Raw genomic sequence first — 140,915 nt, forward strand, 5'->3', positions numbered from 1 at the left:
CAGACCGACGGACGAGATCCAGGCAAGTCGGCCACGTACCTGTGAAATACCTGTGCCTTGCATGGAGTGGGGGGGGGGGCACTTGGGAGCAGCAGGTCAATCTGTAAAACAAAAACAGCCCAATATTCACTTTTAGTTTCGATGTGGTTGAAGTGATTTCCTGAAAGAGATATCTGGCACTAAACGCTCACCAGATATTCACCAACTGCTGTGCAGGTGACATACGGGCGGTGTGGGAGAGATTTTTTTTCGCTGCCTGCTACACCGGCTGCAAACTGGGTTGAGGAAAACAGGTCAGAAAACCAAAACTATACCAGTGGTCACAAAAACGTGCGTAACACAGGTGCTGATCGATCAAGTGACATAATTAGGAAATACTTACTCGGAAATGTTCCAGCCTCCCCGCTGCTCCTTCTGCGCACATCTCTGAACTTTTTGATTGCACCTCGTATAAAAGTGTTAGTAAAAACCGAAGACGGCTGCAGAATTAAATGATAATTGAAACTGGGTTCAACGAGCAGCAACTTCTTCATTTATATGCGCTTAGAATTGAAGGTGTTGTAAAAGTAGGGACTAGAGCGACATGACTGTCAAAGGGGAAAAAAAACGGTCTTTCTATCTTGGTAGATGAGTTGCAGGGTGTCATCAGGGCAGTGAAGTGTTTCTCCATTATACCAAAAGAACTTATGATTTAATATAAGTGCAAATTCTTTGGAAAGATTCACCTGAAAAGTCACTGAGTGCAGAAACAAAATGAGCTCAGGATGAGGGACACTTGAACAGCAATCATTTTTAAAACAATAAATCTCCTTTTTCTTATCGTGAGATTTTCAAATCAGGCAAAGATGGACTTTTTGTTTTCTTCATTTCAGCCTAATTCAAAACGGTAAAGCAGCGGCAAAAAAAATTCATGACTCCGCTTTACGACAGCTAGTCAGCAACACGGACGTTATTGAACCTTTCACCTGCAGCTCTACCAGAATCGATACAACAGAAATGAAGCACAACATCCGTTCTGATTATGTTAGTGCAAGGCGGACTTCCTCAGTGGATGTTTTTCAGCTAAACATGTCGCTGGTTGCATTTTTTTTTTTTTTTTTTTTTTTTTTAAATATTTTTTTTATAAAAGATAAAGCTTTGATACGCGGACCTGCAGGGGTGAAAGATTCACACGAGCACTGCAAAGTTTTAATCTGGTGATTTTCAAACAGTATACACGCACTTTAATATATCGTATGTCCCCTCTAAAATCACAATGAATCGCTGAGGCAGTGGGTCGCGTGGACATTTTGCAGGTGCGGTGACATTGTGTCGTCTCGGTCGTCCCTGCTCTCGTCTGCGATGAGGCTGTTTTTCAGAAGAATGACAGGAAGCTTTTTCTCTTGGGGAGCAGTTGGGAAGAAATGGGATGAATTCCAGTGTAAAAGATGAAAAACATTCGCACGCACGCGCTCGCGCTCTCTCTCTGTGCTCGCTGTCAGTGTCGGGAAATTCTGCGCACGTCGTAAATCACTCGCGCGCAGGTTGAAACTTATATTTTAAAAGAGTTTCTTTATTAATTAATTACCAAAATAAATGTATCAATGATACAAACTCACACCCGTTTCTCTTTTGTGAAAAATAAATTAGCAAAGAAAAACCTAATATTAACAACATGGATTTATGCTTTTACACATTCACTGCACTTTATGATGGTAGAAAAAAAAAAAATCTGCTATTAACTCTCAAGGGACATCACAGGTACATTCCCAAAGTGCCATGCTTGGTGAGGGTGAGGGGAGGTTCGAGGGGTAAAAAAAAAAAAAAAGTATCTTTGCACGTAAAGGTAATAATACATAACACAACAGTCATCTGACAAATAGTTTCCATTGCCTAAGAGCTCCCTTTTGGCCTGTGAAAAGTACCATCATGCATTGTGGCGAGATATCTCGTCTGTGTCGTGAACCAAAATTCATACTTTGGTTGGGGTTGCACCAGCTGTTCTTAAATCCCTCAATAAGTTTTCAGCGCAAAGTTTTTTTTCTCACTTTTATTGATTACGTTACTTAAAAATCATATAGCTATTCTTGAATACAGTTATTTTAAAAACTAGATGTGTATAAATGGTTTGCCATTAAACATCTGTGGCATCGTCCAATAATTTTTTTTTTTTTAAAACGGAGTCACTGTAGAAACACAAGTTGTAGCAACTTTTAAATATCGCGGTTGTCTCGGGGCAAATTAGCTTGTATATTTACTTATCTGCTCCTTTAACGTTTTATAATTTTATATATATATAAAAAAGCTTGATTTGGAGACTTGATTGACTCTAAACATTATATATTAGGACGATAACATGATCTTATTGCTTTGCTAATGCTGCCTTCAAATGCTGTCATGTTTACCGCGGCCAAAAGAAGACTCGTACTGTTCACGATGTCAAATCTCAGAATTTTACGTTATTATTGTAATACAAGTCATATTATTTAGAGGTTTTTTTTCATACTTTAATGATACGTCTGAGAAAAATGCTGTTCCCAGCCCGAGTTTTTTTGCCCCCTCTGACATTAGCTTCTGCATTTCTTACATTTTGTTACCCGACTGCTAGCTTGCTGAATCGTTAGCCTCTGTGTCTTCTAGACGCCGTCCGTGTTGCCGTTGCCGAGCAACAGTGTTCTCATGACTTGAACTCCAAGCACACCGTGCGCACAACGTCCTGTGTCGTAACCACCAGCTCGCCAGTCCGATATTAAATTTAAGAAGAGCTGGTGCAACCACGTTCTGGATCCTAGCCTCTTACACCTCCTGTTTGCGTCGACCCTTTGCTCCGGCCACCTCTTTTATCGATGCCCGTTTGTCCATGAAGTGTTGACCTCAAAAGAACATCCTCTCTGTGTTGAACACCCTCAGCTTGGTCATAAAGTTGAAATAGACAAAGGCCAGACAGACCAACAGGTTCTTCATCAGATAGAGGATGGGCGTGACGAAGCCGAAGAAGGCGATGAGGCCAACGCGCACGAAGAAGAAGGGAAAGTCCTGCAGGGCGACTCCTAGAGAGGACAGCAGGGGGCTGTGGGGCATGACCACCACACGCAGGCACGACAGGTAGCTGAAGATGTAGATGGGGAACACCCAGCCCGAGTAGTAGACCAGAGGATGTCCCGCCACTCTCACCATCTCCACCGTGTCCATCCAGAAGATGAAGCTGTCCACAAACACGTCCGCGCGGGCGTCGCTGGCACACAGGAACCTCAGCGGCCCCGTGTAGGCGTAGGGAGATATGCGGTACGCTGTGGTGCTCGCTGATCGAGAGCTCAATCCAGAGATACTAAACGGCCTGCCGGGGTTACCTGGGATCCCCGGGACCATCCCGTTGGTCTCTGGTCGAGCTCCTGCTCCGTTCTGGTTCCTGTCATTGAGCTGGCTCGCTCCCGGTGGTAACGCGGCGGGTACACCTTGCCCGGGTACAGCTGGCCCGGGTACAGCTTGCCCGGGTACAGCTGGCCCGGGTACAGCTTGCCCGGGTACAGCTGGCCCGGGTACACCTTGCCCGGGTACACCTTGTCCGGGTACAGCTGGCCCGGGTACACCTTGCCCGGGTACAGCTGGCCCGGGTACACCTTGCCCAGGTTGCCCCGGCACAGCTGGAGTGATCGGAGTTACTGCTGTTACCTGTTCCACATGTGTGAGGACAGTTGAGGGGATGTCAGCGTCTCTTTCCATGTCATTAGCTGGAGAGAGAAAAGGAAAGACGGACATCCAGTCAAACAGGATTTTAATCTAGCAGAGACAGCTGGAAATGACTAATTACTAATGTGGGGTTGGTTTTTATATAGTAACTTTTAAGTAAGCAGCCATGACAAGAATCATTCATTCATCATTCATCATGTATACCCGCTTTATCCTAAACACGGTGGACCAGTTCATCACCGTGCCAACACAGACAGGCAGACAATCACTCAACCGTGTGAATTCGTACGAAAGACCAATTTAGAATCATCCATTTCCCCAAAATACGTCTTTGGACTGCAGGAGGAAGACGAGCAGACACGGATACAAACTTCCCCATACAAACGTCCCCGCTGAAAAGCCTCAACGACAAGAATCATAATCCAGACTTTGAACCATATTTGGCCAAAGGTTCTGAGATAAGTGAGAAAAGCCTATGACCAAAACACAACTGCAGAGTGGTCATAAAAAAAATGCAAACAATCAGCTGTTTTTTTGGCACCACTGACTTGTAAGACAGCCAACTTTCAATTCCCAGTGTTTTTTGAAATTCACATTAATAGTAATTCTTCAGAAAAATTTTGCTGGAGTTTGTCATGTCAGCACTGTGTTTTGAGAAGTGAGCTGGGCAACCACATTTTTTTCTTTCTTTCTTGCAGACGCTTTGCCTCTCATCCAAAAGGCTCCTTCAGTTCTCATCCTTTTGGATGAGACGTTTTTTTTTTTTTTTTTTTTTTTTAAAGGTTTAGATGGAACAGTTCACTTCATGTAGAAGCTCCTGCGGTGTAAAACCAGGCTGGTATCACTGCAGATGTTGACAGAGGAAAGTTCAGGCTCTCCAGCGGTCGGGGAGTGATCTGTGTAAAGTGCTCAGAGAGCTGTGCTCACCGTGGCCGGTCAGTCTGCAGTGACGCATCCTCTCCACAACGTCGATACAGATGAGCGAGAAGAGGACGAGCGATACGGGGAGCTCCGTGAACGTATCGTGTTTCATGTTGTTATTTATCTGAACCTGGACAGAAAAACATGAAATCAATAGCTGCGTATATCCCGTCATTATTATTTTTTTTTTTTACTCCCTTTAAATCAATATAGACCACATCACTTCACCAAGGCAACAATGAACTTAAATCACCTGCCGCTCTGGTATTTCCCTGAGTCAGGACTTCAGGACATGGAACAAAGCAGACAAGCTGGTCGTCTTTGCGGAATTTACTGCTCTTATGCAAAAGACACCAGATAAGCAGTGGGCCAGAGGGTCAGCTCGGACTTCACAAAGTGCCACATAAAACAGAAAATAAGGCCTGGGCTGCAGCCAGGGAGGAAGTGAAAATGTGCCTCATGGACAGATGATTTGACAAGAGCAGCGTGGACAGGAAGAGGAACCAAGCTGCTTATCGGTAGCTCCTTATTCATAAGGCTGATATTCCTCCCCTGAGACCCAAACACTTTCTCACAAATCATCACCTTTGTTCCACTCACGCAGGCCTCACACTGCGACTCCACTCAGCCACTAAATATAATTTGGATCCGTAACTGTACAGCTGAAGAGGCCGTTTTCTAAATTCCAAGCAACATCTATGGAGTAGAAACACAAATCGCCCAAAATAACTACAAAGGATCTACAATTACAGGCTGACTGTTGCTACAAATATAGCAACGCACAGGTCACAGATAAACTGATGTAACAGATGACAAAAGAATCCGCAGCATGTTGTACCTCAGAGCTGGCGATGAGAAAGGCAAAGCAGGGTAATGTGGACAGGATCACGTACACGAGGGCCACAGGCCTCCTGATGCAGAGACAGAAGAGAGGAAGGACAACAACAACAACAACAAAAAGTGAGGGAGGAAGATAGAGGCAGTTGCAGGACTTGACCTGTTCAGACTGAAACCAGCTGGTCAGGGCTCGTTCGGTGCTGCACCGGGACCTCAGCTGCTGACCATACATGGGTAGGACCGGTGCCGATCATCCATTAAAAGGCTCTGCAGGCTCCTGTCATCAGATCAAAGGCAAGGAGAGACTCACCACTTCTTCCTCCCAATGACAAACTTCTTCTTCATGAAGACCAAATACTTGAGGGGTACCCAGACCAGCAGGGCGGTGGAGGTCACGTAGGCGATGGACGAGGCCACGATCAACCAGTAGGCCGTGCTGCCGTCGCCGGGGGGCCGCGTCGACGTTTTGACCTTTGCTACGATGATGGCAAACCTCTGCATGACGATGAAGAGCGGTACGCACAGGCCTGCAAACTGCAGCACCTCGCACAGGGCGAACTTGAGCGTCCTCCCCGAGCCCATCCTGTGGCCGTCCACAAAAAAGAAAAAGAAGGGAGGGAGACGGGGGCTGTTGTCGCAGTGAGGCGACCCCTGTCCCTCTGAGGGCTGGTCAGGCCTCGGACTGCTGCATTGTCTGCCTCCACTAGCATTTTCCACACACCACAGCCCCGGCTCTCTGCTCTCCCAACTGCTTACACTGCACTAGGCATTGTGTACCTTGGTGTTACTCTCTTTTTATGCAGGATACAAACAAACTTTGTCTAAATCGGCACCCTGAAGGATATTCATGCGCTGCAGCCATCTAACCGGGACGATTTAGAGTTCAAAACTGTGTCTCAGTCAGTGTTTTCCCATCAAAACACAGCAAACACTGTTTAACTTTGATCATGTATACCTTCTATTCAAACGGGGCTTTCTCCAAATCCAGGACTCGTACGGGGAGTTGATGACTCCCACAGTAAAACCAACATCCAGGGACTGTTGGCGGTAACCAGAGAAACAAGATACCAATGAAAACATACAGGGTCTTCTCATATCTATCTGTCGCCATCTAGTGGTGAAATGAGATAACTGTAAAATGTCAGAATCTGCACAGTGACGTAACAAATATGAGGAAACTAAATGCTTTAAAATCACAGATATTACACTATTATATATATATGATTAAGACTTCTTGTGTCTCTATAAGGGCTGTGAAAGAGCCCGCTTTAAGCCTGCAGCCAACAAAAAGCAAGATGGAATTGGTTTTATGAAATGTTCTCCTTCCCTCAAAGAATATCTGCTTTTCCACGATCCAGTGCATCAACGCAAAGTCAAGCTGAGGATGGAGTGAAAATTTTGCTGACCTGTTAAGTCGAGAGCCCACAACCCAAAACAGCTGGACATCGGGCTGCTGCTGACCTCAGACACCTGAACACCTGATCAAGTAACTGGTTCAGGATTAGGTGGTCTGGACTATATTTGGTTCGGTCTTTTAGTTTACACACACATTTCTACGTGGTGTCATTAGGAGAGCTATTTTTTTTAGATTCTGCATTGATGCCGTTTCTCAGGCAGTAACTCCATCAGAGCCTAACTCAGTCCAGTACAGACTGATACCCGTGTACAAATCAGATTCTGGTCCTCATAATATGGAGAGACTTTTATAAACGTGGTGGCACAGAGGGGGAGGGGAGGGACCAAGAATCAGTTAAGAGGTATGGGGAAGGGGGGGGGGGGTCATGGGAAATCAGAAAATCATTTCTGGAATAAATACAGCGTTGAAATTTACCACAGACTAAATAAAAATGGACGTAGTCTGAAAAAGTGAGGCCAGGGCAGGGGTGCCTAAAAGTGCAATATCACCGAGGACCACTAGATGGCGACGGCCAAAACACAGACCTCGAAGGCTTCGAAATCGTATTTTCACAAACTGTGTCACGGTACAAGAGCCTGAATATCTAATTAACTTGAATTAAATTAATGAACTAGTTACCTTGCTGTGTAACATTTTTAAGACTTCACCACTTGAACGCTGGGAATACGGTGAGCACGACTTCCCGTGTTGTAACCACGAGCTCCATTTGAAATGAAGCATATGACCTATGTGACCTTAACGGTCCAAAGGACGCCGATGTCGGTCCTTCATGTCGCCCAGATGGCTCTCAAGGTGTCACGCATAAATAATCAAATTAGATAAATAAGGAAAGAACACCCCAAGTGCACACCTGAGGTTTTCTTTATGTCAAGTCAATTGTATTTACGTGAACCAGTTTAAATCCGATCGTTCCCCCAAAGTGCTGCACAACAAAGACGTGAAAGATTTAAGCCATTTAGGACAAAATGAAACCAAACGAATGTTTCTATATATTTTTTTTTTTAGACAAGATTTGAATACTGGTGTTGATATCTTAAACAAAAGGGGGACCGGAGAAGAATCAGTGCTTCCAGTTCAAATATATTTGATCGTATTATTTTACTCGTCCCGTGGCCCACCAGCAAGGCGCTCGTTGCACTAGTCCCGCGAGAGAAAGAGAGAGGGGGGGGGGACGACCCGTGGGCGGATAAATGGATGGACGACCCAGCTTTGCTCCCCTCCCCTCCCAGACCCAGCTGTCAGCTCCCTTCCTGACTTCCCCACCCTGCCCCCGGTACCATGGCGTCCAGCGAGGAGGACGGCACGGTCGAGGAGAAGGAAAACAACAACAAGAAGAGAACGAAAAGCGCCCTCGCTACCGCATGGCTCACTTTCTACAACATCGCCATGACCGCCGGGTACGTGCGTGATTGCGCCCCCCGTTCGCCTATTAATAAGAGAGAAAGTTAGCCGCTCCCTAAAAAAAAAAAAAAAAACTTGTAAGCGTGTGTTGCCGTTTATAGGACTGTGTGTCTCCGTGTCAGGCTCAAAGTGCCACTTCAGCTCGCCGGGTTCTGCTCGTCGTCGCGCCGGAGTCGGAGAAAAAAAAACATTTGAGCGATCGGTTTAATAGTAAGAAGATAAAAAATAATAATAATAATAATAAAAATTTAAAAAAAAAAAAACACCAGGGGAGGAGGGAAAGGGGGGGTTTGTGAGAACGTTAAAAAAAAAAAAAAAAAATGAATGAATGGCGTTTTGGTTGAAGTGACAGTCTGGCGCCGCAGCTCGTGTCCAAATAGGGCTGACGGCACGGTGTCAGGCGTCGAGGCCCGCGGTGCGTCCGACAGTTGCAGTGATAAGTATAGCCGGAGCGCGCTGACACTGGAGCTCAGGTCTGCGGCAGTGAACTGCTCAATGGGCACATTTCTTTTTTATTATTATTATTATTATTTTTTAATAACAACATTACATTTGTGAGGAGAGAAGACGAGACGAACACACGATACGGGAGTGAGCCGTCGGATCGATAACGACTTAACGCGCGTCCAGTTTGGCACCGCGCCCGCAGTATTGATCACCCCCCCCCCCACACACACACACACACACACACACACCATTCTCCCTCCCCCCCCCCCCCTTGAGGGTATTTGACATTATGACACGGATGTCAACCTGTGGAAAAACGGCCTCTCACGTGTTCAAAGCCCACGAACAAGATTGTAAACAAGACATCAACCGAACATGCAGGGATCGATTGCAGTCATAAATCCCCACTCGGTATTGTTTAAAGCTCCCTAGGAAGGCAAACATGTCGAGTAAACAATACACGTCTCTTGTGTACTCGTCATTCGGAACCATTTTGAAGCCTGATTTCTCCCAAACTGACGTCAGAGAAAATATCAGACGAACTTGAATAGTTAACAACATGCAGACGCAGAATACAACTTCTGTGTAAAAAATATCCAGTCCAACTGTGAGTCCAACAGTGACTCCGTAAACTGTCCCGAGGTCATCTTTAATGGCTGCTTTTCCGATATGCTGAGTCAGGTCTGAGGAGGCAGATTCATGAGATGTGCATTTCAAAAAGGTTTTTCAATGTCGCACCTGGATTTTTATTTTAGCGGTATGTTTATTTATAAGTGGAAAATATAAGGCTTCAGGCTCCAAACGATGATGCGGGCACGTTTTGTTTTCATAAGATACATCAGGCTGATTAATTCAAATGACGAGGTGTTGAAAAGGAGAAAGTTGAGACGATTCAAGAACAAATTTGAAACTTAAAACGGCTGAAATGTGCAATTTTGCTTATTTGACAGTTTTTTTTTTTTTTAACATGAATATAATTTGCAAGCTGCGGCTGTTCGACTGTTTAAATGTAAATTGTTCAAGTGTCACTTTAAAGAGGACCTGATTTTAGGACTTCGTTTGAACTGAGTAACAGTGATTCAGTCTGGTTTATGTTCCTTCTGTGAATGCAGCATCGCTTTCAATTTTCTGTGTAACGACGCTTCAAATGTTGTTGGTTTTTTTGTTTGTTTGTTTTTAAATCTTCACAAACAATTTAGTCTTTGTAATTCGTCCCACTCATCATGTTTTATCAAGTCAATCATCCCTCTTTTCTTTGCCGGCTTACATTATCAACAAGTGCCGCAGCAGCTGGATGTCCTTCTGCACGTACCGCCCAAAATCTGAAAAGAAAAACAGAATATTTCGTTCTTTAGTCCAAACAAACGACAGCTGACATATAATAGATGACGCTTCTTCAAGTTGTAGAGCTAAAGAAACAAAACAAAAATTAGACGAGAGGGCAGGCGGTAGGAGCTGTGGAGAGATGGTAGCAGTGTTGTTTAATGAATCGGCATTTTATACAAGATGATTTTCAGGTTGTGTTGGAGGTGATATGATGATATGCATAAGTCTGCAGAGCGACTGTTTCCTCTTCGTCCGTCCTTCACAACCCCTTAGTCTTCTTCAGCCTTTTAGCTGACTAAGCGGTCCCTTGGTGTTCCCCGTCCTGTTTTGTTTTGCTGCAGGTGGCTGGTTTTGGCCATGGCGATGATGCGCTTCTACATCCAGAAAGGCACACACAAGGGTCTGTATAGAAGTATAGCAAGGACACTCAAGTTTTTCCAGACCTTTGCGTTAGTTGAGGTAAAATATAATCCCGCGGATCTGACTCCACTTTGATTCTTGTGAAGAGAAAGAGACGATTAAAGTAACTATATATTTGCTTTTGCCTCTTTTCTGACAGGTGGGACATTGCGCCATTGGTATGTGAGGATTTTGGTTATTCACGTAAAAAAATATATATATATATATATATGACTACGTATTTTCATAACCAACATCGATCCAGGTGTTGACTGTTGATTTCTTTTGTTCTTTGATTCTGCTGCAGGTATCGTGAGGACTTCTGTGATCGTAACTGGGGTTCAAGTGTGTTCGCGGATTTACATGGTTTGGTTCATCACCAACAGCATCAGACAGGTGAATATTACAATTAACACCAGCTAAGTAAAAAAAAAAAAAAAAAAAAAAAAACCTGCAGAATTTTGTTACGACTTCATTTGCCTTAACAATGAAATATAAACGTTTTAAATCGCAGGTTTCGCTCCGGTATTTTTACCTCCACACATACAGTTTAATAACATCCAGCAATGTAACTTGTTTTTTTTCAAAAGGTTTTCTGGAACGTAAAGCTTCTGTTGGTGTCTAATATAATTTGTTTTATATTTACCGAATCCCGTTGTTGCTCCTAAACATTTACACACCAGAGGTTAAGGTCAGGGTCAAGGTCAGGGTCACGGTCAGGGTCGGGGTCAAGGTCAAGGTCAGGGTCGGGGTCAGCGCCCTGTAACAGCACCACCCGCCCGGTTTTGAAGAGGTTTACTTTTAACTCTGCCATTTCTTTCCCCGACCGCAAACAAAAGGTCCAGAATGAAGAAAGCGTAATCCTATTCCTGGTTGTGTGGACGGTGACAGAGATTACCAGATATTCCTACTACACATTCAACCTGCTCAACCACCTGCCGTACTTCATCAAATGGGCCAGGTGGAGATGCCAGTTATTTGTCAGTGTCGTGTCTGAGCATGTCGGGTCGGTCCGATCCGGCGACTGTCCGCCTCTGGCATGCGTCCCTCGCCGGGGTCTAAACCGGCTTCAACCTCAGGAAGCAGTTCAGCGGCGCGTGCATTAAGTATCGGCCGGCTCACGCGGGAGGGGGTGGGTGGGGAGAAGCATGTGTGTGTTTACTGATTAGCACCTCATTAGCCAGCGGCGGGTGCACTAACTGCTAACGTTGTGCTCGGACAATGCAGACGATACAGAACAGAAAGCGCCGCGCGGCTGCGTTATCGGTTTTCTCCAAACTGCGTCTGATGTTCGTCATCAAAAAGTTTGAAATCGAAATCCTTAAATATCAGCACTTAAATATATAAAAAATATAGGTCCAGAATGCCCCCCCCCCCCCCCCTCCGACTTTAGTCTCGTCTTTAAGCACGGTGGAGACGCCGGGCCTCCCCGCCCTCACCCTCACCCTCTCCCTCTCCCCCCGAGAGGGGCTCATGTTCAGCTGCTCCTGTTTTTTAAGACCATCTGTTTTGGTCATGGAATGTTCACCCAACGTTTCTCTCGCATCCGCCGAGACGCTCCTCCGAGCCTCCGCTGCGGTCTCGACTAAATACAGGATCCCTGCGGTCCTGAGTCACGGCGCGCTGTAGCGCAACGGAGAGGCCCGCTGTCACCAGAAGGAGCCGCGCTGTCTCTCTCTCGCACGCACTCGCGACGTGGCTCTGCAGACGGGAATAGTTTGTAAAATCTTCGAAGAGACGCTCAAACCCCCCCCACCCCCTCCCCCCCCGCCCCTTCCCGATTGCCTTTTTTTTCTGAATTTTTGATTCTCGTTATGACTAAACTGTGACCCAATTTTGATGTGGCATTCCTCAAATGGTTCGCCAGCTTCTGCGAGCTAAATAATCAAAGTCCCTCCATTGTCAGCGGAGTAATCAACCCTTTTAATGCGGCGATTCAGTTGCTGTAAATTGTCTTGAGGCCTAAATTGCAGCCGCAATTTAATCCCGCAGCTCTGCTTACGTTGTGCAAATTCAAATCTTTTGCCCCCCCATCCCCACCCCCCACCCAACTGGGGAACCCAGACTCCAGGTTTTAGTCACCAGCCGTCATCGGCGCCGCAGCTTCTCCCCGATTTCCCCCAGCTGTCACGACGCTGCACCATTTTCCAAAACGGTGCGTTACAATTGCTGAAAAGTAGTCGGCTGGTTGTTTGCTGACCTGAATGACAGAAGTCACACCTTAAAAACTCAAACCGAGCCTCCTTTGTTTCCCCCCCACCCCCCCTCTTTCTTATTCTTCCCCTCAAAGTTGCGGTACTTTTCTAGGATCACATATGTGGGACTAACGCGCCGCAATTGGCTCCGGTATCTTTGAGATTTCTGGTGGAATTTATGTTTGCGATCAATTCGGTTGGAAACATGGCTACTGGGCCGCTGGGATGTTTTTGTCGGTTTTTAACGCAGCAGCATATAAATCACTGTTTGGTAGCCTTCAGGTCTCAGATGTCAGAGCTTCCCATGAACGCACCAGTTTGGAAAATTTCTCAAAACCCAAATGTGCTTTCGGCTGCAAAAACATGCGTTGACGTAAAATAGTGTTGCTACTGGAAAGTAAGAAAAAAAAAAAAAAAAAAAACTTCCATCAGTCTTGTAAGCTGGGTATTGTTTTCTTATAAATACAGATCAGAGCACTCTATAGTCAAACAGTTTGAGAAACACTAATCAGCTTCTGATGCATCAATTAAAACTGTTTTGGTTCTTCACTTCACCTTATACTCTTCAAAGATGTGACATACAGATGATTGAACTTGCAACATAACTAGTGTTGCATGAGGTTATGTCGGAGTACCGTGTCCATATCCAACGATTAGATTAGATAGATAGGTAGATAGGTAGATAGATAGATAGATAGATAGATAGATAGATAGATAGATAGATAGATAGATAGATAGATAGATAGATAGATAGATAGATAGATAGATAGATAGATAGATACTTTATTGATTGCGCAAGGGGACATTTTTTCATTACAGCAGCATGGAAGAGACGGCAAAAGCAATAAAAAGTAAAGTATAAGTATCTTCTTTTTTTTTTTTTAGCATATACAAATATAATAGAATACGATAAAAAAAAAATAATAATTGAATTAAAAGCAGTGCAACGGTGTTGATGTAGGATGGATTTGGCCAGAAGGGGAGTTATTGTAGTCACACAGCAGCACAGCCCACATAAATATAAATAATATAGCATGTAAAATGTGTTGCAACGTGTGTGCGCCGCCAACCCCCCCTTTGCATTTTCAGTGTTTGACCAGCATGCGAGTGTGTTAACGCCCACTGACAGCGTGGTTGCAGTGCGGTCGACCTGTGAAGGTGCTCCGGAGAACACGCTGCGCTCTTCTTCCCGTGGCAGATACAACCTCTTCATCGTCCTGTACCCGCTGGGAGTCGTCGGGGAGCTGCTCACCATTTACGCCGCGCTGCCGTTCGTACGCAGATCGGGAATGTACTCCATGAGGCTCCCCAACACGTACAACGTGTCCTTCGACTACTACTACTGCCTCATCGTCGTCATGCTGTCCTACATCCCACGTAAGGAGCAACCTCGGTCCAACGCCGCGCGCATTTTAAGTCGGGAGGCGCGCGTTGTCTCGGAAGTGGCCGGAGGACGCTTTTGTAAACTGTGAAGATTCAGCCGTACAAAACCGCGGTCGGTACTGGAACTGATTTTTTTTTTAAATTTTTTTTTTTAGTTTTATTAAAAAAGCCAAACCAATCTTAACACTAGCTAACATTAAGTTAGATGTAATTCAGTTAAACAAATTACAGTTCATAACTACCTTTAAAAAAAAAAAACACCATATGCCATATCATAACATTACTGTATCCCAACAGATACTAACCTTGTACCTCTTTGGCGGGTACTAATTCACTTTATGCCGTGTTTTTTTTTTTTTTTTTTTACCGTTTTCTCGTACCGAAAGTTTTTAACTGCGTATCGCGCGACAGGAACTATAGCGAGCGCCTTTCAAAATAAAAGCATCTAACATGAAAACCGGAAACAAGACCGTGCGAACTCGACAGTAGGACAAAGTACAAATTAATTTTGCGAGCTAACAAAGCTGTCCTTGGCTAGAGGTAAAACATAAATTGGGTAATTTACAAACCTCGTTTCCTCCTGCTGAAAAAAAAAAAGTTTAATGTAATGGAAAGGATGGGGGACATCACAGGTGCAGGGAGTCGCTCCTAATGAGCAAGAGTAAGAGCCTGAATCCTCCATCTGAGGATCCTTCTCATCGTTTCGACAAAGAAAAATCAACAGATCCCCCCCCCCCCCAAAAAAAAATTCAAATCTAGTTTCACATTAGAATGTATTTGGCATCATTTCAGCCACGTTAAAACGCCATAAATAGCACTTGTGTGCCAAAAGGAATCAATATACACCGGGGATTGAATATAATCTCCAATTAACACCTGTATAATATCCAATGAAATACAACCGGGATGCAGTAAATAGGACTCCTGTGACACTGATAATGCCTGTTTGTAAGATGTTGTGTTACATTTCCTATATTGAAGTATTTCTTGGAATTAAAAGACTGAATATTCAGCTTTGAAAACATGTAATGGGCTGCAGGTTGATAGTTTTATTTTTAATTTAAGATTAAATGATATTGTGTAATGAACAGACCCCAGCTGGCATTATGAATCTTAATCAGCCTTTAGTTGACTTTTTCTGTCCAGTTTGCGTCTGCATGAGACACGTAAATGAAATCGTATTTATTCCATGGGTGGATCTTGTTTGTCTTTGTCCCAGTGTTTCCTCAGCTCTACTTCCACATGCTGCGGCAGAGGAGGAAGGTCCTTCACGGGGAGGTCATCGTGGAGAAGGACGACTAGACAAAGCACCACCTCATTCATATGCCTTCGTTTGAGCCAGCCTGCCTGCCTCCACCTCACCTCACCTCACCACCCACCTCCCCCCCCCCCAATCCCTCAATCCGCTTCATCTCACCTTTTAGCACCATCGGCCGTTACATTCTTCATCGCACGGGACCTGAAGAGCCGCACAGCTGAAGAGAGCCTCAGCCAGCGGTGCCACGGGAGCTCATCAGTACCGAGTCAAGACAACTGATTTGGAGTATTTCTTTGTGGGGATTAGTTCCTGTCTGAATGGTAATATTGGAAACATGTTTACAGCCCCAGTGCTGCTGGAGCTCGAGAGGGAAACCTGGCGTCGTGCCTCAGCACTGAGAGATCCTGAGTTTTTCGTCCAGGAGCTTTGAGAGAAACGAGCACCGAGCCACAACGCTACACCCCGAAGGAGAAAGAGGCAAATGAGAAAACAAACGTAGGAGGAAGATTGTAAGTTGTGTCTCCTGAGTTGTCCCCACTTCATCCCCCCCAGCCCACCGAATTTGGCAGATCTATTTTTTTTTTTTTTTTTAAAGTGCTTTCCACAACAGATTTTATATATACAATAGCGTGGCTGTACAAAACAAAGGATTTAAAAGAAAATATTTATAGTTCTATCATACCTCAACAATAAATCTACATTTAGACAATATGCTGCTTCTTTTGTGTATGTTTGTTTTATGTGTAAATGATGCAATGTGAAATGAACAGTTAATAAAAAGCATATTTCTTAACGATAATTTATTCACATGCTGTTATGACTTCGAGCAAGCACAGCTCAGACTTAACATGTTGTCTGCTTGGCTCAGCCCCTGCATTCTTTTATGTCGTTTTGATGTTTACTATGTCAAACTAATTTACAAGAGTGCATGTTAAACTAATTTGAGTCTTCACAGAAGTAGTGGGTTTTACTTTTCTGTAGGCCGCTGTAGGTTCAGACTACAATTTAAATTTGTGTGAGCACTCGCAGTCTTCAGTCTCTGTTTTGTTTTGTGTTTTAAACTCTCCATACATAGAAAGGTAGTTAGACTCCCTCCCACTAAAGGTGCTATTGTAAGATCATTTCAATCTTCTGTGCAGCTGAAGGAGTGACTGTGAACGGAGTTGACCTGAAGCAGGAAAACAGGATGTGAAATGAGAGAAAATGTTCGTCCGTGAACTGCGTAGCCCATGGTTATCTAAGAAAACTCAACATTTTTGTTATAATCTGGGTTAGAGATGAGGGGAAAAAAACAGCAAAATATTTCAATGGAAAAGTTATTTTTCAAGGAAACAACAATAAATGTGAAAATACCTTTTTGTGCAAAACCAATAAATTAAATTCTACAATACTGAGGAGATTTTTTTTTTTTTTAACTTCACGCGAGATATTAGATCTATTTTGTGTGGGTCTGCGTGGAAACGCAGAGATCGGCCAACGTATACAAACACCTGACGGGTTTTTTACGCCTTTATTTGTGAGGTTTTTCCTTCATTTATTCAGAGTTGTTGTTTTTTAACAGGAATTACCTGAGTGCAGAAAATGGCACATTCTCTGTTTGCAGGAAGGATCCAGAGATTTTTATTTTTATTTTATTCATAAACATATTTATGTCTGTAATAGTGAAAAAACAAATCATACACAAAGTATTACACTGTAAACTCAAGCTGATTGTGACATTTTTTTGAAGTTTATGTGTAAATACTTCATTTATTCCTACTTGAGTAAATGAAAATGTTACATAAGACATTCATGAGGTTAGATAACAGTTTCCTTGAAGATAGCATATCAGCGACATTATGTTTTTTGCGCATCATTTTGCACCTTTTCTCTTTTTTAAGACAATTACATGAACAAAAGCAGTACGGTAAGTCCATTGGGCTTCATAAAATTTATATTTCCCTACAAAACTTGCATAATGAAATATACATTCAGATATTCAGTTGCACATGGAGTACAGTTTTATAAAATGTATTTCAAATAACCGTTAAAAAATATCTATATATAAATCAGTTGGTGATTCGGTAGTTTAAAAAAAAAAAAAAAAAATGACAAACACAGATCGTCCTCCGTCTTTGGTTGCCCTGTTGTATTGCACTTGCTGGTAAATGTTGGACTGGCTTCACTCTGGAGGAGAAAGGCGTCTCGTCAGCACCGGAGAGACGTTTGCTGCTGCAGCCCGGGTGCTCCTTTCAAAATTGTCCCTCTGCTCTCTCCGTATCGGACATGTCCACGTGCTGCGTCAGTGGACCAGTACCACATGGGTGAAGTCTAGCTGCTCACCGTGCGCTCGCTTTTGCCACGACGCTATGATCCAGGCGATCTTGCTGCTGGGTGGGGGGTGGCGGGGGGACAAACAAAAAAAGAAAGACATAAAATATCCATAAAATTACTCGCTGAGCTGAAGAAAACTGTCAAGACAAGATGAGAGACGGAAGCAGACGTACAGGTCTCCATTTCCTTCTCACAGATGTAGCTTATGAGATCTTCACAGAAGAAATCGTTCCACAGCCCTTCGTGGATGAGACCCGCACAGTCTTCTCCCTCTTCGTGGCCGTGGCCCCAGTTGTCAGGCTGACCCGGCTTCCACTTTCTGCAGGCGGACAACAGGGGGCGATCACACATTAGATTTACAGCGTGTCATCAAAAGAGTCCGGGGGAAAAAGAAAAAAAAAGAATCAAATAAACCACGGCATCAATTTCACATTAAATTCTTCTTCGTCTGCGATGGTTAGGTCTTTGAGGTGAACAAGCGCTTTATATTACTGGGTGGAAATTTTTATTTAGAGCTGCTCTCAGTGTCTCAACAGTTTACAGAGTACGGAGGGAACCGCTTCCACTGACTGTGTAAATAAAGGCCGAGTGAATCCGAGAGTATTTGTTTTGTTTGAATGGGCAGCAGGAGTTGTACGTGGCAAGTCAGTGCCATCAGAAAAATGATTGGAAAGTTTAGCTTTTCACAAGAATCTGAACGTTTATTTGGTGATGTTTCTTGGAACTGAAAACCTACAGATGGTGTTGTTATTAATGGCGGTGTTATCATTGGAAAGCTGTGTCTTTCCAGAACAAAACATCCATCCCAGGAACAGAAAAAGTTCCCGATGATGGCAGTATTTTCTGATTTCATACTGACGTGAAAACAGGCTGAGTCCCGTCGAGCCAGCGCCACAAGTTCTCCATCTTCCTGTCGGTCAGACCAATCCAGAAGTAACCCTTTCCGAAGGTCTGCTTCTTCACCCATTTCTGAGGATGCAGGAAGTATGGAGTCACAACTAAAGCAACGGAGCAACGGAGCACTTCAGATTGCTAGATTCAGAATTCACCTGTTCCTCCATGTCACCGATGATCAGTAGGGAAGCAGACTTTGATTCGCAGGTTGATTTTGCGTCGTCAAAACTGTGATAGTCTTTGGAGAAGAAGTAGCACTTGTCTCTGTAGTTCAGCCACTCCACGGGGCATCCTGCAACAAAGGATTTAATTTGATGATTGAAAGGGCACCGGACTGTTACCGGCAATGATCGATTATCAATTTGATTTCTTGCAAAGGATCTCGTTGGGGTGTGTGGAGATATTTGAATAAACCTGTACCACCCACTGTAAAGCTATGCGAGCTGACTCGGCATCTGATTCCAGTGCAGACATGAGAAACAATCTGAAATGGTGATTGGACTGATCGTACCTGGGGCCCACAGTGTCGGCGCCACGGCCTCATCCTGCAGAGACACGGGGCCAAACGGATTTACTGGACTCAGCATTGGGTGTCCTGGTTGTCCTGGCGGTCCTACCGGTCCTGGAGGCCCAACCGGTCCTGGCAGTCCCCTTGGTCCTTGCTCCCCTGCTGGTCCCATTGGACCACGGATACCCGATGGGCCCTGTGCCCCCTGTGGACCAAGCTGTCCGTCTCTGCCGGGAAGACCGGCAGTTCCCGGCTCTCCTTTGGTTCCGGGAGGCCCAGCCCGGCCTCCTGACCCTCGGGAGCCCTTGGACCCGGTGCTGCCAGGTACGCCGGGCAGGCCCTTCAATCCAGGAAGACCTGGTGGTCCTGGAATACCTTGCTCTCCTCTGGATCCTCGTAGCCCTGTAGAGCCCTTTTCTCCTTTCTCTCCCTTCTGGCCCGTCTGACCAGCTGGTCCCAGAGGTCCTTTGTCCCCTCTGGGCCCTCTGGGACCAGGGGGACCTGCAAGACAAAACAAACCGTGAACTCGTGAAACAAACTTTAAAGTCGTCGAAAACGACTGCCATATTATGGGAAATTCAAATTCTTTTATACACTTTTTTTTTAACCTGTTTCCGCTCAGATAACTAAGATGCTAAGCTAAGCTCATTGTCTTCCTGCCTGCAGCTTAGAACAGATATTTCATCAGTTTCATCTCTCACCCTGTAAAATAGTGAAGTTGGTTATGAGCTGTGAGTGCTTGGTGTCCACCATCTTCATCTCCTCCATGACGATAGACAGGCTGGTGACCTCCTTGTCCAGACGTGCTGCCAGCTCATCCTGCTGGGACCTCAGACCGGCCGCGTCCGTGCTCACGTCTGCCACGCTGTTGTTGAGGTTCAGCAGGAAGTCCGAGTGACGGCCGACCGTCTCGGAACAAGCGCGCAGGTCGTTCAGGTTGAGGTTGATGGCACCCAGAAGCTGAGTGGTGAAGCTGATGTTGCCGGTGACTCGGTCCATGCTCTGCTCCGACTCGTCCAGCCGCACCTCCAGCCGGTCGAACTTGGTGGACGTGAGGTTGCCAAAGTCCCGCTGCCGGTCCATGATCTCCCTCAGGGTCTGGTCGTGAGCGTCGGCCAGGCTGCTGGTGTTCTGCAGCTGGCCGGTCATGAACGCGAGCTGTGACCCCACGTCCTCCAGGTTGTCGTTGTTGGCCTTGGCGAGAGCTGACGTGTTACTGGCTATGATCTGCAGGTTTTCAACTTTACCCCGAAGCCATTCGGTGTCAGAGCGCGTCTGTCGGGCCGTCTGCTCCAGGCCCTGAAAGTCGTTGCGCATTTTCTGGATCGCCTGGCTGGTGTCGTCCACCGAGCGCTGCAGAGCGCCGATGAGGCCTCTCTGCTGGGCCTGAGTGAGGTTGAGGCTGCTGATGGTGAGCAGCGCCTGGTTCTGCAGTTTCACCTGCTGCTGGAGCTCTCTCTGCAGCCTGGCCGTGTCGTCCTGCAGACCCTCGATGATGCTGCCGTACGACTGCAGGGTGCCATTCACGTAGCGCAAGGTGGCTGTGTTGCTGTTCAGCAGCCCCTGGATGGAGCCCTGGCTGCCCTGGATGTCTGAGCCAATGTTCTGCAGCTGATTCAGCTTAACTTGATCGCTGTGGATGCGTTCCTCCACCGCAGACAGCTGCCCCTGCAGAGTCCAGATGTTGTTCTTAAAAGCCTGCATCTCCGTGGTGGTATTCTCCGACTTCTCCCCTGTTTGATCATCTGAAGGGGGAGATTCGCGCGATACATTACAACACTGTTTCCGCATCTCACTGTCGCTTTTACTCGAATTCGAAACCCACGTACGTACCGAGCTTTTTCAAATCGCTCTCGACGGCAATTATCTTTCCTCCATAGTTTGCAATACCTTCAGACACACTGTCGACTCTTTGCACCACTGTAAAGAAAACACAGCAGGTGGGACAAAGGTTAGTGTCACAGGTCAGACCTTTATTAACAGACCAAACAGGGATGACAGAAATGCCTGCAACCACAGACATCCTATATGAAAGGGATCAGAGAGGGAACCTATGAATGTCTCCGACAGATACTATAAGAAATGTGCCTGCGTGTCTTGTAGGCATGTAATAAAGGTGGACTTGATTAGTGTAATCTCTTGGGTTAGGTCAGATTTAGTCTGTGAGAGAGGTTCGGGTGAAGAAAAAATGGAATTTAGAGTTGTGGCGTAATTATATTCAGGTGAGAGACATTAAGAAAGAGAAAGAGGGGGGAAGAGACAGTGATGGGTGGTCAATGACAGAGATGGAGGTTGGAGGTCACCGGAGGACATTGGTGTGGGCCCTAGGGGACAGGAAGTGACCCGACCGGGGGGGGGGGGGTCCTCGGTAAACAGGCGGATCAAAGACGACCCGATGGAGACAGACACTGTGGCAGCGAGGCTCTTCACGCCCCCACAGGCGACACCAGCGTTCATTTCCTCTGGAATGTGTCTGGGATTCCAGGGAAGCAGCCCACTTCTACCACCAGCTTCGCCAGGGGGACAAATCCTCCAACTGCATGGGCTCCTCTGCTGGGGAGCTGCATCCCAGCTGTTTACTCCAGCAGCTAAGACAACAGTAAAGTCCACCAGGCTTTCACTTCTCCCCACAAAGATAGGATGAGCTGTTGTTAATCCATCCGACTGTCCGAAAGGAAGACGTAGGTAAAAGCACTTTATTTTCCGGTCCCATCGGCGCTCACGTTGGCCTGAAGCGCATCTTTGTTTAGTTACGCGTGTTTTTAAACGAGCTTATTCGCTCTCTCGCTGTGACGTTGATGAGGTCATCGCCATAGGAATATTATGAAGCTACAGCCAGCACCTAATTATCTAAGCATAGCATAAAGGAAGTCCCGGCCAATAATTCCAGACGTAGCACCCCGTAAAACTGTTTTACTCTTTGGTTTTGTCCTGATTAAATTACTACATGCAACATGTTAATTAAAGCCTTCTATAGGTGGAGCGTCTCTGACTTTGTGGTTCAGACAGAGTCAAGGCTAGTTGCTTCTCCCTGTTTCCAGTCTGTTAAAATAAGCCAACCATCTCCTGACTGTAGCTTCATATCAAGGGGTCAGATATGGGACTGGTATCGACCTCATAATAAAACTGCAAGAAAACAGAAAAAAAAAAAAAAAATCCTTCTGTCACTACAGACTGCAAAAAGAAGAATATTTTTCTGTTTTGGAAAATTGACGTTGAGATGTTTGGAAAACTTCAAAATCACAAAATGAATTTTTAATAGATGTCTGTTTCCTTTCTTTACCCACTATAACCCATTTAAAGCCGCCTCATGGAAAGAGTAAACAGATTAAAAGCCCAGAAACTATAAAAACATCCCCGGATTACCACATTATTTTTTAGTTATGAGGAAAAATGGTCAGTTGGATAAGAAATGTTCCACACGGACAACTCAAAGGGACACATTTTCCAGACACAGGATGTACGGTGCAGCACTGCAGTGCACAGAACACACTTTAACTTAAGCTCCACAGACCAACTGTAATCTACACCTATGGCACATTGTTTCATTCACAAACACTTACACGAACCTGGAAACGGAAACTAACCAAAGCAGAAACTTCTGGGGCCGTTTCCACATGTTCTGCTCATGTACTGGCCTCCAGAGAGGATCCTTGCATCACACTGCGGTCATATTAACCATAAAACACACATGCAGAAAGTTGAAATTGCAGCAGGGCTGCAGAGGAAAGCACGACTGAGGCTTATAGGCCCAAATGTTGAAGAAATGAGCTGTTTTGTACCCAGTTTGAACTGTTTCCAGATTTTGTGTGGGTGGTTCCTGAAACTGTGTGTTGACTCTGTCCAGGCTGTCTTGTAAAATCAAACTTCCTTACACAACGTATTAATGAAGCGAGTGAACTGTAAACTCCATTCTTTGATTATTTGATCATTTCTGGGAGGCACAGGCCAAGAATCTCGAGGCTCAATGTGGTACAGTTCACTGGATTTTGTAAAAAAAATAAAATAACAAGTGTTTTATCACAAACGTCAACTTTTATCTACTGAGTTCTGTGTCGCTCTGCTTTCTCAAACTGGAGGGCTGTTGTTTTGTGCGTTAATGGTCAAAAACACCATAAAAATCGTTCAACGTAGTTCAGGCTGTCAGAGAGAAAACAAGACCTTCTGCTCCTCCTCTTTCTTCTGTATTCAGGCTTGAGAAAATCAGCCAATCACAGGTCTTTTCAAAAACAAAAGGACATTTCTATTGGCTGTTCTCCAAAGGCAGATGCGCCCGCGCGTCTCTTTAGATATTAAACCTGATTCGGTGGCGGATAATTCTGGAGGAAAAGTTGCAATTCAAGCTTCGGCAACAAGGTGCACAGCGGGTAACCAAAGGGAAGCTTATGATGACGTAAGCACATAAACTAACTGTTTGCTAACTTTGTTGATTCTAAAAGTTTTCAACTTCTCAATGCTCATTTAGCATAAAATACGAATTGGGAACCCTGAGAAGCTATTTAACTTCTTTTTTTTTCCAGAAATACCAACAAAAGATTACGTGGGGCAATATCCCGACACAGAAGCCAACACAACATTAGCTGGTGTGAAGGTGGCATCAGGAGTTCAGGTGTCCTCTACGGTGAATTTCAATCAGCCTGACAGGAAAGCAGGAAACACCAAACATGTCCCAACGGGTACGGTGTGTTGTCTTGTCTCACATTTGTCCTAAAATCCCTCAAATGTAGCCACAGTTAGCTGATGTGAGCTTGCATTAGCAACCTTTTAGCTACCAGACCAGATCGAGTATTAACAGCAGCAGGTACTGAACTGAGCAGCAACGCGTTTTATTGCTCATGCCTTCGTGACTTTCTTATTTCAAAAGTTACAGTATCACTTTAACTAGAACGGGTTACAGAGACTGAACTGAAATATTTCCATTTCAGCAGCAAACTGGTTCTTCGGCGTTTTGCGCCGCTGTAAAAAGAAAGCGGCTCCTTCTGCCTTTTTCCGACTCTCTTTCAGGAAACGTGACGGGACTGAAATCCTCCGAGCCCCGAGAATGACCTCATATTGCTTTTGGTCGTGTCATTTCAGGAAAACAAGCTGCGGGAGAGAAGACAGAGGTCACTGAATCCCGGCTTCGCTCCTGAGGTCGAACGGCGCCGAGACAAAGGACCGACACAGAGGACGTTCCTTGCGGGTCAGTGATGGAGGACTGAGCGAGGCACACATGTTAAGTGCATAGAGCAGTCCGGGTCTCACTACATAACCATCTGGAGCTGGGAGTGTGTTTAGGCTGAGCTGTGGTTCCCTTGACAGAGCAGCGCTTCAGCGCCAGTAAAAACCCAATTTCAGTGGGTTCTGCTGGAGTTGCACTGAGTTCACTCGCTGCTCATCTGGGATCAATTAGGCCCGCATGAAAAACATGCAGCGTGAAGAAGGACCGGCTCAGCTCTGAGTGAAAAGGTGGTGGGGGGGGGGGGGGGGACATCAATGTTCACATACTCAAGACACACAGATAACCCGCCCGAACATGTTAACTTCATGCCATTTTCACCAATTGAAGATAAGCGGGGTGGGGGGAGAAACGTTGAGGGGGGAGGAAGGGGGGTTGGGGGCAATAACGCAGTCACATGTGGGAATGTTTAGCACAATTATGGCAGGAACATTAAGGGTTCAATCCTCCGAAAGACGGCGGGACCGTTTCCCAAACTGGAAAAAATGAGTGAAAGCCAACCAGGAAGTTCAGCTCCACAACGCCTGAAGAAGTTCTCTGGAGGTGTGAGCTTTGGGAGTGTTGGTAAAATAAACTGAGAGAAGGTTGTGGGCTGGAGACAGAGGGGCTTGGACACAGAGAGAGAAAGAGGGAGAGAGGGAGCGAGAGGACAGACAGACAGTCGGGTGGAGTTGAATTTTAAAGGGCCTGTTCACTTAAATCACAGAGAAACATGTGTACAAACTTAGCTCGGGTGGTTTGAAGTCATGCGGATAGTTTTGGGTGACGCGCAGAGGTTTTGAGATTTCTCTCTGTACCCCCAACACGAGAGGTGGATAGAATTATATCTATTACATCACATGTCCCCATTTCCTGTGAACAGTTTTAATTAGATTAATGTTCTACTGGAGAAACAGATCTCATAGAAACATTGAAGAAAGAGGTGTATGGAAAGTAATACAAAAAACAAAAAAAATGTCCTTGCCTTAAAGGAATATAATTAATATTAATTAATACCATATATATAAATATACTTCATTTTCTTGCAGAGACTTTAATGTCTGTCCGCTTTATAAAAAGCAACTTCCAGCAGCAGATCGGCTCAGCTTAAGGCCTTAAAGACTGGAAACAGTGTTTTATCCAAAGTTAAGGAAATCCGTAGTTTATAAATAGCATATTTTACTGAATTACTTTTATGTGCTGGACTATTTCTTGGAGACTCTTCACAACAGTGAGATTTACATGGCAACTGTTGATGATTAAACTGGCAAAATATAATGTTAATTAGAATTTTAAACAAAAAAACTGAAAAGATAAAAGATCTTCAGCTTGAACAGACCCTCAGCGTGCGAACACACGCGTGGCTTTGCTTTCCACGCCAGCGCTTTTCCTCGGTTTGAAATCTCTAGGCAGGACTCACGGAATTATTGTTGGTAACTCCATGCTTAAACACGAGCGTGGTATCTATCTTCTCCTCCGACTCGCGGCGAGAAAATTAACAGGTATGTTTCCGAAAACTTTAAACTCGTAGCTGATACGGATGAAGCTGACCCTTCGTTAGTATCGACGAGTGACGCATGAGGCTGAAACTGCTGTTTGTTTGTTTTGTTTCTCGCAGGCGTGTCAGACTTGCGGTCATACTTTCCATTACCAATCCATTTCCTGACAACAATGAAAAGAAGAACGGCCAAAGAACATTCGTGTCATACTTGGGCAACGCTGAAGGCCACTCGGGGGACCAAGAGATCTTATTTCTTGGCAACGCCAAGAGGAACCTAATGATATGTTTGGACGCTGGCTCTTTCAGGACAACGTAAGTGACTCATTTGAACAGTTTGGGAAAGAAAGTGCATCATTTTACGTCATCTAATTGTACCCGTCAGGTCGCAGTGATGGCAGAGTGCGGTGACCTCGTCGTACCTTTATATCCAAGTATGGCAACAGCGATGGTGAGGAGGGTACACAGCACGTAGAGCAGAGCTATGGAGGTCTTCAGCACCCATTCATTCTTACACTTGGTGCACTGGGTGCCCTCCTGGATCCCTGTGTGGAAACAATGAAGAATACCACATGATTCAGTACATTTTGATGCGTAATGTGCGATTTTTCCGAAGCAGAAATGTCTAAAATGGACATGCTGGTGGAGCTTGGTGCCGGCGGAGGACTCCGTTGCGTCCAGGAGTCCCACATCTGGACAAACAGCCTCGGAGAGCCACATTAAAAGAGTCCAGCCTGTTCCCTCAGGGGGCCCGGGTGGTGAAGGGGCAGGGGACACAAAAACAACCCCCCTCCCCCTTTACCTCCTCTCCCCCCACTAACTTGTTTACCCCTCAGCGACATGCTTATTTTCCTGAACTCAAGTCTTCACTCAGCCAACCGTCTCTTTTTCAGCCGCTGCGTGCACAAAAGATTCCTTCCCGGCGCACCGAGAGTGAATCGCACGGAGCGTTGTTTCTTGTGCAACGTGAAGTACTGCGGATCCACTTCTTCTCGTTGCCTTGCCTAGCGAAAAAAAAATTTCCCCTCGGGGATTAATAAAGTAACTACCTAACCTAACCTAACCTTCCTGCCGAGTCGGGGCCCTTCGCTTGCGGCGACACTTGTGGAATATTTCTTTTCCGAGGATATTTTTCATGACAGATGAGTGGCGAGATCCACAGCGCTGACGGGAACACAGCTGCGTTTCATTTTCAATCCAGGAAGTGTGTGTCTTTGCTTGTGGAAAGGTTGGGAGTGTGTGTGTGTGTGTGTGTGTGTGTCTCTGGTTTTTTCATGCACCTGGAATGAAACTCACTTCACATACCTCAATATAAAGGAAAAGTTGTCATTCACGACGGCAACACAATACACGACATGTTCACATTAAGCGGAGTCAGTCAGTTTCGGTCGTACGTCAACCTGCGAACCATTTAAAACCACAGATTTCACCACACGATCAAGTTAAAGTGTGTTTTACATGATGAGGTAATACATTTAAAAAAAAAAAAATGCAGCACTGATTGGCTCGTCACGGTCCCCCACTGGGAGTTTAGATGCCAAAGTTAACAAACTGACTTATTCTTATGGGTGTGAAGGGGTTGTTTATGATCACTGAGAGTTAGACCTCGGTTTAAACGCCGAGTCCAGCTGGAAGGGAGGCGGGGCGCCCGGCCAGCCCGAGAGAACACCAAGATTTACCGTAAAGAGCGGGCAAGTCCTGCAAAAAACTGACGAGTGGTTTTGAATGTAGTTCTTCCGTGTCTCCGATTATTTGCTGACTCAGACGACAACACCGCCTCACAGGACAAACGACAGACCTACTTTACTTCATTTGGTTAGGGCTGCACAGCGTCTTCCCAACACCCGGACTGTGAAAGCATGACGTCCTCAGTAGAGGTCGACCAAGAAGCTTATCGCAGATATGAGGGCACAGTGTCGACTAGAAAGTAACAATGGAGGTGACACTGTCTACTTCACATATTTGGCCAACCAGAGAGCTGTTCGAATCCCCTAAACCTGTCCTGTGCAGGGCTAGTGGCGCAATGGATAACGCGTCTGACTACGGATCAGAAGATTCTAGGTTCGACTCCTGGCTAGCTCGACAAATCTTTAATTTTCTCTCTGTGCTACAAAACATACATCTTCTCTACATACTGCGTATCCCAGGACACTTACATGAAGAAGAAACTCTTTCTGTCCTCTCAACATGTTCTAAAGGATGTCTGGACCTACAGATTATGGTAATTCATAGTATTCATAAACTCCCTCTCTTTCTGTTTTTTTTTATTCAAAAGATGTGAAACATGTGCAGCAGTACGAGATAAATAATCTGTGTAACAGAGATACCAAATCAGCGGCGGTGATTGTATAGTGATTATTACTCTGCATTGTGGCCGCAGCAACCCTGGTTCAAATCAGGGTCACAGCAATGACCTGTTAAAGATCATTTAGTTATGTTGCTGCTCAATTCTATGCTTCATTTTACATGAATGGAAACTGGCCAATTCAGGCAGATTTTACTGCATGAGTCCTCTTATTGTCCAACTCGACCGGTCAATTGATCACATTCTGAACACCCGTTGGCCAATTACAATACCAGCTGTTACAGTGCATTGTGAGAAAAAAGCGGCCCATAAATCTGTACTGCCGAGGGCTAGTGGCGCAATGGATAACGCGTCTGACTACGGATCAGAAGATTCCAGGTTCGACTCCTGGCTAGCTCATTGTGTCTTTTATTTAGCCCACGTGCTACATGTCCATTATATCGTCTCGACACATGATCTGTATCCCAGAACAATTACGTATGAAAGGAGCTCTTTAAGGATGGCTGCTCCTACCAATTACAGTCACTCACAGTGTTCACAACTCTTATATTCGAAAGATAAACATTATGCCTGCTAAACATTCACAATAGTACCTGATAAATCAGCCATAAAATTTGACTTTCTTTTGGCAGACATCATTTATGAAATAAAAAAAAAACTGCCTCCTGAAGCTGTACTGAGCAGGGCTAGTGGCGCAATGGATAACGTGTCTGACTACGGATCAGAAGATTCTAGGTTCGACTCCTGGCTAGCTCGACAAAACTTTAACTTACTCCATGTGCAACATTTCTACAAGCTTTATATCCCAAGAAAATTTCATATAAAATGACCTATTAATCTCTTAAAACCCTACCTGCACATACCAATTACACCCACTCAAACTGTTGGTCAACTTATTAGAGATTAATTTATATTCAAAAGAAAAATATGATCCTAGTGAAACATACACAACGGTACCTGATAAAACATCCACGGAACTGGACTGCCCTTGGACACATCATTTAGGAAACACAAACCGATAACAGAGGTAAGTTTGATATTCAGAGTTTATAATGTGACGACAAAACAGCATCTGCAGATCCTGTTAAGGAGACCGTGTGGCCGTGATCGTATAGTGGTTAGTACTCTGCGTTGTGGCCGCAGCAACCCCGGTTCGAATCCGGGTCACGGCATGACCTGTTAAAGATCGTTTGTTATGTTGCTTCTCCAGTCTCTGAAACTGAGTGAAACTGGGCAATTCAGGAATATTTTCCTGAAAGAAGTCTCTTATTGTCCAACTCAACCAGTCAAATGGTCACATTTGCAACACGACCTAATATAAAAGGTGTTAGTAAACTGTTGTGAGAGGAAAGCTGCTCCTGAAGCCTGATCTCTACAGGGCTAGTGGCGCAATGGATAACGCGTCTGACTACGGATCAGAAGATTCTAGGTTCAACTCCTGGCTAGCTCGATAAATATTTAGCCCATGTGCTATCCAAGGACTATAACGCATGAAAGAAGCTGTTACTCTCCTCTCAAATATTATCCCTGTCAGACATGCAAAAGTACCAAATAAACCAGCCATGGAACTTGACTGTTTAGACACACATCATTATTGAAAGACATGCAGATAAAAGAAACCAATTTGAAATTCAGTTTATAATGTGAAGACACAAGTGTCTCAACAGATGACATTTAAGAGAACATGTGGCTGTGATCGTATAGTGGTTAGTACTCTGCGTTGTGGCCGCAGCAACTCCGGTTCGAACCCAGTTCACGGCACAAGTTGTAAATCATCCTTTAGTTATGTTGCTGCTCCAGCTCTGTTTAATTTTACATGGATTGAACAGCATGAAGAGTCTTGTCATCCAACTCGACCAGTCAATAGATCACATTCTCCACACCCGTTTGCCTATCACCAACTCTGCCAGCTGTTACAGTACAATATTGTGAGACCAAAACTGTAGCTAAAGATGCATTGTGCAGGGCTAGTGACACAATGGATAAAGTGTCTGACTACGGATCAGAAGATTCTAGGTTTGACTCCTGGCCAGCTCGGTGAATTTTTAACTTAGTCCATGTCCTACAGTCCAGTATATCTTCTCCATATATTGTGTATCCCAGGAAAACTACATATGAAACAAGTTACTACTGTCCACTCAACACATTCTAAAAGATGCCTGAACCTACCTAACCCTAACCCTAATTACAAAACTCTGTCAATAAAATTACTCAACAGATATTTTTATTCAAAAGATAAATATGATCCCAGATGAAAATACAGTTTATTTTTTCCCATTGGTTGATATTTAGTTTAGACCCCTTTAGACTTCCAAATATCGAAATGACCTCAAAAGTCCATCATCCTTCAGGGAAAATTACTCAATTAATAGATCCATTTCAGATTTTCTTTAGCAATTATTTTCTTCCTTTTTCTTTCTCCTATCGCCCAGCAGAAAATCAACTTTTGGGTATTTCTTGCCATTACTTTCACATTTATAACCTTGCAGCCAGTGTTTCTTTGGTCTTCACCAACTCCCGAGGACGCATCAGCCGCTTCGCATCTTCCTGCTTCACTTGTCCTCATCTGCTAGTTACTAACTGCTACTGTTTTTATGTTGGAAACAATGCAGATTAGGGCAAAAGACAAAGTAGAAGTCCATAAATCTCATCAAACTGTTTCAAAGCTCGACATCGTAAAGAAAATCCAACTATTTGTGCCTTTTGGTGATTTCTTGCCGAGATACTCACATCTTTAACACCATCGGGGCGTTATGTGGAGACAGAGGAGGTGGAAAGTAACGATTTCAGACAAAGAAATGAGGGAAAACTGCAGCGTTACTACATTTGTTTTCTTGTGGTATCAGAATACCGAACACCTGAGGGTGAGCTCAGCTTTGAGATCTCCAATATATGGCAGGTGATCACGCCCCAATTCATGTAAAGAGCCTCAATTGCCTCTTTAAAGTGTATTAACAAGTATCCATGCCTGAAAGACATTTGCCTTTTAAAAACACAGCTGCAGCGCTGGGTGTGGAGCGAGTTACTCAGCAGAAAGTGATTACCGCAGCTGTGTTTGAGACATCAGGAGTTACCAAAGTCTTCCCTCGCCACTGGTTTAACTGTAAGCAGAGAAGTGCCCTCTGGGAAAACGGCCACGATAAACGAGTGCGTTTCGTAATCGTTCATAACCGCTGACGTGCTTGAAGTGTCAGCTCACGCACGCGTCCACAGGAAATCAACCGTATCAGTTCATCAGCTCACAACAATCAAGGAGTCGCTGCTCCGATCCAAACACGCTGACGGTGTTTACAAATCTGCTGCGCTCAAATGACACCAAAACACTTTGTAAGGGTTTAACCTATCGCACGGGCGAAAGTCTTTTCCGTGTCAGTGCACACTGGGGTGATGATCTTCAGATGCTGCGTGGATAAGAGGAGAGTTGGCTGTCAAATATGGAGGACGACTGGCGTGGCAAAAAAACAAAACACGTGGCCGTGGAGAGAGCAGACGTCACATGGAAGGGCTGTTTTCAACATGAGCGTCGGCACGCCTGTGGGTCGTGCAGCTCTGTCGGGGTCGTGACCTGCTTGATGCTCATTTCCCACTGGAGTGACTTCCTGGATCAGCAGAACAAATAAGGGGAGAGACAGATGCCGGTCTGGTCGGCTGAGTGCGGCTTTAAGACAATGTTGGTGCTTTTCTTTTTAATGGTTCTGTTTTCAATGAAAGTGGCCCCCCACCAATGTTTAGTATAGGGCTAGTGGCGCAATGGATAACGCATCTGACTACAGCTCAGAAAATCCTACGTTCAACTCCTGGCCACCTCAATAAATCTTTAGCCCACATGCTATCCAAGGACTATAAGACATGAAAGAAGCTGTTACTCTCCTCTCAACATGTCCTAGGACTTGCCTGAATCCACCGTTTGTGATCCACTCAGTGTTTATGAACTTCCTATTTTCCTTTGTCTTTTTTTCCTTCAAAAGACAAATATTATCCCTGTCAGACGTGCAAAAGTACCAAATAAACCATCCATGGAACTTGACTGTTGAGACACATTATGAATGAAAGACATGCAGATAACAGAAGAAAATGTAATAAAGTTTATAATGTGAAGACAGAAGTGTGTCAGCAGATGAAGTACAAGGGAACATGTGGCCGTGATCGTATAGTGGTTAGTACTCTCCATTGTGGCTGCAGCAACCCCAGTTCAAATCCAGGTCACGGCAGAATCTGTAAAATATAATTTAGTTGTGTTGCTGCTCCAGCTCTGTTTCAATGGAACTGTTCCAGTACAATGCTGTGAGAGCAAATCCGTTACCTAAAGCTGTGTAGTATAGGGCTAGTGGTGCAATGGATAAATTGTCTGACTACAGATCAGAAGATACGAGGTTCAACTCCTGGCTAGCTCAATAAATCTTTAACTTAGTCCATGTCATAAGGGCTGGCGTGAAGCCTGTGATCGTATAGTGGTTCGTACTCTGTGGCTGCAGAAACCCTGGTTCGAATCCGGGTCACGGCATAAACCAGCCTCTGCTTTCTATTACATGGATTAAAACTGGGGAATTCAGGCATCTTTTCCTGCATTAGACCTTTTACTGTCCATCTCAACCAGTTAATTGATCACATTCTCAAAGCTCATTGGCCAATTACAATACCAGCTGTCACAATGCATTGCTGTGAGAACAAAGCTCCCTCTGAAACATGTGGATCATAGGGCTAGTGGCGCAATGGATAACGCGTCTGACTACGGATCAGAAGATTCTAGGTTCAACTCCTGGCTAGCTCGCTAAATCTTTAGCCCAAGGACTATAAGACATGAAAGAAGCTGTTACTCTCCTCTCAACATGTCCTACGACTTGCCTGAAACCACCGTTTGTGAACTTCCTATTTTGCTGTTGACTAAGGCTTTACAGAGGGTCCTTCGCATTTACTGCAAGTTTTTAGTTTCTCTTTCACACACGATGCCAATAGATCTTTCACACTGCTCCTTTAAATGTTTCCTCAACACAAACAGTCATATGCACACTTTGCATTAGTGAATGAAGTCTTTAATTTTAATATGTTTTAAACAGTTTGATCACATAAGACAGTGAATTGGAACAACATGTGATGTCAGCTGAGTTTCCATTACTTATCCTAGTTATGCAGGATTTGGCTTACTGTCAGTCATCTAAGAGGAGACACAAAAGATGTTCCAGAAAATAATCCCGAAAAAAACACTGCAGGAGGCATTAATCTGATGATTTCCCACTCAAAACATGTCAAGAAGTTACGTCGCTAAATTGTACATAACTGTTGTTTCGGCTATATTTAAATAACAACATGTCGAAGTGAAGCAGGTCCCAGTTACTGGTTCTAATTACAAGCTTTACATCCAAAGTTTTGCCTTCGACGCCGAGATGTCTTTTAACCTGCAAATTACCAAAACCTGCTTTTACATGGGATGTGGCGTTCTCGACTGTGTTGTCTCATTCGTGTCCTCTTTCGTTGGCTGTTTTTGTTAGCAGGAACAGGATCAAATGATGAAGAAATAAATGCTAAAAGATACAAAAAGGGAATCAAAAGTTTAGACTGAATGAAACAAAATTATGAAGCTGAATATTTAAGTATTGCACACCTGTGGTATGACATGCCTTCATTTTCCTCCTTTGATTGTTTGACAAATGACCAGATGAAAATGAGACTGTCATGACAAACAGCTTTCACACATTCTCAAATGTCTGTCACACCAACAAAGCCCAGATGTATAAATCCTGACACGTGGATAAAATATCCTGAGGTTTGTGGCGCCTGAAGTTTGGCTACATGGGGAGTTGTGTGTAATAGGTCTGCTGAAAAGTTAAAACGCTTTCTGGAGTGACAAATTTCTCAGTATTCAGGACATGAAGAAAAGATGGTGGAAAAACATACGCAGACACCGAGCTCCTTGTTCACAGTTTACCGTCACGGACTCGGTTTCCTTTAGTTTGGCTGCTCGTCTTTAAAGTGGACACTGATTCGTCATCTTTCCCTTTGGCCTGCACAGTGAGACGCGGTCGGATCACACCGACCACAACCACAAAAACAACCATCGTTCAGGATGCTCAGACCGCAGGCTGACAACAACACTTTTACTGCTCCCAGCAAAACACAAACGATGCTCCGGACACAAAGGGGCTTTCCAAAACAAGAACAACACACCAGTGGGCTTTTTTTTTTTTTTTTTTAAAGTAAATACATTCCCTTTGTCATTGTGTGCTTTGGTTCAACAAGTCACCCATTGTTTCTACAAAACCTCTTTGTTGGAATGATGTCCAGACAGTGTCCACCTTTGTGATAATAAAGTGTCTCTAAACCCGCATCTTTCCCCAGCCTCATGCCCTGAAACAAAGGATTAACCAAACAGCATCCTTTTCATCACAACGTGGCTCCCGAAGGGCCAAAATAATGTCCAAAAGGACGCAGCTGATACACGGGCCTTGTTCATTAAAAGACAATGTTTATTTACTGTAAATAGCAGCAGGGACGCTATAGTAACGGACTACAACACAAAGCTGTGAGCTGAGGTCACACAAACTGTGATTTGGATCCCTGCCTCGCCTAACACACTCTGAAGCCCTTTCCAGGAACCAGAGCACAGATTTGCTCCAAGAGGGCAATCAATGAATTATACCTGGCACCGAGGACAAAGAGAGGAGTTCAAGACAAACTTCAGCAGTGGAAGAAGCCCTCAAAGCCTTCGCAGAATGTATTCAGAAGGAGATAATACTCCGAGATACAGTTCTGCGGAAAGAAAGAAAGAAAGAAAGAAAGAAAGAAAGAAAGAAAGAAAGAAAGAAAGAAAGAAAGAAAGAAAGAAAGAAAGAAAGAAAGAAAGAAAGAAAGAAAGAAAAAGAAAACTGCAAGCAGTGATATTTGGGCCCTCGCACGCTGCACGTCGGGGATCCAGCGGGTCGGGGCCGCCGGCTCCCCGACGTGCAGCACGCCATGGTCCGCATATTCCCGCTTGCAGTTTAAAAAAAATTCTCGATCTCGTTCCTTATTGTTCTTTAAAAAAATTACTTTTTTTGGCGGCTTTAACATCTTCAAAAACTCATGAAAGTTGGAGCCTGATGCAAGTTTCATGAGGTTTGGAGCATCGTTAAACATCAACTTCCTGTGTCACGCCAAAACATCAAACTTAGCCACATCGCACTGGCTATACTATATACTATATACTATATACTCTATACTATGTACTCTATACTATGTACTCTATGCTCTATACTCTATACTATATACTCTATACTCTATATGACCTTTTTCTGAACTGACATGTTCAAGTTACTTCTCACTGTGAGGAGGCAACTGCTCTAACCAGTGCACAATGAAAAAAAAAGTCTCTTTTGGACTTTTTTTTGTGTTTATTATCACTGTAGACCCTCTTGAAAACACATATATCTATTATCCAAAGAATGTCTGCAGCAGTTTTGGTCACATTTGAATGAATGCTGTCTAACTACTGGGAAGATTGGTGGTGCAGTGGTTAGCACTGCTACTCCTCAATAAGAAGGGTGGTTGTTCAATTCCCCTTTGACATGACTTAAACAAAACAAAATTTTACTGTAGCATGTCATTCAAATTATGAAAAAGGAAGTGACCTAAAAGTCATTTTTGGGTCATTTGTTGGCTGCCACGCCACAGGCACACTGATTGACAAAAACAAATTATTTTGATAACTTTTAATTCCAAACATTTTATGAGTGCAGAGACTAAATTTCAAGTCGGTTCGACAAAATCTGAAAGAGGAGTTTGTTAAAGTACAACGTGTGAATCGACAAAAATGGCAACTAAATTCAAAATGGTGGACTTCCTGTTGAGTTGACGTAATGGTGCAATGAAACTTTTTTGTACATCTCGGTGTGATACACAAACCAGCAAGATTTTTTTCCCCCGTAGCAACATTGTTTGTCTAGTTTTGATTCTAGTTTTGTAAAATCTGAATTTACAGTAAAAGATATAACCTTCCAAAAAATGTATGCAATTATATGCAGCTTAAAAATGTCCAACTTTAGTGTCCCCCAGTGGTTGCATCGAAAAGAACAAAACAAAACACTGGCAGACTTTAATACACGAGTTCTCCTCCCTACAGATCCGATCCAGTGATGAATCATCAAATTGTAAAATTAATCTATCTTTTTCATTGCATGCCAACACTCCAGGTGTTTGTTTCTTATTGCTTCTATTTAAATAGCAGCCGTCTTCTGTGCCATCTGTCCTTAATTACGCAAACAGAAATAAGATGTTTTACAGGATCTCTGATACACTGTAATCTAAGCCAAGTTGTTTTACAATCAGGAGGGAGATGATGGCCTGATGAATGAGTCATACGCGGCTCAGCTTTCTCAGTGGCATGGTGAGGTGGCCTGCACTGAATCATGTGCTGCAGTGTGTGTGTGTGTGTGTGTGTGTCTGTCAGAACAAATCCACTGGCCCATGACTTTCAGTGTTTGTGCACATAAATCAATGACTTTCAGGTACTTGTAGCTGCAGCTTCGATTTGAAAGAAAAATCCCTCTTCTATCGTCAGTCGGATGTTTGATGCCTTCCAGGAGTTGGTTTACGATGTTTTGAATTACCCTCCTCGATGTATCCACTCGCTAAGTTGGTGATTTTTTATTTTATTTTTTTACAGCAAAGTTTCCCTGGAGTGCATCAGGTGTACACTGCCTTTAGTTGTGCAACTTGTAGCTGGAAATGAGGGAGTGAAAGATATTTCCGAGCAGCGAAAGTGTGAGTTTGATGTCTTTATACAAAAGTCTGGACGAATAAAACAAAAACAAAAACAAAAAATCACCACTAACAGCTTTTATAACTTTTCTGTGGACTTTTCCCTGAAGGAACAAAAGCTGTAAATCCATTTGTTACACCGTCAACAGGCAATTCACAAATCTGTCTCACACTGGAGGTCCTGGCTGCATCGCTCCTGCACCTAATAACTGACTGTTAAAAAGCATGGAGAATGTATTCGGTCCAACAGCGCGCTCACGTCGAGGCCGTACCTGCCAATGATGCAATCAGAGGAAGTGCAGAATTAGGGCCAAAGGGTTCTGAGTTCATGGGATGGCTCTGAGGCCCGCCAGGAAACCGACACCATCCCGGCTTCATGTGTGGCCTGATTTAGGCTCCATCTCTTTCATTACATGTGATGGAAACCATATCCATCACAGACACAGGCGGGCAGAATGCTCAAGGCTGTCTTTATGTGAGGGAAAAAAATGAGATGAGGCGTCAAGACAATGAGGACAAGACAAGATGCGAGTAAGAGAGCGGGGGAAGCGAAACAATTTAAAAGATCTGAGAGGTGGAGGGAAAGCGGTGATGGATGAACTGTAAAAGCCAGTAACCCCTGTCACATTCACAAAGCATGAGCCAAGAACCTCTCAGGGATTGTGACGCGGGCCAGATTGTCCACGTAAAAACTGGAAGAGGGGAAAAAAGCGGTGCCTCTCCGGCAGGATGTGTCTCACTGTGCTTTGCATCGCGTCCAACAAAAGGCATTGTCGGATTGTGAGGCAACCGAGATTATAGCATCCAGCAGCGCTCGCAGGCTCCAGCTGTCTGCCGCCTCGCTGTGGGGAGTGAGGCAGGACTTTTTTCTTTTTTTTTTTTGGCACTTAAAGATCTAATTCATCTGTCAGGCCTGCTTTGATCTAAAGACAGGTTTCCATGGTTATATAAGACATATATTAAAGAGGACATAGGCATGAAACATTTTGTTAATGCATAGTTGCATTTCGTCTGACAGACTGGATAAATACTGATAACGGCCAGTCTCCACTTAATTTCTGTTTATGGAAGGCAAAGATTTTCATTTTGGGAAAAATGTCTGCCTCAATGTCACTGAATGAAATGAGTCTCCAGTAGCGTGACTTGGTTAATGCCCGAGCTTGTAGAAAGCACAGAAAATAGACGCGGGTCACGCAGCTGAAATAATATATATTTTTGGCCACTTTAGGGGGGCAGCTACAACAACAAACATCTGTAATTATCCCTTTACAAAGTAGTGATGCTGAAGCATTAGCAAAACATACACATCCAAAGACATGGATTGACATCTCAATTCATTTAGAGCCAAACCCCATATTCACCTTTTAGCTCAGTTTCGGGCTCCACCACCTCCTGAGGGGAAAAGCTGACTCGTTAGCTCCCAAACGAGCAAATAAATTTGTCTGGCTGTTATTTGGTGCTGGATAAATATTTTACAGTGGGATTGTCATTGCTTTCAATGCCGGTACACTGGCTACTCGAATCTTCTCATTTTCACTACTTTTCTGGATTTCATTTCCCACTGCAGATTGTACCCCTTCAAAGGGCGTCATTGCTATAGCAATGCCGTGTCATTGTGACAACTCTCTCTGACCAATTAGTGGTCTGCAGTGAATTCATGATTCCTTTTAGCAACGGCTCAGCTTTCTTGGAACCTCAACGGAGGTGATACCAAAAATAGTACTGTCCATGACTTTCGCCCAATGGGAAACAAACAGAAAAGCAAGAAGAGTTGAGTCAGCTGCCTACTGCAGCTGGAAGTGGGGTTGATGAGAGCACGCGTGTGGACTGTAAACCCAAAACAGTGAGCTTAAAGACACCAAACAGGTCAGTGGAGCAGAAGTTTGTCATTATGTGACCCCCAAAGATTCAACGGTTATCCAAAAAAAAGTCCATAAGTGCAACGTCAGTGCAAAAATGAACCTCATTAACTCTACTGAGATCATCTTGCAATAAAAATGACACCGGCCTCCGAAGAAAAACGAGAAGGCCAAACTGCCCTCTCCTCATCCTACCGTAATGATGTCTCCTACTGATAGTAAACGTAGAGAAATAAACACTTCTAAAATGTTTTCAGACGAGCTGCGGTCAGACAGGCGCTCAGGCTGTGGCAGCGTCCACGGTATCTACTGCCCCCCCGTCCCCGCCGAGCCCAGAGGGCCCCACTCGGCCCTGCACAGACTCAGCGCTTGCTGCAGTTACACAAACCGGTCGTCTTTTCAGAAAATTTCATCAACAATGGAGCGGGGAGCGGGAATGGCCTTACTCAGCTCGGGGATTTGGGGCCCGCGGAGTGACTTGGGTTTTAGTTACAAAGCAAAACATCAGAGCTTAAGCACTCCAAACGTTGCAGCTCTCTAGTAAGTGTGTGTGTGTGTGTGTGTGTGTGTGTGTGTGTGTGTGTGTGTGTGTGTGTGTGTGTGTGTGTGTGTGTGTGTGTGTGTGTGGCCCACTGGTTAATGACCGTCACATTAGCATCCAGAATTTGATAGCCTGCCTACGCTCAACTTTGAAAGAAATACAGCACCATCAGCAGAAAGAAAAGTGAGTTCAAAGTGAGAGTACAGGAAAGCAGGACAAGAAAAACACGGGAAATACTTCATCCACTGAAAGACACAATTCAAAGGCTGTTTGTCTTGCTGCAAGAAATGATCACAAAGTGCAGCAGTTAATAATATCAGCATAAAATGTTTGGAACTGCCTCGTACTCCCCTGGCGACACAAGAAAAACAGACAATCTGGAACCGAATTTCTGCCTCTAAAACCTGATCTGATCGACGTTATCCACCTCAAACCAGGTCTCCTGCTGGCGGCTTCAGGTGCCAGTCAAAATGTGAAACCCACTACAAAGACTGCCGACGGAGAGCTGGCAAGCACTTCAGAGAAATATAAACAACTGAGCGCCACCAGATGGGAAAAAATTTAAATAAAATAAATAATGTGACGTTCTCCCTCTGATAAGCAGCTGGGATAATAAACCACTAAATGGTATTTTTGGCATAACCTTTTTTCTGACTGGTGGTTTTTGTAGATACTTTTAGAAATTCACATGGGAAATGAAAGCATCTTACAAAAGACACTTGTCGTTTACTATTTGGGCATTTTTTTTGTCTGCATTGTCAAACTCTTTATTTATCAGCTAATAAACCTAATATATACCGTTACACCTTACGACTTATGTAATTAGATGAAGTCAATTCTGCATACAAGATGCCTCAAAACAACACTGCACTGCAAAAAATGCCTGTTGTTACACTGTAGAGTCATTTTTGGGGATTTTGCTCGTTCCCATGCATGTTGTCAGAGACGCTGCATGTTTCCAGCAGTGGTTTTACACTGATTTACAAGGGGCAGTAACACAACAAGAAACAAGCTGCACACATGGATATAAACAATGTAGGTTTTCAAATGATCAAAAAAAAAAAAAAAAAAAAAGCTTTGCAAATATTTTATGAGGAAGATAACTCCCTTAGACCACACATTGCTTTTTGATGAGAGACACTAAAAAGAAAAAGCTCAACAGGTGATTGTAAAATCAAGCTGCAACCACCACAGCTGCAGTTGCCTAAAGATGCAGCTCCTCTAACGTCTACTAGAGGCTCCATCTCAGACGGGAGTGAAATCACAAAATGTTTTGAGATGGGTTCTTCTTAACAGAAGCCAAAGAAGAAAGTATCACACTCCGTTGTGGCTGCTCATCCCTCTTCAGCGGCACCCAACAGGAAGTGTGACAATCAATACCATTCATGTGACCACGATGTCCCGTCTAAACTCAGAAAGAGTCACAGGCTGGGGCACAATAGCAGAATAATACTCACCAGTACATAAAAGAGCTCCTTGCGCCTGCAATAAGGACCCATTGGGATGTAGTTTAATCAGTGCAGAATATATCAGGACAATGTTTTGTGTCCAATTTTGACGCTGATAATCATAATCATAATCATAATCTGTCATCTGTACGAAACATAATACATCGCAATGTAAAAAAACAAAAACCGGTAGCGAATAAAACTCACAATAAATAACAACCAAAAGTGACCAGAAAGAAAGAAAGACAAGACGACTGTTCAGATTTTTCTCTCTTAGTGCTCCGTGTCCACCTGAAACAATGTCTTGACATGTAAATGTGCTCGACTCCACTTCCTGTTTGGCTGAGGTGCTGCAGGATCAAACCTTCCAGGAGTTAAAAGAGCCATGTGGATATCTGGCACACTTGACAGGAAACTGGTTGTGAAAATCTCAGTGGAACAACTCTGTTACAGACCGTGCCCACATCAGCCAAACTCATCACCACATTTACCACATCCACCGCTGACTCAGCCGTGTGCCAGAGGACATGGTCTTCACCGACACACGCCTTGTGTTCTCCGACAGCCAGCGAAGGAACATGTTTCCTCTCCGACGCTACCTTCAGTGTTGCTTGTGGCGTAGTCTGTATGACATTATGGTCATCGTGGAATAAGCCGCTCTGTGATTTTAGGGTTTGTGTAATAAGAAGCTCTATCATTTAAGAGTGGCTTTGAGAGAACATGAAGGGCTGTAAGAAAATTTAAAAAAAAAAAAACATGAATACGACTGTCGAGCTTTAAAAGAGCTTAGTTTTAATTCGGATATACAATTTGACTTTCATGCGAATTTGCAATACTGTGATGCGGATGTAGATGGTGGTTATATCTGTCTTATATATAGTCTTAGAATTCCACATTAGTAAAGTAGAATAATTATATTATACAGTGTGTACAAGTAATAGTTGATTGTGGAGAAGAAAACTTGATCAAAATATGAATTCATCACTGGGTGGAAACTTCTGAATGGACACGTGTGAACTGCTCGCCACGGTAATTCAGAGAAAATGCAGATCGTTCAATTACAAAATTATACACGTTTCCTCCAACTGCTGAGAAACCTCCAAAATCAACAAGATGAAAATGGAAAGAGGAGCAGGTCCACAGACTGATGGGAAACAATGGGAATGCCTCGTGTTGATGCTGCATCATGGGTGTTGCAGTGTCTTCTGGGTGGCCCACCACATCTGCGGTCGGATGCGGGGGTGCGGCATGTCAGTCTTAATGACAGCATGCCCTCCTGGTCAGGAAGAAGAGCGGAGTTTTCCTGCTGAACCCTGTTTAGACAGACACACTCCAGACATGAGGGGAGCACGCTCTTCTACCGCCGAGCAGCCCGCAGTCAGGACTGCGTCGACAGGGCCTGTCTTACATCTGGGTTGTGAATCACACGAAGGCGATACCACTGACTGGAAGCAGTAATTAACACCAGACAATGAATTTAAATTACTCGACAAAACTGTTTGTTTAGAGCGATTTAGAAGAAGTGCTGCAGAGGAAACTCCTCTCTGGAGGTTAGAGGAACTGAATCTGTGATGCTCAGGGCATCATCGGTGATCCAATGTGATTGTTTGATTACACCAAACGATCAAAATCTGATTACCACAAACTGTTCACACTACTTGGCCCTTGTCACCTATTCTTAAAGCTCCACCAACGTGAGCTACGCAGAAAAAGGTAACAAAATGCTTTGAAAGTGAACGCAGTCTCATCTATTGCATTACTTCAACAAAATAATATATTTCATCACAAGTTCAGTAATATGAATCTTTTTAATATATGACGTATATATACATAGTGCATTACATGGGGCTAGTGGCGCAATGGATAACGCGTCTGACTACGGATCAGAAGATTCTAGGTTCGACTCCTGGCTAGCTCAATGAATTTTTAACTTAGTCCATGTCCTACATGTCCTGTATACCTTCTCTACATACTGTGTATCCCACAATAATTACATATAGAAGGAACTCTTACTGTGCTCTCAACATGTCCTTTAAGATGCCTGCAACTACCAATTACAATAACTCACACTGTTCATGAACTCTTTGTGTCATTAGACAGTAATTTATACTCAAAAGACAAACATTATGACTGTGAAACATGCACAATAGTACCTGATAAAGTATTTGTGGAAATGAACTTGTCTTTTGACAGACATCATTTATGAAAGTCATACGGGTAACAGAGGTAAGTTTGATAGTCAGAGTTCATAATGTGTTGACACAACATTGTTGAGGCTCTGCGTTGTGGCCACACCATCCCCAGTTGAAATCTGGGCAACAGCATAACACGTCAAGCCTCATTTAGTTATGTTGCTGCTCCAGTCTCTGCATCATTTTACATTAATTGAAACTGGGCAATTTAGAAATCTTTCCTGCATGAGGCCTATTATTTTTTTTAACTTGACCAGTCAATTGACCACATTCGCAACACTTGTTGGCCTGTTACAATAAAAGCTATTGCCACCTGATGATGTTTTCCATGGGGCTAGTGGCGCAATGGATAACGCGTCTGACTACGGATCAGAAGATTCTAGGTTCGACTCCTGGCTAGCTCGATGAACCTTTAACTTAGTCCATGTCCAACATGTCCTGTACACCTTTTCTACATTCTGTGTATCCCACAATATGCTCTGTGAGCTCTTACTGTGCTCTCAACATGTCCTTAAAGATCCCCACAACTACCAATTACAGTAACTCACAGTGTTCATAAAGTCTTTGTGTTATGAGACAGAAATTCTTATTTAAAAGACAAACATTAGGACTGTGAAACATTCACAACAGTACCTGATAAATCATCCGTGGAACTGAACTGTCTTAGACTTATCATTTATAAAAGCCAAACAGATAACAGAGGTAAAAATGGATATTTATTGAAAAGAAATATGTTATTTGTGCAAAAAATATGTGCAAACTGTCTGTGGCACTTAACTGTCTGTCACACACATCATTTATGAAAGCCAAACAGATAAAAGTTGACAATGTGTCGAAACAACAGATTACATTCAGGAGAACATGTGGCCGTGATCGTATAGTGGTTAGTACTCTGCGTTGTGGCCGCAGCAACCCCGGTTCGAATCCGGGTCACGGCACAAGCTGTTAACCACCTTTTACTTGAGTTACTGCAGCCAGTTTACATGGATTAAAACTGGATAATTCAGGCATATTTTCCTCTTACTGACCAGTCACAATGGACCAGTCAATTGATCACATTCTTAACACTTGTCGCCCAATTACAATACCTGCTATTACGATGCATTGTTGTGAGAACAAAGCACTGCTGTGCAGTCTGCAGGGCTAGTGGCGCAATGGATAACACGTCTGACTACGGATCAGAAGATTCTAGGTTTGACTCCTGGCTAGCTCGATAAATCTTTTTATTTAGCCCATGTGCATACATAGAAGTGTTAGAGGGCTCGCTGGTCAAAAAATTGGTCTAAACTACCATGTTAGCAGACATCTGTAAACCCTTACTCATTTTAGGGCAAATTCTTAAACTGCGCGACCTTATATGGAAAGTTAGAATCACTGAACATATGGAGTTACTGAATACACACAATTGTGAACAGCAACATCTCCACGTTCAGAGACGCTTTACCTCAAAGTGGAACAAGTTGCAGAAACGGCACGAGGAATAACAGAAATGTACTATAATTTAGTGTTTTTTTAATGAATTAATTAAACATGCATGCATGATAAGCATTGTGGAAAGATGCCAGAAAATGAATTTAGTGAATTCCATCTGTCTGCAGACTGAGCCACACATGGAAAATGTGATAGTCATTATGTATCTGACAGGGTTTTGGAGCCGAACACTGTTCTTCTCCGCTTCAACTCCCTTTTGCAAATCAGGAAGCTGTGGGTTGATCTTGGCAACCCTCACACTCCTTTCCCCCCCCCTTTCATTAACATTTTGGACGGTGAATAACAGATTTAGGAGTCTTTATTACTTATACTAAAAAAGAGAAGAAATTAGAATCCCCAACTTCATTGTAAAAGTGCGCCTGTGTGTTCTGCTGCCGGACGTTCTGGAGAAATCTTAGATGCTGGTGGACACAAGAGACTCGCACACATAAAAGTATCAGTTTGTAACACATAAGTGAGATGTTGTGTGTTATTCTAGGGCTGAACTCACATATGCACAAGCAAATGCACACAAACACCGCAGGGAATACAAATGTAAGCTCTAATGTGCAAGCGTGTTTGCTGCAGAACAAAGAGCTGCAGCTCGCCAAAACTGAACTTTAAGCCTTTCCACGGGAGGCGTTAAAGGAACACAGGTGTCCTGGAAAGACTTCCAATAGCTCTGCTATTCTTTTATTTAATTACTACATCAATGACGCAGACCCCCTGTTTGAATACCCCTGAGACGCACTCAGCAGAGGCCATGCTGAACTCCAGAAACCCCGCCTGACATCAGCGTGTGGGTCACGTCAAGGACACCGTGGATATTATGGTGTGTGAGAGCTGGAGGGGGAACACACTGCTTTTCCTCACTCTTAAAGGTGAGTCAGAAAAGTCACCGACACACGGACGATCACAGGCCAGATTGAAAGTAGCAGCTAACTACCAGCACATGTGTTGTTCTGGCAAAAACATCACCGATCGACGCCTGCTCTTCACATTCAGCGCCCGGAGTCATGTTACCGCTGTTTTATTCTGCTTAATGAAGGGATAACAGAGAGCGAGAGAGACAGAGGGAGGGGGTGGAAAGTTTGGACAGAAGTTTACTGGGTCTCTCAGAACTGACTGTGATATCAAAACCATATATTTTCTTGCCTCACTGTTCAGTAATGAAAGACATCCTCAAATAACTAGCCGTGAACAACTCAGCCTTTGAAATAGTTGTATGAAGTCTACTATGAGTCTGAAGTAGGTTTATCAGGGTTAAAGAAAAAACATTCAAGTGATGTGATTTGGGTTACATGGATTGAATTTTAACAAAAAGGGTACGTTGGAAACGTTGAGTTTGAAGGATGAGGGCATTAACCAGGCCGACAGGCATAATATGGAAGAGCAGAAGTGGATGCCTCACATCAAAGTCTGACCAATATAAATAATCTGCAGGATAATGTACACGACCAACTCTGCATGACAGTAATGAGTTGTTACCACGGGAGTGGTGAGTGTTCAGAGACATGTTGAAAGAGGAGCTTGTTTTATATTTAACTGTCCTGGAATCCACAGTACTTAGAGAAGATATACAGGATGGGTTTGGTTAAAGGTTCATCGAGCTAGCCAGGAGTTGAACCTAGAATCTTCTGATCCGTAGTCAGATGCTTTATCCATTGCGCCACTAGCCCTGTAAACCACAGGTTTAAGGGGGAGCTTTGCTCTCACAGCAATGCATTGTGATAGCTGGTATTGTAATTGGCCAACGAGTGTTGACAATGTGATCAATTGACCAGTTGAGTTGGACAATAATAGACTTCTTTCAGGAAAATATTCCTGAATTGCCCAGTTTCACTCAGTTTCAGAGACTGGAGCAGCAACGTAATAAATGATCTTTAACAGGTTATGCTGTGACCCTGAATATCAAACTTACCTCTGTTATCGGTTTGTGTTTCCTAAATGATGTGTCCAAGGGCAGTCCAGTTCCGTGGATGTTTTATCAGATACTGTTGTGTATGTTTCACTGGGATAATATTTTTCTTTTAAGTATAAATTAGTCTCTAATAACACAAATGGGTGAGCAACAGTTTGAGTGGCTATAAATGGTATGTGCAGGTAGGTTTTTAAGAGATGAATAGGTCCTTTTATATGTAATTGTCTTGGGATATACATCTCGTAGAAATGTTGCAAGTTAAAGATTTGTCGAGCTAGCCAGGAGTCGAACCTAGAATCTTCTGATCCGTAGTCAGACGCGTTATCCATTGCGCCACTAGCCCTATACCACCCAGATGTTGGTGACAGGTTTCTTGGACTGTAACTGTTCAACAAGTAATGAGGACATTATCCAACTGGTGGAGTTGGACAATAACAGGCCTCATTCAGGAAAATACCTGAATTCCCCAGTTTAATCCATGATAAATGAAGCAGAGACTTGAGCAGCAACTTAACTAAATGTTCAACAGTAATGCCGTGACCACAATTCGAACAGGGTTTGCTGCGGCCACAACGCAGAGTACTACCCACGACACGATCACGGCCACATGTTCTCCTGAATGTCATCTGGTGACACTGTTGTTTTCACACATTATCAACTTTTATCTGTTTGGCTTTCACAAATGATGCGTGTGACAGTCAAGCGCCACAGATGGTTTGTCTGCTACTGTGTATTTTTTGCAACATATTTCTTTTCAATCAAAATAACACAGAAAGAAAAACCGGGACTTTATGAACACTGAATGACAATTAGTGGTGGCAAGAATCTCATAAAACAGAGTAAATTAAAGATTTATTGAGCTAGTCAGGAGTTGAACATAGAATCTTCTGATCCGTAGTCAGACGCGTTATCCATTGCGCCACTTGCCTGGCAGAGGTCAGATTTAAGGGGCAGCTTTCCTCTCAGAATAGTTCACTAACACCTCATTTGGTCGAGTGTTGAGAACGTGATCATTTGACTGGTTGAGTTGGACAATTAAAAGGCTTCTTTCCAGAAAATGTGCCTGAATTGTCCAGTTTCACTGGAGCAGCAACATAACTAAATGATCTTTAACAGGTCATGCCGTGACCCGGATTCGAACCGGGGTTGCTGCGGCCACAACGCAGAGTACTAACCACTATACGATCACGGCCACACGGTCTCCTTAACAGGATCTGCAGATGCTGTTTTGTCGTCACATTATAAACTCTGAATATCAAACTTACCTCTGTTATCTGTTTGTGTTTCCTAAATGATGTGTCCAAGGGCAGTCCAGTTCTGTGGATGTTTTATCAGGTACCGTTGTGTATGTTTCACTGGGATCATATTTTTCTTTTGAATATAAATTAGTCTCTAATAAGTTGACCAAAAGTTTGAATGGCTGTAATTGGTATGTGCAGGTAGGGTTTTAAGAGACGAATAGGTCCTTTTATATGTAATTGTCTTAGGATATAAAGCTTGTGTAAATGTTGCACATGGAGTAAGTTAAAATTTTGTCGAGCTAGCCAGGAGTCGAACCTAGAATCTTCTGATCCGTAGTCAGACGCGTTATCCATTGCGCCACTAGCCCTGTGAAATAGAAGCTTAAGGGGGACCTTTGTTCTCACAACAATGAGTCGTAACAGTTGGTTTAGTAATTGGCCAATGAGTGTTGAGAATGTGATCAATGCTGTGAGCCTAATGCAGGAAAATATGTCTGAATTCCCCAGTTTAATCCATGATAAATGAAGCAGAGACTGGAGCAGCAACATAATAAATGATCTTTAACAGGTTATGCCGTGACCCTGATTCGAACCGGGGTTGCTGCAGCCACAACGCACAGTACTAACCACTATACGATCACGGCCACATGTTCTGTGGAACAACAATAGCAAAAAAAATTATAACATTCTTTGATTCCAGCCTGTTGAATATGAATATGTTCTGGTCCCTGTTAGTTCTCCATGATAATTAACTGAATATAAAAAATATTTTTCTCATTTTCTGACATTTTATAGACTGAAACAGCTGAGCGATTAATCAAGAAAACAATGAATAGATTATTTGATAATAAAAACTGTTGTTTTTTTGCAGCCCTAGTATAAAGTAGCATTAAATTGACATACACAATTGCAACGTGCTCACTGAATATACTGTTGAAGACTCGAGGCAAAAGAAAAATGATGCGTTCATTCCTCTGCGGTTCGCAGCTATTTCCCATCACATGCTTTTCATCACATGCAGACGTTTCAGTGGGATTCCAGCTTGAAAGGGTTGAATTATAACAGAGATAAGATGGGGCGAAAATGTCTGAGTGAAGTCTGTGACAAACTACAGAAAATGTACAATTGTATACATGTTTTACTGTCAAAAGGTATGTAGTTTGTGCTTCAGGTTAACACATCCAGCTGGATGGTATGCAGTTACAACTCCCTCCCCTTCATTATCTACAATCGCACACTGGCGAACCCTTATCTCCTCACAAACAGCTCCTCTCACGCTCCTCCGAACCCATCCATCCACTTCCTGCTCCTCTCTTTTAACCGGCTGCATCTCCTCCACCTTCTCCCACTTCCTTTTCCCTCCCTTCCCACGTCCTGGGATAAAATACCCTCCCGCCCAGCGCCCCTTGCTCCCACTGCTCATTCAGCATCTATGCGTTATCTCTCCTGCCATCTGTCTTGTGGTGTGAGGTTCTCCCAAAACCAGACTTGAGGAGCGCACATCGTCTTTTTATTTACACCCTCAGCCATCAGTCTTACTCCCCTCTCCGTACACGGACAAAAAAATGAGTCCAAGTCTTGCATATGACACGGAGGACGTGAAGCTGCTGTAAAAGCCTCGAGCCGGCATCTGATTTTATTTTTCAAATTTTTTGCGTTATACTTCATCGTTTGTGGCTGTCACATTGGGTGATATAATTTGTAGTGTCTGCCTACATTTTTCTTGCTCTAATTCACACAAACACGCACACTTAATTACCCTCTTTGTCTTTGTCACCACATTAATTTCTTTCTTTTTTTTCTTTCTGCTTTGAGGAGTTTTCAAAGCTCTCTGGGGGCTTTGAAGAAAACTCTTCAAAGCTTGTGGGTTTGAACGTTTGAGACAAAACATTGAATCATTGAAGAATTGGAACTTAAAAAAATATTTCACAGCAATGACACATGAGCTCGTTTCATCCATACCAGATGGAATAAAGAAACAGAACAACATCAAACACCTCAGTTAATCCTGGACGAGCACAATTAGCCAGCAAGCGACAGGAGTGACACAGAAGATCACAACTAATCAAGCACAGATGTGGCGAGAAATCTACATCAGGTTTGATTTGTGCCACTGTGTGCTTAAAAGGTGACTGAAAATAACTTTAGCGCCTTATGAATTGCGTTCTGCTCCTACTAACATATCGTGAACTGCTCTGCCTCCACGCCGCACTTGTGATTTCACCATGAAGAGTTAAAACACAAGCCAATTTTGGCAGATTTTTACAAGACAAGCCCTTTAAACTGAAAGAAAAAAAGAAAAAAAAAACGTGTGTTTTATTGCTTAGTCTGCCCTTTTTCTAGCAGGTGCCTCCAGTAAGTGTTTTCCCATCTCTGTCTGCAAAGCTCCAACAGGTGTTAACCCGCTGCATGCTCGCGCAGGTTTACACTTCTGCGTCTGGAGCCTCTGCAGGAGAAGCTCACAATGAAGTACTTAAGTTAAACCTGCCTCAGCCTCTCTTAAGCAGAAATAAGCTGTAAACACAATATTATCACCTTTTTAGTCTTATGCAATAACATTCCTATTAATTTGGAGTGTTGTTTGTGTTCACCTGATGAATGCGAGCTCAATGTCATTTATTCCCTCTTATGTAGCCCTACTTTCATCATCTCTTGAGGGAAAATCGTGTCTCTGTAGCTGCTAGTAAAGAACTATAAACTGGTGGATTATGAGAATCACGTGAGACAAAATGCAAACACTAGCAGCAAAGAGAAAAGCACAATCCAGGGAAAGTCAGACACACATGTGCCGCTCACCCATGCATAATAAATGTGTTTGCGAAGGCATGCTGACTGTAATGTCTTGAGGCCAAAGGAAAGTTTTGACAGGGTTATGGCAGACAGAGAAAAAGGAATTGTACACTTCACAACAGTATTAAGTGATCACAAAATGCCGCGCAGTTTTAGGAAAGAACTAAGAGGCAGAATCTGAGAATCCCACAACACAACACTGCAAAACGGCAGAAACCACAGCAAAGTGCAGAAAAGTCCTCATCAGACATCCTGACAAACGCACTGCAGAGTATCACATGACAGTCTGTATTGAATGTGTCGGTGCCTGACAAACACTGGTGTTAACATAACCGTGTTAACCGGGATGGATGAGGTGACGGGCGAGGTGTCATTATGACTGCGGCTGAAGGCGGCTGTGAAGCCGGGGAAACGCTCTTTGCCAGTGAGACGCGCCGGACCAAACCGAGCCCCGGCTGTGCTGACACAGCTGGCTCCAGCCTCGGACTCCCCAGCACCGAGCTCACCTCCAGGAATGTTCCGGGCCTTGCTGGAGAAACCATAACAAGTGCAGGAAATAGATTAGTGCACTCTGGGTTCCACACCAGCCGCAAACCTCCCGAGTCGGGCCCCTCCAAAACCCACATGTGTGGGAACAGGAGACGCATCAGCAGAGGGAGTAAGACCCCTGTCCAGACATCAGAGCAACGTCTCTGGATGGACGTGCTCACGTTATTTATCCTGAACCTGTGACGTTCAGAGTATTGGCATCTTTATGGACGTGTTGCAGCTTTTCTTGTTGGTGCACTGACTCTCTGCCAACCTGTCTTACGCATTTCTAAGTCTGTTTTTTTTTTTTTTCCATCTACATCTTTTCCAGAATAATCTTTAGGAAAACTCATGATGCATCACTTTACCATACAGTTTTGAATTGCCGTTAGTTAATTAGTCCATTTACTCGTGCCATGCTCATGGAATTTCAGTTGACGATGAATTGTCCCTAAAATAATTACGATTAACGATTTAATTGTATTTTTCTATCGATTTTATGCCACTGTATCTTATAAAGAAGAGGAGCCATTTATTGGCTGTGGTATTTAGCTTTGCAACTAAATCCATGATATCAAAAATTTGAAGTAAAGCTTCTTCAGATCATTCTTCACACATGTGCCACTAAACCACAGCAGAAGAAGGAGGCGCAACAAGATGACGTCATTAAAGGGCCGCCAGTCAAACCACAAATGGTGGAAAACGACGGGGAAATACTGATGGAAATATAACATTTCTGTCGGTTTCACTCAGAATTGTTTGCTAACGATTATGCAAAATGGTTTCGGTTGGCTTAGATTATTGCAATCAGGCAATTATGTAATTATTGTGACCGGCCTGTTTGTTACTGCTACAGTATAAGTTACATATAATGGTCGAAGATCCCTACTAATGTCTCAGAGATTAATGTTATCACTGCTTACATTGGGTGCCATTAGCTTTTTGTTAACATGTGCCACCATTATCAGTGGTTATTGCATCATCAATTAACTTATGCATGTGGCTAAACTATGGATTGGATACAGTACATGAAGGTGGAGAGAAGAGACCTTGTTTTAATGACAAAAAGTAATTATCTTTAATCCGGTAAACCACTGATTATGTCTCTCAGTTTTGTTTTTTGTCTTATGAAGGTACTATTTTTGAAGAAATGATTTGACCTCTTCTAAAATAGCTATCATTTTATTTAACTGAACTTGCTGTCACAGTTTGATACTCAGTAATTGACACCCCGACCTTACGTGTACCAACTGAAACATTTACCAGGTTGTGATGAAAGTTTGGTGACATGACGTCTATTTTTTCTTTTATATATGATGTGTTTTTTTGAGACTGGAGGGTTCCTGGTTTGAGTCAGGCCAAAGGCAGCTGCTGACTTCCATTGACCGATGATTATTCCAGCCCTGATGGGGCTGTAGTAGTTCAGCCAAAGCTCAGGTAGATTTTGTTTTTATTCTGATGACCTTCTTATGTCAACCCCCCACAGACAAATAAATATGTTTAAACCTTGAGCACTGAGGAAGTAATTCCGGCCTGGGTTCAACTTGGCGGGGAGGGAGATGGTATTACCATATGAATTCACTCTGCATGTACTAGTGAGTGTGTGTGTGTGTGTGTGTGTGTGTGTGTGTGTGTGTGTGTGTGTGTGTGTGTGTGTGTGTGTGTGTGTGTGTGTGTGTGTGTGTGTGTGTGTGTGTGTGTGTGTGTGTGTGTGTGTGTGTGTGTGTGTGTGTGTGTGTGTGTGTGTGTGTGTGTGTGTCGGAAAACTGACATGTTACTTTGCACATCAGCAAAAGCACAAACACTTTCAGACGTTCTTTCTTCAACACACGGTCACTGTGTGTTACTTGTCCATGTGTGTGTGTGTGTGTGTGTGATGTGTAAGCCAAAACAGTAAAGAAGCCGAATGATAGCTGCAATAATTTATAACAAAGCTGAGATGAGTCCATCAAATCTTGGAACTCAAAGAATTGAAGGAGCATTACATAAAAAAAACAAAAAAAATGCTACAGAGAAGTGACACTAAATGCTACAGAGAAGTGACACCCCCATGCGCCACACTCATACAGTACGTGGACGACCTACTACTGGCCTCTGACACAGCGGAGGATTGCCTCACTGCCACACGGACACTCCTGTTACATCTCTTTACACACGGGTTTAAGGTTAGTAAAAACAAACTACAAGTTGCACGACAGCAGGTGTCATTTTTGGGTCGATTAATATCACAAAAGGGGGCCTCAATGTCGCCTGCACACCGAACATCGATCCTGCACCACACAAAGTCACTGACAGTCAAAACCATGCTCTCGTTTCTGGGCCTGATCGGATATAGTAGACACTATATACCCGATTTCACATGCCTCACCCAGAGCTTACGTAACATGGTGAGAGAGGTGGGCATGCATAACCTCACTGGGCCGCTAAAATGGACTATCACGGCCGAACAGGCATTCATTACACTTAAACAATTATTAGCCAACTCGTCCGAGCTGGCATTGGCGGACTACACTCTACTCTTTTATTTGGATGTTTCTGAAACAAACACAGTTGTAAATGGTGTGTTGTTTCAGAAAAAAGGAGGTGATAGGACAATATTGACATATTTAAGTGTCATGCTGGATCCAATGGAAAAAAGGCATCCATCATGCACAAGACCTGCAGCAGGAGTAGCCAAACTCATTACAAAATGCACACACATAGTCATGGGACACCCACTACACATCCTAACATCACACAGCATAGTGGCATATGTGAACTCACAGACTTCTACCATGACATCACTGAGACAACAGCGACTCTCCAAAGTTCTGGAAGCACCAAATTTGGTGTTCACACAGGAAGGAATCAACATGGCAGACAGAATAGGAGAAGGACTGGTACATGAATGCGTACGACGAGTAGAAGTAGAGGACAAAGCCAGCACTGGAACCGCAGCGGACCCTGGAAGAGGCGAGCACCGACGTCGCCACAAACACCTCGAGCCCGGCTGGGCCAGAGGACATCGCATCATAAGGGGCAGAATAATCCCCTCAACGTTCAGATACCGAGACAGTCTACTCTCGGTATCCGAAGCAAGAAGACAGCCGACTCGAACGAGGGAGGGCTCGTTTGCATCAAGTGTCTGCCACGTCACTCGAAGATCGCAAGTTGATGATCCACATATATAAATTTTATGTTTTGCTTGGCTATTGATACCTGTGCTGTTAATTGATGCAATAATTCTGTTGACAAATTAAGATGAACAAGAGAACCAGCCTCTGGGGTGACTGGAGATGGCTCATGGCCTTGGGACTCATCTCTGCAGGTGTAGTATGTGTCATATTATGGGAGACAGGGGTTTCAGGTGTGACATTGGGACCAGAGGAGCACCATAACTAGACAAGGGCACTCATCAGACGAAAAAGGGAACAACCACGCCGGGTACAGTTCACCCGAAGAACACAGACAGAGAAAAAGATATCAGGTCGTATGTAATAGTTGTGAATGTCATCTAGCTTAGCATTTTTTGTATTTTTGTGGTTAATAATACCTGTCAAAATGGTGATCTCTTAGAAGAGATCAAAAGGGGGAATTGTGGAATATAGATCTGCTTAGTGCATATGAGGGCTCATATGTTGTATGTTCATTGGTTGTCTTCCACCAAAAGTCATGTATAATAATGTATTCTTTGTTGGTTGGTGGAGGTGGGGGTTGTCTTCCTTCACCCCCTGGAGTCCTCCAGACAGCCATCTGATAATGCCTCAAAGAACAACAGTATGTGACCCCACAGGTTGCAGACCTCCTACTCTGACCTTTTGGTTTGGCCAAGCAGTATCACTCTCATTTACATGCACAGCCTTTTGTCTACACCTTAAGATTGGTAGTGATGGTACGACCTATATGTAAGTAATATGATATGATATATATATATATATATATATATATATATGTGTTGTATTGTTGTAAACATATCCTAGCACAGAAGCACAAAATACATACTGACTGTAAGCATTGTAGAACATATTGCTTATGCAGGAACTTATCACGTTGGGGTCACAGTAGGATGCAACTCACTATCAGATCAAAAGGGGGATGTGGTTCAAACGGAGGACAGTGGAAAAGTACTGAGACAAACATACTATGCAAATGTTCCCGCCACAACGTAGGTAACGCCTCTTCCTATACTATAAGTGTATGTGCCGGAAAGGGGGAAGTCAGACTCCAACAAAGAGACCTCAGGTTGATGTTGGGCTCTCCAAGATGTCTTGTATGCTATTCAGGATATCTTGTAAACTACGCTTAATAAAAATCAACTAAGACCGGTAACTGCCTAAAGACTGCTTCTATCAACGGACTCGGGGAAAACAATTGGGGACAACAATTTGAGATACAACAAACTACAAGATCCAAAAGCAAGCAAACGTTCCAGGAATGCTGTGCTAATCATGACACCCTGTTTGATTTCTTACGCACCAAGAAGTAGCACACAGGACTATATATTCACTGCTCAAGTCACTCGTTCCCGCTCACACACCGATGAAAGCAAACTACCGGGCAAGCCACTGGCTGTGGACAGCTGCTGCATGTATCCATCTTTAAAGCCTCTGCAAGACTTTCAGTGTGTGCAGGAATTCACAGAATCCTCGAGCTCTGTGTAAAAACTTCTGAAGCGCTTCAGAAAATGGTCAGTGGTAATGCAAAGTATGTGAAACAAGTATGTAAATAGGCAGCCAGAAAAAGAAAAGCCGGTTGGTACTGTGGGCTCTGTTTCATGTCCATGTCCACTTCTTAAAACCAGCAGGATTAAGCATTCTGTCTCTCTGTGTTAAATCATCCCCCGTTTAAAGCTCAGTGGTGACTTTACAAACTGCACAGAGATCCGCACAACATTCACCTCTCTGTGACATGTCACCACAATTTAAACATTATCAGTCTCCTGGGAGACTGTGTTGAATTAAAGCAAAACATGTAGAGAGGAAATAAGTGTTTGTTTCCCCCTCAGTATTGACATTACAGCGCTAATAGTGGAAGAATGAGGATTTATGATGTTGTGCATGAATGCAGCTCTATTGCGCAACAAAGCCTCTGGAGGGGTGAGGCAGACCCTTGGAGCCGGCCCTTCCAAACAGCTGCCGTGTTCCTGAGAGGAGTTCAGCAGCTCTCTCTTCCTTCTCCTCCAAATGTCAAGAGTTCATTTGAATAAAGTTAAAAGTGAGCTCGATTCGGCTCCCCTCCCCACAGCTCTCTAATCTAATCCATGAGCGAGACTTGCACACGCTCACAGAGAAAGACAAACAGGATGCCTCTACTCGGGTGACTCGGATGAAAGAGACGGTGCTCTGTCACAGTTAGAATTGGTCTCCGCTGCCACCGAGTTAAACAGCGTAGTCCGCTGCCTCCCATCAACTCTCACGGACCTCGGACTAACTGTGTGTGAATGACTCATACTGCAGCAACACCCTAAATACAGAGATCCCAAATCAATGTTGAATCAACAGGACAGTGATGGAGCATGTGCTCGGACTCCTAGGAGAACACTAATGATGTGTTTGACTATGTGTGACAAAGAGTTTCCCCTTTGGTGGCACTTTTTTAATCTCAATCCAAAAACATGAATGCATGCACTGGATGGCAAACATGCTGTCTCAACAAAACAAAAAAAAACGAGCAGCACTCCTGCAGCAGAGAATCTTGGAAAAAAAATAAAAATAAGGATTTGTGATGGAGAGACTGTGTCATTAAAGAGCATATATAAGAAAAAAAGTGCATTTATGGCACACAATGGAGCATATAAGAGCTGGCAGGGAGTAAGAGATGAGTCTGAGATGCTAATTGTAAAAGGTCAGTTCACCCAAATTGCAAAAAAACATATTTTTCTCACTACACAGCATGTATTAGTCATAGGGAAAGTGACATTTGTGTATTATCCAGAGCAACAGGGACACTTTTGTTCTGTTGACACTGTTGAATTTTACAATCTTTTGAATGTAGTACACTGACAGAAAAGAGAGAAAAGACATTGTTCAGATGTACCGGTTTCTCTTGTTATAGTGAGCTGTTTTGAAAAGGCAGGAATAATTCATGTTCGCTGTTACACTTTGGGAAGTAACATGAGATGAAGAGCTATGTTGGGAGTAAAAAGCTACAAAGTGTGAAATGGAGGCAGATATATTAGAAAAAAACTTTTCGTAATGAACCTGGGAAAATAAAACCTAAGCTGTAAGCATGGCTGGATGGAGTGATAAGTGAGAAAATATGTTTGTTTGTAATTTGGGTGAACTGATGCTTCAAGCTTTTTTTCTTACCCTTATCTTACTGGTCTAGACTGGTCCACTGATACCGAACTGTACAAGTCTGTTGGGAAAACTTCTGAAAACAGCTTCACAACCGTGCGGCGTGTGCATGAGCGTACGTCCACACACAACAAACACATGTGAACTCTGTGCTTGTGCTGCACCACAATAGACAGCGACGTGCTGATTACAATTTCAGTTTGTGTAACCACATTTTTTTAGGTCCTCGGCATGTTTGCATGAGCCAACTTGTTTAAGTGACTCAGTTCAAGTGGATAAAGGAGAGAGGACAGTTTGTGAAACTTCTTGATCTGCGAGCTCTGTCAGCGGTCGCTGGGCCTGCGGTGGGCTGGACCTCACAAGCTGTCAGCCACATTTATGTTCAACCCAAATCCTGCCTTCAGAGGCAAAACCATTTTGTGCCAAATATTAGGACAGATGAGACTCATGCAGCCGGCTGTCTGTCCTGACATGGGGCAACATGCCTATAAATTCAAAGGCAATTCTAGGTAAGTAACAGCACAGAGGGAGAAAGAGTCTAAAGCCCACACACTTAGCGCCTTTAATTCATGGCATTTCTTTCACAAAACAATAAAAAGTTTTATGATAAGAGCTCCAAGTGTGTCGGCTTTTTTTTCTCTTCCACCTTTAGGGAAAACAAAAAAGGTCACTTCTCACTCACCAAACCTCTTGTATCCAAAAGACTGTACTTCCTCCTCGTCTGCAAAGTCGTCTGCGTGACATAATCAGAAACATATGACATAAATAGGTCATACGCACGCTACTGGGGGTACATTGTGTTTAAAGTAGTCAGTAGGACTCTATAAACAAAACAAAACACACAGAAACACTAGAGAGCAGCTGCATGGAGCAAACAGCTCATAATGTTATTGGCATTTTACAATGTGATTTGTGTTTAGCAAATCCAAGGCAGCCAACAAGGATTTAAGTTGGAGATAGTGGAGCATCTTATCTAATGTGTGTGTGTGTGTGTGTGTGTGTGTGTGTGTGTGTGTGTGTGTGTGTGTGTGTGTGTGTGTGTGTGTGTGTGTGTGTGTGTGTGTGTGTGTGTGTGTAGATAGGAGGTCCACAGAACTGTAAAAGCCACAGGCTGTGGTTTCTCTGGGTTGTTGACAGTAAACTCTAATTACACTCTGCTACACTACACTGAAGACTGGAGCAGAGCAGAGAACATCATTGGTAATGGTAAACAGATGGAGGTGTGTGTGTGTGTGTGTGTGTGTGTGTGTGTGTGTGTGTGTGTGTGTGTGTGTGTGTGTGTGGGAGGGAGGGAGGGAGGGGGCAACATGGGTGAAGGGGAGAGACAGGGAGAGATGAGCTGAGTGTGTGTTTGCTGGTGGGAGGTCAGAGGGGATTAGATTACACAATGCCAAGTGGATCACACATTCCTGAGAGTCATGTCATCTTTTATATCTTTCAAAATGAATGAAATATTGCGGTTATCGGTGCCACTAATAGTTTGTTCTTTTTGAACGGCTGCTTGTTGGAGTGGTGGGATGAAACTCTGCAGGTGGTGCACCATCAAAAGCGTTCCCTTTGCCATGCTTAAGTTAACTTACTTCATCCACACCTCCGTTTTCTTCGATTCATGTTTAATGTGTGAGTTTGCGTTCCCAACAGAAGTTAAGCACAGAATAATTGTGCAAAACATGTTTTGTTTTTTTATGTCATTCAATGGGATGAAACTGACGGAAGAATAAACTCCCAAGTATTTCACAACTTCTGTACCGCAGTGCCCTAATGCCATCCAGATGTGACTCACTGACCACAGACTGAATAAACTCTTGAAAGACTGGAAAAATCCCAAATTTAAATCAAAACACGTGCACTTATTTTCTCAGGTACATGTGGGCTACGTACCTTTCATTTTATAACTCGTTGAGGACTGTAGAAGAGATGAGGACCCCCGTCACTTTCTGCGCATCTCAGCATCCAGTGCAAAGGTGTAAAGTTGTGCCACAGAGAACGACACACTCTTGAAGCAAAACAAATCCAAAAAAAAAAAAAAAAAAAAAAAAAAAAAAAAAAAAAAAAAAAAAAAAAAGCTCGCCTACAAGTCTGAGTTCATGCCTGGTTTTCAATTTAAAATCCCATCCTCGCTGTTGTCCAGCTCGCTGCGGCTCGGAGGAGCTTTTGTAGCTGTATAAATGTGCGATGATCCCGGAGCCTCGTCTTGCAGCGCTGCGCTGAAGGAGGAGAGCAGAGCTGAGTGTTACTACCAGTGTTAAGTTACACCAAATGATAACTTACACTTCCGGTGTTGCTTTCGGAATTCAACCGTGCTCTTTTTTTTTTTTTTTTTTTTTTTTGCTGTGTTGTTACCAGAGTATTTCAACAAGAAGCCCTTCAGTCCTTCAGCATTTCTCTTGAAATTTAAAAGACATATCTGCACGCAGCTCAACAAAAAAAACTCTTACCTTAGTATCGTGGCTGGAAGCAACACAGCTGGCTTTAGCCTGGCTCTGTCAAAAGTAATACAATCAACTCAGCAGCACCACTCAATCTCACCATTTAACATATATATATATTTTTTTTTTTAAAGAATGTGCTGGACAATGACCTCCTGTGGTCTTTATTCTGAGGTTTCTAAGCAACAAGTGAAGACTAAAGACTATTATTTTTGCACTTCAGCTTTTATGCATATTAATACAAAACACCTACCATGTTAATTAGTAAGTGCTAGAGGTGTTATTAGACTGAGCCTACTTCCTCCTGTTTCCGTTGTTATGCCAAACTAAGCCAACTGGCTGCTATCAAGGTTCATTGCTCGCATACAAATACAATACTTTCTACTTTCTTTGGCACCATTTTACTCTTTGGTGCACCGTTTGCACGTGCTGGTACTCTTTTTTACTGAGCGCTTTGGGAAGAGTCATACTGGTGCTAAATAAACTTCATTACCCAGAGGGCACTGCGCGACGCCCACCTGTTTCAGTTCTTACGGGCCTGCTTGTTTCTGTTTCTTTTCGTGTCTCGGCTACTCTAAATCATTTGACGTTAACGTTTTACAATAATGTCGGCACCAAGAGAACAAGAAAAAAGAGTCAGACGAGCTTCGAGACTCAAACCCAAATGCAGGCCGGAAGCAGAAAGCTAACGTGAGCTTTTCTGCTGGCATGAAGGGCCTGATAATGTGACTTCAGCACCAGCAAAAACACGTGCAGCTACCTCTACTTCAGTCAACAACATAAGCAAGTGAACATCTCAATTAATGTAGTCAACACCAGTAATGTCTCCTGGTATCTTTAGTTATTGCAAGTAATATAGAATATAATAAACTTTCCACATTAGGTTTTGCTGATATACTAATACACACAGCAACACAATGAATAAAGGCAGTTCGGGCACTTATTTTTTTTTTTCACTTACAAGCCATTAGAACAACTTTTGGTGGGTTGCTTTTGTCTTTGACTGATTGGATTTACTTTAAAAAAAAAAAAAATAAAAGAAAGAGCTGTAAGCCAGCTGAGCCAAAATCTCTTTATTTATGACTTGTTAGACATTTATTGATATCTTACCATCATTTACAACTACACATTTAGTGATATGATAAACCGCATTGCCAAACATGTTGCTGAACACTATTCAGCAAAAGGGATTTTACACATTACAAGTTGCTTTTAACTAATCTATAAAGCATATGATTTCTTAAACTTAAAAAAAAAAAAAAAAAAAAAGTTGTCGTTACAGTTTATAAAAGTGACTTGATTGAAAGACTTACCTACAAATGCTCATTTTAGCACACTTTTATTTTGACAGCTAACTTTGGGCATTTCCGGTATTGCTCCAAATTGTTCCCTGGTTTTCTGTGCTAACTTCACACCGTGACTGGTTACCTTTATCCACATCTGTGCTGCACCGTTTTTGCAGAGGTTCAGTGACTGTCCCGTCCTCTCCTGCTGCGTCTCCTCGGACTGCTTTCAACACTGCTGCAGACCCCGGGACGTCGTGCGGCGCTGCAGTAATCCAGCCGGAGATGAGATTAAGTTACGGGGGGTTGATGGCAATCGCGTCCCCGGGTGAAAATCTGGTACCCATTACAGATCATTTCAAAGGTTTGGGAAGGTGGAGGGGGGACGAGGGGAGCACTGAGACGGCGATATTTCTGTGCAGTTCCTGTTTTTACATATTTACATCTGATATCTTTCAAGCATTAAAGATCACTTTCATTATCTGATTCTCCTTTGGCCCCTCTTGTGGTACTAGTAATATATTTATCATGGAGGTTTGGGGGTATATTTATCAACTGACCTATCACAGTATAATCTCACTTTTTTTTTTTTTTTTTTAAATAAACGACAAGTATTTCTCGATTATTTCCATAAAACGAAGAGGAGTTGGCTTACAGTCAATTACTTCAACCTGGTCTTGTATAAACATCTTATTTCAACTTAGTTATTTACAAAAGTGACTTGACAAGACGGATATCTGCATTTGTATTGCCATATTCTCCGTGTCAAGACAGTATGATGACATAGATCTTTCGATTTGTTCACTTTTACCCTAACAGTCATTTATTTTTGTCCACACAGCAGCCACAGTTCATCAAAATCACACTGTAAAGTTCACCAGCGGTCATTTCCCTCCTTTCAGTCTTCCAGGTGCTGTGATAATTCCAGCGTTTCCTGTGTCCGCAATCTCTCCAGCCTGCAGATGCAGATCGCTAATCAAAGGCACCGAACCAGCTGCATCCTCCCAAACTAACGAGGAACATCAAAAGACATCAGGCCTACCCACTCTTGTGTCTTCACAGTCCAGGTTTGTGTCACCGGGTGACCCGGTGTCGCCTTGATGCTAATCTTTTCACGCTCGCTCGGTTCAAACCATTTGATTTACAGGGAAAGATAGGGATAACGCCGACAGCCTGAGCTCTGAAATCCTCTGAGCTTTATAAGAAAGCAACGCAGACGTCAAACCCAGATCTGCTTTTCTTCTCTCTGTGGATAACACGGCCTTCAAGCTGGCTCAGCGCTAATAGCTCGAGTTTGACCCAGTGTGCCACATACTAGATTCCAGAGCAGCCTGAGATGATAAAGCGACTAATTACTTGTTTTCCTAAAGGCTTCAAAACTGTTATTTTACTGTCGGCTATAATTGGAGCAGCAGGCTGGTATTAGGGCTCAGATAGAGATCGTGGCGAGCTGATAAAAAGCAGCTGAGGGGTCAGGTATCTTGCAGCCAGGCTGCTGCTGGTCCTCATTCCGGGGGTTGGGACCTCATTTGCTGGGTCAAGGCTTTCAGCAGTGGGCTCAGATTAACAGAAGGCTTAGAAAGCACACAGGAATCCTGCATTTACCACACTGCTGCCATGTTTAGATATCATGATAAGAACAATGGAAACTCAACTCATTCAGTTTGACGCAGGAGAGTCGCTGGTGATAGGAGCCAGAAAGAAAGAAGTACACCACTGATTTAATATAAAGTTGTGGTTTTTTTTCAGTGATTGTAGCCAAATACTTGCTGGAAAGTCTGAAATGACTTTTGATGTTTAATTTCCCCAAATTTCTTACATCTATCATGAATTTCCCTGGAGGCCTTTAATCAAACATGTCAGGGGGGTTACGGTGCTACCTGGCTTGTAATCAAACCTTTCATGTACTTTATATGACTTTTTCAACAGTGGTTTTATTTAATCCTTCAGCAGCCGATTTTTTTTTTGGATCACTTGTGAGCAGCAGAAAAGCTTCATTCACTCGACTAGAATATTATCATAAATATGTTATAAACCTAATTTGATGAATGTGAAACCGTTGCCTGTTTACACATCCAGCTGGTACAGAGCTACAAATAACATTCACAGTCATGCTTCCAGTCAACTAATACATTTTTCAGTTTATTTTATGAAATCCAATATTGACTCTCCTTTTAGACTGGTTCGGTCTCTGTCAGCGAGAGCGTTGAGGGTAAAACAAGTCAGGAGTAGTAGTCATGTGATCCGTTGTTTAAGCATCATTTCTTTTTCACAAAGGAGTTATAATAAGTATTTTATATTAAGATTCATGCGATTAATTCATTAACGGGACAATGTTTGTACTTGAAGGCATTGTTGAAACTCTGACTTTGATGGTCAACTTTGCATCAACTTTCAACAATCTCACTTTGCCCTTCATAAAAAAAGAATGGCAAACTAAAGGAAACCTCGAATTGGAAGATCATAATAAATGCAGATGTCGTGAGGAAAATTGACTCTGAATGGTTTAATATATACAAAGCTGATGTGAATTGTTGGCCTTCACAGTCATTTGATCTCTAACTTAATGGAATGGGAGATTTTTGGTGCAGCCTGTTAAACAGCGTTCACCACTATTAATAAAACTCAAATGGAGGAATGTGCGCTGTAGTTCTTCTGGAGGTTCAAGATGAGCCACAGTTTTACGAAGACACTTTACTTTTTTTTCACCCGTCTGCGAAATTAACGCATACTTTTCATAGCTCGTACATCTTCAGGCTTTATTCGGCAACCCAAACCCTACATCTGAAGAGGCTCTCGACTTTACAAGAAAATGTAAGCGCTCCAAAGAAGATATGCACTCTTGCCTTTTTTTTTTTTTTTTTTTTTTTTTTTTTAGCCCATTTACTATAAATTAATACAATTTACACCAAAGGTAACTACTTCACAGGAAACATGCGGGTGGGCTTCAGGAATTATGCTGAAAGTATATTTTTCCAGCCCATGCAATGCAGACATTACAAGTTAGACTGCATTACTGTATCACACATAATGTAACAAAAACTTACTGACACGTGTTTTCTGTAATAAATTACTTTGTCTGCCACTGAATTTATTATACCGTAAGGAAATTAATGGAAACCATTGGCAGCCTGGAACGGTAAAAAAACAACAACACAACAATACAATGAAAATAGGAAAAACTACATACAGTGTGCATGATTTTTAGTTAAAGCTGAACTTGTTTACAGTCTGAATTCTTTTTTTTTGCACAGCAGGCTCATGTGCTCCTGTTGTGACCTGCACTGCAGAGCTTAGTCCATGCTTGAGACCATGCCAATGTGTGTGCCAGGTCCCTGCGGGAGGCCCAGGCTTACTGTCAGACTGATGGTGATCCGAGCATAAAGTTTTACCTGAGGAGGCTTCTGGACTCTGTGAGAGACAATTAAATGACAGAGAAAGACCTGCAAACAATCGAGCACATTATGTTTGCTGTGCATTACAGCACGTGCTTAGGTGATCAGCAGTGTGCGTAAGGCTTAATAACCAATAATGCAAACACACTAATAGGATCTGTGCTGCTGAGTAGATCCGTAAAAATAGAACCGACCTTTGAGGCAGAAGATTCCCTCACTGTCACCCCTCCAACAGCACAACCTGCGGCTGTTGTTCTGGAGTTGGATGTTTTCGTAGCTCTCAAGGTAAAAGCCTCTTCTACTTTCTGTTTTGCAGTGTGTAACAGCAGGCTTGGACGAGCAGATACTCTCTAGAGAGCTGGAGTTTAAAGATAGGAAAAGACGTAATGTTCTGCGTATCTGGTTCAAGTTAGACACTAAAATGCAACACAACATTTTATTTATCGTGGAGCACTCTGAACAGCAGCGCCTTCAGTGTCCGGTTGTTCTGACTTTGATTCATATTGTTATTCTATTTTCTCTTGTTGTTTAATTCTTACACACAGAGATGCAGGATACTGTGTCGGGTAATAGTTGTTACAACAAGAGTCTAATTTATTTTACTTTAAGATTGAAGTGGTAATTTGTGCATTTGCAATTTTCTTAATTTATGTATTATCAAACTTATCATCAGTATGTGATATGACCCCGTACTTCGATCCCATAAAGCTGAATTAACAGCCGCATTACATAAATTCAATTTATTTAGTTCATTATGGTTTTTTTTGGCTCGACTCTAATGTGATAATGCATGCTAATGAATTCACCGTTTTGTTTACTGTGTACAAAATGTTCTCGAAATGAAACTGCTTGAAAAATGGCGCCACCTTCTGGCAAGTTTCGGTTCATTTCTGTTGTAAAAGAGAATTTATTTTTGCACGTTGTAGCCACAGAAATAAGAAATTCTGCACTTTTCTTTTGTCCAGAGCTCAAAGTCAGGATGAGGAGGCTTCTTCTTCAAATCCTCTGCATCACTGAAGTCGCGCTCTGCGCCGCCGACTCTCCTGCGCTGAGCGACGACGCGCTGAGAAGTAAGGCCTCCGCTGACAGAAAGCAAAACATCCGCCACGACTGCTGGAGAACTTAAATGAAAGTGTGTTTCATTGGTGCAGAGCTGTCGGCAGCTGGAGAGCAGCACGTGGACGAGGAAATAAAGCGAAGCTTGCTGGCAGTGAAGCAGGTGAAGGAGATGATGGAGACGAAAGAGGAGAGGCACAGGTACCTGATGGACGCCCTGAGAAACAGCAATGACAAGAGGAAGGTACGTTACGTTTGCCTTGACACTACGCTGAGGCTCCACTTTCTGCACATGCAGGATATTTGCAGTGATCGTTACATATGTAAGAAACCTGCGATGATTAAAAATAACCGTGAAGTCCCCTCGTTTTAAACAGTTTAATGCCCGTCTTCGTGCGTTATTCAGAAACCCGCCACTCATTTTCTGCCTCATAAAGTCACAGACGCACAGAGGGAAAAAAACACAAAAAAAACAAAACAAAACACGAAGCAAGACAGTGAATAATGAATGTGGGAGCACAGCTGGTTAAGTGGGTTGGGGTGTTGTTTTACGGCAGTCGGGATAAATGAACTGTCTGCAGATTAATAGATTTTCTTAGTCATTTAGGGATAAAAAAAAAAACAACAAAAAAGCAGGGCTGCGCGCCAGGGCCTCGAACCTCTGCGTATCCTCTCTGGCTTTATTAAGACGCACCGACTTTCTCTCGTCTCGGGGTTCCTTCAGGGGGCGACGCAGCTGGCGAAGGAAACGGAGCAGAAACTCATGGAAGCCGAGCAGCTGTGTCAAAATTCAACCAGATCTTTCTTCGGGGAGTGTCGACCGTGTTTGGAAGATTCTTGCAAGGCCTTCTACGCGTCTACGTGCCGCCGTGGCTACGCCGCTTTCTCGTTCAAGGTTTGACTTAATCACAAACCCACAAAAAAAACAACAACAAAAAAAATGTACATGCATATTTTTTTTTTAATGAGTCTCGCTGTGTTTTAGGTGGAGGAGTTTTTCAGGAAAATGGCCACCCAGTTGGAAGCACCGGAGCGTGTTTCTGATCAGGACGAGGAGGATTCAGGTGGAACCGCCTCGGCCGAGGAGGAGGAGGGAAGTCTGGAGATGCTGCAGGCCGAAGCATCGTTCGGCCAGCTGCTGTCGAGCAGCAGCCTCATGTACAACCGGAGCATCATCGTGGTCAAGAAGATGCAACAGGTGTTCGGTCCCTCCTTTCTAGCGGCCTTCGCCACGGAGCTCCAACCTCGGTTTCCGCCGGGCCGCTCAGGCTCCAGCTTCTTCAGGACCGCGGGTCTGGATCGCATCCTCGGTTCGGTGTACGACTTTGGGAGGAACGTGCTGGAGGAACTCAGCTCCACGGTGGCGGACGTGTTGGAAGAGATCGACGAAGCTGAAGAGTACTTTCAACAATCGAGCCGAGGTACGTGATGCATTGAGCTACGCTGTAATAGAAGTGTGTTTGTTCACTTTGCGTGCTCCCGGGTAACATTATTTCATGTTGTGCACAGATGCAGGATCGCTTTCTGTTTGGGGAACGTCTCCGAGCGGATATCTGTGCAGACGACTCCGCAGACAAGCGTCCGAGTGCTGGCAGCTGCAAGACTTGTGTGAGACATGCAAGGATTATCTGTTGAAAGGTAAATCACTGGTGCATAAATGTGTTCTTCACTTATGGCTCCAGATTTGTTTTCTCTGCTCGTTTCACACAGGGACCTTAAATATCTGAATTATAAGCTTTTTACCTGCAGACACAATTAAAAACTATGATTGAGAAACTGCAGTGTTACCCTTCTCCACTTTGAAGTACTGTTATGTTCACCTGGGAATATATAAAAAGCATCACGGGCAAACCATTCTCCAGCATGTACTTATTCGTATGTTCATTTTCTTCCATGATTTACTAATTTAGACAAATCAATTAACTATTTAGTAAATAAGAGTGTAAAAAAAAAAAAAAAAATAGCAAAAAATTCCCAGAGTTTAAATTTGACTTCGCCAGTTTGCTTGTTTTGTCTGACAAATAGTCTGAAATCCAACAATACTCAATTTGTAATGATTTAAGACACCTAAAAGCAGCAAATCCACACATTTAAGAAGCTGGAATCAGTAAACGTTTGGCATCTTTGATTGATTGGAACGATTATTTCATCATCAGAATTGTTGTTGATTGATCTTCTGTTGACTGAATATGACAATATTACTATAACATCTTAGCTCTACAAGTCTGTCCGTAAACAATAAGGTCACTTTCAGGTGTTGACTTTCACTCCAGAGAGGTTCAGAAGATGAAGGTCTACCGTTAACCTTTAACATCTGGATTTACGCCCACCTCTGTTTTATTCCAGAGTGTCCCCATGTGCAGCAGCTCCACTCTGAGATGGAGGAGATGCAGATGCTGCTGAACGCCTCCCGCCAGCAGTACAACGACCGGCTGCAGCTGGTCCAGAGACACACAGCCGACACTCGGCGGTGGCTCGGCAACATGGATGAAAAGTACGACTGGGTCGGCCGGCTGTCCAGCAGCACAGTGGGACCGCACGACATCTTCAGCGTGGTCACGGTAGGTTTACATCGATGTCGGATTTGTCACTTTATCCACAGTGTTTAATATGAGCAGCTGATATCAGCGTTTCAAAGTGCAAAGTTTATTTTAATTCTTCTCTTTGGCTTATAAAGAGCCGTGTTGATCTTACGTTTGAATTTCTTTGCAAAAAAAAAAAAAAAAAAAAAGCATTCAAAATAATCCTGTTATTTGAATTTTGTTATATTATGTAGCTGTTTTCATCCCGATAATGAACAAACAAAGTTTAATGTGAAACTAAAAAGCCAAATAAAATTTTCCCACTGTGGGATTAATAAAGTCTAAAGTCTGAACCCTGCGCTGTTTATTTACTTTGTCCATGATATGAAATGCATTCGATTAATTTTAGCTGGCGTGAATCTTCTTTTCAACCAGAAATTCACCTTCTTAGCATCTCATGTTGGTAAATAAGTAACACAGATGTTGTTCCACAGGTATTTTTTTTTAAATTTTATTTTTATTTTTAGTGCCATCGTCCCTAAAATGTTGACTTCATCTAATTTTTTCAGGTGAATCTGCAGCAACAGATGAAGAACATCAAACCTAAACCAGGCAGCAGTGTGGTTGTCTCCGTACTGGACTCCGCCCCAATAACCGTATTGGTCCCAGCAGATCTGGAGGTGGATGACCCTGCTTTCATGCAGTATGTCGCTCAGGAGGCTCTGACACTCCATAAACAGCAGATAAGAGGTATTGATCCTACTACTCTGGTGCTTTAGTGTATTAGTTGGCTCACAGTGTCACCAGGCAGAGCTCCAAATGGAAGTGGAGCAAAATTAAACGTGATCATTTAAACCACTTTACACCATAATTGCATTTCATTTAAAAACTGTAGCTAAGAAACAGCCATATATTTCTTCTTCTTCTCATTGACTTTGCATTGAAACATTCAAAAGATCCCTATGAAATACATTAGCATTTTTGTTAGTGTATAATTTGCTTGTGAATATAAACAACCTCCTCCACACCTTCTATACGTCACTTAAAATTGAAATCTAAAAACTGTTTCATGGTTCTCTCCTACACAGGAATGGTGTAACTGTGGACATCCCAGCATCCAAACAGTTTCTTCAGATGCTGAATGCAAACTTCACTCCAGTCCAGTTCTCTTGAACAATAACGCTGCTCTTGGTAAAACTTGAAAATGTATCGCGTAGACCTTTAAACCCTGTACATGCACTGCTGTTCTTCTTGTTCTTAGATTTTTCAATGTTTCTGCAATAAAACTGTGTACACTGCTCAATCCACTCTTCAGCTTTCTGTTGTTTTTGTTACATGTCATCCTGAGAAAGGTGAAATATAATTTAATATTTGCAAATTTAAATCAATAAAACTCCCTTTTTAGTTACAGACACTTTCAATTTTTCAAACAATCTGTTTTTTGTTGTACAAAATGAAATGATCTAATGCAGTAATATATTTTTAAAACTCATTAAACATTTAAAAAAAAAATTATTCTGGCAAAATATTTATTTGTCATATTATTTGTCAATCACCTCCTAGGTACAAGCAAATGAAATGGTGTTTCCAGCACAGAAATAAAGTGTTGGGGTTTGCTGACCTTTTCTTGTTTATTCTACATATATTTGACATTATTATTAATTTTATTCATTGCTAATAATTCAACTGCTATACATTTTAGCAAGTTATTCATATTACATAATGTGATGCTGAATATACTAAATAGCTCTCCAAAATATTTGGAGATTAATGCGATAAAAACATTATTTAAAATACCTAATTCTTTTCACATGTATACTAAAGTACTGTAGTGCCGTTTTTGGCATTTGGATTAATTCTTGTTTTATTTTTTTATTTATTTATTTTATTGCGATTATTCTATTTATTCAGATTCACGTTCAATAGTCATTGAACACACAAAAAATTAACTATAAACAAAGAAATCAATATTTTGTGAAGCTTAGTCAAGTTTTTGTATAAAGTTTTAAAAAAAAAAGAAAAAAAAAGCATTGCGCGCCCTTTTTTAACTGCTATCGCGAGATTTCTGTCAACGTGGACGTAGTCTTCGCCCTGCTGTTGTTATTGACTCACTCTGAACGGGAGTGTTTACGATTCAAAGTTACCCGGGAAAGAGTGAGTGAGTCCGTTTATTCTTCCGCGGCTGATTTACCCGCTGAAAACATCCAAAACTTTTGTCCTACAAACATGCCCGCCACTTCAGAAATATACGTGGGAGAGGGCGGCGGCAAGAAGAAGGAAAAGACGCCGGCGACGGAGAAGAAATTCGGTATTTTCTGCGATGAACGCGGGTATCTGGATCAGATCGAGTACATCATGCAGCACGGCCGCGGGAAGGGAGACCGAACCGGGACCGGAGTCATCTCCGTGTTCGGTGCTCAGGCCAGATACAGCCTGAGAGGTACGCTTTAATAAGTCAATCATAGGTTTTAGGAGCGGAAGTGTAATGCAGAATGGACCTTGTGAATCAATATTGAACACTAATGTTATTTATTTAAAATAAAAAAAATAAAAAAAAAAAAAAAAGTCAGCTGTTAATTAAACATTGTAAAACTAGGCAGTATGAAATAAAAAAAATACTAATTTCAAGTAAAAGTATTGTGCTGTAGCTGAGTATATGTTGAGTAACAGTACCTGCCTGATACATGTGATTATGTTATTTTTGTCACTGATAAATCAGCATTAGCATCCAGCAGGGTTATAAATATGAACAAATATATGTACATGAATGCCAATAATTAACAACCAAATTTAAGGGATTCCTGTAAAAAGGATTTTTTTTTACACTTTTATATATATGTGTGTGTGTGTGTGTGTGTATATTTGTATATGTGTGTGAGAGAGAGAGTGTGTCTGTGTGTCAGCAGATAGTTGTGATTAATTCAAATATCAATATTTCTGCCACCTGTGAAAATCTGTCAAATGTTTAATCGCAGATCAGTTTCCTTTGTTGACGACCAAGAGAGTTTTCTGGAGGGGGATCCTGGAAGAACTGCTGTGGTTCATCAAGGTGAGGCTCAACATTTTGAGGCAGCACACATTGACGCACGCGCACACACGCACACACACACACACGAATGAATCAGGCTCTGATGTTCTTCACAGGGATCAACCAATGCCAAAGAGCTGTCGGAGAAAGGCGTGAAGATTTGGGAAGCCAACGGATCCCGGAGCTTCCTGGACAACCTGGGCTTCACGGAGCGAGAGGAGGGCGACCTGGGACCCGTCTATGGTTTCCAGTGGAGGCACTTCGGTGCGGAGTACACAAACATGCACGCAGGTACGGTGAGACACCGGAAAGTTGAACGTTTGCCCCTCAGACAGTCCTGTGTGCTTCTTGTTTTCAGTCAAACTTGGAACAAAATTTTAAATCATTTTAAATGGAGGTGTCTTCATTCAACTAGTTTCTTTATTTTTGCCGGCGTAAATAAGAAACTGTATTTTCCTTTAATCTCCATCTTGATCAGTAAAGAATCCCATCTGTAATAACACTTTCCATCGGTCTCAATTTATATTTAAAGGGTCAATTCACTCAAAAATGATCTTAACTCGAGCCGTGCGTGTTCTTTTTTTTGGTTATGCTTTTCAAAAATCCCCTTTTTAAGCCCTTGGACTTGAAATATGGATTTACTTGTATGCCTGTTGAACGTTTCATGTTTGTAGAGACATTGTCAGTATGTTTGTATTTTTAAAAAGAAATTTTTTTTTACAAAGGTTTCCACTCATTTCAAGTTTTTGCATGCAGCACAGCGTCATTGCTTAATTCTTACTTTGCAAACTGCATCTGCAGCAGCTATAAACACCCGATTACTGCGCCTGTGCACTTTAAAATGCTGTTTTCGACAGATTACTCGGGACAAGGCGTTGACCAGCTCCAAAAAGTAATTGACACCATCAAGAAAAATCCCGAGGACCGGCGGATCATCATGTGTGCTTGGAACCCCAAAGGTGAGACGGGAAGCGAAGTTCCAACATCTTTCAAGTCTCGGTTAATGAAGGATTGTAAAACCGAAACGTCCGCGTTGTCTTGTGTTGGTGCAGACATGCCCCTCATGGCGCTGCCGCCCTGCCACGCCCTCTGTCAGTTCTACGTGTGTGACGGCGAGCTGTCCTGTCAGCTCTACCAGCGCTCCGGTGACATGGGCCTCGGAGTGCCGTTCAACATCGCCAGCTACGCGCTGCTTACCTACATGATCGCACACATTACAGGACTCGAGGTATTGCACACTTCTGTAGGCAAACTGAATTTCTGCTGCGTGCACCAGGTGTCCTCCATCACCTCACCCGTGTTTGTTTCTTTCGTTCCTCCTCGTCAGCCCGGCGACTTCGTTCACACTATGGGCGACGCGCACATCTACGTCAACCATATCGAACCTCTCAAAGTGCAGGTGGGTTAGTTAAAGAGAGGTTTTTTTTTTTTTTTTTTAATTATTATTCTCCGTTCTGTTTGATTTGAAACTTACACAATATCGTCTGTGTTAACGTGCAGCTTCAGAGGGACATCCGACCCTTCCCCAAACTGAAGATCCTGAGAAAGGTGGAGAGCATCGATGATTTCCGCGCCGAGGACTTCGAGATCTGTGACTACAACCCACATCCCACCATCAAGATGCAGATGGCTGTGTGAAACCCTAATCCTACCATGATTATGGATGAACACAGTATGTTCTCTATTGTGTGTGTGTGTGTGTATATATATGTTGTATGTCTGCTTTACTTGCACTTCTGAAAGGTTCAGTTCACTGAAATCACAAACTGGGTTCAATAGGATTTGTGTATGTGTGAGTGATTTTGGGGAACTGTTTAAACCACATGAACCAGGTCCACCAGGTGTTTTCTCTTGCGTCACATGTGAAAAACAAGTCTTGTGTGTTGGGTTTTTTCAGTGTATTAAATGCCTTCTATCATTTTCTCTATTTGAATTGATAAAATGCCTAGTTCTGTAAATAAATGTTAACTGATGATGATGTTGATGTTAACTTGAGTTGTACAGAAATGTTACGAACACACAACAGGAAGCTGGTTGCAATTATAAAGTATATAATTAAGAACATTAAAAAATTAACTAAAATTAGACAGTAATCTCGTAGCCTGGAGCAGACAAGTGACTCACTATCGCCTCCTGAAGCACAAAGTGGTATTACAAGATGGGACTTTACATATTGCAACTTTAAATATTCAATACCAAAATCTGAAATGCACTGGAGGGTAACTTGGGTGTTTGTGTGCATGTAAATGAACCCGATTGCTCCAAAGAAAGTTCAGTTTTTGTCATGCAGATGCATTCTTTTAGATATCTGTGTAGAAACCTGGCAGATAAAGAAATCTCAATTCTTGAAAAATCTAGTAATTGCACAGTCATTGTCTAAATAAAGTGTTTCTTATTTAATTACAATTTGGCCTCGTGTAAAAACATTTTCACAGACCTTCATTTCAGTCTAATTTTACCTATAACAGTAAAAATGTTTAAGATACAGTCTTCACTTCTTCATAGGCAGCTTCCATACGTCTCCTTCTGGGTACTGGTGCCTCGTCACCGCTGACTCCAGCATCTCACAAGAATAGCCCGCGTCCTGAAAACAAGCAGCACAGTGCACACGGACATCTGATACGGTACTTGTGTACGATGTCAAGTTTTTTTGAGTTCAAGTCTGTTTCTTACCTTGGGAGGCATGTAGTGGGCGTCTTTAATCTCCACCGGACTGGTGAAGTGTTCGTGGAGGTGGTCTACGTATTCACACATTCTGGGGAAGAAAAAAAACAAAAAACCCCGTAAAGCTCAATGTAACGCTAGAATCACTAAAGAGCTCCGACTGGCAACAAAAAGGAACGTTTTCTCTGACCGGTTGCTGAGATTCGCAGACAAACAGATGTAGTCAAACAGAATCAGATGCTGGACGAGCTCACACAGACCGACTCCTCCGGCATGAGGACACACGGGCACTAAAGGGAAAGAAATGCATTGCAGTCATACACAGATACGTGTCGAATGTGGAGCCCAAAAAGGACAACAATCACATGGGAAATGATTAATAATAGTTTATTAATATTTAAGAGTTTAAAGAGGCGTTCAAATGGAGTCTAAAACAGATGTAAAGCTTTATACTTTAACCTTTTCAGTCAGGTGATAAGTTAAAATTGTATTTGTCTTAATCTACTTTCATCATTAATTATTTTTCCTACTTCCCTGAAGCTAGCCGTTTCGATGTATGGAGTCGGCCCTGAAATGAAGGAATGATGCACTGAGGAAAATAGGGAACAGAAAAAAGACTAAACTTATGTCGGACGGACAATTTATGTCAAGATAAAAAAAAAAGGAAGATGAAAGAGTTTAAAAGATAAATAAAAATCAGATGTTAAAAGAAAAATATGATGCCTTCATCTTTGTTTTTACAGTCCATTTTAATTACTGACCTGATTGGATCATAAATCGATGTCGTAATTTGTATTTCAGACTTGCCTGATGACCTTTGAGTGCATTTGGCTGCTTACAAAGTAAAAAAACAAACCTTTATATTGACACTTTGGGGCTCCATACAATGTGATTGTTGTGGTTCCTTTAAGTTTTACCTTGGAACTTGTGGGCCATCAGCAGCACAGCCAGGTTCTCGTTGACGCTGCCCAACCGACAGCTGTCTATTTGGACAAACTGCAGCGCCGAAGCCTGGAGGAACTGCTTAAACATCACCCTGTTGTGACACTGCAGAGAAAACTGAACTAAAAATATGATCTAATCTCAGTGATATGTGCGTAGGAACAAACTCGAGCTCTGACCTGCTCCCCCGTCGCCACTCCGATCCCGAGCGGAGCCAAAGCCTGCAACAACAACGCCAGACATCTTTTATCACTCAAGGACGAATTACTGACCGTGTTTAATGTGACTGTTAATACTTATCGTTTGAAAGAAAATCCTATTAGATGAACACAAAAAAACAGATGCAAATAAACAAAAAAAGTTTAAAGGACACAAAACACTTATATTGAGATGCAAAACAACTTCCGGGAGACACAAAACAATCACAAAGAGGAAAACTAACCTTAAAAACATACAAAACGTGCACTGTATAGAGATGCAAACATCTTAAAGCAGAAACAAAATATGATGCAAAATGAACATGGAAAGAAAAAGTACTCCAGAAAGATGCAAAAACAATTTCAGAAAAATGCAAAACAACCACAAAAACAGCCAAAACAATTGTTAAGATACACAAAGCACCCATATGGAGATGCAAAGCAACTTCAAAGAGAGGCAATATAAGACACAAAACCACTAGGAAAAGAAACAAAACAACAACAGAGAGAGACAAAACAACCAAATAGAAACAGAAAACAATCACAAAGCGAAACAAAATAACCTTAAAGATAGACCGAACACCCACTGTATGCAAGACAGAGACACAAAACGACCAAGGAAAGAAACAGAACAATATAAAAACAGAAATAAATAATAAAGATACACAAAACATCTATATGTAAATGAAAAGAAACTTCAAATAGAAACAAAATAAGACATAAAATAACCACGGAAGGAAATAAAACAACTCCAGAGAGACAAAACAACTCTAAAAACAGGCAAAATAAACGTCAAGATTTACAAAACATCTCTATGGAAATCCAAACAATTTCAAGGAAATACAAAACGAACAAATACAGAAACAAAACAACGACATAAATAACATTTAAAAAAAAAAAGACCAGGAGTGACGTGGCTGCATTGTTTAAAGTCTCTTTTAGTCCTTCTCTGTCCTTCTTCGTCCATAGTATCCCACAATCGAACCATTCGACACACATAAGAAAACATGGAAAATAAAACTTCCGTCTCACCTTAGAAATAGTGGCGTGACCGAGGATGTCATCTGGAGACGTGGGCTCCTCGATCCAAAGAGGTTTGACCTCAGCCAGTCGGGACACCCAGCTGATCGCCTCGGAGACTTCCCATCTCTGATTGGCATCGATCATCTGACACAAACACACTTTAGTCCGGAGTTACTTCCTGTTGTAAATACAATAGCGGGACAAAAAAAAAAAAAAAAACACACAACCTCACCATCGTGTTATTGGGCCCGATCATTTTCCTGATGAGGCGACATCTGCGTATGTCATCCTCGAGATCGGCTCCAACCTTCACCTTAAACTTGGTCCAACCACTTTTAAGAGCATCTGTGCAGAGCTTAAAAAAAACGAAAAAAAAAAAAAAACATGACTGTCATTGAAGACAATCTTTCTAACCGTGTATTTGTTGTGTGTTTTACAGCACCGGGAACCTGTTCGAGCTGCTGGTCCGAGTATCCGAGCCAAGCACAGGAGGTGGTGTACGCAGGATAACCGCCGCTCAGCATCTGATCCTCTAACAGGGGAGAGAAACCGTCCAGACAGGTAAGACGCACTCGAGGAGAGAGACGTGATTTGAATTGTGCAAAGGGGGCCCTTTTATGCCGGTTAAAAGCACTCCGGTTAGTTTCCTGAGGAGGCAATTTAATTCTGCAGAGTCCCATTCAGCCGGTAATTAATGACTCTTTCCAGTGTGCTCACCTCTCTGCTGCTTCCCCTCCCGTGCTTTCACTAATATGTCTGAATTAGGAAGAGAAACACAGTCCGCTGGTTAGAAAGAAGGGATTTCTTTTCTCAAACTGTACTGCACATCACAAACTAGTACCCAGAGCTTCCTCCTCGGTGAGCACGTCAGTGATGTATCTGAAGTCGACGCATGACACAATCCGCTTCGGATCCTGCAACGACACATACGTGACATGATATTTCCCACGCGATCCCATTCCCGGACATAAATCGGAAATTACCGATGACTCACCATGTCGACGAGCAGCTTCCACAGCGGCTACAGGAAAAGGATGACAAGGGTCATGAGGTGTCGTGCTTGTGAGGGAAATGGTGTTTTAATTGTGACGCCTCATCCGAAGGTCCCCACCTTGCCCTCAGCCCTCGCCCACAGGTCCCACACGGCATTCAGCAGCGCAGCAGTGGCCAGGTGGATCACTCCTTTCTCTGGGCCCAACTGTGTCAGACAGCAGATTTAAGAATCCAACCTTGACGTTCTCTTGATGAATATCATCAGAAGAGTGGAGAGTACACCAATATGTGTTCAAATAGGAACAGTTCTACAGATTTCAACCAGTTTTGTTCATGCAATCTTAACTAGGATCATATTTTTTTCACTTTTTGCTCATGTTATTGTTGATTATTTTTGCATCTAAATAGCCTTTTTTTTTTGTTTTTTTGTTTTGTTTACATTTTATTGTCAGCAGTGTGAGTCATTTCTATGACACAGAGCTGAGATGGATCTTGGCAACAGACGCCTGACTTTACTTCTTGAAAAGCCTTCGATTGAAGAGTGCAAAACCTCTTTTACATTTGTTTGTCATCGCTTCAGTCTCAGATTAGAGGACCCGTGGGTCCTGGCAACAGAAACTAGTGACCAAAGATGTTCTCAGTGGACCTTATTTGTGGATTTAGGCAAGTGTCTTAAGTCGTAGTGTTTTTCATGAGGAAACAGAAGTTGCAAAAGTGAGCACCTGCATGGTAAATTGTATATTTCATAAATTTTTGTTGTGAAAAGAAAGATATAGGTGGACAATATTGTCAAAGCTTCAAGGAAAACACAATCAAATCAGAGAAAGAAAAAAACAAAATCAATGTAAGAAGGATCATGTTATGATGAGCAGGTTTTTATGCTGTGAATCCATCAGGTTGAATGGTTCAGTTTTATCCATGCGAGTTTACATGATATTTATTACTGACCGAGTGGCTGTTCTTACCCATCTCATTTGGCCGTCGCTGGTCAGCAGGCGGTAAAACCCACGAAAGTCGCTCACAATCTCCTGCAAAGTTTTCCCAACGACCAGTCCGGCCAGGGCGTTGACAGCACACACCACTGCAAGGTTTCAATGAACACAAAAAAAACTATTTCAGAGGATGAAAGCTTCCAGAGAGTTCAACAAACCTCACTTAAAATAGATGCCATATTTAGGTGCAGTCCAACACAACAGTCCTGCAATAAATTCTCATGAAGGTTCATTTTCAGTTTTTATTGTGGTGCTGTTGAAGTATATTGCATTATACAGAGAGCCTCCAAAATGACCACATAGTGAATTAATGCCTCTCTTGAGATAATAAAAAAAAAATCTGATCATTACAACCTTCATGAAGAGATTAGTTTTTGCTTCGTGTAACTAAAAACCTGCCAACTAAGTGCATAAATATACATGTAATGTAATATAAATGTATTGACTGTTATATTGATTACCGCTAGATGGCGGTGTCGGGTAAACGAAACGAAATGTTATCTTCAGGTGTAGTCAGAAATACGACAACTTCTGAGACCTGTGTAAAATTGACATTATTGAGTAGCCTAACATTTAGCCTACAGTAAATACTGTAGGTCTGTACTATGTTTGATTTTTATAGCCTGTTGTAAGTGTTTGTTTTGGGTGTGCAACCTATGAGAGCCAAATAATGTTGAATATGGTATGCAATTATATATATATACGGAAATGTAGCTGAGTTCAACTGTAGCGTTTTGCTATTTGATGTAAACAGTTGACATATCTTCTTTCATGCAACAACTTTTTACTCCAATTTAAAAAAAACTTTCTTATTGGAATTTGTAAATTGTTGAAATTCCGAGGTTTTTTTTGGGGGGGGTGGGGAAGCACTTGAACGCAGCAGTGCTGTATGCGTTATGGTGGTCTTCTGTTGAAACTTCGCAGTGTTTTGTTTTGTCTGCACACCGTGTGAATCCTACCGATCTCGGTGCCTTTTCCTAAAGTGAAAGTGAGGCCGAAGCCTTTCAGTCCGCTGTCCGTGTCGAGGGTCACGTAAGCGGCAGAATAATCCGGGTCGGTGTGCTGCGGGGGGAGAAAGGCCTCTCACAACGTCAGTATTTCCCTCTTAATTGTAAGCAGCGTGGACATGAATCCGGAGAGTGTTTTCCTGCAGAAACGTCCTTTACCATCGCGTCCGAGCCGTGCTGCTCCAGAGACGTCGGGAATCTCACGTCCCTCACTGTCACATTCACAATTTTGTGCAACATCTCGGAGCTCAGATTGCAGTTTTGCCCGTCTTGTGACCCCAGCCTCTGTTTGGACTGGTTTCTTCTGAAGTGACCTGTATGTAGGAGTTGACCCCGCCCACTTCACGCTGTCACAGGTTTGACGATGTCACTTAAAGAGACTCATCTAATGTCTACAAAGAAGAACACAGGGTGTAAAATCACGTTTTTATTGTACAAATCCCCCCCCACCACCACCACCACCACCACTACCACTACCACCACCCCATAAGGTTCCTCCCACCACCTCCCTCCCAAATATATTTTGCAGTCTTGTCAGTTTTATGAATAATCATATAAAATGAGGATTTTTATAGTATACAATACAAAGCCCTTCTAAAGCTCTGTCGTCAAATGCATTTGTTTCCATTATAATACTGTCCTGATGGCTCCACACAGGGACTAAATGCAAAGAGAAACTTTCAAATCACTGCCATACAAAGAGTTTTTTTTTGTTTTTTGTTTTTTTGTTTTGTTGCAACGTCGCCTTGAATACACGAACACGAGAGTCCTTCAGCAGTCACATTTCAGAAGACAAAATGTTTGTGTCCAACTTATTTGGCAGCTCTGTTCACTTTAAAATTAGTCAGCAAAAATCCTCATTCGTGCTCGGCCGGCTGCCTGCAACAGCTTTACGTGTTAGTGTCATTCTGGATTGGCACGAAGCCACAAGTCCATCAGTTTCATCACTGGTGTTTTTTTTTTTGTTTTTTTTTGTCGACGAAGCAAATCAGTGACACATTATACAGACCGGTTTCATGTAAGCACGTCTCTGTAGTGATTACACTGAGATTATAATCAAGAGCTATGTCTTGTCTGGATGATGATGGACAGTAAAAAAAAAAAAAAGTCTTCAAATGAAGCTATAAAACAATGTCCATGAGATATGAATAAATTCATATAATAATAAACTCTTACAGGAACATGATATTGCAAAAAAAGAAAAAAAAAAGCGCACAGCCTTAATCGTGTCTCACAAATTGCACAGTGACTGAAATGTAAAGTTAAACTGTATGGGATCCGCTTTGAAATTATCACCGCCCAATGGACTGATAATAACCATCAACCCCCTGAGAACTTCCCCTTATCAGGAAAATATATTACTTTTCTTCATAATTCATAATTTTGAGACATAATTTCTTTTCTTTTTTTTACAGCACAAAGGCTTCAATTTGGAGGCAATTAAATCTGAGATTTCCACATTGAACCACATAAAAAGCCGACTGTTCTCAATGATATGTTTTTCTTTTGTGAGGCTTAATCACAGCTTATTTCACAGAAATATAATACTGTGTTAACGAGTAAGAATCTCATATGTCGTGTAATTAAAAGAAACGAATGCGTGCGTCTGTAAACTGCGGAACATTTCGTACATGGAGATTTAAAGCCACATTTAAAATCCAAAGTTCACACAGCTCAGACTTGTGTAGTACCATGAAAGAAAACCCCCCAAAATATGAAAATAGAATGATATGTGACTACACGCTGGAAGCAGAAACAAAAACAACAACAAAAAAAACGTAAGGAAAAGACGCAGTGAGTAGTGGTTTCGTGCGACGGACGTAGTCTCCAGTCGACTTTGAAGGAGCCTCCACCCGGGCGTAGGGACACGCAGCGGAGTCCGGTCTGGCTATAGGTTTTCTCCCGGCTGGTACTGAGGCTCCGTGGAGGTGAAGTAGTCCTCCAGGAAGGACTGCAGGTACTCGAAGGTGGGCCTCTCGTCCGGCTCCTTCTTCCAGCAGACATTCATCATCTCGTGCAGGGACTCGGGGCAGCCCTGGGGGCAGGGCATGCGGTAGCCTCGCTCCACCTGCTCCAGCACCTCCCGGTTCACCATACCTGAGGAGGACGAGAGGGCCGTTAGAGCTTTTTTTTATTTTTTTATATCATTTATGTCTTTTTTGTTTTCAAATACAAGAGATGGGAGCAAGAGTTGGAAACCGCAGGAGGCGGCGTGTGTTACAGAAAAGCCCACTGCGTCACTAAAATGTCGACTATCCTGAAGTTTGAACTAAATTTCCTTCCCGTTAAATATCAGACTGTGTGGTTTCAACTAAGGCAGGTTGCCAGCTCACAGGTTGTGGTTATTGTCCGTAGCAAATTAATCTTTTCATCTCACTCTCGTCAAAAATTCAAATTAGTGTATCTCCCCAAATGTTATATTATTCCTTTAATCAATTACCCAAATTATTTTCTGTCATTGAGTTAATCCATTAACCGTTTCAGCGCCACATCGGAGCTGAAGGTGGCGCACAGCTCCGCAGGCGCTGCTCCCCGGGGCGGTGTCAGTCTGGCAGATGGTTATAAACAAGAGTGGTGTTCAATCTCATGATCGTCCCCCCCACCAGATGGTCTCATCTAATGTGTGTGTGTGTGTGTGTGTGTGTGTGTGTGTGTGTGTGTGTGTGTGTGTGTGTGTGTGTGTGTGGATGTCAGCATTCCCCTTGCAGAGGCATAAACAACCAGCGCAGACAATGTCAGACAGCTTCACTTCATCCTGCGACATGAACGAGCCACCAGCCTGACAGACTGGAGGTTGATAACTCTGGCCGTGAATCTCCACCCACACCGTTACCACACTGCAGGTTTTATTTGTGTCAGGTGTGTGTATAAGACTGTGTGTGTGTGTGTGTGTGTGTGTGTGTGTGTGTGTGTGTGTGTGTGTTAGCGTTGACCCTTCACATACCCGGGTAGGGCACTCTGCCTTTGGTGACGAGCTCGGTGAGCAGGATGCCAAAGGACCAGACGTCTGACTTGATGGTGAAGCGACCGTACAGTGCAGCCTCCGGGGCCGTCCACTTAATGGGGAATTTGGCTCCTGTGTGTGAGGAAGAGGGAGAGGAAGAGGAGGGGACTGAGGTTTCCACTAGAGGGTATTTGGCTTCATTTCTGTTTTTGTTTTTCTCCCCCCCCTGCATAATCAGCAAGTGACCCATCATTTCTTTGGTAATGAGGTTCATAAATGCTCCTCAGAGGTTGTAATTGCTGCTCAGAAATAAGACTTTCGGCTCTCATATTTAAGGTTTACGGGACAAGAATGAGTATAAGGGACATTATTAAGGATCTCTTGTTTAAACGAGGCTGCTAGAGTGACACGAATGACATAATTATCTCATAGCAAAAGTTATTTGTCATCATTTTAAAGCAGTAGATCAGTAACGGAAAATACGAGAACATGACATGTCTATTTAAAGGGCCAGTTCACCAAAATTATAAAAACATACAGTTTCTGATTGAAAGATAAAATCGTCTGCCTCCATTTATCCATTCGCTACAATATGTTGCATTCATGTTAATGTGTGTTTAAAGACATTTAAATTGGTGGAAACATTTTTTGGGAAAAAAAAATAAAAATAAAAAAATTGTCTAATCAACCACAAATTTCACTGACCCCCTGCAGTACCTCCGCGGAACCCCTAGGGGTCGTGGACCCCCTGTTGAAGACCTCTGATGTCGATATTTTGGTATTCTATGCCAACATTTTTATTATCTGTCTCTCAGATTCTTCTCCCACCAATGAGATACCACAGACATCCAGATGTTCAGTTCGTACAGCAACACTGTAAACATTTTCACGAGTGGACCACAGGTGACACTACTGTGATGAATAGTGACTAAACCGACATATATACTCTACGTGTTGACAAGATTCACTTTTGATCATCGTTTTTTTTAATCATTAAATATCTACCTTTTATTGGCCTGACGGAAACTTTAATTAATTTGACAGCTCGTCTGTTCTTCTGTGAATTTACTTTAACAGAGCCACTAATCAGGTGAAGATTCTGATTTGTCCAAGATTTTTGATTTATGACCAAATCACGACTGACCCCCGTCAGACTCAGATCTGCCTCATGCTAACGAGCAATGCCAAGTTAAGATGGTAGTTATGGTAAACATTAAACCTGCTCCACACGAGCACGGTATCATCGTCATTGAGAGCAAAACGGATTAGCGCACTGCCGTCAGCATTTAGCTTCGTCACCGCTGTACCTTCGTACAGCCTCACAGAACCACGACCGTGGATGTCTTATTACCATACTGTTTGGTCGGCAGCTTGTTTGTAGCGTCTCGGGTGTTTTTCTTTCAGATCTGGATGTGTGCAACCTTCAAAAGCAAGCTGCTGCCTTCAACCTTCAGTGAAAGTGTGTTTAGTTTGTTCCATTGTCGTGCAGCTACGCACACACACACACACACGCACGCACGCACACACACACACACACACACACACACACACACACACACACACACACACACACACGAGTGCAAAAGCCCCTTTATATAAACTATAGTCTGCACGTGGGTAGAAACCAGTAAAGTGAGAAACTTATCATTAGTAATGTGGGTTTATTTGAGCAGCAGATAAGGCAGATTGATAAATTCTCCCAGCTTGTAAACAGCGCAACTAATCAGAGGGAGTGAAAGCATCTGGTTTCCACTATTAGTGTAATTCACCACGAGAGGAGACAACAGGGAGCCGTCTTCGCTGTGAGGACACTGCTCTAAACATTTCCACCCCGACACCTCATTCACCTGTGACTCACGCAGCCTGTGTGTGTGTGTGTGTGTGTGTGTGTGTGTGTGTGTGTGTGTGTGTGTGTGTGTGTGTGTGTGTGTGTGTGTGTGTGTGTGTGTGTGTGTGTGTGTGTGTGTGTGTGTGTGTGAGACCCACCTTGCCTCGCTGTGTACTCGTTGTCCTCTATCAACCTGGCCAGACCGAAGTCGGCGATCTTGCACGCCAGGTTCTCGCCCACGAGGATGTTGGCAGCTCGCAGGTCCCGGTGAATGTAGTTCATCCTCTCGATGAACGCCATGCCGTCGGCAATCTAGGAACAAAAAAAAAACAAAACATGACAGCACTTCACCGTCTCCCTAAATAAGTTTTATCTTCCCACACTCTGAACATCTGTCAGAAATTAAAAAAAAAAAAAAAAATTAAAAAAAAAAAAAAAGGCGATACAAAGTGAAAGAACAAAAGCAAAGTTTGAGAGAAGGAGGGACGTGTTTACCGGAGGCTTAAAATAGAGCTCTAAAGATAACAAATCACTGACACAAATTCTGCACTTATGAAATTAAAAAATATGGAGGTATTTGTCTCACCTTTGCAGCCATGTCCACCAGTAAAATCAGCTTCAAGAATTTGCCGTCACCTTCTTTGAGGAAGTCGAGCAAGCTTCCTATAAAGAGCCAGAAACGCAGGAAAGCCATGAAATACTGTAGGTGCATCGGATGTGAGTGAGCCGCATACTAATACGCCGCTTCAGCATGTGAAGTCTCGTATTAAACTGAATAATACATTAAGCTTTTTAATGCGAATGACAGTGACGGCTAATTCCTGTTTAACGTCTATCAGAGGTAGAAGTTATGGGGGAAAATGTTCCAACAGTTTCTCAGTGGATAAACAAACCGCAGGCGTTTAGACACACACTCAGGGGCATATGTCATAGAGTTAACATTTACACACTCTTAAATCTAATTACTCATAAATGCACGAATTTAAAAAAGATGGCATTGCAGCTGAAGCCAAGAAAAACACCCACAAAACTGCAGCAGTTTTAAATTATTCCAGCCAGTTTTAGGCTTCAGGGAACCACAAGGGACTTCCAAGGGCTTTCAATCTGTTCGGCATATTAATTAAAACCTCCATAAAATTTTAATTTTTTTTTTCCTTCGAGGAAGTGGCCAGTGAGTGGATGTGACATCACTAACGGGCCATGTGGTTCCTTTTGTGCCCGATGTTGTTCTTTTCTTTATAAATAGACCTCAACAGGAAGCAGCTGAGCACTGTTAATCTCCAGGGAGGAAAGCTTGAATAAAAATCCATGTAATTGCTAAGCAAACATGCCCCGGCTGCAGGTATGGACGCGTACCTTTGGCCATGTACTCCGTGACGATGTAGATGGGCTCCTCGGACACCACTGCGTACAGAGGCACCAGTTTGTCGTGCCGGAGCTTCTTCATGATCTGAGCCTCCTGGAGGAAGGCCTCGGGCGACATGGTCCCCGGCTTCAGCGTCTTTATGGCAACCTTAGTGGTGCCGTTCCACGTGCCTGCGGAGGCGAAGATAGGGAGAGAGAAAAAAAAGCCCGCGGGCCACGGGGGTAATCAGTGTTGTTAATGGGCCGGGAGCGAGACAATATCATTAATTAGGTCTTGTAATTGCTCAAACATGTGCCGTCATGCATGCACCTCTTGCAAAAATATCCCTCGGACGAGCGGATACGTATGCGAATACTAACAAACAGTGGGACAATCTCTGGAGATAACAAACAGAGGAAGCGACTGCAGGAAGTGGATAACCCCCTCAGTTTGGACAGAGATAGACTCGACAGATAGAGACGCACGGTGTCTGCATTTCCGACATAAACCTGGGCTTATTCTGTATTTCCCCATCTGGATGGTTCCAAAAACAATAAAAGACACCACTAGGCAGTTGTGTGCTCCTCCCCTCCCCCTACCCCCGACATGTTCCCCGTGCGTTTCGTCCGTCTCGTCCTTACCCATCCAGACCTCTCCAAAGCAACCTTGGCCCAGTTTGAGCTCCAGCTGCAGCGACTCCCGGGGAATCTCCCAGGCATCTTTAGCGAGCCCCTGAGTCTGAGGCTTGACTGTGGGGCAAACCGTGGTCAGCCTGTGGCAAAGTCCGTCCGCATGCTCTGTGACACACACACGCACACACACACACACACACACACACACACACACACACACACACACACACACATATACCAAGGGGGAGAGAGAGAGAGAGAGAGAGATCAAAATGCTTCATTACACCCAGAAGTGCCTACTCACACACACACACTTGCGTCTCTGAAGCAGCGGCATGCAGTTTTAAAGCCGGCGTGTTTCATGCATCGGCTCACTCCATTTGATGTCGATGAATTTAGAGGCTCTTCTACTAACTGATAAAATATAAAAGGAGATGAAGTGGCTTTTTAACACACCAAAACCCCTTCTCTGGAGTCAAACTGAAATTAAGTGGGATCACGGAGACTTAACCTCAGACCTCTCTCACAGGCTGGAGACGGGGTGGGAGGCAGGGAATCATAACCGCACCATCAATTGTTATTAAAATTAAAAGGCCATTCATCTCCCTTGGTAACAGCGAGGCAGCACAGCAAACCGCATGGCAGAGAGCAGCCGGTGTGACTAAGAGTCATTTTCGGGATAATTCCTCGAGGTGTGATGAAAGGCTGCCATGAATAATGGACGAGGCGAGACAGAGAAGGAGAGCAAGCGCGAAAAGGAAATATACCTGTATAGTGTTTGACGAGTTTCTGTAAGGTGTCGAACTGCGCTCGCGTCGTGATGTAGTATCCCCCGTTGTCGAGCTTGCGGATCTTGTAGTGTTTCACGTTGTCTCCTTTGGTTTCGTCCCAGTCTCGTATGGAGAGAGAAAAAGCACCTGGAGGGGACACGGGAAATGTTTCTTCATCCCTCGAAACACAAATGTCTGTGATTTGACTGAAACGGGGTTTTAGAGTTGCAAAGTGGGATGAGACGCTGGTTTTCTGAGCATTTTTTTTTTTTTTTTTTTTTTTTACCACTTTAAATTCCCTGTTGTCTTTGTCCTCTGTTTCCCCGCCTTTGTGTCTGAGAAGTTCTGTTTCTTCCATCAAGTTATAGCGGTGAACAGCTTTTAGTCATCCGACAAGACACAACAAGCTGACGGTCGAGGTCAGGCAAAATCAGAGCGCTGTACTCATGCCGGCTTTATGTGACACTAATATTGTCTTTTTTGTTGTTGTTGTCTTTCCTTATTGTGAGTTATTATTTAGTGAGTTCTTTTGTACACCCTTTTTGTATAGACAGGCTAGTGGCAAGGCTGTTTAGATGTCAGTGTTGGTGAAAAACATGTTGAAATATTGCAACAACTGGATGGATTGGCTTGAAATTTGGAGGAATTGTAGCTTCTTGTAACTGTGAAGTCTGAAGTTCTGCGTTCCCAATCAAAGTTTATTCTTCCTACAACTTCCTGTTTGAAAATGTACTAAGTTAGCATTCATTCTACTCTAAATACAACACTCATGACCCTCAGATGAGGGAACTACAAAGAAGTCAGTCAGACGAGCCAATCAGAGCGTTGTTTTTCAATTAACTAAAAAATAATATTGATGCAAAATTCATCAACATTGACCCAGAATCTGAAAGAGATTTAACCGGTGAATCAGTTTATTTTTATTTTTATTTTTAGCGCCACATTAGCTGTGTAAGAAACACTATTTTTTGGGATCGGAGGAAGTAGCAGTGGACTTCTTTACTTAATTTTTCACACAGATTTTAGTTTTTCAATCAAAGAAATCTGACAACAGTTGATCATCTTTTGTATTGATTAAATCGGGATTGTTTGAGGCTAACATTATCAGTGCAGAAGATGACTCTTCACCTTTCGTAGTTTCACTTTCTCGCACCAGAAAAGTTCCTCGATGGTTCCCTGGATTCAGCAGCAACCTTTCAGCATCTTTGCGTCCCATTTTGCCAAAGTACCACCTGTGAGGACAGAGACAGAATAAGAATTTAAAAGCCTGTGAAACTCACATGATGAAGCTTCTTTAGGACTGAGAAGCTGTTAATGTTGGACTGTGTGCTTTGAGCCACGTGAGGTGGGATCATGCTTCTGTCATTAGTCTCCTGGTCCTCTGCCGTAGGCCGAGTAATGACGTTATAAAAGGCAGCAACAAGGTCTTACTCTTCAGCCTGGATGGAGTCAGCAGGGGCCACATAGTTGCTCGGGATGTAGCCTTTCTTCCCCGTGTTGATGGAGCGAGCCTCCCACCAGTCTCCTTCTCTGCAGGAGGACAATGACAAAGGAGAGATGAGACGAACGACTCGCTCATTTGACAGTCAGCCAATGACTCATGCTCATATATCGCCGTGTGATTGATACCAGGGATGAAAGACGGTTAATAGTGGTTGATAATTTAAGGATCACTTCATCTGCAGTATGGCTAGTGTTTATGTGCCTCTAAATCTTATTTGTTCTGCAAGACCTCCCGATTTGATTCAAAAACGGTCTTTAAAATGAGTTTAAGACTAAATCCCACTTTCAAAGGGAATGAATGAGACTAATCTCCTTTACATTACAATGATATAACCTCGGGCGACATCTCTTACCAAAGCAAAAAAATAATAATAATCCACAGTGCTGTGTGCAGAAAGCCGCCGGCCCAAGAAACAAGAAGCAATTTAATTCATTTAGGGAAGCAGACCCTCACGGAGCAGCTGCAGCCGGGCGTCACTGAGCGAGTGAAGGGCGTCTCGTACTCGCCTTTTTAAAGAAGCCTTTTCTAATAAATGTCTCATAAACAGAGAGAGAGAGAGAGAGAGATTCTTACGTGTTGTTGATGATCTGGAAGCGATCTCCCTTTTTAAACGTCAGATCATCTGAAGTTCTGGCTTCATAGTCGTACAAGGCCACAAAGAATGTAACACCGCCTTAAAAAAAAAACAAGAGGATAACAACAGACAAACAAATGAGTAATAGACTGGTGAGTTTGTGAATTCTGCAGACAGCGGTGCAGGTGGAGGACATCATGTTGCTGCAGAGGGACTGTGTTAGGAATTGGTAGGTTTGTTTATATGTGCGAGTGTGTAGAGGCCAGTTTAAGTAGATAAATCTGTCGCGCCGAGGTCTGGTATCGATTTTCTTTGCTTGTAATTTTATTGTGTAAACACGTCGCCTGCATGGAAATATGAACATTCATACACATGCCAAAGAAGACTCAGTAAATCAAACCAGTTTTTAGTTGGATAGCCTTTCTAACCGTCGTGATCGAGATTAAATATACACCTAAGTATTAAACAACACCTACACGAGATTAAAAGCCACAGTTCGGTCATTCATTGTGTAAATCAGCTTCATCTTCCCGTCCCGTTGCCAACATCCTGGAAGACGCGGTGCCTGCTGCGCAGCCACACTCCCAGACAGATGATGTTCATATACCCACCACTGACAACAATGCTGTCAACAGTAATCCCATTATCACCTGCAGAAAAGCAAATATCACGGCAGCGCCACCTTCATCCCCCTCTGAGAGCAGATAATCCAACACGGAGGAGGATTACAACCTTAAATCCCACCTAAACAGGAGAGTTCAATCTTTGCCCGCAGGATCGCAGCCGATAGCAGGACCCGTGTTAACGCTCACAACTTAGCAACGACGTGCATTAAGGGGTGACTGACAAGCCAGATCAGCGTAATGACCGAGTTAAGCTTGATTGTGAGTACGTTTGCATGTTTTATTCCATTTACAGTTTACTGCAAAACAAATCTGTTTAACATCCCACTCTTGACATTTAAATAAAATTCAGGGTTTTACATTATAAAGAAAAAAATATTTCAACAAAGCAGTGCCTCGAGATGAATGCTAACGTCAGCATGCTGACATGCTTAAAAGGGACAATACTAGATATAAGGTTGACAATGCTAACATTTGCAGATGATGTGTACCAAATTTTGCGACACCTTTCCCTCAAAAAATAAATAAAATTCAAACCTCCTGGTGGTGGTAGGTTAAGATCAATGGGACGTCAAAGTCTGTAAGACTCGCACGCTGTACAACAATATGTGGCAATCCAGCCAATAGTTGTTGAGTCAGTTTAGACCACAGTGATGAACCGATAAACAGCTGGTTAACGCCGACCAGTAAAAAAAAACCCAATGAATTACCAACATCAGGTCTTTGCAAAATGATTTCAATCTTGTAAAAAAACAACAACTAAGAAATGTCTGTCTGGAAAATTAAAAGAAATACATTCAAAAATTGTAAAACCCTGCTTTACTGTTTGAAAACACAGTTAGCAGCAAAGCTAATGGGGTGAAACATACAATTACAATTACACATGGTGCTTTAATAAAATCCCTTTAATCCAGTGTGTCGGGTTTAGTGGAATCTGTAAGTGAGGTTGCAGATAACAATCAACTCAATATCCAACCCGTCACCTCCCTATCCAAGCATTGAAGAGGATTTAGTGGTGCCAGTGTTTGATTTGTCCCTCCTGGGCTGCTGTAAAAACATGGCCAACTCCGTAAAAGAGGACCTGCTCCCAGTGTAGATATAAACTGCTCATTCTGATGCAATAATACACAACAATTCTTAGATTCAGGTGATTGTTCACCATTAAAAACGTAATGATACATATTTTATTCCAATTCTGCCAATAAATCCCCTTAAATCCTTCACGCTGATCCTTTAAGTTGGACATTAAGAGGACAGTGGTCTCGTTTTGCAATGAGGACCATTATCAGTGGAGTGATGACGACACAGTGAAACTCACTTGAAACCGCACCAGAGAACGAGTTGGACACTGGACCCGAGAAGGAGGAGGACATTCCTCCAAAGGGGGTCATGGCAGCCGAGGAGCCCCCGAAAGGCGTGAGGGTGTGGTTGAAGTTGACGACCCCGGAGCCGGATGAAGACGAGGCAGCTTGACTCTGCTGCAGCTGGGTGGGATCTGGCCCGTAGTGGCCTACGTGAGGCGTGGTGGCGACGGCATTAACGTCTGACGCCGGGGAATTATCTGTCTGATACTTCATGGTCGGGCCTTTGTCCTCTTTGCTCTTAATGCAGCCCATTGTCTTACCCTGCCGGGACAGACACGAGAAGAAGAAGTCAGTTTAATTCAAACAGACGGGACAGCATTCAATGAAAGGCTAAAAGAGAGGTGCGGAATTAATGATTGCAACGTAAAGCCCGTAGGCGACGCGTGTCGATGTAATGACCTGATATTATCATGTGAATCACTTTGTTGTTGTTGTTACAACCACTAAGACTATAAGCCATGGGGTAACAGGGACATATGGGTAAATACAAAATCCGCTATCAGTCAATCATGACTCAAACAGGTCCACGTACATTAAATGGTGCCTGAATGGCCTTATGTATATTAAGTGCAAAACGGAGGGACGAATACGTGGCTGTTGTTCCCATTGTTGTGATCCATTAGATTAAGTTTTTGTTCCATAAAAATATTTCTTAATATTCACAAACACATGACACATTACATGCTGCCCAAAGAAAATAAGTCACTCTCTCTAGTAACAACATTTAAAACAGACCCTTATAAAATATTTCAGCCCATGGATGACTATTAAATGGGTCTACTGGGAAACAAGCCCAAGGGGCCCAAGTGGTCATGGGGCATGTAGTGCTGAGCATCTGTATGAAGAAACAGTAAATGCTACTGTTTGAAAAGTCAATCAAATGACCACAGATATACACAAAAGACTCTAAACAGCTACAAAGACATAACCAATGACCACAAAGAGACACAAAATGAGCAGGAAAACTGCAGGAAATATTAAATAAGATACGCGAAAAGACCAAGACACATGAAATGACCAAAAAGAGACACAACATGAATACAACAAGACACGAACTAACCACAAAGACACACAAAACAACCACAGAGACGCAGAAATGGCTATGTGACATAAAATAGACCACAAAAAGACTAACATGTATGAAGAGATACAAAAAGGGACACGAGTAGATCAAGGCACAAAACGTCTGCAAACAGACATACAATGACAACAAAGAAATATAGAGCAACGATAAAGAGACACAAAATGACTACAAAACAACAATTACAAAGATATCGACAACTACGAACAGATGCAGAAAACCACAAAAACAATCACATAAACACTACAAACAGATACAAAATGGTGACGACCAGAAAAAATATGGCTGCGAGAAATTTACTCGAAACCTCTGTGAAGAGATACAAAACAAGAGAAATAATGATCAAGACACGTGAAAGGACCACAACAGACACAACACAGCTATAAAGTCACACAAAATGACCACAAAGAGAAGTAGAATAACCACAAATAGACATAAACAAACCCAAAATCAAAACGAAGAGATCCAAAACGACTCCAAACTAACCTAAAAGACACACGGAAAAACAACCGCAGAGACACAAAATGGCTACAAAGGGATGCAAAATGACCACAAAAACTACAAGCGATAGAAAACAAGCGACACAAATAAGACATGAAGTCAAACACAATGCCCACAAAGAGACGTAGAATAACAACAAATAGACATAAACAACCAAAAATAAATAAATAATCAATACAAAGATACAAAACAACTACAAACAGAGCTCTCCAACTCCGAGCTGTTCATTTTGTGTCTCTTTCAGTCGAGGAGTCTCGCTCCTCTGCTGGAGGACGTCTGTGCTCGGGGATCCATCGTTTCACAATCTGTCCGTGCCTCAGCCCGACCGCGCTGGAAGATTTAAAACATCGATGTGTGTGTCCATCTGCGTGGTTGCCATTCCTCTTTCTAACATAATTTGGACGGAGCCACACCGAGGCATTCCTCCGCGAGGTGAAGGCCCGGAAAATGTGGAGACGATCAGACACGCTCGTAAAGATGTCTGAGCGCGGGGGGGGGGGAGATCAGAGCACTTTCGTTCGCCAAGAACAACGACTGCACGAGGAGATGGAATCCGTTTAGCTGGCGCTGACACGATACGATACGGTCAGACAGGAGAGCACAAGAGGTGAAATGGGAGAGTTTTTCATGAGGAGCGGAGATGGTTCAGCGTGACAAGACGAACCGGTGCTACCGGGCGGCACGGAGGCACAGGTGGTGGCAGGAGTGACGAGGACGGCGGTTCACTGAATTACAGCCGTCAGTTAAAGAGAGGATCTGGTGTGGTAATACATCTTTCTCTGATTTTTGGAGCAGTGGCCTTGATGCGCGGAGGCGGGAGGGATTTTTTTTTTTCTCTCCCTCATCCTAGAGGGGAGTTGCGCGATCAAGAGTTCATCGAGTTCTCCAGCTGAGCTGCCAGAGAAATCAACAAAAAAAACGGGGACAAACCGCAGAAACCTTCCAAAGATCCAGAACACTTTGCTCAAATAAAACTCGGCAACCGGTGAAACGCCGGGCTTCAACTTGCGTCGAGCGCCGGTCGTCTTTTTATGGGCGGTCAGTCGCCGGAGACGTTTCAAAATGAAAACGATTTCTTAAAAAAAAAAAAGAAAATGGCTGCAAGTAAATACGCCGATAAATCTGATCTCAGATGTTAGATGTGCGGCCAACGTGCCGAGAATGTTTTGGCACGGAAAAAGCCCTTTCTGTTTTTCGAGCCAACCTTTCCTTTAACCTCGAGTGTCATGGAAAGCAGAGGCGGCTCGGTCGACTACGGTGGGCTTGTATTTCATTATTATCGGACAGACGAGAGCGCGGTGCGTCGGGTCAGCAGTGAAGTTACCACGCTGTAAAACACTGGCCGCTGTCCCGGGGGGAGTGAAAAAGATTTTTCCCCTTTCAAAAATCAGACATCAGCCGTTTCACTGAAGTGACGTCACTTTTCCAGCATTATCATAACTGCACCAACACTGAGCCAAAACTAGGACGCCTTTAAAGGAGATTTCATAATAAACCTTTCTTTCTACTTTACTGTGTGTTTTCATGCAATGCACAGAGGCTGCTTTATAATCCTGTGCAGTATTTTGTCCTGATCAGAGTTGGTGTTGAAGCAGTGAGACGGTGAATTATTTGTTTGTTACATAATTGCTGTTTTCAAAATCAATATTTTGGGGAGTCCTGCTTTTGTTAGTTGTTATCGATCCTGTCGCTGTCATTCCTCTCGTCTCCCGTCAATTCTACCAAAGGCATCAAAATACCGCGTGAAAAATAGTGCAAAGAAAATCAATACGTTTAGTCATGCAACTCTTTTTGAACAAACACCGCTGAGGTTGTTTCGCGCAACAGCAGAAGGCGACGTCGGCCTGACGGTTGCTGCACAGTTTGCTTTGAAATCTGCTCGCGTCGGTAGAGTTTATTGACTCTGTTGACTTCTCCTGTGTGCCGCGTTTCACCGGATCACGGTTTGAGTTTGTCCATTGTTCGACTAAACTCCCGCAGATTCCGTGTTTAAACGGCCGGTTTGGAAACGTCAGCACGCTCACACGCTAAAATACCAGCACGATAGCTCGACGTTAGCGTTCAGCTCAAATCACAGCTGTTCCTAAAACTTCACCGAGCTTCCAGGATTTTGCAGCATCCTGAAGGGAAAAAAAAACAAAAAAACAAAACACATTTCATATAGAAAGCCATCGACTTTCATGCACATAGAACACGATATCTAAATCTCACAGTTCCCTCTCCGGGTGAAGCACTGCAGGGCCAAATAAAACCTGCGATAATATTTCTATCTGCGGCTGTGTGGGCACAAAGAACAGGATTTAGATTGAGTGTATGCAGAAACAGAGAGAGACAGCAGGTTGGGTGGGTGGGTGGGTGGGTGGGTGGGTGGGATTGGGAGCGGGAGCACCGTGCCAGCTCCACCAGCTTGAACTACCAGGAGGATTAAGAGGATGGCGGATTTACCCTAAGAGGATAATAACAGACAAAAAAAAAAAAAAAAAAAAGAGAGAGAGAGAGAGAGAGTGACCACCAGGGCCTGTAGCTAACGCAGTGACGACCCCTGACTCTACTGTCAGTTTGACCTGCAGCAACCTTCAACATTTGTTGTGTTCGTGTGCATTTCAATGAGCTCTCAGCTGCAGAGGCTCTTAAGGACTCGTCGCTGCGATTCATACGATGCAGACCGACTTGGGAGTCTCTATTAATCAGCTGGATCAGGCAGCCATCACATAAATGACTCCACGCGGGCTCCGTCCACCCTTGGAACGCAGTTTGCAGCGTCACATTGACCCCGATTGAGGTGGAAAATCATGCAATGTGTCTTGGGTGTCATTTTAAAGCCATAAAGGGAAAATAGTCATAGTGACAGGTGTCGAAAACAAAAAGAAGAAAGAAAGACATCACCTTGGTGTATAAATGAGTCAAAAACTCTGCAGCCAGATTTTTACTGTAACAGATCTTAAATATCTAAAAATGTCCCACTGACTTTTACTTTCATGTCTGCTCACTGAACAATAGAGCCACGAAACCACAAGGAAAATCTGGCTTGCTGCTAATTATAGAAACGTATTCTAATTGCAGACAACATCCCGCTGGCCCCGGGATGATAACATGACCCACTACGACGATCGCATGCAAACACGAGAAGACTCCCGGTCGCACCGTGAAGAAACAATGAGAGAGGAAGGTTAAGAGTTTGCGCGAGGAAGCTTCCAACACAGAGACGGCGTATATACAGAGGATCCTTCGCTATCTGATTGGAAAGGCGTGTCTCTATTGTTTTAGCTCTGCTCTGTTCTGCCGGGGAGAGACAGAAGACGAATGAGTTGAAGGAAGCTTGACATTTCACTCAGCCTGAACCAAAGCTCTGTAAATTGGTAGAGACTGTTGGAAATGCTACACCGAGGGGCAGATATCCCTCCGTCTGAAGTCAAAATCAGTGTGTGTTACCTTAACCGGTAAATATTAGACTTATTCAATGCTACTAGGAGTCTTTTTTTTTTTTTTTTTTTTTTTTTTTAAAGTGTGAACTGCAGAGAGGTGAAAAATATTTGAAAGCAAGGGCGCACACACACACACACACACAAATTATTCTGTCCCTGCTGAGATTCCTGCTGGTTCTGCAATGACAATGTCTCTTTTCGGAGCCACGGACTCGACAATATCTTTGTTTAATGTTCCTGCGAGGTCAGACTGCTCGGTGAGCCGGTGTAGAGCTCACAGCTGATAGGGATTCAGTGTGTTGCTCAAGGACACTTCCAACACGGCAGATGCTTGCTGAAAAACCCGCCTCTGAGAAAGCTCCTCTGATGTTTTGCACAATCTGCTTGCATTGTCGAGTATTTAGGAAATACATAACAAACTGAATGTTTTTGTGGACATCCGAGCCGGCCCCAGATGTTTCCCCGGGGGACCGGATCCTCCCATGACTAACTGATGGCCACGGAGGTTTAAAAGGTTGTCACCTTTAACCTTTTGTCTTTAGCGTTTTTATCTATTTTAGAGGCACGCTTGTCGCTGAGACACAGCACCCATGTGATCTTTATTTGTTTATTTATGTGGTCTCACAAAATCCTGATTTCAGCCGATGCACCTAAATGAAGTGTTTAACAGGAGACTTGTGCAAATTAAACCGCGGACGCGGTGCGGTGAATCAACAGAAGAAAAAAAAAAAAAGCATTTACTGTTCAAACCGTCTCTCTGCGCTCTAAAATCATTATTTACATATTTTTGTGCTACAGTGATAATTCAGACCTGCACGCTTCTTATCAGCCACCTCCCCTCGCGCTCCTTCCTCCTCTCCGACCACGGAGTGATAATTCCACACAGGCTCCGCAAAATGCTGATAAGACGGAGGAGAGCTCAGTTTCTTTTTCTTTTTTTTTCTCTCCCTCACTCTCATAATGCTGTAGAAGTTTGCGGTGGTCATGGTTCAGAATTTTAAAGAAGGCTGCGGAGACGAGGTTTAGTTGAGTAAGCTGAAAGTGCAGGATTATTTGGAGGGTGGTGTTATCTGCGTTTTACAGTCCTGCTGGTCACAAACTAGCACATAAGTTTCATTATTATTGTTAGTAATGTCCAGATTTGGTGATTTTTTTTTTTTTTTAACGTTCTTTGGTTTTGTATCATTTTAAATTGTCACGTTTGGCTTTCATACTGTCAGACGGACTAAAGAAGTTTTTTTTGAAGGATGCTTTGATTTTTAATATTGATAAAGACTCGGTATAGTGAACGATAAAATATGGCACACCCTTAATTACATGAACGCCTTTAGGATGTCAAATGAACCTAAAGTAATGTGAATTAGCTGATTTTCATAACTTAAAATCGGACTCAATAAGTCAATTCAATTTAAATTTTTTTGAATTTTGATGGTTGACTGGATTTCCAGTTCATTAAAGTTAGTTAATTCTTCCTGAGAGAGATAAAAAAAAAATAAAAAAAAATGTCTGCACCAGTTTTCATGGCGGTCCATCCCACTCTGTTGAGACATTTCACTTAATATGGCAAAATATTTAACAAATCCACACAACAGTTTTTCAAATACATCAATCCAGGACAGACTGATCGCCCACGCTGTTACCCTCCGAGCCAACTGCTAACGTGGCTAAAAACAAAAACGTGACATTAAATTACAGTTCCTCAAAAGTCAGGATTTACTGCTTTTTTTGGTTGTTTTTTTTAAAAAGGCAAACTTTTAGATGTTTTTAGACTGTCACAAGCATTAGCGAAACACATTAATTGGCAGTTAGTAATCATTAGGCGCCCTAACTTCATATTTTCAGAGTTGAAATGACAAATCTATGTAGAAGTGAGAAGGTGTAATGCTGATACTGAATACGAAGACGCGATGGTGAAGAATACATGCGTATATCTCATTCAGATTTTGAATCTGACTGAAGATCAAATTCTTACATCTTAATTCTGCACATCATGCATTATAAATGCACTCGAGCCGGATTCTTAAATATACAGCTGGAGTCTCAGTAGTTCAAACAGGCTCGGCTCCTCTGAGGTTTAGATTCGACTGTAGGCAGCCGAGCCGAAGGAGTTCCTCCGTTCGTCAGCCGGCGGTCTGACTGAAACGCTGCCCAGCGTCTCGCTGGACAGCTGCTAGCGGCTGACGCTGTGGCTGCAGACGGGGAGGGTCTGTGGGGCTTTGCTGGGCTTCAGATCTTCGACAGATGCTGCCAGCCACCGTCCGCCACATTCCTCCGACAGCAAACGGTTAAAACTGGGTGTGGAGAAATGTGTCGTGTGACGGCGAGGATGTGGAGCCTCGAGAGAAACATCAATACGTGGTTCACGATGAGATTTGCACTGTGCCGGGTGGAGAGTTCTGCTGCAGGCTTGCTCACTGTGCATGAGATGGATTTGATTGATCTTTCTTGGAACTGAACGCAGAGTGTTCGACTGTTTTACTTTGAAAAGCAGCAGCCCAATCTCTCTCTCTCTCTCTCTCTCTCTCGTACTTCAGACCCAAGAAAAAAATAGCTCTTGAATATTTGCGTTTGTATCATCACTGATTTCCCTTCAACCTAACTCTCAACTTGACCGGTGTGTAAAACACCAGAGCTCTCCGAACAGCTCGCGGTTGAGCTCGTGTCAGTTATTTTGCTTGCCGGAGAACAGACATCACACACTTTCCCGAATAACGGGTCTCTCGGGAACACCTGAACGAGGAGGTGCGAGCTATTTTGGGAATCGCAGCGTGCCTTCGGTCGTCCATTTGTCTGAACACACAACAGAGCCGAGTGTTTGAAGTGTCACCGTCTAGTGAAGTGATTGTGAAACCTCATGTGATAGCCTGGATTAGACTCTTCTCTGGCAAAACCTGGACAAAAACACAGCTGCAGTTTTCGTGTGGAGTTTGGTCACAAAGAAACTCGGGGCAACTAGCCTCTACAATAAAATACATGATGGCGAGTTTCATTGAAACACAAGACGATCACCTTCAGATGTTTGCTATTAAAACGTTGTGCTTTTCAGTGTTAGTTTCACACATGATGAGCACCGGTCTGCTGGAGAAAGCAGATCCCCGAGTAAATGTAGGATTGATTTGTTTTATTTGAAAGAGATTGTTTAGAGGGACGCACTGATCCAAGACAGCGGCAAATTACCTTTAGGCGGCCATCAAATCCACATCAAATTCAGGTTGTTTGTTGATGTAATTTTAAAATTGGGTGTTTCTGAAATCTGTTAGCTTCACGTAATCCCTGGTATTATGTTACACTGCATACAAATGGTTTAAATGAGTTCCTCGCAGCGATGTATAATCAGTTTAAAGGAGCACTCGGATCAGATATCCTGAGTCGAGTTATCAGGAAGTAAAAAGCTGGATCGATGACTCCTCGTTTGTTGAGCCATAATATCCTGAGCTGAGCTGGAATAAAACCCCTCCAAACTCGGACTTTTATGATAATTATCAATTGAACTGCACCAAAAAAAAAGTTTAAAAATGACACAATAACCTGAAGCACTCGTGTTCAGAACCAAAAAAAAAAAAAAAAAAAAGGTCCATTTAATCCAAAGTAGGACCAAGACAAGAAGCAGAAACCTGAAACCAAGGTTGAAATCTGTAACCTTGTGTTGGTAAGAGATATTCACAGCAAACTTGTAGGGGTGGAAGAACACATGCCAAAGTCCTATAGGTCAACAAAATCACTGCTGATTCATATTTACATTGGAAATAGTGGCATTCCCCTTTAACTCCCTTCACTCCTAATTCAACGGCCGTCCTCAGAAACCAGCTGTGATTCAGTTAGTTTACTTTGAGCAGGCTTCATTAAAAAAAAACAAAAAAAAACAAAAAAAACATTGAAAGTAAAGAGGACGATTCCCAGAACCTGCCCTCACAGTGCAAACGGGAAAAGTCGGACGAGAAGAATGAATAAAGCAGCAGCTCAAACCCTGACTCAGCTGTGTAATCAGTGACTTTAAATTAACTGGCAGCATCACCAAAACCTCCTCCTCTTCCTCTTCTTCATCCTCCTCCTCCTCCTCTCCTCTCTCCGTTTTATCGTAACCCCATTCTGATCTCACAATGATCTGAATCAGCATGACTCAAAGATGGAGTTAGATGTATGAAATGGTGAGGTGGCGCTTTTGTCTCATGCATGAGTCCTTTTTGGATTTAACTTTTAAACAAAATAATTATGACAAGAGGCCAAAATAGATGAAACCTGAGAACATATTTGAAAAGGAGTTTATAAAAATGACAAATGAACCTTTCTTCTATATTTATAGTCCTTTAAAAACAAGTTAAGCCTCATGTTTATGGTAAATAAACCTTATTATGATAATTCAATTGCAGTAATGTTATCATACTACGTTTTTCCTGCTTGAAAGTGTCTATCTGCAATCTGATATGGTTACTAATATCCCTGCGGGACTTTAAGCACACGCTGTCCGATATTCTTATCGACGCATAAATGATTAAATGATTCCCAGATAGCTTCTGGTTTGCAGGTAAAACTGTCAGTAAGCAGGTATCTGTTGGTATTCTTGTAGGACAGCTTTATTTCTTTGTTGATGACAGGTCAGACAGGCGAGCAGCTGCTTTTCGGCCCATCTTTATCTGATCCTGCTGCTCTCACAAAGACCACTTTCGTTTTTCTTTTTTCTATTTACCTTCACAAATCCGCGTCCTTCTCGGGTGGTTTCCTCCTCGTTTCCCCCCTCCCACCCCTCTTTCAACCTCCTTCCTTCTCCTTGAATCAGATCCGGAATGAAAAATAATATTCTATACGTTATTCCAACCGGGAACGAGCCGCCTTCATCCTCACTTCATACATCCAGCAGAGCAATTGCGTCTGAAGTTAAATCAAAGCAGCTTCAAGTGTTGCAGTCTTGGAGGATGGCGGAGCCGCTGGAGGAGACCGTCATTGTAGCCGGAGCTCAGAGGTCAGAGAGGAGGAAACCTGCAGCTGCATGACAGTGGCTGGACGGGAAAAAAAAGAAAAAAGTCGGATCCCCTGAAGTATCCCAGCGCTTTTGTAGCTCCTACTTCCTACTACTAAACTTCCCTCAACCCCCACACAACATGGCGGACCCAGCCTGCGGGACTGGGAGCCTCACAGCTGGAGATACCGACGCAGATCCGTCCGGTTCGGCGGGTCTGAGGTGAACCGGGGCAGCAGGAGACGATCGCTGAGGCAGAGCCGGGGAGGACAGGCCTCGTGATAGTGGTGAAAAAAAGAGACAATGACCGGGGAGGAGAAGAGGAGCAGCCCGGCCAGTGGAGGATGGGTTCACGCACAAAAAGGAGGACTCAATCTGTACCGTTTTCAGGCTCAAATGCAGGTCTGTGACGCCCCCTGCTGGTTGTACAGCTCTCATTGCAGCTCAATTAATAATAATAATAATAATAATAATAATAATAGTAATAATAATGACGAGGAGGCACATTTCATAGCTATATAAAATTCAGCCCAGGGAACAACAATAATAATAATAAGGTTTTTGATATAGGCTATAAGCACCATTCATATATAAAAAAGAAACTCAAGAAAAACATCAAATCAATCAATCAAAAAACAAGTTATCAGTGATTAAAAAAACCAATATTGGCATAAAACATAAGAAAGTGTCAATTAAAACAGTATGACTGCCATCAGAGTGCAGCTGCGTTTTCACAGAGATACATTTGACATATTATTGGATTCAATTTAGACACATCACTCACTACCAGAAGCTATAATTATCAGTTCAAGGTCTTGTCTTTTTTCTTATTTTTTTTCGGTCGTTACACATAACTCTTTGTGTTTTTGTTTTGTTTTTTTTTTATAGATATCCATGCATAGGGCCACAGTATTTCCTTTATAGTGATTTATTACTATCTTAACATATGATTTCAGAGCTTTAAAACCTCTCATTGTTTTGGCATCTTGAAGAACAGTGTGCATTTATTTATCTATTGGGTTTATTTGATGACCTGGGCAGTGTAAGATCATCCTTTTAGGGATAAACCAAGTTGTATTCAGTTGAGCTGAGCCCTGATTATTTATATATCTTCATATCTTGTTGTTTCGATCTCATCCTGCAGTGCAGTGTTTAGTAGGTTTTGGGTCGATCCTTTCGCTACAGTGACCTTTTTTTTTTTCTTCTTTGAATTGATGCATCATTATATCTAATATAAATATTCTATTTCTATTCTATTTAAGGCGTCGACATGAAAAAATAAAAATCTCCGGAGGAGCGTTGTCAGACATGAACGCTTGGGCTTCTGTGCTGTAAATTCTGAGAGTAAATCCTACCTTATAAAGAGTGGGTGTGTTGGACTTGAGCTTTTACCACGTGGACAGTCTAATGACAGACTATACACTTGCATTGTGGGAAATGTGGGATCCAGTATGGCTTGAGCCTGAGTTACAGATTACAGTTTAAACAGTTTCTGATGTACAAAGACAGATGATCTGTTGATGTTTATACTGTATGAACCTAAATTAAGAACTTTATTGTTTGATGAAAAACTTCTCCAGCATGAAGTCTGTAAAGATCTCTGTTCGGACAGTTACACTCAACTTTACAGAAACAAGCAAGTTTGCTCCGTGAAGGGAAAACATACTGTTTGTAATGCAGTTTAAGAGAAACTGGAGACCATATTTCATGTTTTATTTCACACAATAATTTACAAATGACATAATTTAGTAAAATGTTGTTAAATTCTGATGAGTTTTTCTGGGTAACTGATTAAAATGTAAGATTCATTCTTGTAAAAGTCTGTCTTATGTGACTTCTTGATTTTATGGAAGTTCAATATGACTTCACTAAGAACCCTTCTGAGAAGAGTTATGAGCAATAAAACAAGAGTTTGTAAAACTTCTTAAAAAGTCATAATTATACGACACAGATTAAAGTTGACTTTGTTTAAGTGTTCTTAAAGGATTTCAAGTTCTCCAGCAGAACTTCTTGCCTGATGGGCATCAATATAACGCAACAAAAATAGTTGTATTCTGTTGTAAAAACTTTACTGACAGGGCAAAGTGCGCATTTTCAGAAACTATCTTTAGTTTTAGTTTTAATTGAGACTCCTGGTATTGCTGTTGGTTTGTTTTTAGGTTTAGTAAAGACGTCATAAGGTTTAAAGGCTTAAACTTTCTGCTGTTACAATTATTTTATGTCAACTTTGGCTGCATGGATATTTGGACAACAATGTGCTGACTGTGCCTTTTAATGTTAATCACACAGTGTCATTTTCTGCCAGTATGATGGGGGAGACGATGACCCTTTTTAGATTTTGATTTTAGACTGAAATTTGTCTTTTTTCTTTTCACACCTCAGGAACTGAATTTAATAGTTGTCATAGTTAGTGGAGTTTTTTTTTTTTTTTTTTTTTTTTTTTTTACCATGAAGCCTTAAACACTACTGAATGCTCCAAACTTTAAAAAAATAATCTTAATGTGATGGAAACCGTAGATTTGGAGCGAAGAAATCAAAGACGACCGCTTTGGGTGGCAAATCAGTGAGGTTTATTGACAGACATCAACCTAGGAGAGGCACAGTGACAAGTGTAAAATTATCTATATTTACAAATAAAGAGAGGAACGAGCCCCGTTGTTGAAACTGGGTCAAACTTTGAACACCAGACTGTCTTCGTTGAGACTTTTTTCTTATGGAAACAGAAAGTTCAGGAGGAACTCATGAGTTAGGGAAACTGGATGAGACAGTAACACCCAATGATAAATGAAAAGTCCTTTGCAGTTCATTTAAAAGGTAAAAAAATTTCATTGTTTATATCAAAGAGAGAAGCAGTGTTGATTAATAATTTTTTTTATTAAATACTAAACATCCAATTTAAAGTCTGAGGAAACAGGAAGGTGTTCCTTCTCCACTTTCTAAAGGAGGCTGAAGTATAAACTATCTCTACTGTTGGTACTCAGATTTTAATTGATCAGGAGTTTAAACCAAACATATCAGTATCTGACATACTGACATCACATGTCTGAGATTAGTACAAGCATGACTTTGTTCTCACAGTCCACCGTCCATTCACAAGATGTTCATAAATCTTAATGCAGTAATGAAATATTTCTGTGTCACAGCTTCACTATGATTTGAAGACAGAGTGTCTGTAATCTGTGAACCTTGCAGTGTTCGTACTGAGAAGTTTTTGGATTGAACCAGTGATTATATCTTCTTTACTGTCTGTGATTTACAACTAAACGCTCCTTTTTACTGACAGCTATGATCTACTGCAAGATGGACTTTCTGTTTACCTTCAACACATCTTTTCCTTCAATGTGAGACATTCTCGAGGTTCGCCACATTGTTTTTAATCTCATTAATTAATATAGTAAAAACCCTACATTAATTACTTCACTTAATCAAGAGTGTCAACTTGTCCTCCCGCGATAATCAATTTGCACTAATGCTCTTATCGATCAGTTTTTATTTACTATAAACTCAGTTTTCAATAGTAACAGTCCAGTTCTGCTACATTTATGATTAAAGTCTTCTATAATCTTATGTGCTTAATATCTAAACTGAAGAGTTATATTTTCCATATGGGTTAATTAAGTTATATAAATGAATAAAAAAATTAAATAATTAATTAACCAAAACATAGAGATGAAATCAGGGTATTTTTTTTCTTAGCTTATGAGAAGTTGGCAAAACAGCTGTTTTAATTTACAGTAATGAGCCGTGCAGGAGCAGAAACATTAATAAATAAATAATGTTATCAGATAAACATTAGTATTAAACTCATTTATACGCATAGCATTTGGCAGGTCCGACAAAAATAAACATCATTTTTATTTTTGAAAATAATAATCAAACAGTGTGGGCATTAGTAAATGTATTTGCAAATTATAGAATAATACATTAATTTGCAAATCATTTTCTTAATGCCGGGAATGCTTGATCAATATTTCCATGCCACTTGTGGTCCTCCATACAACCATAATTGTTTCCGTCACTTCAGAGGATTAGACATTGATTTACATTCATTTCCTGCCGACTCATCCTCACCTCAAAGCTGCACTTTAAAATTGAATGATTTCCGTTATGATGACTTGCTTTTTGTCCTTTTAAGGACGCCAAGTCTCCACAATGTGACCACAGATTAATGTCCCCACAGCATGAGTAACACAACTACACACACACGCACGCACGCACGCGCACACGCACACACACACGCACACACACACACACACACACACACACACGTCTTACAAATTAGATTTACAGAAGCCGTCTCCTGTCAACACTTGTCACAGTATCACCTACTTGAACCGGGAGACCGAAACATCAATAAAACTCTTTAAACACAAAGAGTCAACGTCGGCCGGCAGGCGGCTATAAAAAGCCAACAATACTAAAATTAGAATGAGTCATATGTTCTTCTGCTGTCTTGTTTGGTGTGATAAAGCTCAGCCATCCGCTGTATGGTCTGCTGTGATTACTCACTGCTCGCTTTCCAAGCAAAAGATATTAAACAGTGTGAATTGAAGGAGGTTCCTGTTTGTAGAACCGGTCTGAACAAACAGGAGCACATTTTCTTTTACTGTATTTTACTGGGTCAGTTTGAGTTACTGTAAGGTGCCTGCAGTAAACTTTATGTTAGATTTATCACTTACAGTAAAAAAAAAAAAATCCAGATGCTATTCAACACTTGTAATATCATGATTGTTTGTAATAATAAATGACTGTCCATAAAAGGAAGAAGAATTTTAATTGGCTTTCGACTGGAAATTAAAATACGTCAAAATAAACGGTTGTCCAGGGCAGCAGGTTTATTAATATTCCACGAGGAAGACACGTAAAATGTGTTGTGAGTCAAGCCTCAGGTGATTACTAGATACATATTCTTATCTACTTTATATTCTCAGTAGATTTAGAAGAAGAAAAAACATGATCCCTGCTTCCCTGCTTATTTAACATCATTAAGAGGAGAGCAAAGCTGAATGACTAATCATCATTTTGCAGTGATTACTCTGATTCATTTCAACGCAAGATTGCCATGATTAGTTTACAAGTGTCTTGATTGTGTTAATCATAATTACACAGTTAAGGGTTTAAGAGGCAGTTGAACCAATTTGAAAAGATCAGGAGTTTAAACCAATACGATGAACACACACCATGAACGCAATGATTTAAAGTTCCAATGTACAAATAATGACATTTTAAAGGCCAAAGCAGGATGAAGATTTTGAGTTCAGACATCTAAATTTGTTGATCGTCTTCCTGTGAATTAGACTTTGTTTTTAAACACCTCGGGACCCCTGACACTCCACAGTGCACCTTCTTCTCACAACCACTGGGGCGCACTGCTCACTCAGAGCAAGAAAAGGACTCGGGCATTTCCAAAGATCTCCCCCCCCCCCCCCCCCCTCCCCCACACACACACACTTCTTAAAAATTCAACGATGAGCGTTTGTGTGCGCTAAGCAAACCTTCACATGACGTCAGAGAGCGGTGAGCACTGACTGGTCTGAATCACCCACTAAAGACACGGTCCTGATACGTGTGTGGACGGAGGACACAGCTGACTCTTAATGAAGGATCCAGGCCATAGAGGAAGTCATAATGAAATAGAAGTAAAAGTAACAAACCAAAAGTTGATCGTAGTTTTATCTGGAATTATTCTTTTATGCGACCTTAAGTTCCACCATCTTTCACAGAAAACTAAGGTACATTGTACTCCATCGTTCTGACAGCTGTAGTTACATGTTTATTTTCAGATTCATATTTTACCCCCAAAAAATTCTAAAAAAAAAAGAAGAAGCTGTTTCTGGTTGCAGCTCCTTGTCAGTCTTTAGATAAATGTCTATTATAGTGTTATAGCTTCACCTCTAAACCTCAGATTCGGCTTAGATTGAGACAAATTTATTTGACATTCAAGCCTCATTTATTAGCAGAATGAAAACATTTCTCATGTCCTCCAACATTTAGAGATAAAAGAGATCAAATACAACACTAAACTTTTCATAGTTTCATTTCTGTACAGGACCTAATGAGATAAAAGCATCCTGTATTTGACAACAACAAAAAAAGCAACAATTAGAATAAAATCCTGCAGAACTTTGTATTTTCCTTTTTCCTGCCTCATTATCTTGTGACCTTTTGGAGGAACCTGCCCCTGTGGTTTAGAAACGCTACATCAAACTCTTTTACATGAATTATCTCCACACTGACAAACCCCAACAGACTGATGTTGTGTCAGAACTCACAGTAATGAGACAATAGACCAGTCTGCAGAGTCAATGTTTGCTGATAATATTTTGGAGCTTTGAATGCAGGACGTTTACTTGTAATTGAGTGTTTTTACATTTCTCTTTTAATATTTTTTTTAAGAAGAGGACCCACCACTAGATTAGTCTAGATAGTGGTTCTCTGTGTTTCTTAAAGAGGGACATCAAGGAAAGCCATGTTAAAGATGTTAAAGCAACTTCACGTCAAACAAGTGACTCTAGTTCAAACTCTGTGTTATTTTAGTTTCCGCTTTTGTGAGTGTGAAGTAAAATATTATAAAAGTAAAACCTGTATGAAATATGATTAACCTGAGCCGTTTTGTAACTTTTCCTGTCACTCATATTTCGGCACTGGGCAGCTCTACTTGACAACAGCTCATGTTACAAACATAAATGTCTTTTTATTGCTGTCTGATGAAAACCAAAGTTTGTCTCAGTGTCTCAAAGTGATTTGGGATTTTTCCGATAAACTGTGCCATTGCATCAATAGTTTCCTTGTGGGTTGGGGAATTTCTGGATTATCCACCGGAGTACCTGGAATATTAGATGAGATATATTTAACTTTATCAATCCCACAGTGGGGACATTTAGTCGTTGAATATGTATCATCACATGCTTTAAACAAACCTGTGTTACACATTTGACGGATATTTTATCACTGCAAATAAGGAACTTAGTCATAAACCCAGGTGAAATAGGAAAAATAACTAAACAAACTCAATAAGACGAGAGGACGGATGGATAGCTCAACGAGACAGTATATTACATATTTATATAGTTAATGTGCTAAAATGACAGCTTCATCAATGCAAAAAGGAATACAGCAATACAACTAACATTATGAATAAAAAGCAAAACATGAGGAAGGTAAAGTTCATTCGATCTCAAATTCTGAACAGTGTTTGAATATGTGGTTGCGTGGAGGTGGACAAGAAAAAAACAGGAAGTGAAAATCATTTTCACTTTGTGGTTATTTAAATCGCCTCTTAATTTGCCTCTGAGACATCTCTTTATTGCGTTAGTTGGAGAAACCTTTCTCCAGAGGGAAGACAGTCCGTCATATTTCAGCACCAGACAGCTCCAACGCAAATTTCAGCACTGGACAGCTCCCGCCCCTCCCCACGGGCTTCAGAGGGCCCGCCATGTGATCCGATTAAGGCGTGACGTCAAAAGTTGACATTAATTCACTGTTTAATTAATGATAATGTTTGAATTCAAGATCCATTCCTTTTTTATGACTTGGTCTTTCATTGACGCGGAAGGAGGATGCTCTCCAATGGTGGTGGTGGTGGTGGTGGGGTGTGTGGGATGACGCAACTGCCCACCTCCCCTCTCCACTACCACCCCACCCCCCTTACCTACGTGACAAGTGAAAAAGGCATGTCTTTCTGATTCATAGATAAAAAACCAAAGGGAGCTAAAGTTGGCAGGACGCAGGGAAAGTTTTTCCACAGGCAAATGTTTGGTGCTCTTCATTCCGCCCATGACCGAGTACACGTAGAAATCCCCGAGAACTGAGCTGAGGGCGCACGGAGGGCTGCACACTCGGAACAAGCACAAGGACACTGAAGAGGCGCTTCACTGAGGGAACTGAGGAAGAGGAGAGGACGAGAGAGACACTGAGATAGAGATCCTATCTCACTCTCCCAGTTGAGGTCTTCAGCGGATCGCGATCAGCGTCTCCGAACTGGTAAGAGGAGGCACTTTTATGGGTTTTTACGCTGCGTAAAAGTGGAGAGAGTTTGGATGAAGTCAGGTGTGGCTGTTTCATTTGCTTTTCGAAACTCTCAGGTGTGGTTTGAAACTAACTATAAATACCTTAAGAAAACTGAATCTACCTCAGAATTGTTCTTCGTTTAATTATAGACCTTAATTATTCACTTGATGCCGTTGTTTTCTTTTGCAGCAGGACAATGTCTAGTAAAGCGACTTTAGCATTACTCATCTATGGAATCATAATGCATTACAGCGTCAACTGCTCACCTGTGGGGCTTAGCTTTCCCAGTGTTAGGTATGTACCCTCTTATCTGCCTTTACATTTCAATTTTCAGGTGCTGATTTCAAATTTTTGTTATACTTTGAAAGCAGAGCTTAACCGCACCGAGCAGCTACAGGGCGCAGGCTAACGATCATATCTGCTTTATAGTTAGTTATGTCTGTGACTATAATAGCCTATTGGATTACTGGATAACATCATCTGACAGCCAATCCATAGGGCTGAGAAACATTCACCAGAGAGAGGCGGTAATGTAATTTAGGCTGCTATGGCAGTGAAGTACAATGATCAGCAGCCATTAATCGACCAATTATTGTGGTTAGATAATTAATAGAAAACAACTGGGTGAAAAAAGTAATGCTCTGGTTTTTGAAGCAATCATTAAAGCTGTAGTAACATTTCTGGATAGATATAAATTATGCTTCTACTTTTTAATTTCTTGATGGAAATTCTCTTCAAAAAAAAAAAAAACCCCGTCAGAATTTGGTTTGATTATGAAAATAATATTTACTTATTTTAAGAGAGTTACAAGACTTTGAAAACGTGTCACATTTTTTTTTTCTCTTATCCAGACTCGACAGTGAGGTTTATGATGAAGATGGTAATTCCTTAACGTCCCTGGATTATGATCGAGACCAAATGGATGTGAGGAGCCCTCCGTCTGTCGCTGACGACGTCTACAGTTTGTTCTACCCACCGGAGAAAAGGTGACTATCGTCAAACTTTTCTTTTCCCCACTCTACGTTGGACACGTCCATGTTTGAACATCTCATTGCTGTAGTCCTATTTCTGTACATGTATGTTGTACGTTTTTGTGTGAATCAACGTATCGTCGAAATGTTGTTACTTCCGACACACAAAAAAAAGGTGTTGTTGTTGTTTTCTTTTATTTTGGAGATTTTCTTTTTAAATTATTATTTTTTTTAAAATTAGTCTTGTCTCTTTTGTGCTGAATTCCCAGGGGGAACTTAGTCGATTTATACTTTCTTTAAAAGGACGGACAAGAGAGGAAATTTCAGAAACAGCTGTCTGCGTCAGGAGGCGCTGAAATGTGCTCCCGTGGAGTCTTTAAACCACATTTTTCTATAAATAAGTGAAATATTCTGCAAAAAGAAATTGCCATTTTTAGGAGGCATTTCAAAACGAAGCAGAAAATCCTGGGAAAATAATGCAACAAAATAATTTTTATTATCAAACGCAAGTCAAATTCCTTGTCGAGTTTTTACGTTATTCTATAAAAAGGGAGTTTAAGACCCAATTTGAGACTCATAATCGTATTAAGATGAATATTTCTCTGCAGTGTAGCGACTTGACTTTGTTGCCTCTTGCGCTGGGCGTGTGGTGATTTCACTGTCTGGCTATCTATCATCCCAGAACGGAAAGGCATGCAGACGGCATGTTTAATAAAGCCTACAGGAAAGCGCTGGGTCAGTTATCAGCAAGGAAATATCTTCATTCTCTGATGGCAAAACGTGTAGGGTAAGAACATCTTCTTGGTTGTCACCTCTTATTTGTTTTTGTTTTTTTATGTATATATTTAATGTTCTCTGTCTTATGTTGCGTTTTTTGTTTCTTTTGACTTGATCCTTTAAAATCCCATAACTCACGCTGTTATACGTACCGTGTGTATGTCTGTGTCCCATTATCTCCCAGCATGCTGCTCGGTCTGGCGCCCACCTCCTCTGAATCAGCCTTTATTAATGCTATAAAGTCGTCAGGGGGGAGCAAACGGGCACTTGATTGATTTGGGAAGTGTCATTCTCTGAGCTTGGTGCAGATGAAAATAAGGGACCAGAGCAGGTTTGAATGTATTTCCGTATAATTGAGCCCCAGTGGTTCACCTATGGTGTGAGGGGAGGGGGATAGAGGGGGCTGCAGTGACTTCTAGGTTTATAAGCAGGCCCTTCCCACCTTAGTGCAGGTCGAAAATACAATGCTGGATTGTTCATGTCACATGTTAGTCAAAGTTAAGCAGAGAGGGAGTGAAAGAAAATGAATCCAAATCAAAAGCCTTTATTGGATCATTTAGTAAAGATTCTTGATGCAAAATCTTTCTGCAAGAATGACACTGCACTTCCAGGCTGCCTCCAATTCTGCTTATCCCCCCCCCCTTCCCCCAAAAGGCTCTAAAACGGGGGCACAGTTTGGATCTGTATGGCACTCCAGGCTGCATTGCTCTGAACAAAATGGGGAAATCGAATTATCGAATGGTTTTTCATCATTTTAAAGATGGTGGCACGGAGATCTCAACTCAAGTGTCCAGGCTCTTCACTTCACCACTACACAGGCTGTACAGGCACAGTGGGAGGGGGAGTCATGTGAATGCACACGTCTCAGTGTGATGGTAGTGAGACCTGCCTCTCGTCTCTCTCTCTCTCTCTCTCTCTCTCTCTCTCCTGCAGCGGGGGGAAAGCGTTGGACGACAGCTCGGAGCCCCTGTCCAAGCGACACTCAGACGGGATCTTCACGGACAGCTACAGCCGCTACCGAAAGCAAATGGCCGTCAAGAAATACCTGGCAGCGGTCCTTGGGAAAAGGTATAGACAGAGAATTAGAAACAAAGGACGGCGGCTGGCATATTTGTAGCATCCTCCTCCTCCTCCTCCTCCTCCTCCTCTCCCCCTCCTTGAAAAACAAAACAAAACAAAAAAAACCAAACTTAAAGTGAGTGCAGCCCCAGATTAAGTCATTTTGAGATCTGACCAATCAGTGGATCGCTTTTGTGTTCTTTAAACATGTATTTATGTATGAAGTAAGCCATTAAAATGAATATTTTGATAATGATATTTTTTTTTATTTTGTACTTAAAGCACTTGAGGACGCATATATCTACTTTGTGGACCAATTTTTTTGTTCATTTAAGAAAAAGAAATAGCCTCTATTTATGTATTCATTGGTTTCCTTTTTTTTTTTTTTTTTTAGACTTATTTATCGAGGGGACACATTTGTTTGACATGATGATATGCTCCAACAGCCCTGTCTTTTAAACATTTAGTGAAGAGATATGAATGTGAGGAAAATAAATAGTTTAAAAGACAATCAAATGTATTGAATGCTGCTTTTTTGTAAAGTGACATTAAGAGTTTAGTTGTCTCTATTCACAACAGCCTTGAAGACATAGGTTTTCACCATATCCTACAAGACATAGACTTTGATGCCCTCCCGGACGGGGATGAGTTTGAGGCTTTTTTGGGAGACTGGCTGAAACAGTTCTCTCCCGAATTTCCGGTGAGTTTCAGACTCTTTCCCGAGGCTTTGTCCTTTTTTTGCAGGGGGGGGGGGGGGGGCTCCTCATGTCCCCCTCCCCCTTCTCTTCTCACCTTCAACTCTTGTGATCTTGCTCTAAACACTCGAAACCGATCTCTTCTTCCACCTCATCTGTGCTCCTGTCTCTCTCTCTCTCTCTCTCTCCCTCTCTCTCTATCGTCTCAGATCTTACCTTTAATTCAGCCTGTATGAGCCTCGAGCATACAGGCTGAATGTGGAGAGACTTTGCTTACAGGCCCATATCTTATACATATCATTGCCGATTGATGAAAACAATTTCATTCGATCTGGGTCAGAACCGGACGCGAACACTGTTGGCTTTAAGACCATTCAAAATGCCACTTTTTAAGTTGCTTTAAAAAAAAATATATATATATATATACAATCCCACATTTGAGAAGAGGACCAGAGTACTTTTGAGGTTTTTCTTGCCACTTTTTCTTCTGCAGTGTTTACAAAGTGAGCTTACACCTTTCGACTCATGTAAAGTGCCAATCTTGTGTTTCTGTAAACTGGATTCCGTGTTTGGAAACCTCTTATTCTGCTGAAGGTTTTCTCGCGTCTCTCTGCCCATATAATAAGTACCACTGACATCTCAAGCATCATCCGGCAACTAAAAAAAAAAAAACAACAACCAAAAAAAACATGAAAAAAAAAAGAAAAGAAAAGAAAATGATACTTGTTACATGGTAACTTATCCATCAATTTGTTCTTTGTGAGAGACACACGAGACAGTTTGAACTTTTGTGTTTGAACCTTCTCGGTCTATTGTGCTTCCCTTTTTCTGTCATGTGAACCAATGTAAAAAAAAAAAACACAAAAAAAAACTGCAGTAGAATGCATGATTAAAGTAATTGCACTAGCCACCGCATCCGTGCAGACGACTCCAACTGGATGGTTTTGCTTGCTTTCTGACTACTACAAACATACATGGCTGTCATCTCTGGATGTTGTTTTGTGTTCTGTTCTCCTCACTTACATCTTCTAACACGAGCTGTATGTTGAAACTTGTCCTTTATTGAAGAATCACTCTGAATGTACTTTACTGCTGGTGAGAGTTTCTCAGTCCAATGTCCTGCTTTATAGGCTCTGTTATTCAGACACCTGGAGATTTTTTTTTTTTATAACCTACTGTTAAACTGTACATAATCTGCAAATGTGGCATAAAAAGCTGCCGTAATTGATTACGTTTAAAGAGGAAGGATGAGATGTGAGAACATTGGAGGAAAAGACAGTTAGACATACGCCAAGAGAAAGCAAATAAGAGGAGAAAGGGTGTAACATGACGATGAACATGCAGATTTTGAATAGTTAGAGGATCAGGCAAAATGTATAAAACCAACACAGACCAAAAAAAAAAAAAAAAAAACTCTCCCACTCTGCACACTTCTTACCAAATTTGTGAAGACAGGAATACAAAGTTGGAGCTGAGCATTAGTTTTCAAACAGCAGGGTACATTTCTTCTCTGTTTACTGTATCAATCTTTCTTTAATTTTGCATTCCCCTCTAGGCTTTGTGACGCAGGAAGCAGTTTGCGGCTGTGGTGCCTTGCTTCGACTTTAAAATCGCCATGAATCACAGATGGCTATTTAGTGGCCCTACAATGCTGCACATCATCAGCTTACACCTCACCCTTTTGTTGTTGTTTTTGTGCTGCACAAATGTTTGATAGGTTCTTTAGTCCCACCCAGCTTAGACGTCAAGCGCTCTCGCTGGCACTGCTTTCTTTTTGCACTTTTGTTCTTTCGAACACTAGATGTAGATTTTTGTGAGAAAAGAGGGAAGGAGCAGCAGCTTCCTGCTCTCCGTGAAACATTATATGTATGATAATGAAAGCGCCAATAGCCTTACGAAAATGAAATAATCGTCGAAGATATATATATTTACTGTGTGGAAAGTGAACATTAGATTACTACTTCAAATGGCGATCTTGCAAAGGGTCAAGTCAATAAATGTTTAAAAAAAAAAAAAAACGTGTTGTAAGATTTGTATGAATAAATTTTTGTAAACAACAAAAATTTCGTCTAATCTTTGGAGCCGATACCACCATAAGTCTTTGAGTTAAAGCACATTTAAGAGGATGAAAGCTAGCGATGAAAACCCTAAATCAGTGCACGTTAATGGGATGTTACAGAATGTAAAAAAAAGGACAGATAAAAAATATAAAGACAAAATTGTGTACGTCAGAGAGGGTAACAATAGTGAAACATTCGCGGCACTGAACGTCAAATAAAGTACGCACAGTCAAGTAAGACAAAACAACAAAATGTAAAGAGAAGACACGTGTAACACACACCTGCTAGCTGAAAATAAATTCATGTTCGGGAAAACAAATATGAGATCTGTCCATCACTTTGTGGATGTTCAGTAACTCCTGAATAAATCAGCCAACCTCCGAGACAAAGGAAAACCTGTGAAAAGGAGACCATAAGATCCAAGTCTGTGCCCCGTTTTCGCCGGTGACTCAAGTCGGTTTGGCGGAGGAAACAGTGACACCAGTTGGCCGGGTGTCTACCTCCCCCCTCGGGGCAGAGTGAGTAAAGAGACGTGGGAGGGATCACCCGGCACCACGGCACACACCGCCTCGCTGCACTTTACACCTCTCCGGGGGCTTCAGCAGTCGCCACCGAAGGCCTGCAGGACTGGTGGAACAGTTGGCCGGTCTCAACACTGGTACATGCACTTTGTGCCAAACACAGCAATGCGAGGCGAAAGAGCTGGGACGGTTTCAACCAAGCGTGCAGAGAAATGCTGGAATATGTGAACGTATCCACACATTTTATTCCCCCGAAATTCACATTTTTACGCTCACCACTTACAAAAGAAATACGAGTTTTACGGTACAGCTGTTACCGTCGGGGCTGATGTCAGAGAGCTGAAACTGAAACAGGTCTGAGACTAAAAATCATTTTCTCTCTAACACATAGTTGGAAGATAAATTGATCATTTTGTATTTTGATGGTATGTGCCCCAAATGGTTGCAAGCCAGTGCGACTCACTACAGTTTGATAGCTAGATATATTTCGCACAAAGTACCTTTACGATTGCGCTGCTTTCTTTTGTGTCTGGTTTTCTCACACGGTTACAATAACTCATCATTGTTATTGCTGATTCCTTGTAAGAAAACACTTCAAACATGAAAGCCAATTTAAAGTGGGAGCACTACTTATAGTAGCTAATCTAACTACCGTTAGCCAGATGGCCATGTTTGTATTGGCTACTAGTGGAATAATTGAGGATGTCCGGCAGTCTTCATTGTTATTATAAACCAGGTTTGTGTACTTGCAGCTTTTTGGTGTCCGTTGTGCTCCGTGTTCGACCATCACAAAACTTGTGTTTAGATGCTTTCTTTTTGGTGTCCTGATACAAAACAAAGGACCCAGAAGAACTTTTAAACTTTGTCTTGCTTAGTTTCCTTTTTTACTCTCACTACAGCTTTTCCTACTACGACAAGTGTAAATATACTGTTAAGATGCTCTTACTGTCTTTGTACTAGATTGAATTCTCTGTAAATTTTACTGTAACTCTGCCTCAGCGTCACAAAGGACAACAACGGAGTGGTAACGTGGGGGGGAAAAAAAGAGCTGCAGCTTGACTGTTCAATATATAAATTACATTTAAAGTGGAATAATCATCACTGTAGTATAATGATAAAAAAGTGAGATGTGTGTCTACCCGTCCAGTGACTCCTGTTGAGACTCCTCCAGTGTGGGTCCACCCACTCTGTCGACCTCCACCCTGTTCTCTCTCCCAACAAAGGGACCCCCTTTTTTTTAGATGTCGGTGTCAAATTACAGCTAACGACCCTAAATAGATCCCCGTATTTCCTCATTTCTGATAATAGGTCACCAGGCAGCAGGACCTTTTCTAGGCTTGTCTGCACACGCCGACTCCAGACCTCTGTAGTGCCTGAAATCTCTTTAAAGTGCTTCAATTACAATCGCATCACCTGTGAATGCGAGTAGTTGCAGCAGCCACAGTGATGTGCGGTATGGGATGCTGGACTGAGCAACCACACAAAGCCCGTCATGGCCCTCTCGCTCCCCTGTGTGTGTAATAACCCCCCCTCTCAGACATGAAGGCAGGGCTTTGATTTTTTTTGTGGCTGTGGCCTCAGCTCTCAGCGGAGCGCACAGAGAGGATGATCAATGGGAGTGATCTGATTCCTCCGGCCCATGCCAGACCCTTTCTTAACCCTGCTAACCCAATCAGACAGTGTTGCCAGGCAACCGGTCCCAGGAGGATGCGCCGGGAGTGGGTGGGGGTGCCGGTGGCCTTCCCGAGCACCAAAAGATCACGGTGGATATATTTCACTCAAATGGCTTCGGTCTCAGCTATGTTGTCCTTTGAAATGGCAAGTTGCGGGGAGGGGCTGGCGAAGAGGCTCTCCAACAGGAAAACAGAGGTTGAGTAATGAAAAGGGATTCGTAAAAGTGCACGGGCAGGCACGCGCAGCGGAACTAATGCTTTCACAAATGAAATCTCACAGACAAAATACGCTAAAGTAGTAGAAAAAAAAAACACAAAAAAAACCCTGTCGATTTGAGGAAGTACCCTGAAGTCAATCAATCAATGTAACTAAGACGAAGACTTCACAGCCACGCGAGAAGCTGCGTAAAACTCACAGTCGTGATCTGTCTTACCTGAAAGGGTTCGAAGCCCGAAGAAGTCAACGTGTTGAAAAAAAAAAAAAAAAAAGCAACAAGATATGAGTGTGCGGCCGTGCCAGCAGCTGTGCGGGGCTCTGCTCAGGAAATGATAATAGTAGCAGGCTTCGCTTACATGCTCGTAATAACAAAGCTAACATGCTGTCCGGCTGATGTTTTACAGGTACAGTCTAATAACATTAACAAAGCTAACACGCTCATGTGTTTTTTCAGGTAGCCTGTCAACGTGGTAATATTTGCTAAGTAGCACATCGTGTAGCCGTCTTTCGTTTTGCGGGCATACGGTCGTCAAAAAAGTATTGGACAATGTGAAATCTTGACCCGATGAAAAGTTAAGCGATAATACTTGTCATAAGGATCCGTTCTAGAACGACCCGTGCGGAAGAGATCGAGATATATATTACTTTGACCTTTCGATGATGCTCGATAAAAATCTGGGGATAATCTGAGTCAGTATAACAAAGCAACGTAGTTGCTGAGATACTTCAAAAGACTTCCCATCACTGTAAAATGTTCATCCATTATGAAACAAAGCTTATTCAACCTTGACTGGGTATAAAGATTTATATGACAAAAAAAAAAGCACAGAATTTCAGCTTTTTTCAATTCGATTTCTGTCACACATAAACGATGTTTGAGTCAAATATCTTTCTTGTTAACCTCAGATATTTGTTGCCGTATCAGACCTGTATTCCCTAAACTGCCATTGGATAAAAGACAATAGACTGCGCTGTTTCTATTGTTTCTATTTAGGTCAAATCCAACTTTGCTGTTGGGAAACTGCTCCCTAATATTCTCACACAGTGTCTCTCACAACTCCTCTTCCACAACCTAAACCCCCAGCATCAGCTCAGGATCCCCCTCTGCTCCCCTGGGTGGCTGCGTGAGTGACAGCTCTCTTGAGGGGGAATCCACATGAAGCCCTTTCATCAGTGCGGCCCCTTGGGCCCTTCTTGACTGACGGCAGCACAGTGCAAAAGTTCAGCCACAATGGAAAGCTATAGCTGGGTTTACATCTGTGAGATGTCTTTTTTTTTTTTGTTTGTTTTGTTTTTTTTGTCAGACTTCTAACAAAAGGGAAATTAGTTTTTGTTAAATATTATATAGCCAGTTTATTGATTTCTAACTCTTCTTTACTCATGCTGCAGCAATGTTCAATTCATTTTTTTTTTCCCTAATAGCTAATTAATGATAGGATTATTTTCAGATGGACTGCCAGAAAACTAATAAGAAGGAAAGACTTTGTATTTCATTAGAGAAGTTGAATGGGAGTCTATGGAGCCAGAGCCTTTATGGAGCCGACCTCTATTGGCTCTCAGTGGTATTGCATTTAAAGGCACTTCCACATTGGCCTCACTCACGCAGACCCGGAAGCAACGTCCATTTTAATATACATTCCATGCTTCGGACTAAATATGGTGAATAGAGTTAGCACTTTGTTACTACAGTAACCCAGGATGGACACACCAAACACTGGTCTTTCGTTAGAGAGTCTTTCATGGTTTTCTCAGCCACCGTAGATTTTCCTACATGCTTGTAAGGGTTTGTGAGACAAGCAGTGATTGGCTGTAATGTTACCACTCGATGCCACCAAATCCAACACCCTTTTCCTTCGATGTGGCGCCCATCCACCCGTGAGTGAATACATACGGTATTTGTGTGCATACAGTCTTGCTTAGACTATATGCCGTCTCAGAGCCGTTGGATCACCCGGGGCGCATGCTAATGCAAAGTGTGAACAGGGCCATCGCCGATTATACTGTCATTCATATACTGAAGCACTGAACGACTGAATACAATTTCTTTGTCAGTTTATCAGATTGTATCTGGTTTCTATTGGGAGTGGACTGCCTGACAGGTAAACGTGACATTTGATAAGGCCGTTGCTCATTGATTTGCAGTAGTCTCAATTATAGTGTGCATATATTTGTGTTTGTTTTTTATATTTCTTTGTCTCCAAGTCTCTGCTCTGTGTGTGGTGTGTAGGGAATAGAGAGCTGACAGCGGTTCACAGCGTACCTTGATAAGTAGCTGGAAGTTCTGCTTTTCATCCCATCTTTCAAGCTGAAGCATTAAGTGCTGGAACCATGTCGTTTTTTTGAGATTTTTTATTTTTTATTACAACTATATCTATGAGAAGCTGCCAGAACAAAGATCCATATCTAAATTCTGAATTCACAATATTTTACTTCCATATTCCTTTTAAGTCTAGGCCCTTCCCCCCCCCCCCTCTCTCTTTCTCTCTGCGGACATGGATAGCACATCAGAGCCCAATTAGCATTCTCCTGCCTTGGACGTCATGGCAGTCTAAAGTCGGAGGCCAGAGGTTGGGGAGCATGTTCCTGGATTTGGACTGAACACTGTACTCATTACTGGGCTTGTCAGCTGACCCCTGATGTCACTTTCCTCACATCATTAGAGAAACTGTAGGTCTCGAAGCTAAACTGGACTCAAACACATTCGGGTCACAGCGCCATTAATATGCATCTCCTGTCGTGAGGCTATCGATCCATCTATTAGCAGACCGTATTACCTCATGAAATCATCACAGGGCGGTTGTAACTTTGCAAGCACACGGGACAAAGAAGGTCACAGGCATTTTGGGAGAGTTGGCAGAAATGTGTATAATTAAAATTACACCCATCACAGTCTGCTCCTGCACCGTGTTGGGAGGTCACAGACAGAAAAGGAAAACAAGGCCACGGGGTGTCCTGTTGTTGTAATATCTAGATGCTCATCATTCATCTGACACCGGCGAGATGGTGGTAATAAATCAGTTCAGCTGCTTGCTCTAAATCCTGCTAAAGATAGAAGTCAAGTTAATTTATCTCACTTGTGCTGACGTGGACATACTTGTCTTCTGTTGTTGCAGGAGGTACACCGCAAGCAGAAATAAATCATTCTCTACCAGAATTGAGCATTCAGTCATCTCTTTAAAAAAAAAATCTAATACTCACATACACACACTTTTCTAGCTTTATTGTTTTGTTCCTCTGCAGTCGATTGAAAACCCAGTTTTACCCAAACAATGAATCATCAGCTATAGTATTTAATAGGAATAGGGATGTATGACAAACAGGTTTCGTTTTGTTTAAATTTGCATTCCAACATTTTTTTGAGGCGAACATTTTTTTTTTTTTTAACATTTGCAATAGATATTATCACAAAAAAACCCAACTTTAATACCATATCAAAACAGCAAAAGTTAAAAATAAGTCGCCAGTTAGCTGACAAACCCACAAAATCCACTTTGTCAGAAGCATTCAATAACATCTTGTATTCTTATGGAACAAACAAGAGCAACTTTTAATATCAGACAAACTGCCCTATTACCATCACAGCTGTGCAAACTCCTTTTGCTGATGAACGCCATGCTTTACCCTCTGCCCCTCTTACCCTTTCGCTATTTTTAATGTAACTATCATTTTCTTGTGACATTTCTTTCTTTGAGTGCAGCACAACAAGCTAAGATACAGAATCACCTTGTAATGAACCTGCTCGCGAAAAGTTGTTGACACGGAGCATATTTGTCTGATCACTTTACAAATCGGAGGCCAATATGAACTCCACTTTTAGCTCTCTTTTGGTCTCCACATACTTTTAACAATTTTGTTTTATTTGGTTGCTGTGCTAAATGTACCAGTGTTCTCAAGCTAGCTGCTAACTTAGTCACAAACCCTATCTATCTATCTATCTATCTATCTATCTATCTATCTATCTATCTATCTATCTATCTATCTATCTATCTATCTATCTATCTATCTATCTATCTATCTATCTATCTATCTATCTATCTATCTATCTATCTATCTATCTATCTATCTATCTATCTATCTATCTATCTATCTATCTATCTATCTATCTATCTATCTATCTATCTATCTATCTATCTATCTATCTATCTATCTATCTATCTATCTATCTATCTATCTATCTATCTATCTATCTATCTATCTATCTATCTATCTATCTATCTATCTATCTATCTATCTATCTATCTATCTATCTATCTATCTATCTATCTATCTATCTATCTATCTATCTATCTATCTATCTATCTATCTATCTATCTATCTATCTATCTATCTATCTATCTATCTATCTATCTATCTATCTATCTATCTATCTATCTATCTATCTATCTATCTATCTATCTATCTATCTATCCATCTATCTAGCCATCCATCCATCCATCCATCCATCCATCCATCCATCCATCTACTTGAAACAAAGTCAAACCAAAACAATGAGCTGAAAGGTGCTAAACTGCTCCATAAAGCTGTAGGATGAAATGATAACTCTTATAAACAACTCATTTCACATTATATGTAATAATTTCAATTACTGTAAACGTCAAACTTTTGATGAGAGCTTCAGGTCATCTGCTTCCTGTTTTATTGGCTCACATTCAGTTTATGTAATATATTTTCTCAACAAAAAGCTTGCAAATGGTCAAATCTGCATTCTTTCTATGAGGAGTCCATTCATTCCTTCTCCACTACGTCGGCACTGCAGACACTTTGGGTTTGACATTTCGAGAAAGGCTCCTGTTATTCATCTGTGTTGGAGATCTCCTCCACCGGTCTTCCTGGTTGCCAGAGTGAGTGGCAGCCTAATAACATTTCACGGCTTCTTTTAACCCTTCTCAGTGGCCTCCTTTGTAATGACACCTAAATAAACAGGTGATGAATAAGAAAGGTAATTAGACATGACTCAAGCTTAAACATATTTCTGAATTAGCTGAGTAATAGCTGCACGGCCATTACAATCTGCTTTGTGGGAGAAATTAATTTCCTGTCACACGTGATTAGACAGCTTGTTCTGAATGTTATCCTGTGCACAGTTAAGCAAACGAGTCATTCATCCCTAATGATTTTACATGTCATTAGCATCCCTTTGCAATGTAGCCGAACATTTAACACGACCGCACTCACTTTCCAGGATGATGCTGATTTCAGAGCTCCTATTAGAAAACATGCACGGCTTTACATAATAGGTCAGGGGGTTAATGACAAAAAACAGATGTTCAGTCAATTTGCACGTGACCGCTAATCAGCAACTCAATAGCCTTGGTCTATAATTACATTAGTGGTCACCGACTCCAAAGATAACCTTTGGATGTTTCATTAAAGTTGTTTCGCAGTCAGCTTCTGAATGACCGCACTATCATTCTTGTCTTCTCCGCTGCCTGTTTCATATGTATCTTTAATATCTCCAGTTACTAAAATAGAGCTTCTATCTTTAGCTGTTCACAGTTCATCTTAGCAGACAGTGGCTGCTCCTGAAATAAAGTCTCTTGTCTTCTCAGATTCCTCCTGAGGTAATGCTGCCGGGCGGAAGTGTTGATGAAGCAGCAGGGAGCAAATGAATGAAAAACTTTCAGCGACTGAAAAGCATTGACATCATCATTTTGTAGCTGATAAATAATGCCAGAATAAGATATTACAAAGGGAGACAACCATGAATAACTCAGAGACACAGCTGCTGGAGTATTTAAAGATGGGTGAGGATGACAAAAAGTTGTATTTCTCACATGATATGTACGGTTTCCTTCATGTTTAAGGTCTTAAAAAATGTATGATGGTCGTTTACTTGTCCCTCACGAAACTGAAAAATCTCCTACGTCAGGAACAGCGCCATTACTGTCTAACAGTGAGCTGTACTGTTAAGCTCAGAGCTTATTATAAAAGACTTAGTATGACATATCCGCTGACAGCCCTGAATCATACAGCAAAGCCTTTTTTCTTGGTGTTTGAGGGACAGCGCTCTCAGGTGTCATCCTATGTGGCTCTGCTCTTCCTTATCTGGTCTTCCTGGGACCAGTGCACCGTTTGAATTTAATTACGCCATATATTTGTCCAGCAACATCATGAAGCGCCACAGTGACTCAGAGGGACTCACATAAGACGCGATGAAACTGTGTAATAAGATAGCATCGTTTCTGTCAATCATCTAAGTATTGGCTTTTAATGTTAATTGTTCATAGATCAGTTATATGACTTTTTTTTTTTAATTTTTTTTTTTTTTTACAAACGTTTGTAATGGCATAGCTAGCAAATAAAAAGGATGAACACCAGTGAGAGGGGTTATTTCACAACCTGGCAACCCAGAAGATTGTGCTTACTAATGGCTTGTAACTGATGAATAAAGCATGAGTGAAACATTTTGATAATTAATAAAGCTATTATAGTCGCAACTTATCATACAACCCTAATATAACAAATTATGCAACCCGGTACCACGGCAAAACGTGAAATAGACACGCCGGCTCACCACAGCAAAACATAAAATAGCCACGCTTTGGCCTGTCTAGGGACGATCCTGCGTCACATGACATTTAGGTGCATGTAAGTTTCACGCTTTCAAAATGTGTAACTGTCACGCCATAAATGTGCATGTAAACAAGTTATCAGTATAAAATATATTTTAAAAAAATTACAATTGAAGTGGGATTGAATACAGATGTGATTTTTTTTTAATTGTCAAAGCAGAGTCATGGGTGATGTATTTTAACCTAAATATCCTCCATGAAAAAATGGCACTCTCATAAATAAGAGGAAAGTTTAAGTGACAGCGAACGCCTCTTCAATTATAGATAGTCTCCCTTTAACCGGAACTGCGCTGTAATTTTCGAGCTTCAACAAATAATTATCAGGTAAAGTTAAAGTTCGTACCAGAATGTGACCCTCAGGTAATACGCCATGAGCCGAAAGGTGGATTTGATATTAATAGTGCTCATTAGGGTTCGTGAGTTCTTGGGGAGACGTTTTCATTTGTGCACAGTGACGCTTCTCCAATGACAGACGGGGCACGGCGGGCTGAACTCACCCTGAATTTCATCAGCTCATAAACCCCAAGGGTGTCCGGTCAAACAAAAGTCCACCTGGTTGGAGAAAAGATTCCTCCAGCCAGCATTTTACCAGCTGCCGTGTAAATTACACTGCATTATAATGCTTCAAAAAGGAATAATGGAGAATGGAAAAAGAGGCCTTAATAAAAATCCTACTAAGCCTAGTGTAATTATGTCCAAAAACCTTTCTTCATGCAATGTTTCATTAAGAGGATGCATCACCGGGATAAGTGTTTCCTCCTCCTGATTTGTAGGACTTTGCTCATTATTGAGCCATTCAATGCAAGGGTGTTTTAGTGTCAAATGAGATTTGTCTCACCATTACAAGAAGTAATTGGCCGAGGCTCTCTCAGTAATTTACTCCCAGCCAGCGCTACGTTGCTTTATGGTGAGTAATTGCTCCTGTCTGGCTCGCTCCTGTTACAGGCAACATGAGTGTGGAGCCCCTGCAGCTGAGGGGAACAATGATCCTCAATCCACAGGACTCTCCTCTGTTTAATCTGCAGTGATGTCTTGTTTGGAGCTCCTAATGTCCTTTTGGATTTATCTAACAAATTTAGTTATTTTGTTGGTGGGAGTGCCTGCAGATATGTGAGAATATGAGTAAATATTTTATGCTCTAATAAGGATTGATGCTTGTTTCTGATACATAAAACCTGCATTGAAAAGTTCACTTCTGGGAAGTTTGCATTCAATAACTCCTGAACCACATCGCAGCTTCTTGGTGATAAACACTGGAGGGGAATGATTCCATAATCTCATTTGAATGGCCATTATGTGTTCATAAGACAAGATCACAGCACTATGGATTAATACAGGCGTGCACACATTTTAATTACACGGAGCTGCAGTACTACTTCTCCCCCTGTAGGGCCTACTCGAATAACCTCACTGTATACTGATGAGCTGATGTGAGTCTTGCCATTCATATTAAAGTAGAAATGTGTGAGTGGCTGAAATCGTGAGTGCAGTTTCCCCTCGTCTGGTAGCTCATCATTTATCACCACGCGGGGTTTGTTACAGTAAATCCTGAACTCATATTTTATCTGAACCCAAACTTAACATCTTTTTTCATTTTCAGTGTCATTCAGATGGACAAAAGGATCCATAATCTTTGATATTCAACATTCACGCAGCCTGTTAAAATAATATCTGTAACTAATGTTTTACTGTTCAGATGGCAAAATACAGCTGCAGGCAGACTGGAATAAAATTTGGGATCTGCATTCTGTTTCAGTAATGACATATGAATGCAGACAAGGCCCAATTAATGAGATACATCTGAGGCATTAAACAAAAGAATCATTCATTATTTGTGAAAAAGCATGATACAGATTTTCAACATAAAACAGACCATTATAATGTGTTTCCAATTTATATTATAGGCTTTATATAGTGGCCAGAATGTCTTGTTCCCTTTGAAAGGCTGGTGTTTGGCTTCGTCAATCAGAATTTGTAACCACTGAACAAAGCAAAGTTGGCTGTTTCCCTCTGTTTCTAGCATTTATGCTGTAATGACTGGCTGCTGTTAGAATATTTAGCTATTCATTTAAGATATAATCTTTCGAAAAAGAAATGACCCAATCTTCCTCTTACAAATGAAATGTTAAAATAAATTGTTGTAGATTGGTCTATTTCTGATTGTTTTACTTGACCAGTGGCCTGGTGGCTAATGTTGCTAACTTAACTGAGACATTTGTTCCCGGTCCGTCCACTGACTTTTTGACTCTTCTCTATCACTGATACTTCGTTTTTTTTTTTGTAGAACTATTTCCAGGACTTGACTTCTCACTGCAGATGACTAAAAAATAAACTCTTGCATTTTCAGGGTAATTTGCTGCCATTGCTTAAAAAAATGTAACCATAAAATTGAAATGTCTTTGGGTTATTTAGATGTATATCTCTGACTTACTCTGTACGTATTGTTGTATGCGTTTCTATACAGCAGGACAGATATCTGTAGCTCACCTGGCTGCGGGCCACATGGGAAACAGGCCCTCATGGTATATTGATGGCCTTGGCTCACATCAGAGTCCTTCACTGTCTGCTAGCGGTGTCCTGGTTATACATGCCTCACAAATTTTTAGCTTAGGGGTAAGATTTAAATAAAAATGTCATAAACGATTTAGTGATAAAAATGTTCCTGTCCTTATGGCACTCGCAGGCTCTTCACAATGAGGTTTACTTACGATATGACCTTGCTGCATCTCAGACAAGCTTCGTCTGGGGAAGAGGCTCAAAGATGTGATCTTTGGAAATTACATTAATTATGTTTTGATTTAAAAAACAAAGGAACTGGTGAACATTGCACCACCCCCTGACTATTATTCACACCATATCCTGTACTGATAATTTTAAGAAGTTGAATTTAATTCCACTTGCAAATAAACAAACCATGCCATTTTAGAGACTTTCAATCACTTCCAGATGCACTCCATCAAATCAGAAGGTTAAATGTGAAGGGCACAAACCGTTTGCATGGCGAGAGCTCATTTCTGAGATGTGATTGACAGTTTTGGCAGGCTCCTTGGGGCCAAAAAAAAGTTATTTTTGCAATGCGAACCACAGGCAGTGGGCACTCGCCTGAGACATGGCATTCAGTAACACTGTACCTCAGCTCATTACGCTGGCTCACATTGTTAAAGGTTCGCAAACTCGCTTAAACATTTTGAATCTGAGGAGGTCAAAGAATTTGCAAATGAGAGATTTGCTAACTGTCTAAATGTGACATCAAATTATGCAGTAGTGTTGTTCTCGGGGGTAATTAACCTAAATTATGTTAGTAGAAGTCTCCCTGTGATTTCCAAGAGATTTAATTACGCATACAGCAAATTGGTCAGAGATCTAGCCCTGTTATTGTTCTCCTCTCACCCCGGAAACAGTAACAGGTTAAACATTTTCTGCCTACCTACGAGTTTTACGTTTCAAAACATTTCTAAGATGATTGAAGGAGGGGTATTTTGAGGATGTGAGATATTTGTAGCCAAATAAACATTATGTCAAATAAATCGATAATTTATATTGCTTATTGAAAAATGCAAATCGAGGGTGTAAAAAAACAACAATAAATATACATATCGATATGTTCGTGGTTTCCCCCAAGGCGATGTCTTGATGAATGGATTGGGTGCTTGCGGAGCTGCAGTGAATCTGCCTGATGGAGATGAAGGAGGGAGAGGGGGAGGTGTGTGGGGAGGGCTATGACAGTGAGAGGGGCAGGGTAATTTGCTCATGTCCATTCATTACCTTCATTAAAGTTTGAGGGGCAGACACATGCTCACAGTCTGATTTATTCTGTCAATCATGTCAATGATAGGACAGTCAGCCCTCCCTCCTCCAATCAGAGTCGAGTTCATGGTTTCATTATGCTGCAAGTGTAAGCATCAAAATATTCAGAAGAGCTATGCCGTGAGTGGCATACAGGACTCATCTGGGTTTTATTTTCTCTGCTGAATAACTAATTTGTTCTCTGAAGATGACGTTCAATATGAACGCTCATCCGTGACACACAAAAGAAAGCATCATAACCTATATTTCACCGTAAGTTATGAAATCCATATCTGGCACCTTGAATGTTTGCTTTAAAACTTATGCTGGATTACCTTTTTGTTATATATTATGTCTGAACTACTGTTGAAAAATATCTCTGCTCAGTGCAGACTGCAGGGAAATAATTTAATAACACCAAGAGAGTACAAACTGTCTTCCCCTTGTGAAGTAACACATACATATATTTATGTTTGTCAGGTTCTTTTTTGCATGTCCTGTTTATCATGCTCTGCATCAGAACAGAAAAAAAGAGTCTCTGTGAGGCTACACTGTAAACACAGCGGGGCTTTGAGATAAATGCTAATGCCAACATACTGACATGCTCAGTGTTTATGGGCCCATTTCATTCATTTTGCAAGATTCAAGCTGCATTTTGCAACATGAGATCATCTTATTAATGTAAGATGGCACAAAATGTTAAAACAGTTCATCCTGAGGGTGGACATAATAGTCTGTATCAAATTTGATGGCTATCCATCCAGTAGTTGTTGAGACATCTAACTAAAAACCTTAATTGACTTGACTTAATTGCCAGAGGAAAAGTCAGGGGATTCTCTGAATCAGTTCAATAAGGAGAGGTCATTTGGAAGTGAATAACAATATTTACTGAAGAAATGACTCGGCGATTAGTCTCCAATGATGAAAAGTGACTTCATAGAACGATGTCACAAATTAAGGTAGGAGATAGGGCAGGGCTCTCCTTGGTACTGGTAGAGCAGTGTTAATGGATAGCTGAGGTAAGCTTGGTTGAGGTGCTCTGGACAACCAGAACAATGAGATGGGGATGGAGAAGATGAGGGTTGTATGTTAGAAGGTCTGAAAGGAAAACTGGTAATGGTGTTTAAAATCACAAGGGTCAGTAACTGATTTATTGCTTGATTGGCTCAAAAACACAGGAAAGACGATTGCAAGTATAGTGATGGTGGAGTTGTGATTGAAATGATTTTGACAGCACAGGAAGGCAGAAATGTCAAAGAAAAAGGAGCAGCAATAATATATTCCCCTTTAGAGCCGTAAAGGAGGTAAATGACCTTCACTCTTGAATTTAGGCATAAGTTTCATTAGGAATCATCTTCTGAGGACTATGAGTCCCCTATGAGTGTCTGGGAATCTGTTCAATAGACGTTTTGATACTTCAGTGTAGACCAAGGGTCTCCAAACTTTTGTCCACTGAGAGATCCTCGATCTACTGGTTGGAGACCCCTGGTGTAGACCAAAGTGGTGGACTAACCAACAGAAACCAACCTAGGTTCTGGGACGTGGGTGGCTCACACGGTGCTGCAGCACCACCTGGTGGATGGTAAGATACCTCCATGTCCACAACTATATAAAAAAAGAAAAAAAAAAGAAGAAAAAAAACGATAATAGTAAAACTCATAAATGAAAAAAAGTTTTATTGAATTTCTTTTCTTGTGCATATACTAATTACATTTTGATTTCAAGTAAGTGGTACATAGGGGGATCGTACCAGAGTCCAAACTTTTAGTCTGGCCGGAAATGACGTACGAAGTCAGAGCCTCGTTGTCAAAACGTACGTAACTTACAAACAAGAAAAGCGCAGCCCACAAGCCAATGAGGGATTTTTTTCCTCTGAAGCCATCGAGAGGAACAAAGCGGAACGGATCAGAATCAATACCAGACAGCAGAACCAGCCGCTCACACGGTGGTTGACGAAATGCGTCGGCGGACCGCGCGTCAGCCAGAGGGCAAAGAGCCAACTGCACCCACGTGAAACAAGCGGTGGATGAAGATGTCTTAACAAGGCAAGTTTATAGAATATTTCGCAGTTAACCGCGTTTCATAAGGGACAAAAGTGCATTTAACCATTTCACTGTGTGCAAAAACCTTGACCTTTTTCATCACTTTAACGGAGAAAACAGAGAACATGCCCATTTTTAGGGTTGACACATTTCCCCAGAGGCTCAGGGGAATGTTTTTCCAACAATTAAAAATAAATAAATAAAAATTTTTTTTTTTTTTTTTTGCTTCGGCAGGAAATGCGTTAAATAAAAGGAGCACGATGCTCACAAAAACACTTATTTATAGTAAATTTAAAACGACGGAAGGCTTTAAAGATTCTCATCAGAAGATTTAAAAAACCATGTGGCAAAACACAAACTGAGAGCTGGAGAATTGATGCAGCTTCCCCGTTGGTCCTCTTTGATAGATATTTTTAGGGTGTGAGAGAGTTCTTCGTTTTGCCGAGAGTCAAGACAGGAACCAGATAATTAGACGTAATAGTTCAAACCTCAGTCTGAGGTGATCATGTGAAAAAAAACAACCCCACCAGGGATCGCTCTTTGGTGAAGCGTCCATTTGGCTCATTCTGCTTCCGCTCGTGCCAGGGCGCCACTTTCATGAAAACAAGAATATAAAGCAATGCAATGTTTTATTAATGACACACTTTCCGGCATTTTTCCACACATTGTACATTGGAGCTTAATAAAGTGTATGCGACGGCCTTGAAGCTGAGCTGGATGTCAGGTGGAGAGCTTGATTGGAATTAAAGCTCTGCTGGAAGACACAGCAGTGATGGCCACAGGAGGCTAATTGGTCTTTGGCATTTAGCACATTGTGGGTTGAAGAGAACGGATACGTTTCCCCGCGTGCTTTGACTCGCAGAACAGCGTGAGAGGAGGCGACGCTTCATACATTCTCACCTGTACAGTTAGATAACACCGGGTATGTGCAGTGTGTACAGCGTTTCATCTTTTTTTTTTTTTTTTTTTTTTATATACGCGGCCTTTGTCATCCACACTCTCATCACCAGGGATGGGACTCGATTTTTGGAATATGTGAATAGTCGTTACGACATCAAATGCTACGCGGGGACAGGAGAGACGCGCAAAGGCGACTGCAGCCGTCAAACATGTCTGTGGAATAGTACTTTTGCTTGAAATGCGCATCACTAACAAAAACTCGGTTTTGTTTGATTGTCTGTAAATTTCCTAAAAAGATGGACTCCCCTAAAATTCTGCTGACCGGCATCACACCAAGAACACTTCGTAAGCCCTTAAAAATGAGTTTTTTTTTTAATATATATTATTGCATGAACACTGAGAAGTTGTCATTTAAGAACATTTCCTCTGAATTTAATCATTTGCAGCCGTCATACATTTACTTTATTTTCCTTTTAGTCATGTTGGGTACTTTTACTTTTGATACTTCAAGTATATTTCTTGATTATATACTTTTCCTTGAGTGGCATTTTTTCGGGCAGGACTTTTACTTGTAATGGATTATTTTTTACCTTGTGGTTATAGTAACTTTTCAAAAAGCATTTTAATGTTCAGCCTAAACCAAAGTCCTTATCCTTGATTACCTTTCTGCATGGCCAACAAGTATTTATGTTTTAACCAAATATCAGATGGTAGAAGACAAGTCAGCGTCCGCTCCTTTGTGCACGACTGTACTTCGTAGCCAACTCTGTACGGTCACTACATTAAGCAACAGAAGCAACAACAACAACAAAAAAAGCCTGCAACTAATGTGCGTTTGTTCACAATCCACATATACTGCGTATGGGATTTTCAGCTTTGACCTGCTGGCATTTCTGGAGGCAGAACAGAACAGATTAACTCTCCCTGCAGCCTCCCTGCCGGGCAACAAGGATCTCACCGAGTCGTGTGTGTGTGTGTGTGTGTGTGTGTGTGTGTGTGTGTGTGTGCGCGCGCGCACCGTAGTTTCCTTCATTGTCACCAGTTTTCACAGAGCCTGTCATCTTCAATCAGCTCAGTGTGACTGGGATCATTAGATGCATGGTAGCTATGAGCAGCAAAGCTCAGGTAGAATCAGGGAACATCACACATTTTCACAATGCAGATTGATTCCCCCCCCCCCCCCCCCGTATGTTAGCTCAGATCCGTAGTGACTGCTGTGCAGCGACGTGGATAGAGATGTGGACATAATGATGACATGACGGGCAAAACAAAAGTTTTTGTGTTTTTGTTTTTTGTAATTGGTATCGGCACGATCTTACTCATTCTGCACAGGCGATGCACAGCTCCTCGCACTGTAAGGCGCAAAACCAAAGACAGGCCTCGGAGTTTGATTCCACCGTCAGTGCGGAGAGATTAGGGATATGTTTGCTTTTTCCGTTCAAAACCTCGAACGATTGAGTTAGCGCACCCAAGAAGTATTGATTCTTGAATATTAAAACCTGATTCGATGAAATCCTCAAAAGCCCTCGCTCACTATTTCACCTCCTGTTGCCTTATTTCATCACAGAAATTGTCAATACATCTGTGAAGGCTGTTTCTTTCTTAAAACCTAATTTTGGATAATTTCGTCATTTACTCTAAATCTCATGAAACTTTCAATCACTGTCAGACAAGGTTGCTGTTTAAGACTGACGTCAAACTTCAGAGAGATGACACGACCGACATCCTTAAGCATTTTTATTTTGCATTTTGTTAGACAAATTTTAGGCACTGATGTAACTCTCTACAAAATTTCAGTGATTCTCTTTTTGGTTTTATTTTATACATGTAAAATGCACTTGGCACTCGGAATAAACACCATCAGGATGGTTTTCTAAACGGAAAATATTTTCTTAATGATGTTGACATATATCTTGATAAAAGATAACTTTCCTTGGGGGACAAATTGTCTGACTTGGCTTTAAAAGGCTGCGCTGGTAGATGTATCGTACCTCATTAAGTGTGAAGAGGAATAGATAAATTAAGCTGGATGTCAGCCTGTTCTCGCAAAAGTTCAAATGTCACTATGTTTAATTAATGGCTCCCGTTATTTGGATGGTGGCACTAAGACTTTGAGATTAATGCTCATCACACCACCATTACATTTTTTTTTGAAAACTTATTGTGACAAAGTCTGCTGCCGCTTATTACAGATAAACTACAAAATAAACGCCAGAGATGGTATGTTTTTTTTATTGCCACTAATTATGCTGCTTTCCTTTTTTTAATTTTTTTTTTTATGTACTACGTATTTATTTTTCAAATTTCTTTTCGTAAAACCGGGTCAAAGAATCAATTTTCCGCATTAAAATCAGTCGATTTATGCTTTGAAATAATTAGTTGGCTTCGCAGAAACATTTTCTTTCACTAAATTGAATCAGTCAGTTTTTGCAAAGTTTTTAATGAAGACAAAAACAGAGGTTGCACAAAAGTCTTTCGCTGGAGAATTTTGAATAGAAACTGATACAAAGGCGATGCTGTTGTGATCATTAACAATCCCATTAAAACGTATCAAAAGCAGTTCCCTTGTGATCGGTGATGCTTTTCCTTGGCCAAGTATTTTATTTCATTAAGCCGCATCCACCTGACACATTTTCCAGCTCATTAGTAGCTTGTTATGTCAACCTGCTACTTAGACTTGCAGTAAGCGAAGCACAAAGCCCTCACGGGAGAACAGGGGACCAGTTGGGCCCTAAGCTTTAGTTTATGGATGAGTGGCAAATAACATATAGGTGCATCCCTTCCATCTTAAATTTGTATTGTGACCTAATAGGGTAAAAAAACAACAACAACACATCTGTTCAATATCTCAAGTGTATATATATATATATATATATATATATATATATATATATATATTTATATATAATATGGATATTTTATCTCCTAAAATATATATATATATATATATATATATACATATATATATACATATATTATTTTAGGAGATAAAATATCCATTTTTGTTTTTATATATAACTCTCTAGAGCTTAGCAGTGAGCCCTGCCCGCATACATATTTAATATCCATCATTACTATTGCAGCCTTCTTCCAGGCAGGCTAACCTCTTGTTGAGTGTCGGGCTCAGCCGCGAGATTCAGCACTTTTCGCCTCTCGACGAAGGCACGAGAAGCAACCAATTAGTAACAAAGTAGACGGCAATGATTTTCATCAAGGCTGGGCTTTAAAAGAAACCAAGATGCAGCTCGGTCAATTAACATGCATTCACTGATGTAATGACGGCATCGTCCCTCTAAACCCACACACGCTCATCCATTCAGTCAAGGCCTACCACTCTCTATTGATCTGACCACTGATGAATGCTGTGCATTATAGGGCTGCGCATTCACTGTCATTCATTTCCAGTGAAAGGATGTATTGCAGCAACATACAGCAGTAGATCACTGTTAAAGTTATTCACAGTAAAGTGAGTAGGTGTGTTTAGGAGGTGATACCGGGGGTCGAGCTGTCTTTGTGTGGCTGGATGGCTTAAATCCACATAGAAATTACTTTAAATATTATAAAGAAACTTGCCTATAGCTCACAAAGCCTGAAATACAGTGACGAGATATTTGGTTAAAAACAGCGTTGCACTTTTTGGTGTCTGTTTTGCCGTATAAGTTACCAATCGATTGTTTTTGGTGCCAGAAGCTGAGGCACCTTGTGCATATGTTTGATGTCCTAGGGCTGAGAACAGGTTGATATTTGACCACTTTGACTTGATAATTTAATTGATAAACATTTTGATTTCAGTGCTGATAGTGCATTTCTCTGCCACCACGGACAAGGAGAGGAGAGAAAAGATATTTGCGTACTGAAAATCAATTCACCCCTACACCATAAGCCCCTCTCAATCTATGTGGCAAAAATGTATAGTTTGTGACTAAAATATTATATACACATTTTATTTAGTTGCTTGTTTACACTCTGAAGTGTCGTCTTCTCTCCGCACTAGTACCCAACAGACTAGGATCTATTCTTCAGATGGAGCTGGTCTGCCTGATAGAAGAATAGCTTCATAGATTAACAGAACAAATCATTCAAACTCAATAAAGTGGAAAACATTGATGGTAGTATCAGCTGAGGTTGATTGTACACTTTCTAAACCATGCCGGCGAACATTTCGGTGAGAGGAAATGTAGTTAAGACACTTTGGGGAAGACGTATTTAATGTGAGCGGGAAGGGAATGATTAAAAACAAACTGTCAGGGTCTTTAAATTAATTTGGGCCATCACTGAGTTGGAGCTCAGGTGCGTCTAGTGATGATTTAAAAGCAACAGCTGAGCTCCCAGATTGGGGCCAGAGCTGCATCGAATTCCCTTCCTGTCCTGTTCCTTGAATTTGATGGTGCTGGATCCTGATCAGCAGCAACACGGAGGGCATCTGCCTGCCAGCTTGATATTGCCAAGGGAGAGTACTCTTCCATAATTAAATGATCGGAAAAGAAATACGAGCATGTGAAAATCACGCTGGGCAGTCGACATGACACGCCAGACGTATTTGAAATGGTCTGAACTTCTGGTTTCTATGGCTGCAGCTGGTCATCCTTGTGATAATAAAACATCGATCATGAAACGGTGGGTAGGAGGACCCAACAATCGACACCAAAAGAAAGCACCAAACAGAGCTGAATGGAAATCATGTAAAACTTGACTGAACGTGATTCAGCTTAAATCGATAGCAGCTCGAGGTCAACTCTTTGTTGTGAATGAAATGTCAATGTTCGTATGTCGCGGTATTCAAAAAAACCCAAAAAAAATCAGGCCCCCCAACAGATGTGAACGGAGGAGTGAACGATATCAGAAGGTCTAGCTGAGCAGGTGTTCCTGTGGTGACATGGACCTCAGACGACCTCAGACCTGCACAAATGACTCTGGAAAGTGCCGCTGCGCTGAGTGGCCTTTGATGCCTCCTCCACCACCGCCGACCTCACTCCGTTTTAGTGACAAAATCAGCGCTCGAGATTAAAGGCCGCGATGTGATGCAACGCGAGCAGGACGTACCGTCGTTTTGGAGCGTCAGGCACAACTCTACGCGTTCACGTTTCATGGCGACCAGACTACGTATAAGGATTGTGTCGTCGTGGGAGGTTATGAGCTTCGATGACGAATACGTAGGCTAACCCTTCACAAAACGATAGGAGCAGAATAAGGATGGCTTGATATGAATTCAAGCCATAAACTGAATGTGTGTGTTGAGGTGGAAAGTTAATGCTTGACCTTTTGAAAAGAAGGTCTATGCAGTCGCTGTTTGAGAGCTTTCAGTCGCATCCCCCCCAAAAAAATCATTAAAAGCTTTTATGTGTAATTTGTGGTGAGGTTGTTTTGTCAACCACTCCTTCCCAAGTCGAGGAAACTTTCGCCATAAACGTTTAAGCTGACCTGGAAATAAAGTCCTCAAAGAAAGAAAAAAAATTAAAAATTAAAACCATCTGTGATTCCTTTACATTTGGTGTGAAGCTTCTAGATTTGAATATGTTTAAGTGCGTAGCTGTAAAGCAGTGTGTTCATGGAAATGAGCGTTAATACTCTATGAACTAGTCCAGGAGAGAGACGACTCCTTCATGTGATTTAAAAAAATTTTTTTTTTAAAGAGGGTACAGTTTTAACAATCCAAAAATATTGTAATGAAAAGTTGAAATTTTTTGAACTTTTGCCTGTTTATATAATATTTTTATTACGTCCATGTTCTTAACTTCAGTCTAAAACAATAATTTCACTGTTATTTTTTTTTTTTTTTTTTTACAGTAATTTAACTGTACAAGACAACGAGCTTCCAGTAATGATATTCAGATCCTGTTATACATTAAAGGTAAAGGGTCAGTTCACCCACATTATTGACTAATATTATTTTTCTTTGATTTTCTTTGGCTTCTTGAGGTGCAGCGTCTCCGTGGTGTTGAGCAATGTCCCGCCCACAGCTTTATCTGACTGGTTTACACCTCATGAGTATTAGCCAATCAACGCTGAGAACCTCTCTGCCACAGAAGAAGCTCACTTCGCTTCATTGGCAGAGAAGTTCTCAGCAGCACAGAGGACTGTGTTTCAAAGGTAAGACAGTGGACACGGCAGAAGTTAAAAACACCGCAGTCCACTACGCTGAAGTTGCAAAAACACCACAATCGCGTCTTATTTGCGTTCTCTTTTTAACAGTTTAAAAGAACGATATCGGTTTATCCGTGTCCTTGATTACCAATAATCGGTATCGGCCCTGAAAAAGCCATATCGGTCGATCCCTACTAAATACAAGCTTCCTAGCTGACCCTTTCGAAGCTTAGGGAGCTTTATTTGTCTTACTTCTGTAGCTTTTTATTTCAGTGAATGAAAAATAGTGAAAAGTGGATAACTTGTGCTAGTGGTGCTTTAAATTTGTAAAAAAAAAAAAGAAAAAGTATGAGATTAAAAATACAGCTACATTAAAGCAAGACAATTAATAGAAAGTTTAGATTTGATGATTTGGGAATCCAGGAAAATAAATTGTGACATTTTTCATTCCACACCAAGAAATATAACGATTCTGCCTGCAAAACCAATTGTGGTTTCATTAAAAAAAGAGGGTTTCTCCTTTGATGTCTTGGCTCTTAAACTGGAATTAGGTATTGCTGAACAGCCTGCTTCTTAGTGCTTTCCTCAATGACACAATGAACCTGTTGTGTGCTGAGAGGAATGTCTCCAAGATACAGAAACAGCCTCCCTCAGCATCATCTGGAAGTATTGACGTGTTGCCATGGAAACTCTGAGCTACTTTCTTCAAAAATGAAAACAACCCCGAGAACAGATACGCAACATTCACAAATCTTTACAAATGTAACACAAAGAGAAGCTACAAGACTCTCAAAGGTTCAGGGACTCGTTCCTAATTGACTGTGTGACCCAAATTTAAAAAAAAACTTTGGTCGCATCACTCTCTCCACAAAGACAGACGCCGTCGTCTCAATTTCTCTCACATACTGGGAGCTGTCAAAATACATAATTTATAGTGTGTATGTTTATGTTCAATTGATAAAGGGTTATGATGGCAGCAAAGGAGGAAGTCGGGGCGAATTTTAAACCAGAGAATGGCCTCTCCTTCAGCCGAACCATATCGTTTTTGTCCCCGAACCTAACAGAACCTTGACCGTCGCGTTGTCATAGTTGGAGACATGATGTCGTCCCACTGACGGGAAGTGGTCAGTTGTGAGAACACTTGTTCTAGAGAACATATTCTCTTTTTTTTATTTTTTTTATTTTATGTGGAGGACTCTTTGCTTTTGGGCAGGAGAAGGGACAGTGGAAAGTGCAACTTACTGTAGATAGCCAGATGCAATACGGGACACGTTAAAGTAATTACTTTAAGATACCCTTCAACCTGTTTGAGATAAGTAAAAGAACCAATGTCTGGCCAAATCAAAGTTAATAGTTTTTTAATTGCTTTCAAATAAATGTAGCACCTCAAGAGCAACATTAAAAGCAGCTGGTTTGTCCTCTCGTATTCCTGCAGGGATGCAACGGTGTACTTCGGGATGTCAGCGCGCTGTAACATCACTGTTGGCTGTCTCCTCATCTTTTAGGCAGATATTATAATTGCTGGGGGGGAAAAAAAAGTTTTCTCTAAGTATGCTGTCATTTTGTGAGGTGCTTGCGGTGCATTGTTTGGCGGTCTCTGCCTGCCTATTTATTTGTCATCCTAAAAGAGCCGGGAGGATTGAACGCAATTTATTTTTCAAGATGAAAAAGGAAAATGTGCTCAGATATTATTGATAAAATTGGAAGCATACTTTGACTTTAACGGAGAAGAAAAATAGCTTTATTCAGTTAAAAATATATATATTTCTGTGTGTCCTGACTTTTGGTGCCGAGCGGTCGAGTCAAATTCAGCTCCAGCACGTAAAGTCTTGATGTCTTTGTGCCCGTCCTGCTTCTGATTCCCTCGTCTCGCTCATCACCAAAGGCTGACGATCTGACCTCCAGCTGAATATACTTTGCTCGTGCTTCCTGTTTTAGGGCTTTGAAGAGAGTTGTCGGGAGAACGCCCCTCGTACATTATTCATGAGGCGAGCTCCCCATTGATTCAGCTGCTGTTTAATCTCAGCGGTGGCACGATATTTTCCCACGTCAAAGTCACCGTCGCCACTCCCTCCGCTTCGGCTGTCACACGGAATTACCTGCTCCACCCTGCACCAAGTGAGGTGAGTTCACGGGTACGGTGGGAAGATCAGACACTTTTTCTTCAACAACAACAAGTGAGACTTTCAGAGCGCGGAATAACTTGAGCATCTTGTATTAGTTTGAGAAGGGCATTGTCACTTCTTCTTAATGTGACTTCTAAAAACATCTAGTTTTAGCCTCTTTAATATCTCATTTTAATTTGAGTTAAAAAAAAGAAGTAATAAACACAATCTCATAAGGTTTTTAGAGGCAACTTATTCTCCCAATTTTTGGGACGTTTTTGCTGTGTAATGTAACATAAAACATTTAAACATTATAAGCAGCACACTTTTTTAAGCAGTTTAATAACCAGGTGCTTCGTACCCATCCCACAAAGCTTTTTATATCTACATCTCTCGTACTTATGAAAACTTTTTCATATAAGTACTGTCAGTGCAGTCTGTAAACTGTGAATTTAAAGCACCTGTCAGCAGCTCCCCTTGGCTTCACTGCTCTTTATAATTGCTTAAAAAAAACTCTTAACAATCTGCTCAGAGCCAAATGGCCGACATACAGAATTTGTGACTGGGTGGTGAACATGGTAAAGCATTTAACAGTTTAAGGCCCAGATATTTCCCACAGGAGTTGGTTGAGACCAAGACTGAGACAAAAACAAGTGGCAAAATGTGTCAGCATGGTGCCGACACATTTTGGATGACAACGTCTTGTGTTTTTTTTTTTTTTTTTTTTTTTTTGTAGCTTGAAATGACCATATTTGAACAAGCTGGCATAAGGACACTACGTCCACCCACCATCTCAAACCCGGCACGGCCCCAAACAGGTCTCTTAGAAATCTAATATTTAATTAATTATGCCATTATTTTCACTTTTCAGACCTGGGGACTGCATCCATTTTTATATACAGTCAATGGAAAAAAAGAGTTTAAACGTTGGCACTATTTTAACCTGGTAGACAAATTGAGCTCCATATGAATGATAACAATGTTATTTTGTTGATATAGTCATTGATATATCAGTTATGTTCACAACCTGTTTGTGCTGCCCCCAAGTGGCCCACAAATTAGGCTCAAAGAGATGTCACGGGTTTAGACCTAGTTCTACTTTTATTTTACACACCTTAAATCTCAGAAGTGAGGTTGTTTCTCAACTGCTAAATTCTCCTTTTTAGCAATATATCACACTGAACTGTAACTTTACAGATAGGAAAAATAAGTCCATCTATGAGACTAAAACCTTGTTAAATCTTGCCGTAAGGCAGAGCAAAAGGGTGCCTTTGTTTTTGTTGAATGGATTAACTAAATAGCAGCACCTTTTGAGGGATGTACCTGGAGTTGGCCATGACTCTACGCTGATCCCATATTCTTCCAGTCACAGCGAATGCAGTCATCATCGACCACATAGAGCTAAGCTAATTGGCAAAGCCTCGGATCCTTGAATATTTCATATCAGACATTAGTTATGAGATCAAAATGAGCTTCAATTTACCTATAATGACCGCCCAAAGGTTAACGAATGGCTCACTGCCGGAGCTCTCTGTGTGCAGCGAGGGAGTTCTCACAGCTAATGACACTCACAGGTCCATCAGCAGCTTAGAGCGGTGGTCACTGTCAGACCACAGTGGTTAGAAGAAGAAACTCCTCAGAGAAATGTATAGATTATTTTTCAGCGAAATCAGCCCACTGACTGAAGCATATTCTCTGTAATTGATATTATTTAAGTTTCATTCACCACATTATTCATGCAGTCAGCTAATAGTCCAGTGGGAGAGTCTTTAGCACCAGAATGTCCAGTAGGGCTTTCAAATTTTGAAGTATTATATTGACCAGATAAAAGAATCAAAAGTAAAATCATGAATTGTGCAGATTGGATAATTGCAAGATAATTTGTTATTAAAGCATTTTCAAATTGTACCTGATATTGCGGGGTGGATTTTAATTACTCTATGGGCAGATTAATGGTTTAATCTTTAATTATTAGAAATATTTTGTAAGATGATGTTAAATGTTCTTCAAGCTAGCTGTCGAATGTTCTGGAGTACATTGTGTTGTATTTTAATTTAATGAAATTAAGGTTTAAACATTATTTGATTATTTTTGTCACTTGGGGCCAGCCAACAAACTCTAAACAAAACACTCACATATTGTGATAAAGAGTGGAAGGAAAACAGAAAAGAAGCAACATTAGAATTAATTACTGATCATTTTTCAGGTGACCAAAGTCCAGCTTTTGCTTTCCTATTTGCCCTGATTTGCCCTAACAACTGTGAGAATTTTCTACCTTTTTAAATGCTTAAATGTAACCCAGCCAGTCGTTAACTTTTTCTGTTTTGGTTCTAGGTGTCCAACGTACAATGGATTTATTAGAACTTGATGGGAATGATGAGATTCAACCGCAGAATTGACTGAAAGATGCTAAAAGACTCCGTAGAGCAGAGGGGAACTGGAGAATTAGCATCACTCTTAATCATTTCATCCACTGTTGATATGAAAACACTGAGCGGAGCAGCTTTATATACAGCACATGAGAGAATGCTCTTGTTTTCCACTGATAAAGTTGTGTGCTCATCCAGCTGATCATAAAAGCGAACATATCCACAGACTTAATTGTGTTTTCAGTGAGTCAAACAAACCACATAAGGTGCAGAACGTGCATTTATTCCAAACAGGAAATTTGAAAGTGTTCTCATGTTTCCTTCATTTTCTGTTGACCCAAATCAGGCAAACAGTGTGCACCGAATGACCGTAATATATATTTAAAGGCTGCTATTAGTGTTGCAACGAGTTTGTTTAACGTCTCCACAATAAGGGTGTAAATTTACATTAGTGGTTGTGGAAGGCACTCGGTCACAGGGGACTTATTTGTCTTTATTGTCTGGCTTTGTCAAACATCTCTGATTTGACAAACTCATCATTGAAACTGTTTCTTTTTCCTCTCCGAGTTCACTTTTTCTACTTTGCAAGTGCAAGAAAAGTCCAAACTCCTCCTGCGTCATTCACATCCAAATATAGTTTACACAAATACTCAGTCTTAAAAAAAGAGTACCCCGTCAGCGTTGCCCCTAGCATTTGAAAGATGAAAGAGCTGCATGGCAGAAATGTCAATGTTTACAAAATATTTCATCTATTTGACGTGACCACTGAATAGTCGGGTATAATCTCTCAGGAGTAAAATGTACGCCCAAATTAGCGGTCCAATTTCCATATCAAAAGCCATCGCAGTTTCTCAGAGCAGGACTTGGGTGGGTTTGAAGAACAGTAGAGGCAAACAGGGGAAAAAGCAAGTCTCTGTATGCTTTCTTTGCCATTGATCCACAGTGTGATTATGCGGTGATGATATGAATTGAAACCCTGTCATCACTCCGACTCCAACATGCGACATCGTGAACGAAACAGGTTTTATA

The 140,915-nt window shown here is 42.0% G+C and overlaps 8 protein-coding genes and 12 non-coding genes across 25 annotated transcripts; 13 read left to right on the top strand and 7 right to left on the bottom strand.

Annotated features, from left to right (window-relative positions):
- Positions 1-2,168: 2,168 nt before the first annotated feature.
- On the bottom strand, positions 2,169-6,247 carry LOC138619629 (transmembrane protein 236-like). Its single transcript, XM_069696254.1, has 5 exons — positions 5,738-6,247; positions 5,429-5,501; positions 4,597-4,720; positions 3,540-3,710; positions 2,169-3,407 (listed from the first exon to the last, which is right to left on the bottom strand). The coding sequence occupies exons 1-5, from the start codon at positions 6,007-6,009 to the stop codon at positions 2,854-2,856; spliced, it is 1,194 nt and encodes a 397-aa protein (XP_069552355.1). The 5' UTR covers positions 6,010-6,247; the 3' UTR covers positions 2,169-2,853.
- Positions 6,248-8,028: 1,781 nt separating this feature from the next.
- Positions 8,029-16,647, top strand: hacd1 (3-hydroxyacyl-CoA dehydratase 1). The gene is made up of 7 exons (XM_069696325.1): positions 8,029-8,241; positions 10,360-10,477; positions 10,578-10,596; positions 10,725-10,813; positions 11,257-11,378; positions 13,811-13,989; positions 15,215-16,647. Exons 1-7 carry the CDS (start codon positions 8,123-8,125, stop codon positions 15,295-15,297), a joined length of 729 nt encoding a protein of 242 aa, XP_069552426.1. The 5' UTR covers positions 8,029-8,122; the 3' UTR covers positions 15,298-16,647.
- Positions 16,648-16,748: 101 nt separating this feature from the next.
- Positions 16,749-58,978, bottom strand: LOC138619677 (collectin-12-like). Of its 2 annotated transcripts, none has more exons than XM_069696323.1 (10): positions 58,848-58,978; positions 57,649-57,699; positions 26,086-26,208; positions 20,802-20,888; positions 19,670-20,713; positions 18,972-19,469; positions 18,616-18,752; positions 18,426-18,535; positions 17,740-17,885; positions 16,749-17,622 (listed from the first exon to the last, which is right to left on the bottom strand). In XM_069696323.1, exons 1-10 carry the CDS (start codon positions 58,852-58,854, stop codon positions 17,600-17,602), a joined length of 2,226 nt encoding a protein of 741 aa, XP_069552424.1. In that variant the 5' UTR covers positions 58,855-58,978; the 3' UTR covers positions 16,749-17,599. The 2 variants fall into 2 exon arrangements, with proteins under 2 accessions (XP_069552424.1, XP_069552425.1); XM_069696324.1 differs by having other exon boundaries at positions 16,749-17,619; positions 58,848-58,975.
- trnar-acg (transfer RNA arginine (anticodon ACG)) lies at positions 27,673-27,745 on the top strand. Its single transcript has one exon. It is a non-coding gene; the product is annotated as a tRNA-Arg (tRNA).
- Positions 28,295-28,367, top strand: trnar-acg (transfer RNA arginine (anticodon ACG)). Its single transcript has one exon. It is a non-coding gene; the product is annotated as a tRNA-Arg (tRNA).
- On the top strand, positions 28,652-28,724 carry trnar-acg (transfer RNA arginine (anticodon ACG)). The gene has a single exon. It is a non-coding gene; the product is annotated as a tRNA-Arg (tRNA).
- Positions 29,069-29,140, top strand: trnah-gug (transfer RNA histidin (anticodon GUG)). The gene has a single exon. It is a non-coding gene; the product is annotated as a tRNA-His (tRNA).
- trnar-acg (transfer RNA arginine (anticodon ACG)) lies at positions 29,346-29,418 on the top strand. The gene has a single exon. It is a non-coding gene; the product is annotated as a tRNA-Arg (tRNA).
- On the top strand, positions 32,667-32,739 carry trnar-acg (transfer RNA arginine (anticodon ACG)). The gene has a single exon. It is a non-coding gene; the product is annotated as a tRNA-Arg (tRNA).
- trnar-acg (transfer RNA arginine (anticodon ACG)) lies at positions 42,395-42,467 on the top strand. The gene has a single exon. It is a non-coding gene; the product is annotated as a tRNA-Arg (tRNA).
- On the top strand, positions 43,073-43,145 carry trnar-acg (transfer RNA arginine (anticodon ACG)). The gene has a single exon. It is a non-coding gene; the product is annotated as a tRNA-Arg (tRNA).
- trnah-gug (transfer RNA histidin (anticodon GUG)) lies at positions 43,608-43,679 on the top strand. The gene has a single exon. It is a non-coding gene; the product is annotated as a tRNA-His (tRNA).
- On the bottom strand, positions 46,403-46,475 carry trnar-acg (transfer RNA arginine (anticodon ACG)). The gene has a single exon. It is a non-coding gene; the product is annotated as a tRNA-Arg (tRNA).
- Positions 47,253-47,324, bottom strand: trnah-gug (transfer RNA histidin (anticodon GUG)). The gene has a single exon. It is a non-coding gene; the product is annotated as a tRNA-His (tRNA).
- trnar-acg (transfer RNA arginine (anticodon ACG)) lies at positions 47,669-47,741 on the bottom strand. Its single transcript has one exon. It is a non-coding gene; the product is annotated as a tRNA-Arg (tRNA).
- A 5,153-nt stretch (positions 58,979-64,131) lies between the features above and the next one.
- Positions 64,132-68,951, top strand: LOC138619631 (clusterin-like protein 1). Of its 2 annotated transcripts, XM_069696255.1 has the most exons (9): positions 64,132-64,358; positions 65,039-65,143; positions 65,225-65,373; positions 65,854-66,024; positions 66,115-66,550; positions 66,639-66,767; positions 67,476-67,690; positions 68,221-68,401; positions 68,740-68,951. In XM_069696255.1, exons 2-9 carry the CDS (start codon positions 65,053-65,055, stop codon positions 68,748-68,750), a joined length of 1,383 nt encoding a protein of 460 aa, XP_069552356.1. In that variant the 5' UTR covers positions 64,132-64,358; positions 65,039-65,052; the 3' UTR covers positions 68,751-68,951. The 2 variants fall into 2 exon arrangements, with proteins under 2 accessions (XP_069552356.1, XP_069552357.1); XM_069696256.1 differs by lacking the exon at positions 64,132-64,358 and having other exon boundaries at positions 64,980-65,143.
- Positions 68,952-69,736: 785 nt separating this feature from the next.
- Positions 69,737-72,654, top strand: tyms (thymidylate synthetase). Of its 2 annotated transcripts, XM_069696345.1 has the most exons (7): positions 69,737-70,091; positions 70,627-70,700; positions 70,796-70,970; positions 71,537-71,638; positions 71,732-71,907; positions 72,007-72,078; positions 72,180-72,654. In XM_069696345.1, exons 1-7 carry the CDS (start codon positions 69,878-69,880, stop codon positions 72,315-72,317), a joined length of 951 nt encoding a protein of 316 aa, XP_069552446.1. In that variant the 5' UTR covers positions 69,737-69,877; the 3' UTR covers positions 72,318-72,654. The 2 variants fall into 2 exon arrangements, with proteins under 2 accessions (XP_069552446.1, XP_069552445.1); XM_069696344.1 differs by having other exon boundaries at positions 71,732-72,078.
- A 59-nt stretch (positions 72,655-72,713) lies between these two features.
- On the bottom strand, positions 72,714-78,804 carry enosf1 (enolase superfamily member 1). The gene is made up of 15 exons (XM_069696341.1): positions 78,657-78,804; positions 78,450-78,552; positions 77,464-77,579; positions 76,617-76,703; positions 76,500-76,526; positions 76,347-76,419; positions 76,223-76,261; positions 75,955-76,037; positions 75,738-75,860; positions 75,515-75,649; positions 74,465-74,506; positions 74,261-74,390; positions 73,534-73,633; positions 73,353-73,434; positions 72,714-73,263 (listed from the first exon to the last, which is right to left on the bottom strand). The coding sequence occupies exons 1-15, from the start codon at positions 78,735-78,737 to the stop codon at positions 73,171-73,173; spliced, it is 1,314 nt and encodes a 437-aa protein (XP_069552442.1). The 5' UTR covers positions 78,738-78,804; the 3' UTR covers positions 72,714-73,170.
- Positions 78,805-78,985: 181 nt separating this feature from the next.
- LOC138619689 (tyrosine-protein kinase yes-like) lies at positions 78,986-100,409 on the bottom strand. Of its 2 annotated transcripts, none has more exons than XM_069696340.1 (12): positions 99,776-100,409; positions 90,036-90,342; positions 88,094-88,193; positions 87,448-87,546; positions 87,145-87,248; positions 86,014-86,163; positions 85,256-85,411; positions 84,626-84,805; positions 83,856-83,932; positions 83,428-83,581; positions 81,442-81,573; positions 78,986-80,594 (listed from the first exon to the last, which is right to left on the bottom strand). In XM_069696340.1, the coding sequence occupies exons 2-12, from the start codon at positions 90,331-90,333 to the stop codon at positions 80,386-80,388; spliced, it is 1,659 nt and encodes a 552-aa protein (XP_069552441.1). In that variant the 5' UTR covers positions 90,334-90,342; positions 99,776-100,409; the 3' UTR covers positions 78,986-80,385. The 2 variants fall into 2 exon arrangements, with proteins under 2 accessions (XP_069552441.1, XP_069552440.1); XM_069696339.1 differs by lacking the exon at positions 99,776-100,409 and adding an exon at positions 91,865-92,737.
- A 7,268-nt stretch (positions 100,410-107,677) lies between these two features.
- adcyap1a (adenylate cyclase activating polypeptide 1a) lies at positions 107,678-113,575 on the top strand. Of its 2 annotated transcripts, XM_069696349.1 has the most exons (7): positions 107,678-108,028; positions 108,245-108,349; positions 108,907-109,041; positions 109,709-109,813; positions 110,737-110,871; positions 111,442-111,562; positions 113,113-113,575. In XM_069696349.1, exons 2-7 carry the CDS (start codon positions 108,252-108,254, stop codon positions 113,119-113,121), a joined length of 603 nt encoding a protein of 200 aa, XP_069552450.1. In that variant the 5' UTR covers positions 107,678-108,028; positions 108,245-108,251; the 3' UTR covers positions 113,122-113,575. The 2 variants fall into 2 exon arrangements, with proteins under 2 accessions (XP_069552450.1, XP_069552451.1); XM_069696350.1 differs by lacking the exons at positions 109,709-109,813; positions 111,442-111,562; positions 113,113-113,575 and having other exon boundaries at positions 107,699-108,028; positions 110,737-111,016.
- Positions 113,576-140,915: the final 27,340 nt, after the last annotated feature.

This window comes from Brachyistius frenatus, unplaced genomic scaffold (genome assembly GCF_029030835.1).
Source record: "Brachyistius frenatus isolate BFR_SWC_R1_liver_20210118 unplaced genomic scaffold, ASM2903083v1 Contig_21, whole genome shotgun sequence".
In the NCBI taxonomy this organism is placed as follows: domain Eukaryota; kingdom Metazoa; phylum Chordata; class Actinopteri; family Embiotocidae; genus Brachyistius; species Brachyistius frenatus.

Coding starts and splice junctions, on each gene's coding strand:
- LOC138619629 (XM_069696254.1), bottom strand. CDS start 6,009: ATGGGCTCGGGGAGGACGCTCAAGTTCGCCCTGTGCGAGGTGCTGCAG. Junction 5,502..5,737: donor GTCATTGGGAGGAAGAAGTG/GTGAGTCTCTCC, acceptor TCTCTGCATCAG/GAGGCCTGTGGCCCTCGTGT. Junction 3,711..4,596: donor CTGCAGACTGACCGGCCACG/GTGAGCACAGCT, acceptor TTCTCTCTCCAG/CTAATGACATGGAAAGAGAC.
- hacd1 (XM_069696325.1), top strand. CDS start 8,123: ATGGCGTCCAGCGAGGAGGACGGCACGGTCGAGGAGAAGGAAAACAAC. Junction 10,814..11,256: donor TCACCAACAGCATCAGACAG/GTGAATATTACA, acceptor CGCAAACAAAAG/GTCCAGAATGAAGAAAGCGT. Junction 11,379..13,810: donor TACTTCATCAAATGGGCCAG/GTGGAGATGCCA, acceptor TTCCCGTGGCAG/ATACAACCTCTTCATCGTCC.
- LOC138619677 (XM_069696323.1), bottom strand. Junction 26,209..57,648: donor TTTTGGATACAAGAGGTTTG/GTGAGTGAGAAG, acceptor GTTTCCACACAG/GGATCCAGGAGGGCACCCAG. Junction 20,714..20,801: donor GAGCGATTTGAAAAAGCTCG/GTACGTACGTGG, acceptor CTCCCCCTTCAG/ATGATCAAACAGGGGAGAAG.
- LOC138619631 (XM_069696255.1), top strand. CDS start 65,053: ATGAGGAGGCTTCTTCTTCAAATCCTCTGCATCACTGAAGTCGCGCTC. Junction 66,551..66,638: donor CTTTCAACAATCGAGCCGAG/GTACGTGATGCA, acceptor TGTTGTGCACAG/ATGCAGGATCGCTTTCTGTT. Junction 66,768..67,475: donor CAAGGATTATCTGTTGAAAG/GTAAATCACTGG, acceptor GTTTTATTCCAG/AGTGTCCCCATGTGCAGCAG.
- tyms (XM_069696344.1), top strand. CDS start 69,878: ATGCCCGCCACTTCAGAAATATACGTGGGAGAGGGCGGCGGCAAGAAG. Junction 70,971..71,536: donor GTACACAAACATGCACGCAG/GTACGGTGAGAC, acceptor TGTTTTCGACAG/ATTACTCGGGACAAGGCGTT. Junction 71,639..71,731: donor GTGTGCTTGGAACCCCAAAG/GTGAGACGGGAA, acceptor GTGTTGGTGCAG/ACATGCCCCTCATGGCGCTG.
- enosf1 (XM_069696341.1), bottom strand. CDS start 78,737: ATGTTGCACAAAATTGTGAATGTGACAGTGAGGGACGTGAGATTCCCG. Junction 77,580..78,449: donor AGGAAAAGGCACCGAGATCG/GTAGGATTCACA, acceptor GAAACCTTGCAG/TGGTGTGTGCTGTCAACGCC. Junction 76,527..76,616: donor GGGCGAGGGCTGAGGGCAAG/GTGGGGACCTTC, acceptor CTTTTCCTGTAG/CCGCTGTGGAAGCTGCTCGT.
- LOC138619689 (XM_069696339.1), bottom strand. CDS start 91,891: ATGAACAGCTCGGAGTTGGAGAGCTCT. Junction 87,249..87,447: donor GACTCCATCCAGGCTGAAGA/GTAAGACCTTGT, acceptor CTGTCCTCACAG/GTGGTACTTTGGCAAAATGG. Junction 83,582..83,855: donor TGGTGGACATGGCTGCAAAG/GTGAGACAAATA, acceptor TTTTGTTCCTAG/ATTGCCGACGGCATGGCGTT.
- adcyap1a (XM_069696349.1), top strand. CDS start 108,252: ATGTCTAGTAAAGCGACTTTAGCATTACTCATCTATGGAATCATAATG. Junction 109,042..109,708: donor TTCTACCCACCGGAGAAAAG/GTGACTATCGTC, acceptor CTATCATCCCAG/AACGGAAAGGCATGCAGACG. Junction 109,814..110,736: donor CTGATGGCAAAACGTGTAGG/GTAAGAACATCT, acceptor TCTCTCCTGCAG/CGGGGGGAAAGCGTTGGACG.